Source organism: Onthophagus taurus, chromosome 7 (genome assembly GCF_036711975.1).
Source record: "Onthophagus taurus isolate NC chromosome 7, IU_Otau_3.0, whole genome shotgun sequence".
Lineage (NCBI taxonomy): Eukaryota > Metazoa > Arthropoda > Insecta > Coleoptera > Scarabaeidae > Onthophagus > Onthophagus taurus.
In genome coordinates, this window is record NC_091972.1 from 27,592,036 (window position 1) to 27,736,214 (window position 144,179).

Genomic DNA, 144,179 nt, shown 5'->3' on the forward strand with positions numbered 1-144,179 from the left:
ATGAGGAATAGTTTGGATCTGAGTTCTCCATGAAAGAATAGGAAATAGTCAGTATCTATGAAAACAATTAAAATTGATTTGTTAGTAAAAAAATAAAATTAAAATTACCGTTCCGTCTTAAGATTATCTCGGAACTACACAGGAAAAAATATAGAGTAAAAATCAACTCTAAAACATGGTTCAGATCGGTCCAATTTATTTAGAGTTATTTTTTTTGCACTATATAGTGTAGATGAATAGATTAAAAATTTACACTAAATAGTGAGAAGATGGTGTTTATTAAATAGTGTAAAATCGTTACTCTACAACAGTGTATGATATGTAATCTAATTAGATGTTGTCGTGACTCTAATTAGATACATTTCTAATCTAATCAGTGTAAAATTAGCACTGTAAATTATTAAAGATTCGTTCTAATTTTACTCTATTAAGTGACAAAATATCACTAAATAGTGTGTATCTTTCACTTATTAGTGTTAATTTTTAATAGGAAGTATAGAATATTTTTAGGAAGGTTTTAGGTTTGTAATAAAAATCAAAATTATAAAATATTTGTTTTTATTTTTACTTGTAATAACTTAAATTTTAAAAAATTAAATTCTGTTTATATACATATGTATATATTTTAAAGTTTCCACCGAGTCACCATCAAAACTGCATCTAATGAGTCTTCTATAAGTTTCCTATATGTATAGTTGCACCAAGTTGCACATACTTACCAATCTTCACAAGGAACTTGTATGTAAAATCTTCCGGAAGTTCCACTAATTTCACATCATGAATGTTTTATTTTGGCAAACATAATTAAAATAAAAATAATCGTTTTTTCTTTCTATATCGCGTAAATCAGGTCTCGAGACGCTATCGAGTTCCGACTCGTTTAGCAGATGACCGTTAAATTTTAGCTGTATCACACCACATGTTGATCACGTGGTACCGACGAGTAACCCCGAGCAAAATAGTGCGGTGCCTACGAAGTACCCGAAGGAAAAGCACACGTCTAGTGTAAAATTTAATGTTTTATATATTACATAACTTCACTAACATAAGTAAAAAAGAACTCTCCTTTAGAGAACTGTAAAAACTACTCTATTAAGTGAATAATATATGAACTCTATATTAATTTTAAATATAGTGTACATTAGAGTTATTTTTACCATGTGATATTACAATTTTTACTCTAATTCTTTTTACCAACTACTCTAAAATTTTTACACGACACGATTTTTTCCTGTGTATCAACTTCATTCAATGTATTTCGCTCATCTTTTAACATCTTTGTTAATGATAACGTTATTTTATCGGTCTAAAGAAAAAATGAACTAAACAATTAATGATGATTCGTAGAAGGAGAAAGTTGTGCTAAAGAAAGTTTATTAATCAAGAGATGCTTCACGCAGCCTTGTTTTTTAATTTAATATTTTTAATTAGGTACAACTTTTTGAGACGATCATGTTCTCCGAGGAAGTTACATATATACAGGCAGGGTGTTTCGGTGACTCGGGGAATAAATTTAGCCACATATACCAGAATGAAAATGATGACGATTCATGTAAAAAAAATTAGTAAAAGTCTTCAAATTTCAAAGCTACAGGCTATCAAAGTTAGGAAATTTTAACACATTATGACGCCAAATGCGTTAAAAGATTTTAAATCAAAACAAAAAAAAAAATAACGAAATTTTCAACAAGGACAAAACTAGTTTTATCACCCTGAGATGTACGCGAGTCCTCGACCGGCTCAGTGAAGAAGGGAGGGGTATTTATATGGCGCCACACAGTTAACCCCGCGTACAACACGAACTGTGACATGAGATGATGGAGTATGGTGATATAAACAACTAACACAACAAAACATAAACGCTCAACAAAATAGGTTTTGAGTTGCAGACAAAATTTATTAAAAAAAAAACTCCCGTAAATAACAGGTAAGTAAAAAAAATAAACTAATAACAAAACTATAAAACGGTAAACTTTTAGGTTCAAACAACAAAAAAAAACTATATTGATGTTTGCGAGCTTTAAAAAAAATGAAAGTCAAAACTAAAAGGAAATTTAAATCAAAATACCAAAAAAATGAAAAATTAACCCGCGTCTGACTCCGTATGGTTGAGCTCAACGTGAAATCAAAAATTATAAAAAAAAACATCAACGCTAAAAATAGAATTAAAAAAAAACTCGCCAAACAAGGATTTACAAAAAAAATTGAAATGATATTATAAAAAAAAAATTAAAAAGGTTTAATGTTCCAATGATTAATTAATTTAAAGATTTTCTTAAGGAAAATCAAATAAAAAAAATATATATAAGATACAAATTCTTCAATGACCAAAATAATAGTATGTTGTTCTATCTGACCTTTACTCCAAGTCTTGATCACCGGCCCGATTCGAAATAAATCCTCAGCAACAAATTCTGATGACTCAGGAAAGGTAAGGTAATATTCTTTGTTTTGTTCCAAAAAAATAATTAAAATCCTTAGGATGTAATGGAAATTATACCCTTGGACAATGGTTCCAAAATACCAACAAAAAAAGTTGTTCCAATAAGAGATGCCAAAAGTTGCTCCCCTCAATAAAAACCTGGATATAGAAATTTAAAAAAATGAAACGTGGAAATATTAGATTTAAGAATTTTTGTTTGTAGGATAGTTTTTCTTTTTAAGTAGTTAGTAATTTTTTTTTAAGTAGTTAGAAAATTTTTTTTTAAAGTAGTTAGATTTTTTTTTGAAAAATAGATTTAGTAGATTGTTAGTTTAAGAATCAAAAGAAAAATATAAAAGGGTGAACGAATATGCCAAAAACTAATTAATAAAGACCTTACAAAAATGCTTACCTCTGATGTTCGAGGTTTAACCAGAGGACAGAAGAAAATGCAATGAAATACGTTGCAATCCGGAATCTCCGTACAATTTGGTAAAAGAAAAACACTTTTCCAAAACTTTATTTCGAGTGATGAATCCCACAAATATGGATTAGAAACAAAATTTTACACCAAAACCAAAAATGGCGAACCAACCAAAATTTCTTTAACACTCGAAAGCACATATTGCTCTGGTAATATAGTAAGAAAGAGAGAGATCAAGAAGAAAGTTGAACGGTCTTTTATACCCAAAAATCGAAAATATCAAAAAAAAATTACGTCTGCGCAAGATAGAACATGAATTTACGACACCCTCTCAAAAGCAAAAAGGAGAATTTTAAAGTGATAGGAGTTAAAAAGAAAAAAAAAGGAATACTCAGAATATGTTGCTGAAAGAGAATATAATAAAATGTTATAAACAAACAAAATGTAAACAAAGTAAATAAAAATAATAAATATGTTTCCGAATGTATGCAACTCATAACCCATTACACATAAACAAGTCACCCACACATAACATAAAAATTTCGGAATGTAACAACATTTTTCCAAATATCTTAAACACTATTTACAGTAAAGCGCTGAAATTTGGTACAGTATAAATCAATGTCATGTAAAATTTGTGAAGCAATTTATGAGTTGGATCCGTCCACTGGAACAATGCTATACAGACTGTTCCTAAAGTTTGTTTGCCCAGAACTTTTTTATTCTGTCATAACCCTACATTTATTTTTGCAGTTTCTAATAGTAAATTTAGTTTAGAAACGTTTATTACTCTTAGATAATATTGATAAAAATCACCATTTCTGTGTTAAATGCAAAAGTGTTCTGTTCCGGTTTCAATAGTAGCACTAAAACAAAAGAAATCTAAGTTTTTGAACATTTCCTTTAGTATTTTTTATTACTTATCTTGTTATTTTATGTACTTTTTTTATTATTCTTGTTAGTGTTGTCGTTTTTTTGTTTATTTTTTGTTGATTTTTAATTTATTGTTTTTGGATTCTTTTATTAAACCAACTAAAAGAAATTAAAAATGTGATTTATCTAAATCTACACTTGGACATGTTGCATACATAATAGTTATGACAGCTGAGTTCGATTTTCACTTCTCATTGCCAATTCAGATTCAGATTTATTTATTTATTTTTTTTAGTGTTATTGAATTCGGAGCCTAACATTTTTGCATTTAATACGAAAACCGTGGTTTTTATCAATATTCTCTACGAGTGATAAAAGTTTCTAAACTAAATTTACTATTAGAAACTGCAAAAATAAATGTAGGGTTATGATAGAATAAAAAAGTTCTGAGCGAATAAACTTTAGGAACAGCTTGTATAGCATTGTTCCCGAGTACCGATCCAACTCACAAATTGCCTAATGATTTTCTGTGATATTAGTTGTTACACTGTACCAAATTTCAACGCTTTACCATAAATAATGTTTAAGATATTTAGAAAAACGTGTTAAAATTTCCTAACTTTGATAGTCTGTATCTTTGAGGACTTTTACTAATTCTTTTTTACATGAATTATCATCCTTTTCACTCTACTATATGTGGTTACATTTGTTCCCCCAGTCACCGAAACACCCCTGTATAATGTTACTGCTGTGCAATGGCCTGATAGTGAAAAACTTCTCCCAAAACAATTGTTATGTGCTGTGTGCTTAGCTTCAGTAGTAACAAATTGGAAAGGAAAAAAAGCCAGCAGATTAGAATTTTTATATAAACTTTATGCATTGCTTTTTTTTGTTTTTATTTAAGAATGTATTAGTTTTTAGTTACCAGATTTTGATTTTCATTTCTCTTTTGATTTAAATTATTGATTGATATAAAAAAATTACTTGTTTGAAAATTCTAGAGGCGAGAAAACATTATAGAAATTGCATACTGAAAATTAAAAATTTAAAAAAAAATTATATTTAATACATACCACTTGATAATAAACAAGACTGAATAAAAATCCTTTCTTCACTGCATTGGAGATGTCCAGAAATACATGTAGTACGGTTTCATCACTTGATCTACTAAAATAACAAAAACATTCATAAAATATATTTATAATTAAACGTGATGATAAAAACTTGGAATATTGCAATCTTACTCTCAAGTTGCGTTGGATGATCGCTTGAAAATATCCTTTTTACTTCCTTTTTGTTCGGATTTATGTAAAGGCTGAGGTCATCTTCTTTATCCAGGCATCCTTCTTAATCAATAAATAACCAGAATCCTTTTAAAAATAAATAATTAGATGGAGTTATAATTTAAAAGAAATAAATTATTACCTCAACATTTCTTTATCATACATTATATGTATGTACATCAGCAAAGAACTGTATCATTTCAGCAGTAGCTGCTTTCTCGTCCAATTCATATTCACTCGTCTCAATTATGGAAGTGGCCAATTCTTTTTAAATAAACGTAATAAAATCTAACGTAATTAATTACGCAGTAAGAAGCGTACTCACCTCAACACAATTTGGATCCATTATTACAATAACAATAATAAACGCGGTTTAAAGAAATTGAATTCCTCTCCGGTGTTTGGAGTTGTAAATACTCTTTGAGGTTCTAAATGAAGATTAAAAAAAATTGTTTGAAAAATTGAATTATGTAGAACAACCTGTACAAAGAAAACTGTCATCCATTTGCGACAACACAAATCAAAGCAATGATACCAACCGTAAATAAATAAAATTACCAACCTCAACAGAATTTATAAAAAGATTTAAACCCTTTTAAACGTTTTAACGCGTTTTAACTCACCATTTTTTCTTCAAATGGTGACCTTCTCATTTTCGTTTAAACTGAAAATACACGAAATCTCCGAAGGATTTCAAACTTGTCTGTTGTGTGAGTGTTTCGCCATCGGACATTATTTTACTTTATTTTTCTTTGTTATCGTCCTAGAACCTTGTATTCTATTATCTTCTTTTCTTAAAAGAAAAACACTTACTTTTTTACTTTACTTATTCAATATTATTATCATCATTAGTTTTGATTTTTTTGTAAGTACATCGGTTGCTCGACCACACCATTGCCACCAAATTCATTTCAATTTACATCCATTTATATTTTTTGTGCTCTACATCAACTATTATTATTAACTTTTGTTTTTCAAATGGCTGAGTATATTTTTCTTCACGTCATTGGATACAGATTGTTTTTCTGAATCCATTGATGTACAATACATCCATTTTGAATATAATTTTAACAGAGAACGTTAACCTGTATATACAGGTTGTCACACAAGAACGCCGCAAGCTTAACTCTGTCATTTACCTTCCGATTTTTATGAGCGAGTTATCAAATGAAATGGTTTGATGAATATTATGATTCATGCTACAAATAAACTTTTTCCAACGCCAGCTTCAATTTCAAGCGTTATCAAGTTTTGATTTTCAAATTGCTCGGTATGTTTTTCTTCACGTTATTGATAGAGATTTTTTTTCTGAACCCATTGCTGTACAATACATTAACATTAATTGTAATTTTAGCAGAGAAAAACAATTAAAACATTTTCCGAACATTATCTTAGTCACTTCTGCAATACTGTAGTGTGCCATAGAAAAAATAGTATTCATCACACCTTTTCATTTGATGCCACCCTCATGAAAATCGGAATGTAAATGACAAAGTTACAGCTTGCGGCATCCTTGTGTGACAACCTGCATATACAGGTGTCTTTTCTCTGTTAATATTACATTTAAAATGGATGTATTGTACATCAATGGATTCAGAAAAGCGAACTCTATCCAATGACGCGAAGAAAAATATACGCAGCCATTTGAAAAACAAAAGTTAATAATCGCTTGAAATTAAAGATGGCGTTGGAAAAAATTTATTTGTAGCATGCATCATAGTATTTCTCAAACCATTTCATTTGATACCTCGCTCATGAAAATCGGAATGTAAATGACACAGTTACAGCTTGGGGCGTTTTTTATCTGACACCTGTATATTATATACAGGTGTCCCGTTAAGCGTACGGAGCGGCTGTATCTCTAGAACGGTAAGGCCAAGAGGTTTGGGAAAAAAATCCTTATAAGCAAAGTGACCAAGAAAAATAGCTGGAAATTATTTTGAAGTTCGTAATTCGACAGCTAGGGGGCGTAACTGCCATTGAGAAACATAAAATTCCCGCTATCTCAGAAACTTAGACGATGAGCTATAACTTTGACAACATCATTTAATAGCTTGGATAATACCGCATCGCTTTTGTTTTGCGATATTTCTCATATCTGTCATAATAAGGGAGGGGGAGGCCAATGCGTTTTCATATGTTTACATTTTACTATCTCCTAGACCATTCAACCGATTTGAATGTTTTCGGTGTTGTTTGAAAGAGCATTTTATACTCTTTTTAAAGATATTTTCAGTAAGACCGTCTGCTTTAAAACAAATGAGCTAGAGGACGTTATCTGCAGCGATTACATATTTTTGTGATTTTTGAAGAAAAGTTAAATGGAACGATACTATTTACTTCACAGACCCTTAGTCACCTTCAAATTTGCAAAATTTTAGTGAAAACCGCATCTCGATATCGCCACCCGTTCTCGAGTTATAGAAGAAAATGTTAAAAACTCGAGTGCCATCAATCTGATCCAGTTACCTCATCGAGAAAAACAAATCACATTACCATGGTAACTGTAAACATGTCATTTACTAACGCCGAAGCGTATGATAGAGCGTATGATGATTTATTTTCAATGTTTCGGATACGATGCAACTGCATGGCAAAAATGTGCAATGCAATTACGACAAAGAAAGACATTTTTCTCTAGAAGTGTTTTTAAGATTGACTTAGCGATTACGGAAAACTGGCAAAGTGTAGCCCATTCAGACATCTCTATGAATTCGTAAATCATATTGGTGCGCAATGTGATCCCACATAATCTGGGAACTCCGTAAACAATTGTCCACAAGAGTTCTCAAGAGAATAATATCTCCACCACGTTGTTTTACATCAGGCCTTAACAGATACCGATTATGATAATAGACTGAACTATTACCATCGACTTTTAAATATGATTTGGGCAAATCCAAACCTTTTATCACAAATGCTATGGATGCATGAAGCATATGTCCACAAGCTGATGTAAACTTGCATAATATGCATTCTTGGTTCGAGCAAAACCCACATTGCTTTCACCCCTTTATCTATTGGGTAGACTAAACGACCTGACTTTTCAAGAAAAACCAATGACCAGGGAAAATATGACAAAACACTAAATACCAGTAAAAACGTGTCCAGGGAAAAGACTTAGCAGCGCTTTTTTTTCGTCGAAACTAGATTAAATAAATGCATCGAGGTTTATGTAAGACATTTCGAACATTAGTGAGTTATTTTTGCCAAAAATTTAAGTTGTTCTAAGTGTTTCGGTTTATTTTGTTTTATTATCATTGTTGATGTTTCATTGATCCGTTGGCTTTTCAACTCGCCTCAAAAATAGTTTTGAAGCAGTTCTAAGCTTGGATAAAGTATGAAGGAATTTTTAACATTTTCTTTTATAATTCGAGAATGGATGGAGATATCGAGATGCGGATTTCACTAATATTTAGCAAATTTTATGGTGATTAACGGTCTGTGAAGTAAATAGTACCGTTCCATTTAACTTTTTTTCAAAAATCACAAATATGTAACCGCTGCAGATAACGCCCTCTAGCTTATTTGTTTTAAACCAAGCGGTCTTACTGAAAATATCTTTTAAAAGAGCATGAAATGCTCTTTCAAACAAGACCAAAAATATTCAAATCGGTTGAATGGTCCAGGAGATATTAAAATGTAAACATTTGAAAACGCATTGGCCTCCCTCTCCCTTATTATGACAGATATGAAAAATATTGCAAAACAAAAGCGATGCGGTATTATCCAAGCTACTAAATGATGTTGTCAACGTTATAGCTCATCGTCTAAATTTCTGAGACAGCGGGAATTTTATGTTTCTCTATGGCAGTTACGCCCCCTAGCGGTCGAATTACGAACTTCAAAATAATTTCCAGCTATTTCTCTTGCCCACTTTGCTTATAAGGATTTTTTTCCCAAACCTCTAGGCCTTACCGTTATTGAGATACAGCCGCTCCGTACGCTTAACGGGACATCCTGTACAGTATGTCCCCGGATCGAGTTACAAAGAGGAAAAAAAATGTTATTACTGCTTTTTCAAACTTATCTCAGCATAAATAATGCGTCGGATATGTTCAAACCACTAAATCGCACGAAATTTATATTCTAACTATAGAAGTTAACTAATTATTCCCATTTTTATGTAAAAATTAGAATTTTCCTAAATTAAAAATTTTTTAAGTTCAATTTACGATATGTAACCATAGAAACCATAAAAGTTACAACTTATGTTATTGAAAAAACAGACAAATCAAATTAAAATATGGCTAATTTATATAATAACACACTATGTAAGTAATAAATATTATTTATTTGTAAGTGAACAAATCAACTATTCATTCAAACAAATCACCTCCTAATGCGGCACACATTTGAAGACGAGTGCTAAATTCTTTATAAGAATTGCGAATTTCCGCCAGTGGTAGAGATTCTATCGCATTAATTATTCTTAGCTTTAATAGTTCTGCATCGTCTTGTAATGGTTCACTGTAAACAAATTGTTTCAATCGTCCCCAAAAATAAAAATCCATAATTGTAAGATCAGGACTACGTGCTGGCCATCAAATAGGACCATTTCATCCGATCCATTTTTGACGAAATTGTAAATTTAACCATTTGGCACAATGTGTGAATGGTAAGCTGGGCACTGTCTTGCTGAAAGTACATTGACTGTATGAAATGTAAGGGTAATTTGATTTACATCACTCCAATAACGACAATGCTGGGAAGAAACAATGTCATTTATTGAAAAGGTGCTTTCACCCGAAAATATCATAAATTTATGAAAATTTCGGTTATTTAATATTTCATTACCAATCTCAAGACAGAAATCCAAACGTTTAGCATCATCGCCGGCATCGAAAGTCTGTCTAAATCGTAGTCTAAATGGTACAATTTTGTAAATTCTGGAGAGGTGCGATTTACTAATTTCAGTTTGTAACGCTCTTCTTCGGAGTGATAATTTTGGAGTTTCTTGAACGGAATTTAATGCTATTAGAGAAGCAGCGTCTTCCTCATTTAGTCCCTTTGTCTGCTTCTTTATGGATAATACAGAACCCGTTTCCAAAAATATTTTCATAAGTTTGCGAGCCCCAACATGAAATATTTTTGTGACCGGGTATTGATTCACTAGTACCATAGCACAGTACTAAATAAATTCTCTCTTTCATGGTTAGCATCGCATGAAAAGACTTAATCTCACTGACATAAGTTGTAACTTTTATGGCTTTTATGGTTACATATCATAAATTGAACTTGAAAATTTTTCAATTTAGAAAAAAGTCCAATTTTTACATAAAAGTGGGAATAATTAGTTAACTTCTATAGTGAGAGTATAAAATTCGTGCGATTTAGTAGTTTGAACATATCCGACGCATTATTTATGCTGAGATAAGTATGAAAAATCAGTAATAAAAATTTGTTTCCTCTTTGTAACTCGATCCGGGGACATACTGTATACATATTATGTATTTTTTTCTGTATTTACGCGTTTTTTTTTCGTCACACCAACTGCTGCAGTTGACAATATTATTATTGAATAAAATTATTCAAGCAAAATAAACCTTTTACACAAACTATTTACGCTATAAAAACATAAAATCATTTCCAACACACATTTCTCCATAACCCCATTCCTGTAAATTTTAACCTTCTATTTTAGGGTTTTATGACATAACAATTTTACATGTACAAAGAACTTTATACCTCAAATACCCTTTTTCAAATCCATTACATTTGTGTGTTAAATGGGATTCTTATTTTCGGTCAGAGGAAGTATTAAATAGAGAAGTTGTGAAAAATGACAACAGAGATTACAGAGATTAAGTCAGTCAAGTCGTAGAACCCTAAAACAGATGTAAAAAATTTACAGTTGAGATTTCCATACTAACAGAAATCTTTCCTGAACCGTTGAGAGGCTAAAGCACGCCAGCCAATTGATTAAATTTTAACCAGTGACGTATCCAAAGAACATGCAAGGTTCATTTCAAGCTTAAACGCAAATGCGCCCACCTCCACTTTAGTTTTAAATAATCGTATAAAGCTAATAATTTTAGTAATACTGCTTTCTCCAACTCTGAATTAAAGATCCTAAACATGAGTCATAAATTAGCATCACCAAACAAGGTAAAGTCCGTTGACTTTGCAATTCATATGGAAGCACAACTTTCCAAAAATCCCAATATTAAACATATCTTTGATTCTAACCACGAAGCCATTTTGAATCTAAATCTGACACAAACTATACCTGTATGTCCACAGATCACAAAAAACATAAAATCCATAAGAGAAAAGGTCAAAAACGATGACCTCATAATAACGTTTGGTGACAAAAATTCAGGTCTTGTTATCTTGGACAAGTCTACCTACGTGGACAAATCCACGTAGACGATATACTTATCGATTATGAGGGTAACGCTGCTAAACTTAGGGCATTGTACAACATCTTCAACAACATCAACAACTTAGAATTCACTATGGAAAAGGAACTAAATAAGAGCATTAACTTCCTCGACTTCAGTATCTCCAGAGATCATAACGACCATCTGTCTTTTAATATATATAGAAAACCTACAAACATCTACAGATTCGATAATTCCGAAGAATTCTTTGAATCCAACGTCACACAAAGAAGCTGTCTTCAGATTCTACTTTAATCGGTTTAACACCATACCACTCAATGATTCAAACTACATTTCAGAACTTAAAACAATTCTTAGTATCGGAACAAATAATGGTTATAGTTTCTGGGACATGCAAAACATATACAACAGAGTTCACTCATCGTTAATTAACAGAATGGTATATCCCCGACACAACAATAGAGACAAGATAATCTCCCTTCCATTTGCGCCCTCCATACAGCATAAAATCACTAAACACCTCAAAAAGTTTAACGTATCTACGGCGTTCTCTTCCAATAAGAAATTAGGTCATATGCTAACTAATAACAAACACCGTTTTAAGTCCGAGTTAAGTGGAGTATACAGGATCGAATGCGAACGGTGAACTTGACGGGCTTCTTGAGGTTCCTGGAAATCTTCCTTAACCCTCTTCATCGGATCTAAAACAGACGGAAAATATATTAGTTAATATTCGCTAAATTAGCGATATCGAATGCGAAGATTGTGATCGGTTTTATATAGGACAGACAAGCAGGAACATCCAAACCAGGTTTAAGGAACATCTTAAATGTAATAACTCGGCAATATACCAACACCCAAAAGAAAATAATCATAAAACCAGTCTCAATTGTACAAAAATACTAAAGAATATTAAAAAATCCAAACTTTTCGATTTATACAAGGAACTTCATATCTACACTGGTAATTTAGAAAACAAACTTATTAACAACATAACGGATATCAACAATTTTAGATTTTTTATAAAATACATTTAATTTCTTCGCGCGCAAGTCTATTATTCACAACGATAGGTTTTTTATTCTTTGTTAAACACCTGTATAGCACGCGTCCCATTCTTGTTTTTCCTTATTTTTAAGACCAGTCGTTCTTTAACTGTTGTACTTTCGCGTTTATACTTTTAGATCAACTGACATTCTTTGAACATTTTGTTAGTATTGTTTTTCGTCCTTTTCAAGTAAGTTACATAAACTCTGTTCATTAAGTTAAGTTTTAAGTTTTTCAAATTCACTTGTAGTGGTTCGACCCTTTTGTTTTTCTGAAGGATTTTAACATGTTCTGTGAGTGACCTTTTCTAATTTACTTCAATGAAATGATTTATATACAGGATGTCTCACGTAACTGGTCGTTAGAACTTTTTAAGGTTCCACCATTCGTAGTGGTTTGAAATTTTGGTAGCATGGGTTGTTCATTCTAAACTTTCGATCTAAAATATTTTCAAGATGGCCACCCCTTCTGGTCTACCGGAAGTAGACCACAACTTCGTTATTTTAAATGGAATGCTATAGTTTTTATTACACCTTTCAATTATACGTAAAAAAATATGTTGACTTTGATAAAAGTTGTTGGTACCTAGCGTTTTTTGTTTTCGAGTTATTTTGATTTTATGTTTTTTTTTGACAAATTTCACCATGGTCTTTAAAAGCCCATATCTCAGCTAACGATCATTCAAAAAAGCTCTGCATTGGCACGACTACTCTACAGATGCTGCCAAATAGATTGTCATTTGTTGTATCAGAGAATCTTATACAGGCTGGTCAAAAATTGAATTATTGTTTCTCAATATTCAATTGCGAGAAAGTCGAAAATTTTAAATGGAACACTCCATATTTCTTTACCCTATCAGGAAAGGGAATTTAATTCTCTACAAATTATCTATAAACATTCCTATACCTATTTATTGTAGTTTCTCTGATATTGGAAAATTAATCAAAATCAGACATAAAATCCCAAAGCCCGTTTGTGTTTTTTTTTAGCAGGCCAAGACATTTTGACAGTTCATCGTTTAATTTATTTAAATTATTATTGGTATTATTTCTACAATTAACTATGGTTGAATAACATTTAGCTTGCTCGCTTTTATTTACCAAAAGTAACCAACAGAAAAACGAATAAATGAAACAATGAAAAACAACAATTTAATAACAGAAATTAGAATGAATAACATATAAAAAAACAAAAACTTAAAATTATAAAAAAATTAAAACTGTTCGATATGCTGATCATTCACCATTAAACATTTTTCAACTCTTCTTTCGACTTCTACGGTTGTGGCCCGTAGAAGTTGGTCGCCATCAATAGTACGTAGTGCACGCATCACTATATCACGCAACTCTTGTCGTGTGTTGATCGCTGAATTGTACACTTGATTTTTTAAGTGACCCCACAAATAAAAATCCAATGGTGTTAAATCTGGAGATCGTGGAGGCCATTGCCATGAATATAAAACAAATTTAAAATATCGGCGTTGGAATAATTTGCCATGATATACAATGACTTTCACTCGTGATCAAAAGTAAGTAACAACAACAATAACACAAATATGGACCAAAAACTGTCAAAATTCCATTGCCTTCTAATAAAAAAATCAAACGTTTTCCCGCATTCCGTGCATGCTTTGATTAATGTCCCAATATCAGGGAAACTACAATAAATAGGTATAGGAATGTTTATAGATAATTTGTAGAGAATTAAATTCCCTTTCTGATAGGGTAAAAAAATACGGGGTATTTCATTTAAAATTTTCGACTTTCTAGCCATTGAATATGGCTAGATACTCTGATACAAGAAATGACAATCTATTTGGCAACATCTGAAGAGTAATCGTGCCAATTTAGAGGTTTTTTTTAATAAACGTTAACTGAGATATAGGCTTTTAAAGAGCATGGTGAAATTTGCCAAAAAAAGCTTAAAATCAAAATAACTTCAAAACAAAAAATGGTAGGTACCAACAACTTTTATCAAAGTCAACATATTTTTTTATGTATAATTGAAAGGTGTAATAAAAACTATAGCTATCCATTTAAAATAACGAAGTTGTGGTCTACTTCCGGTAGACCGGAAGTGGTGGCTATCTTGAAAATATTTTAGATTGAAAGTTTAGAATGAACAACCCATGCTAACGAACCAGTTACGTGAGACAGCCTGTATATATATACGATTTCCCGATTACTCATATGTGTACCACATTGACGGTAACTATTCCGTTTTTTATATCAATTTTTTTTACCAACTGTTTAATTTTAATTTCAGTTGTACCTGAAGAAGGCTACTTGTTAGCCGAAACATGTTGTACTGAATATTTATGGAAAAATCCCTGAAACGGGTCTAAAGATCTAAATTTTTTGCAATTTCTTCGTGTAGGATTTTTTCTGAATCTAGTGCAGTCAATTTTAATATTAAAAAAAATTTCAAAAACAGATAAAAACTTCTAAAAACATCTTTTGGGGAATATTGTAGCTTGGTACAGATATGTGGATGATATTTTTTGCATTTGGAGAGGCGATATCAACATTCTTAACAACTTTCATGATTATATTAACAATTTACATGCTAAACTGAATTTTACTCTAGAAATTGAAAAACATAAAATGATTAACTTTTTAGATTTAACTTTAACTAGAAATCCTGTTGGTCTAATCGAGTATAATATCTTAAGGAAACCCTCCACTATATCAACTACCATTCCTTACGATTCATTACATCCACATCAACACAAATTTGCTAATTTTCGTTTCTTAATTAACAGAGCTTTTGATTATCCTTTATCTGAACGTAATAAAATTAAAGAAATTAACTTCATTTACAAACTGGCTCGCGACAATGGCTTTCCTATACACAAAATTAATCAACTGTTTAATAAAATTCGTATTCAAAAGAATTTATATACATTTTTAGTGTTTCACAATTTTATAACATTCAACGTTTCGCACTTTTGTAACTTTAACTAAGATTTTAATTTCCATCGTTCAATTTAATTTAACTTAACTTTTATAACAACTTAAATTTTAATTTTGCGATTCGACTTTAAAAAATATTTTTCTTTAACAACAAATGTCATCATTAAATAAATCTCTTCTCGCCTATTAGTTTCTCTGACAGTAAGTTGTTGTTCTATTTTAATATTAGTTTTTGTTTTAATTATTTTTTTAATTCTTCTTAGCTTTCGGCTGATGATGGAACGTTGATTCCGAAACCGGTTCCGATTTATATATTACAATAAAGCAAGTTAGAAGTTTTTATCTGTTTTTGAAAATTTTTTTATATTTTTCACTTGCAACATGGATAATTGGTTAAATTTTAATATTGGTTACATAAGAAAATTTAAATCTTCTCCTTCGAAACGACTTTTAACAATGTTTATTAAAAATTGATTTATAGAATTATGAGGGTTTACTCTATCATAATAATTATTTAAAAAATGTTCACATAATTCGATAAACATTGGAAGTACTCCTTTCAATTTTGGAAATATATTTACTACGGTTTGAGTTATGGAGGCTCTTGTCCTTATACAAGAGCGAATTGATTTGAATTTTGAGTTGCCATCAATTTTATTGTCCTGGAAATGTGATCCATGGACTAGGAATTGGCTGGAAGTCGGCCAATACAGTCTCCAATCTTGTTACAGCTTCATTCCGAGTCTCACGGTTCTTCTACTAATCTTATCATATTAGTTTCTTAAATGCTATCGGGATGCAGCTGCATAATTCCCGTTTCAGGGATTTTTTCATAAACCGTTTATAATGATTTTATCCGCTACTTACGGACACACTGTATGTGATTTCATATGTAATTACTTTCATTTGATTTTCTTTCCTTAATCAGCTTATTATGATTTTAATGGATATCTGATTTTTATTAATACACTCGCGGGGTATCTTAATTTATTTTTGTTGTTGATTATTAAAGGTCATTGAGCGTTCGTTGGTGAATTTATCGATATTTTTAAGATCTATTAATGTTAGGGGTGGGGATGCGGATATCGGTCGCCCGTACCGCGTTTCCTCTTCCCACCACTTCTTCTTTTGCTATCGAGCCTTAGTGTAGTACGCTTGTTTAATTTTTGGTAAAGTTTGGTCCGGCTTTCCTGGTTCCGCTTTAATCAACATGTGCAGTCGAATTAAATGAAAAAAGAAGGAACAGGATATCCAGATAAGGTTTGAATATTTTTGTATAGAATCATAATTATTAATAGTTTATTTTCTTGTTTTCGACCTGTTCGCTCGAGTTTTTTTATTATTTTATTTTTTTGACACTAAAGGATTGTCTCTTACAATATTGACTCAGCCGACTCAATTTTCGTATTATTTTTTTTCTTTTGAGGTTATAATTTTGTTTAAATTCTTTTTTTGAGGAGAATCTTTTTGTAGATTTGTTATACTGTAATACCCCGTAGTTACGCGATAGGTGGGATTGACAGTAGCCGCGTAAATCGAAAATCGTGTAAGTCGAAATTCGATGAATACATATTATAAAATCAAGGATTAATAAACATTAATTTTGTTAAAAAAATGTATGTACGGGTGGTTCAAATTCGATGTCCGAATGGGCTATCTCGGAAACTGTAAGAGTTAGAAAAAAGCAGCTAACATGTCTAGATCTGACATATTATGAGGGTTAAATAAATTCCAATTTCGAAAACCTAAAAGCGCTACCGTTAAAAAAACCGCGTAAGACGGGGTCGCGTAAGTCGAGGTTTTACTGTACTAATTTTTTTTGTTTGTTACTATAGACAGTCATTAATTTAACCAGTATAAGACCTTCTGCACACGGAGCTGCTCGTCGTAGACGAGTATTAGACGCAATTGTAGGAAGACGTACGCTTCACTGCATCTCACGTGTTTTTAAATAAAAATCTGCATATGGCGACGCAGCGTCGCGACTTCGTCTAAACATGCGACTCGCAGTGTTGCCAACATGAGGGATATATCCCGATTCGGGAGATTTTCCAGTATTCCTAGAAACAAACGGATATTCGTCTATTTTGAGAGATTTTTAATTTCTCAAAATTATTATATTATAAAATTTAAATATGTTTTTGTAATTTAACATTTGCTTTGCACTATCTTCTAATTATAAGACGATCAATATTTAGTAATAGCGCCATCTATCAGAGATTTGCCGAACGTAATAAATTTGTCCGAAACAATTCGGGTATTTACCGCATCGAGGTTACTTCATGTTATGTCATATTCAATAATTGATTACGAGAGTAAACTGCGTAGAATCGTAGACTGTGTAGAGTACCGAGTCGGATTGTGTGTACTGTTTAGAGTGTATTGTTTAAAAAAATGGAAGATTCTTCATCAGATACGGAACATTTAGAACCTGCTCAAAAAAAGTTCCACCAAGAAAAAGGAATCAAAGTTTTCCAGGAATGTTGGTTGCAGGATCCCCATTTTAAAAACTAGTTAAAAGCGGATAAGAAAAATAGAAATAAATGCAGGTAGTCGCACTTCCTTTAATCAATAAAATTAAATTAATTATAAAATAATTTATATTTCTGTGTGAACATTATTAAATTTTAGATGTTCCGTTTGTAATGTAGAATTGACATGCGGCAAGAGTGAGTTATTAAGGCATTCTAATAGACAAAAACTTCTGAAAATATGTCAGCGGTTAAAACGACAAAACCATTGGCTAATTATTTTGTTAGTAATGATAAAGATATACATGTTGATAATATTAAAAGAGCTGAAATTAAACTTTCTGTATTTTTCGCGGAGAACAATGTTGCTACCCAAGTTGTGGATCATTTAGTAGCTCTGTTAAAATGTATCAGGAAGTGCGAAACGATGCGCTGTTTTAGCGGAGTTGCAAGATTACTTTAACCAGAGCAAACAAACATTTTTTTAATTAGCAATTACACGTTGGTTGAGTCGGCACGACTGTGTAGTAAATAATTGGAATGTGTTAGAACATTTCTTTTTGCTAGCAATAACTGAGGATAAATTAAAAAGTGCAGAAACTATCCATAATGACATGAAAAATATGTATTTAAAAGGGTATTTATATTTCATGAAGTATGCTCCAAGTTTTTTAAATTCCCTAAATTCATTATTTCAATCAAATAGTTAGCATATTAGTTCATAAATTACAAGGGCACTGTAATACTTTATTTATACAACTATGCACTAATTATTTAAAACCACATGTCAAACTGAACATTTGCCATTAGATAAGATTAAATTAGGTGGTGAATGTGAAAGCTTTATAAAATCTTTACCGCTGGACGGTCAACAGGAGATTCGAAAAAATGTTTATAAATTTTCAAATCGTGTCGAGCGGTTAAGGTTTTTAAAAAGAGTTTATTTTATTTAAATTCAAATTAAATCAAAACAACTTTTAAACTTGAAACTTATTTGTTTTATTTTATTGGAAAATTAACATATGACCCGACGCGCACGGTACAGCGATTAAAAGTAGACTTAATTAATTGTAGTGGTGCATCTAATTATATAGAAGCTACTTATCTCTAACTCCTCTTTCTTATTTTATTGCAACCCTACAGGATTGGCGAATGTAACTCCTCCTTGCCTAGATTGAGGATCCTCCTGGATTCTCTTAACTTTAAAATTTTTGCTTTTAAAGAACTTTTTCATGAAATACACAATTAGTACGAAAACAATTATAACAATAATTATATAGAGTATATAACTATGGGTTTTGCCAAAATTTTTAATAGAATTCAATTTTTCTAAATTATTACTGTTAACAAATGTAAGATTCTCCAATTTTAATTTATTTTCATCAAATGTTATATTTAATACATTTTTATTTATAATTGGTATTGATATTGATGGCGTATCCATACTAACAGTATAAAAATTACGAATCATAATATCAGCTATCTTAAAAATACATTGATTTTTTCGATTAATTAAATATGTGCATTTTAATTTATGAATTTTTATCATTTTATTACAAATTTCTGACATTTCTGTTTCTTTAATTAATACAATTACCGTACCAAATTCATATTCAATTATTTCAAAATCTACTATCATTAAATTTATTAATTTACAATTTTCATTTACAATATTTCTGACTACTAACTGATATTCGCAACTTTGCAAATTTTTACTTTCAATCTGTTGTTTACACAAATACTGTTCTTCAAATAATTTTTCACAAATAGTATTACCAGTAATGTATTTATTTTCGTTTGATGCTATAAACTTAAATTGATTTTCAATTTGAATTAAGGTATCATTGACAATAGTTGGCAATGGATGAATTTCGTAATACTGAAATATTTCATTACTTATCAAAGGTATCTGTAAAATGATCGTGTATTTATCGTTCAATATCGTTCAATTATATCAACTTGTTCTAGTAATAAATCGAAAGAAAATTTGTGGTTATCATCCAAGTGTATTAATTTAATTTCTTCTATCAATTTTGAAGGAGTTATTAAGAGAGGGTGTACAATTCTCCTTTTCGCATAATTTAATACGTCTAAGTTCGTTCAAATTTCTTGCTGTCATTTCGTAGCATTCAATAATTTCATTTACATTTTTATCGAGCCATAATAACCCTAATTTATCGTCTAATCTTTTGATTTTATTTATAATCAGATCGAAATTATTTTGAACTTGAATATTAGTTTTATTTACCAATTTTGCCAAATAATGTAAACTATGATCAAGTTTTTCTTGATTTTTATCTAATTTTGTTATCAAATTGTCATACCTTTCTGCATCTGAATCATCAAGATTGCCTGTAATGGCTTTTATTAATTTCCCTGCTATATTTATTAGTGCTCTTTTATTTCTTTCTTTTAAACTCAAAATTTCCAATTTATCGCGTATTTCATTATGTAATTTAAAAATTAATTCTGCACTTTGGTTGCTAAATCTTACGTCTGAATTAATGAAATTAAAATTAGTGTTTATAGTATTAATAACTTTTCTTAAATCTATTTCTAATACTAATTCCGCGTTTGAATGACTGTTATATGCGATTATTAACTGATGTATAATCGCTCCATTAGAATCTTTCAACCCCATCTGTTGAACAGGGGTTGAACCGGTCGGTTGAACAGGGCTGTTGAACAGGGGTTGAACCGGTCGACCGGTTGAACAGGGGTTGAACCGGTCGGTTGAACAGGGCTGTTGAACAGGGGTTGAACCGGTCGGTTGAACAGGGGTTGAACCGGTTGAACAGGGGTTGAACCGGTTGAACAGGGGTTGAACCGGTCGGTTGAACAGGGGTTGAACAGGGCTGTTGAACAGGGGTTAAACCGGTCGGTTGAACAGGGGTTGAACTCAATATCGTGAAATAATATTAATAATAATAATAATACTTACCTTAAAATAGGTTCTCTATTACTGATTGAGGGTAGGAGGAGGAGGAAGAGAAAATCACAAAAAATTAAAGTTAATACATATATTAAAAATTTAAATTAAACATACTCAAAAAATGATACTATTTTCTACTTAACCTACTTAAATATATTTAAACCATTACGTTTCCGCAATTTTCATCTTACCTAAAAGCGCTTTATTTTGCAAGGGGATGTCAAACCGATTATCGAGACTGTAGTTAGATGTATCAAATTTATCTAAATTTAATTTAATATCGTTATACACATCGTCAGACTTAATTAGTACGGTGAAACTGTCGGTATCCATGTAACACAACTGAACGTCCTCGCCGTATTTAGGTTTTAAAAAATCATAATAAAAATCATACATTAATAATTTTGACAGTTCTAAAACTGTAAAACCAACGTATAGAGGCTTATCGTAGGATACATGAAGACGCTCCATTTGAATTGCCGAAAACGTTTCTGTGAATACTTTAACATTTTTAAAATTTAATTTAGCGATTAAACTCCGAGCTCCAAGTCTAGGTCTACCTGCGGTTTTGCCAGACCTGATATCATCCCAACTGGTTACTAAGCGGATGTCAACTCGCTTATCAACATTTTCCATGGTTTTACCGAAAACTGCGTTGTTCATTAATTTAAAAAAATCCTTTTCAAAATCATTTTTACCCGATTGGCGTAACTCTGTATTTTTACCGATATATGACTTTTCCCCTTAATTTGGAAGGGGATTGTTTAAACGATAAAACTCTGTTAACGTTACTTATAATTAATCCGTGCGCAACGGCTTGTTTTAAATTTCTGTAATGAATTACATAATTTGTCTTATCAAATAAATTTGGAATTAATCGTTTATCGCTCTCGCATTTACAGTTAGGGGGGATTAAATTCTCGGCTAAGAAAGGTAGATCATTATGTAGGTTGTGCAAGTGTTCGGGATACGCAATATCCACGTCTAAAATATATCCGAAATCGGAATCATCGGGTATATTATTAAAATCTAAATTTTGAATTTCGTTTTCAGTCAACCATTTAAAGTCGGAAACGGGTAAATATTGAGACATTGCCCACCCATACAAATTGTTAGCGTCTCAATACATTAGAAATTTAGAGGGCGAATTAGCATCATAATTTTCCATGTATTTATTATTTGCTTTAGCATGACGTAGGGAGCATTGGGAAATGCCCCCACGGATACCTTTTTTAATGAAATGAACTTGATCAATATCCGTCAACAATTCCAATTTAATTTTAGTGAATTTCAACATGGCATCCCAAGATAGCCCCGGTGCCGTATAATAATGCGCAGGATCTAAACCGTACGTTTTAAAACAAACTTGCCTGAATTTTTCAAATACATCAGCTAATAAAAGAACATCAGTCTTTAAGTACAAGTCGGAATATTGTTTCAAATTTTGACAATTAAATTTTTCCCACACACATTGAGCGTGCAAATATTGGTCATCGCTTATATCTTCTAAATTTAATTTGTTGTAAAACATGCTCTTAGGTGGTAGTGATGTATCATTTAGTTTATCGAAAGAGGTTATATAATTATAGGGAAATATACCCTTTTTCGTTAACAATTTAAAATGTTCCGGGTGTGGAAAGAATTTACGTATATTGTTAAAGTCATATATTTCGAGGTTGCCGGCTAAAGAATCTAATGAAGATGCCATAAATCTAAATGAATCCACAAATCTTAATTTAAAAAAGATATTTTAAAGACTATCACGAAGCGATCACGTGATCCGATAGGCGCGGCTGACAATATCATGAGGTGATCACGGGATCAAATAGAAGCTGTTGTAGCGGAGTTTATAATTTCCAAGTATTCCATCACATAAAAATTAATTTCCGATAAATTATTTAAACAGAATTCATCATCATCATCATCTTCGTCGTCAACTAGCTGTAGGGATTTAATGTATTCCCAAAAATTTAATCCATCCAAAAGGTTCATTTTATAGGTAATTAGCTTCTCCATTGCCAAAATCTTATCGACATCCGTTGAATGAAGTAAAATCGGTATGAATACGCCACTTTCAGAATCCTCAATCACATACGTTAGATACAGGTAATCTTCATCGTCAAATTCAACCTTTAGATTACCCTCGGCCAATGGTAGTGTCTGTGAGGAAACCTTTACATTGAAACGTATCAGTTTAAGGGTAGAAATTAGGTGCTCCCAATCTTGACGTAAAAATGTAATTTGATGTGACTGAGATTCCAAACCTTTACATGTTCTTACTACGAACTTTACACAGGTTGTACCCTCTCTAGCGACGCTAATCCCAACTTTAATGTTGAAAGATTCGCTTGAAAATTGCGTTTCGCCGATAAATTTAGTCTCCTTTTTTATTAGTTTAAGATACCGTTTCCACTGCGTACCGACTGAATTCCAATAATCCAAGTCCGTCTCTTCGCAGACGTCGCTCACTCCTTCGATGTCCATTTCCAATGTAGAACTGAATTTAAATGTATGCAGCGAGTACGTATAATTAATTACCCCCTCCCCATCTCAATAATTTACGGGAATTGAGGGATTGGTCGAAATTATTGCGGAGAGGAGGGATTTCTACTGGCGTATATATACTAGCGTATATATTAAAATAACTCTCGCAAAGTACATGTTTGCGTGATGGAGGTTAGACAGTGAATGCGTGAAGGATGTATAAGGATTCAAAAATAAATACAATAAATAAAAGTTAATATATGTATTATAAAAATTTAACAAATTCTTATATAACACGTCTATGTAAATTACATAAAAAATTCTTTAAAATTATGGCGTTATTTTGCGAGCAAACTGCGGGAGCATCGTTGTGGAACCAGCATGGATTGGAAGTTGCCGTCAATTTAGTATCTTCTTCAACCTCCTTCTCGGAAAACTCCGAGGCAATATCCCTGACCGTTAAATTCCGATGACATCGGAACCGACAATAGGGTCTGCTTTCCAAAAACTCCCTCTTCTGGCTGCCCTTCACATACACCTCATCATAGAACGACAGTATATCATCCAGTAAATTTAACCTCATCGACAGATCCATCCATCCTCCAATGTACGATAGTTTATGGTGATTTCGCTCTAAATACCTGGCGGAACGTTGATCTTGAACCGATAAGCATCGAAAGGGTCTGTCGGCCTTGAAGTGGAGATGTACGGCGATGATCAGGTCCAGAAGCGTGAATTCTTTAACTATGAATTCAGAGTCAATATAAAACCCCTGAATATCAACTACCGCTCTACGTGACTCCATAACTCAGACTATGACGTGCGATCGAAATTGATTCAATTAATAACGATTGAGACCTCCCCACTCAACGGTTTATGGGTATACATAGATTCCTGTATTAGGATACAGTATGACTTCGTGACCGACGGTCGCGTACCTCGAAATCTTCAAACCGACCAGGGCAAAGAATTCTACAACAGCCACTTTAAGCGGTTAATGTCGGATTTTAAAATTAATCATTTTTCAACGTATAGCGTTATGAGAGCGTCGATGGCTGAACGTGTAATTCGAACCGTTAAACAGAGGATATACAAGTTCTTCAGTCTATATGGAAATCATAAATGGGTTGGGTTGGGTTGGGTTGGGTGCACCTATTAAAAGATATAACATCTCGATATAACAGTACGAAACATTCGACTACGAAAATGAAGCCATCGGAAATAAATTCGAAATCCGTAGAGAAAACACTTCTCGATACGGTGTACAATCATATTAAAATTGCTGGCAGAGGAAAGTTTAGAGTTGGAGATACCGTTCGTATCAGTAAATATAAACATGTGTTTGATAAAGGATATCTACCCAACTGGACCGCTGAATTGTTTAAAATCGTTAAAGTGAAAATAACAGATCCAATTTCATATTTATTGGAGGACGTGCGTGGCCAGCCGATTAAAGGTGCTTTTTACGAATTCGAACTTCAAAGGACCGCTCTACCCAACGTTTACCTCGTTGAAAAGGTGTTGAAAAGGAAGAAGGATAAGTTGTACGTAAAATGGTTGGGATTCGATTCATCGCATAATTCTTGGATATCAAATAAAGATATATCATAAAATTTCTCTATATCGTTGTGAATTATTTTTTAAATAAAATTTAATTTTTAAACATCTATTTTATGGAATTTTACTCGAGTTTCCTTTTCCTTAAGTAACCACATTTGATAAGGGTTTGCTGCATAAGAACGTTGCAGCCAAGTTCTTTCCTTAGGAAAACAAACACTTGATAAGGGTATACTGTAAAGGGTATAAAGCCCTATGCAATACCGTTTTACCGCATTTTCTCTTATACAATGTATAATAAAAGAGGTGAGCTCTAAATTGTTAAAGTTTAGTTTAAGTTTTGAGTTTAAAATTCATATTTTTTTTTTTTCAGTCAAAATAATAATAAAGGAGTTAGCGGGGAGGCTTCTACTTCCCCATTTAAAAGTAAGTCTCCCTTCGGGGTTTAATTTCATTGATTTAATTCATTTCTATCTTTAATTTTAGAAGGTGCCAAAAACGATTTTCGCGTCGAGGCTGCTACCTCGATACAAGTGTCCGAGGGGTTATACGTCCCTCGGACCAGGATTATTTTATAAAGATAGGGAGACGTATGTCTCCATATTATATAAATTAGAAAGTGTGTTTAATCTTTTTACATTGTTATTATATTTATATTAATTTTCATTTTTTAATTTATCTAGATTAAAATGCCCTGACCTGAATTTAATTTGTTTTATTTATCAAATTTCCATACCCTACATATAACATTATTTAAAAATAGTAGTTTCGGTTTACACTAAATCTACAAACATGTTCTTAATGATACTTTTGTATACTATTATAATATCCTTATTTGAAATGGTTTAATAACGAGCTACTTCTACTATTAAGAATTTGTAACCATGCATTTATCAGCTAAAAATCGATGAATCACTTCAGAACATTCTACTCTTAAATTTAATTTAAAATTTGGGCGCTTCAAGCAGAACTCGCACCACATTTCCTCGCTTTCCACTAACTCTATTAATTCATTCTTAAAGATACTTTTATGTTCCGTTCTAATGTTCCCTCGATTTTTTTGGTGATTGTATCGAAATCCGTCTTTAGTTTCTAAAACATCCATTTCTATTAGAAGCAAATGCGTTTCAATTTCTCTTTTATTAATATAGATGTTTAAAATTCTTTTGTTTTCTTTCACTTCTTCTTGTACTTCAGTTGGTTTCTCATGTAGATAGATAAAAAGTTGATTATTTTTATTGTCTATTGGTTCTTCAGTAATTGGAATTGTGTTAATTATTTCGGAATTTTGATTGCTATTTAAACTTTCATTATCATCATCTAAGTTTATTGATCCGTTGTTTGCCAAAATACTTTCATTATCAATGTGATTTATTTGGATTCTACTTAGTGCATCTGCATTAACGTTCATTTTACCTTTTTTTGTATACGACTTTGTAGTTAAATTCCTGGAGATAAATCTTCCAACGTTGTAACTTGAGGTTATTGTCTTTTAAATTATGTATCCACAATAGAGGTCGATGGTCGGTTACAAGAGTGAATTCTGTTCCATAGATATACGGACGGAACTGCTTACAAGCATAAACGACTGACAATAGTTCTTTCTCTTCAGTAGAATATTTTAATTCTGTTTTAGATAGGGTTCTACTTGCGTAAGCTATTGGTTTGTCTTTGCCAATTGTTCCTTGACTCAGCACGGCTCCAATTGCGACGTTGCTTGCATCTGTGGTGATTATGAATGGTCTTGTAAAATCAGGATATTGTAAAATGGGATCGTTGCACAATAAATTTTTACACATTTCGAAACAATTTTTATATTCGGATGTGAATTCAATTTCTTTATCCTTGGCCAAATATTGTGTTATTGGTTTTAATAATTTCGCATAGTTTTTAATGAATTTTCGATAATATCCCAATAACCCAGTGAATGATTTTATTTCACGTTTAGTTCTTGGTAAGGGAAATTTTTGTATTGCTTCGATTTTCGAAGGATCAGGTTTTATTCCTTTTTCGGTTATTAAGTGTCCCAAATACTTGATCTCCTTTTTTAAGAAATCACACTTGTCTAAAGATACCTTAACTCCATTCTGCTTTAGTCTTTCAAATACCTTTTGCAACCGTACTTTGTGTTCTTGCAATGAGGTACTGAATATAATAATATCGTCAAGATACACGTGACATATATCCTCGGTGAGTCCTCGTAACATACTGTTCATCGTCCTTTGGAAGGTTGAGGGTGCGTTACTTAACCCAAATGGCATTCTCTCGAGCTCGTATTGACCTTGATTTGTAATAAACGCAGTTTTATATTTATCTGATTCTTTTAGTTCAATTTGATGGTAGCCACTTGGTAAATCTAAACAGGAAAAATAGTTTGCTCTTCCCAATTTATCTAATATCTCGTTAATATTAGGCAAGGGATACCGATCTTTTATTGTTTTATCATTGAGACGTCGATAATCGATTACCATCCTCCATTTAGGAATTCCGGATGCGTCTAATTTCTTTGGTACCAACGCTATTGGACTTGCCCATGGGGAACAACTATCTCTGATGATCCCTTGTGATTTTAAATTTTCAATTTGCCTTTTTGTTTCTTTTTGTTGAACATATGGTTGTCGATATGGCTTCTGGTAAACAGGTACTTCATCTGATAAATTTATTTCGTGTTTTATTTCCGAATGAAATGTTAAAGGAATTCTTTCATCATGTATAATTTCTGGATATTGATGTAACAAGTTCTTTATCACCGATTTTTCTTCGTTGTTTAGATGATCTAAACGTAACTTTTTACTAATGTTTTCTCTTTGAATTTTAATTACTTGTTGTTTTGTAAGTGTTTTGTTTGTTTCATATTGTTTTACGTCAAGTTCTTCAAGTTCGACAGGATTACAATTTAGTTGTACAGGATATTCGTTAAAGTTTGTTATTTCTACTAAACATTCGTAGTTATTAACACTTACTAATGCATTAGGTATTTCTACGTTCTTTATTATTTCGCAATGATTTATTAAAAATTGTCCTTCCTCGTTAGTTGCAGGTATTTTAACAATTTGTCGTGTTCGTTGGGGTAGATTAATTACAGTTTTATTAAAATAAAATGGTATACTCGCATTTTTAGTTTGTAACGTTTTTGATTGATAATCTAATTTAGCTCTCATCATTTCTAAATTATCGCTACCTAGGATTCCATCGAATTTTTCAGAAAAATCTATTATATTGAAACAATAATTGTTTTCGTAATCATTAAAAGTTTTAAAGCTGGGTAAATTCAATTTATAATAGTGTTTTGTTAATTCATGCATAGTTTTTACTACATATGGTTCATAATAATGATACTCTTGAAAATAACTTTTTGCTAATTTTGAAGATATAGCCGAATGTGTTGCACCAGTATCGATTAAAATTTTGACATTATCTAACTCTGGTAACATGATATAAGGTAATTTTTGAAGAGTTTTGAAAATTTACTTCAACTACGGATTCTGATGTGGTGAGGCTGTTATAGGAAAATTTATAGGATCGAATGCGAAGATTGTGATCGGTTTTATATAGGACAGACAGGCAGGAACATCCAAACCAGGTTTAAGGAACATCTTAAATGTAATAACTCCGCAATATACCAACACCTAAAAGAAAATAATCATAAAACCAGTCTCAATTGTACAAAAATACTAAAGAATATTAAAAAATCCAAACTTTTAGATTTATACGAGGAACTTCTACACTGGTAATTTAAAAAACAAACTTATTAACAACATAACGGATATCAACAATTTTAGATTCTTTATAAAATACATTTAATTTCTTCGCGCGCAAGTCTATTATTCACAACGATAGGTTTTTTATTCTTTGTTAAAAACCTGTATAGCACGAATTATAAACAATAAGATTCGGATACCGTTTTTAAAAAGTTTTATTTCTTGTTGTTTTAACTACAATAGTTTCGTACAGACTAAATTAAAAAATGAATAAACGTAAATTGAAACAAATAAAGAAAAATTTAACTAAGCATATAAAAATAATAGTAATCTTAATTCTAGGAATCGTCGGGTGTCTGTCATTCCGGGAACAATATACCGATTGGTAACTTTAATTTTAGGAGATACACCCAACACGGACGTACGTATAAGTATACTTGAATCGCAAGAGTAGTGGATCGGAGAGCAGTCAGTCGTTTGACATCGTTCAATGATAAGAAATATTATAAAAATAATAACTAATATAATAAATGAAATTCAAATAAGACAAAGCAAATTCTTAATTCTAAAAATAAAAACAATTCGTAAGTAACTGAAATAAACTTTGTAAAACAACAAATAAAACAAAAAACTATAAAAATAAAATATTTTTTATATTAGGTGTTCAAATAAACCACCATTCTGTGCTAAACAATAGCCCAATCTATCGTAAAAACACTAAGCCAGCCCAAACATTTCATTTTTGGGGATATTGTGTACGAGCCGCATAAACTTTGTGTTCATTGTCACGACTCCAATATCGAGCAACGCTGGGATTATGCCGACCATGCAAAGGAAATGTAGATTCATCGGTAAATAAAATGTTTTTTATAAAATCAACATTTCCGTTGGCCATTTCCATCATAGTAAAGCAAAATTCCGCCCTTGTAATTCCTGACTTTTTTGTACCTTGTACGACCTGTACTCGTGTTTCTTTAATGTTTTTAGGACGGCAACATGGCTGATAGCAAACGTCTCCGCAACTTGTCTGCTTGACTGATTTTTATCGCGTTCAACATCAGCACATATCATCGTATCACGTAACTCATCTCTTTTACCCCTTCGTAATTTGTGTTTCTGTGGAGACACACATCCATGTCGCTCAAAGTTTTTAATAATATTTGAAATTGTTCCGCGACTAGGAATTGATCTGTTTTCATAGGCCACAGGAAACAAATTAATTATTTGGGCTACAGAATTGCCACCATAAAACCATTTTATAATCTGTACCTTTTCCGCTACAGTAAACATCTTAGTTTTACTTTGCTAGGGTTAACTGCAAAGCGATGCGACCAACTTCGCCTCTCAACAATCTATGAACGATTCAATTTGTGCATTACCCCTACGCTTGTTTATCCCCCACTTAACGACACCGAATATACACACACACGTATACTTATACGTACGTCCGTGTTGGGTGTATCTCCTAAAATTAAAGTTACCAATCGGTATAACTCACGCATCCCATTCTTGTTTTTTCTTATTTTTAAGACCAGTCGTTCTTTAACTGTTGTACTTTCGCGTTTATACTTTTAGATCAACTGACATTCTTTGAACATTTTGTTAGTATTGTTTTTCGTCCTTTTCAAGTAAGTTACATAAACTCTGTTCATTAAGTTATGTTTTATGTTTTTCAAATTCCCTTGTAGTGGTTCGACCCTTTTGTTTTTCTTAAGGATTTTTACATGTTCTTTGAGTGACCTTTTCTAATTTACTTCAATGAAATGATTTATATATATATGTATACGATTTCCCGATTACTCATATGTGTACCACGTTGACGGTAACTATTCCGTTCTTTGTATCAATTTTTTTTACCAACTATTTAATTTTAACTTTAGTTGTACCTGAAGAAGGCTACTTGTTAGCCGAAACATGTTGTACTGAAAAAGATAAATAAAGAAATCTTTTGGAAAATTACTAATCTATCTCTTGTTTTAATAGATAGAATTTTTGGCCAAGAACCTGGATCGTTTGCATCAAAACTTAAAGTAGACATTGATAGCATGGATACATTAGAACAGGAAGCTACATTTCTTTCATCTTCAACTGTGTTTGTTCCAGCTTCTGTTTCTTGCGTATCTACTTTTCCTATTTGTTCGGATTGCTCTGATGTTAGTGTAGCATCAGTTTGAGTTGAAACTTTTTGTTCTTTTTTTTTGTGAATGTGTTGATTCTGTAAAAAATTTATTTAACGAACCAGCCAACGCTTGATCAATTTCTAATTGTCTGGCTTTTCTTTTTTAGTACTGAGCCCCCGACAAAGTTGTTGGCTTGTTCTTTTCCGACATCTACAAAGCCGCAACATGTTATTTAATGGTCGTTAAAACTCGGAACAACTGCATTTACTTGATTCTATTTGACATTTCAAACACGGTTGGAGACAGAGTCGTAGTACAGTCACGACAAGGATTCGCGAATTTAATGATGCAAATTACTCGATATGATTTAAAAAAGAATAAGAAATAGGCAAATAGCTTACGTTCTATGCTTGATCATTAAACTTTTCATATACAAAAATGTTTCACAAAACTGTTTCTTTTATTTAGGTTTTATCTTGTTTACATACATGCATACAATGTGTCAATGTGTGATAAAATCATTTTAAATGGTTTATGGAAAAATCCCTGAAACGGGTCTAAAGATCTAAATTTTTTGCAATTTCTTCGTGTAGGAAGAATCCAAGTGCATTCTGAATCTAGTGCAGTCAATTTTAATATTGGTTGCATAAGAAAATTTAAATCTTCTCCTTCGAAACGACTTTTAATAATGTTTATTAAAAATTGATTTATAGAATTATGAGGGTTTACTCTATTATAATAATTATTTAAAAAATGTTTACATAATTCGATAAACATTGGAATCAATGAATTTGACGTCGACCTCAACACACCTCTCGGAAGTTCAAAAACATCGCACCACAAAAACACCACCACACGACGAACTACTAACAACAATCCAAAATCTGACGTTAACGTGTCAAGCACTAGTGACTACCATTACACAACAACAACAACAACAGGACAAAAAATTTGGAAAATCAAATAAATTCTTTGACTACCCAATTTCAAAACATACCAACAAATACGTCGAAGAATTGTAATTGTAATTGTTTTCACAATTCTCGAGATAGACATCGTTCTTCGTCACGTCACTCGCGGAATAGATCTAATTCTACGAGTTATTCGACTATTTGTTGGTATCACCGTAAATTTGGAGACAACGCGGTTAAATGTGGAGGAACATATTGCAAATTTTATAATTCCTTCACCGACAAAAACAAAAATTTTCCATCGACATCAAAAAACTAATAAAGGTTTCAAAAGAAAAACAAAATTTTTCCAAATTCAAAATTTTGACAAAAAGTCAACCTCAATTTACGGTAAATTCTGTCAGTTCGCGACTTTTCATTTTTGACAATCAAAATAACCTAAATTTTTTAATTGACACTGGAGCTGACATTTCGGTTCTACCTCACAAATTATATCCGAAACGTAACCAAGATACCAACTCACACCTTTCTGCCGCTAATGGTACTACAATTACTACATACGGTAAAAAAATGCTTACAATTTCATTAAATCTAAGAAGGAATTTCCCATTCGTATTTACTATAGCTAATGTTAGTAAACCAATCATTGGTGCGGATTTCCTTCATGCGTTTGGTATCTTGGTGGATATAAAAAAGAAGCGATTGGTAGATTCGAAAACCAATTTGTTTTCAATTGGTTCCATTGTCAAAAATACTATTCCAACTCCCAAAATTTTTTCTTTTGAAACCAAATATACAACACTCTTAAAAAAATTTCCAAAATTAACGTCTACACCGGACTTTACAAAACCAGTTGGACATAACACTCGACACAGAATTGTTACCAACTCACACTTACCGTTTTGTCGTCCCCGACGTTTAGACGTGCACAAACACAACATTGCAAAGAAAGAATTCGAACAAATGGTGGCATTAGGAATCTGCCGACCCTCTTCTTCTTCTACAGCGTCGCCTCTTCACATGGTTCCTAAGAAAGATTCCAACGATTGGAGACCATGTGGAGACTACCGACAACTCAACAACATCACAGTTCCAGATCGTTATCCTCTTCCGCACATTCAAGATTTTAACTTACATTTACACAATTGCAAATTTTTTTCAAAATTAGATCTGGTACGAGCTTATCACCAAATTCCTGTAGAAGAAGACGATATTCCTAAAACGGCTATCACTACACCGTTTGGTCTGTTCGAATTCACGAGAATGCCTTTCGGTTTACGTAATGCGGCACAAACCTTTCAAAGATTTATAAACGAAGTTCTATCTGGCTTAGATTTCCTATTCGTATATCTAGATGATATTCTAGTAGCCAGTCGCAATGAAGAAGAACATTATCTTCATTTACAACAATTGTTTGAGAGGTTAAGCTCTTGTAATATTAATATACAACCAACAAAATGTGTTTTTGGAGTTACAGATTTAAATTTCCTAAGTCATCAAATTTCTGCTGAAGGCGTTCGCCCTTCGCAATCTAAGGTTAATGCCATAACTGAATTTCCAAAACCAACCACACTAAAACAATTACAGCGATTCTTAGGAATGATAAATTTTTATCACAGATTTTTACCAAACATCTCAAACATTTTAGCTCCTTTACATCATTTATCAAAAACACTTTATTCACAAAAACTTAAATCAATCACTTCTTGGACACACCATCACGACATTTCTTTCACTACAGCCAAAGAACTTTTATCAAAATCCGTCACTCTTGCACACCCATCACCACAAGCAACTCTTTCACTGACGACTGACGCCTCAAGTAAAGGTATAGGAGCAGTTTTATCACAGACTATAGACAATAAAACACAACCTTTAGCGTTTTTTTCTCAAAAATTATCTTCAAGCCAAATAAATTATTCAACTTTTGATAGAGAATTGTTAGCAATTTACACTAGTATCAAATTCTTTAAACATTTTTTACATGGACATCAATTTGTAGTTTACACTGATCACAAACCTCTAATCAACACAATTTTTTCTAACACAGAAAGAACTCCACGTCAGACACGATATCTTACTTACATAACACAATTCACATCAGATATCAGGTACATTACAGGAGAATCAAACATTGTAGCGGACACGTTGTCCAGAACAAATATTGATTCTCTAAATTCACAGTACCCTGACACACAAACCTTAAAAAACGCGCAATTTAACGATACAGAATTAACACATTTACTAAACAAACAATACTCAAAGACACAAACTACTAAATATAACCTATCGCAACAAACAACATCACATTCAGATGTAAAGCTTTGGTGCGACATTTCAACAAACAATCCTCGAACATACATACCACAAAAATTTCGTAAAACAATTTTCAACAAATTTCACAACTTAACACATCCTGGTATTCGCGCTACTACACACATCATCAAAACACGATTCTTGTGGCCTCACATGACAAAACACATTCAGTTATGGACAAAAACCTGTTTGCGATGTCAACAAACAAAAGTTCAAAAGTACACAAAATCACCTATTAGTAAAATTCCGATACCAAAATTAAGATTCGATCATATCCACATTGATTTGGTCGGTCCTCTCACTCCGTCCCTTGGCTGCACATATGTGCTCACCGTAATAGATCGTTTCACGCGTTGGCCAGAAGCTTTTCCTCTCAAAGATATTGGTTCTTCTTCTATTGCGGATACTTTGTTTCGGCATTATTTCAGCCGATTTGGCATTCCTAGCACTATAACCCATGATCAGGGACGACAATTCGAATCAAAACTCTTTTCAAAATTTCACACCCTTCTAGGAACACGTCAAATTCATACATCCACCTTCCATCCCCAAAGCAACGGAATTTTAGAAAGGTTTCACCGTTCTTTAAAAACAGCCATAACTGCCAGAGGTAACACTACGAGGTGGAACAATGATCTTCCCTTGGTTCTCCTAGGCCTCAGATCATCTCTTAAGGAAGACCTAGGTTGTTCATCTGCTGAACTTGTATACGGTCAACCACTTAGGCTTCCAGGAGAATTTTTTGTTAATATTCAACACCCTTTGGAATCTGATCCATTGCTATCTAGTTTACGAGAAACATTCTCTTGTTTGAAACCAGTAAACACAGTTTTTCATTCCAACCAAAAACCATTTATTCATAAAGATTTATTCATTTCAAAATTTGTTTTTGTCAAAATTAATGGGATTCAAGCCTCTTTAACACCAAGATATGAAGGCCCATTTAAAGTGATAAAAACATTTCCGAAATATTTTGTAATTTTCAAAAATAACAAGGAAGTAGCTGTTAACATCAACAACCTTAAACCAGCATTTCTTTTAAAAGAAAATTCAACTTGTCACCACAGCGAGGCAATCAATTCTCATGATATAAAAATTCAAAAAAAAGTTACTTTCAATTTTTAAATATGATTTATTTTTTCTTTAACCACCATATTCCTCTTTTTATTAATCTTTTTATTATAGGAGGGGAAGTGGCTGTAGCATGCTGTGCACACGACATGTACAAAACAAAGGAGAACGTTACTATATAAAATTATTAATATTATTATCATTCAAAATAATCAATCGATTTTATCAGTCCTGTGAATGTAGTTCGTATTATTATTTATTAAAATATTAATTTATATTGTGGATACATACATACCGTATTTTCTCGAATCTTATCCGCACTCGAATCTAATCCGCACCTCGATTTTAAAAATGCAATGATGGTAAAAAAAGTTGGTTTTCCAATGTAATCCACATCCGATTGTAATCCGCATTTGATTTTAGAGCATACAAAATTTGTAAAAAGGGTGCGGATTAGATTCGAGAATATACGGTATATATCCACAGTACTCCTTTCAATTTTGGAATTATATTTACTACGGTTTGAGTTATGGAGGCTCTTGTCCTTATACAAGAGCGAATTGATTTGAATTTTGAGTTGCCATCAATTTTATTGTCCTGGAAATGTGATCCATGGACTCTTTGGAATTGGCTGGAAGTCGGCCAATACGGTCTCCAATCTTGTTACAGTTTCATTTCGAGTCTCACGGTTCTTCTACTAATCTTATCATATTAGTTTCTTAAATGCTATGGGATGCAGCTGCATAATTCCCGTTTCAGGGATTTTTTCATAAACCGTTTATAATGATTTTATCCGCTACTTACGGACACACTGTATGTGATTTCATATGTAATTACTTTCATTTGATTTTCTTTCCTTAATCAGTTTATTATGATTTTAATGGATATCTAATTTTTATTAATACACTCGCGGGGTATCTTAATTTATTTTTGTTGTTGATTATTAAAGGTCATTAGGTGTTCGTTGGTAAATTTATCGATATTCTTAAGATCCATTAATATTAGGGGTGGGGATGCGGATATCGGTCGTCCGTACCGCGTTTCCTCTTCCCACCACTTCTTCTTTTGCTATCGAGCCTTAGTGTAGTACGCTTGTTTAATTTTTGGTAAAGTTTGTTCCGGCTTTCCTGGTTCCGCTTTAATCAACACGTGCAGTCGCATTAAATGAAAAAAGAAGGAACAGGATTTCCAGATAAGGTTTGAATATTTTTGTATAGAATCTAAATTATTAATAGTTTATTTTCTTGTTTTCGACCTGTTCGCTCGAGTTTTTTTATTATTTTATTTTTTTTGACATTAAAGGAGTGTCTCTTACAATATTGACTCAGCCGACTCAATTTTCGTGTTATTGTTTTTTCTTTTCAGGTTATAATTTTGTTTAAATTCTTTTTTTGAGGAGAATTTTTTTGTAGATTTGTTATACTAATTTTTTTTTGTTTGTTATTATAGACAGTTATTAATTTAACCAGTATAAGACCTTCTGCACACAGAGCTGCTCGTCATAGACGAGTATTAGACGCAATTGTAGGAAGACGTACGCTTCAGTGCATCTCACGTGTTTTTAAATAAAAATCAGCATATGGCGACGCAGCGTCGCGACTTCGTCTAAACATGCGACTCGCAGTGTTGCCAACTTGAGAGATATATCCCGATTCGGGAGATTTTTCAGTATTCCTAGAAACAAAGGGATATTCGTCTATTTTGAGAGATTTTTAATTTCTCAAAATTATTATATTATAAAATTTAAATATGTTTTTGTAATTTGACATTTGCACTATCTTCTAATTATAAGACGATCAATATTTAGTAATAGCGCCATCTATCGTAAACCGTGTAGAGTACCGAGTCGGATTGTCTTTACTGTATAGAGTGTATTGTTTAAAAAAATGGAAGATTCTTCATCAGATACGGAACATTTAGAACCTCCTCAAAAAAAGTTCCACCAAGAAAAAGGAACGAAAGTTTTCCAGGAATGTTGGTTGCAGGATCCCCATTTTAAAAACTAGTTAACAGCGGATAAGAAAAATAAAAATAAATGCAGGTAGTCGCGCTTCCTTTAATCAATAAAATTAAATTAATTATAAAATAATTTATATTTCTGTGTGAACATTATTAAATTTTAGATGTTCCGTTTGTAATGTAGAATTGACATGCGGTAAGAGTGAGTTATTAAGGCATTCTAATAGACAAAAACTTCTGAAAATATGTCAGCGGTTAAAACGACAAAACCATTGGCTAATTATTTTGTTAGTAATGATAAAGATATACATGTTTATAATATTAAAAGAGCTGAAATTAAACTTTCTGTATTTTTCGCGGAGCACAATGTTGCTACCCAAGTTGTGGATCATTTAGTAGCTCTGTTAAAATGTATCAGGAAGTGCGAAACGATGCGCTGTTTTAGCGGAGTTGCAAGATTACTTTAACCAGAGCAAACAAAAAATTTTTAATTAGTAACTACACGTTGGTTGAGTCGGCACGACTGTGTAGTACGAATTTTAAATAATTGGAATGTGTTAGAACATTTCTTTTTACTAGCAATAACTGAGGATAAATTAAAAAGTGCAGAAACTATCCACAATGACATGAAAAATATGTATTTAAAAGGGTATTTATATTTCATGAAGTATGCTCCAAGTTTTTTAAATTCCCTTAATTCATTATTTCAATCAAATAGTCAGTTCATAAATTACATGGGCACTGTAATACTTTATTTATACGACTATGCACTAATTATTTAAAACCGGATGTCAAACTGAACATTTCTTGCCATTAGATAAGATTAAATTAGGTGATGAGTGTGAAAGCTTTATAAAATCTTTACCACTGGACGGTCAACAGGAGATTCGAAAAAATGTTTATCATTTTACGTAACCGCCACTACTGAAATTTTAAAACGATTTCCACTTAACACTTAATAATCACATTTTTAAAGCAATGGAATTTTTAAATCCCCAAGTGGCATTTTCAACTAAGAAGAATTCTGATATTGATATAGTTGGATTGGCTGTTGATTTTTTTAATTTCATTGCCACTGACATATCAAATGAGTGGCAGAAACTAGCTACTTCATTCGATGAAACTGAAATCGATGTGGCTTCAAATTGGATGAAAAAAAATTTTAATAACGACCACTTATTTACAAATTTAGGAAAACTTGCCAATATTATTTTAACATTGCCTCATACAAATGCTGAAGCAGAAAGAATTTTTTCCATGGTAACAGATATTAAAATGAAAAAAGGAAATAGAACGGGCGAGGAAACATTAAATGCAATGTGCGTTATTCGTAACGCTTTACAACAGAATAATTAAACATGCGTTGATTATCCCACCCCAAACGACTTATTACAAAAATATGTATATAAAGAATTTTATAGTTTTAAGGACTGATTAGTACTATCGGAAAACATATTTATATGATTTCTAACTTAATATGTTTGATTTTAAATATATTTTTTATTAAGTTTTATATTTTATAGGAGTATTAGTATTAGTAGTTAAAAACTACTTACTTTGAAATTTTATGTTAGTCTTTTCTATTTAAAAAGAAATTTTAAATTTATTTGTAGTTTTTTTTTTTGCTTAATAGATGGGATTTTTAAAGCACTGCGCATGGGACTTTTTGTTGCATTGTGTTGGTAACGCTGCATGCGAGCTGCATTTTGCCCGGCGCGGCGTACGCAGTATAAATAATAACAGTAAAGATGGATGATAAAAGTGGTCAAATGGTGAAATTTGTTCAATTAATTGAAAATTACCAATGGTTATACAATCATACTTTACTAGAATACTCTAGAAAGGATCGTACCGAAAAAGCTTAGTCTGCAATAGGCCCAAAATTGAAATAGACAGAAAATTTCAAAATTGTTTAATATATTACTTCAATTCGATAAAAATTCGGGCGATATTCTTCTAGAAAAAAGGCTTAGGTTATATTTTTGAACGCGCATTTTTTGAGATAAAATTGAAATGTACAGGTATCCCAAAATTGAGATACCATGCTTAAGTTGACATTTTTAAATAGGAACCCCATCATTTTTTTGTTGCATTTATGGATTCTACGTAAAATTCAGAGTATTTTTCATGTTACACGTAATTCAGCTGTCTTCGAAAAAAATGGCAATTAAAAAAGAACTGCTATTTTATTTCGGATAAATAAAATTTTTGGAAATTTTCAATTACTAAAAGTAAGTGGTAACTACTGCGAATGGAACTAAGATGCATACTGCCAGAGTACATACATTATGTATAGATTAAAATTATGTTAGAATTCTTTTTCGTTATACCATTATTGGCCCTGAGAAGGGCCTTTGTGTGGCGGCTTGTGAGAAAGCCCTTAATTGTAATAAATTGCAGAGCTCATTTTTTTTTTGGTAAACCTCTCTTTTTCGTGGACGACGATTTCAATTGTGCAGCACCACCAGCGACTTTCTTGGCGGTTTTGGGTTTCGGCGCTTTCGGCTTTTTCGTTGGTCCCTTGGTAACTTTTTTAGCTTTTGATGGTGCTTTTCTAACCGTGGTGGTTTTTTTGACTGCGGCAGTAGTAGAGCTGGTTACTTTCTTTTCTCCGACCGTTGGCGACTTTTTGGCTTTTACTGCAGCCTTCTTTTTGCTTTCAACAACAGGGGAACCGGACACCGGCGTTGTTTTTGCCTTCGCAGGTGAGGAGGATTTCTTCGTAGAGGCAGCTCGAGCTTTGGCCCTTTTAGATACGGCGGCGGCAGGTTTCTTTTTAAGGGAGGAAGTCGTTACTCTGCCTGACTTTTTTGCAGAGGCCGATGCCAGTTTAAACGATCCTGACGCACCTTTACCTTTAGTTTGGACAATACCGCCTGCAGCGATGGCGGTCTTCAGGAATTTCTTAATAAACGGAGCCATCTTCTCAGCGTCAACTTTGTAATTAGAAGTCATGTACTTTTTAATAGCTTGAAGCGACGAACCGTTGCGTTCCTTAAGGGTCTTAATCGCGTTATTCACCATTTCGGATGTGGGTGGATGGGTGGCTTTTGATCGTTGGCTTTTCTTTTTCTTCGTCGACGAATCGGAGGAGGAACCACCGCCGGCAGCTTTGTTTTTTACGGGTGAAGTGTTTTCCGTTTCGGAAGATACGGGGGTTTGCTGTTCCGTTTGTTGTACATCCGTCATTGTAGCGGCAGTTTGTAACAAAAATATTTTTTACAAAAACTCACGTGCACGAATGTCAACTTCGTACAAGTTATTCACAAACATTTTCCTCAGAAAATTGAACCCAACGTTGAATGTACATACCGAAGCCGAAAACCCGTCCAAAGTCGATTTTCCTCCGTTCGCACTGCTGGCATCACAACGGCGGTCTCGTGTTCGCAACTTTCTAGAAAAAGGAACCCGCTTGTGTTGGCGTCGCGACGTAAATATTCCCGTTAGGTATTTCAGTATAGTGGAAGAAGTTAACTCGTCGTCTACGTAAAAATTTTACTTGTGGGGGTACGATTTCGTTGTGTAGCGACGGTTGAAAGTATAAGATGTCATTGACGTGACCGTCGTCGTAAACTTTAGCGTCGTCGAATTTCGCGCGTATGTAAAAACGGACTGAATTTTCAATGAGAATAGCTTTCTTAAACGTTTTAAAACCACGAGGTGTGTAAATTTTATCAATATGTCTAAGCTTTTATCCTTAAAACGAGGACGATGCGATCGGCAATTCCACATTGGTCGCGAGTTTTCTCGTTGTTTCGAACATTATTGCCGACGTCGAGGACGCGAGAAAAGTGGTATATTGCGGCTCTAATTTAGGGATTACGTTTTCGTGTAAGCGTCGTATCATGCAAATACTTTCACGTGAGTGAAAAGTGAAATATTCGAGTGTTATATTCACACCGCCAATGTCGGTCGTTACGCATTTACTCAAGTCATTCATTCATTGCTATTAGTTTTTAGGTTCATATGGTCAATATGATACCAATTATGTATATCAAATCTAATTTCTATTATTCTATACTTAATAGTATAATATATGCATATATTTTTCCTTTCACACACTTTATCATATCTAAGTGTTGTGTAAACTTATTTAGACCTGGTTAATGTTGTTAAGTGTTGTGTTTTATATTGATTATGTTTTAGCTTATTGACGAAACTTGTTTTGACCGTTATTAAATAATATTATTTTAATTCAATGGATTATTTGGAGTTTCCCTTTAGAGAAGAATGTCACAAAACATGAAGCAGATACTGCGACATGAGATTTATCCCGCAAAAATGTTTTGAATACGTTTTAAAATCAACGTATTTAGGTTAATTAGGTAACAATAGCGATTAAACATGAAGGCAACTTATACTCAAATAATTGTTGTAAATGATGATAATGGTCTTCTTCATTGCGACTTGCTAGTCTTGCTACGAGAGTATCGTCTAGATATAAAAAAGGAAATTTAAGCCAGAAAGAACTTCGTTTATAAATCGTTGGAAGGTTTGTGCAGCGTTGCGTATTCTTAAGGTGGTAAATGAGAGTACTCTTCGGCTGGAGTCCGATCGAAAACTACGTAGAAAGGAACGACCGTTAGTACAGTCGTTACAATGTGGAAGCTTTCGGAAATAACTATATTCCTACTGCAGGGAAAACAATTTAAATGACAAGGTTAAGCCTGGCTGGTTGGTCTTCTGGCATTAACACAACAAACTAACAAAATCCATATTAAAGTTATTGAAATTGAATTAATGAACAGAAAGACCACGTTAAAAGTTAAAAACCTGAAGTAGGTCGATTTTCCCAAGAGTTTTCTACAGTTCCTACATTGTAACAACTCGACCCCCACGACGGTATCCCTTTCTACCCTCTTTCAAATGGGTTCAATTGTTAGAGACAAGGTTAACACCACGTTAGTCAAGCACACGTCAAGAATGGCATGAAAAGCGTTATTTCCTTGCCGCTTTAATTGATTATTTGAAGCAAATACTGCGACAGGAACAAAAACAAAAATGTTTTGAATACGGTTTGAAATCGACATAGGTCATTTAAGTAATAATATCGATTATACATAAAGGCAACTTGGTTTATACAAAGTTTTTGTAGTGAAATTTAAATGCGGTCAATAAAAACTCTGAAGAATTCTACTTAGAAAACCAAATCGGAGGATTACTTACCAATTATTATTTCTGTCTTGGAAATATATCAAACCCTCCTAAAACATGAGAGCAAATTTAAGTACAATGGAAATAATCAATTATAATTACTATCGCAATAGTTGTTTTTCAGAAAATAATCTCTTGGTTCTGCAAAGAACTGATCTTATTGAGGAGGAGGCCTTTCGGTATGCGGCTACTCCTCCACCCAACTACCGAATCCAACCCACCAAAAACTAGCACTACTCCCCTACATAATCGAACACAGCTCCTGCCGCTAACCAGTTCCAATCATTCATATGGATTTATGGCTGTCATCCATAATCCTATTCAATTCTCCTTTACCTTCTGTCTCTGTCTTCTCCTCCCTTTCGGACACTCCTGCAAGATATGCTGCAGGGTGTCCTCACTCACCTCACACAGACACATCCCGTTCATATCCCTCTCAAAGATACATTGAATGGACCATGCTCCGTCATCAGCGGAATGCCCTTACCGAACATGGCCACACTCTACACTTACTCCCTTGACTCTTACCGTCTTACCCGCTCTCCTCATCCCTACATCATCTCTAAACTCTCATCCCAATTCCACTATCTTACCCATTTTCTTCGCCCTCTTAAATACTTTCACAACATCATTCACCTCCACACTTCTTCTTTTACTCATTATCAACCACTCTACCGCTGTCATATTGTCGTTACACACCATTAAAGGCCAAAGCTACGGAGCTGTTAACGAAAAAGGCGAAGATTCAGAAGTCGAAACCACCGACATCAGAAATGGTTAACGGCGCTATTAAGAATCTAGGTGAGCGCGGCGGTTCTATCAAAAAGTACACCGTTTATTAAGAAAATTCTTCAACGCTGCCATTGTTTGGGGTGCTCTTATCCAAACCAAGAGCAAGGGAGCGTGGGCGACATTATGACCGGCGAAATCCTCCGCGAAAAGAGCACAACAGCCAAGGCGAAAATGACTCCGATTGACGAAAGAAACGAGACGAACCCCCCTGTTACGTCACCCAAAGCAACATCAAAAGCGCAAAAGACCACCAAAAGTCTTTCAATGTGTGCAAAGATAGTTTACCAGTGATGTGGCGCTGTAACGCTAAGGGATGGGTAACTCGCGATGTGTTGTCGTTCTCGATAACCCACCGGCACATTCACCAGATTTAGGAGCAGAAGTTGGATGGATTACGATGACATATCTGCCACCTAAGACCACCTCCCTTATACAACCAACGGATTAATTGGTGATAGCCAATTTCAAAAAATCTACTATAGTATTTATAATATATAGAAATATATTTATATACAGAGTGGCCCATTGAAAACGAGCTGAAGGCCTGAAACACGTCAAGTTTGTTTCTCAGGAGGGCCACTTCTGAAGCAAAATTATTCCCCAAACTTTACCCTCCGAAGCGGGGTGTCGGGGAACATTATAAAGCAACCAGAAGCGTACGATTTCTGCCGTGTCCTTGGGATTATTGTCTTGTTAAAAAGTAAATGATCTCGCTATCCAAAAATATCTAGCACTTTCTAATCAATTATTTTTTAAATATCAAGGTAATATCGTTTATCCATGATACCATTTATAAATGTCGTATTGCCTGCACGAGCAGCTGACATATATGTACACCCACAACATAGCACTACCACCTCTATATTTTACTGTTGGGCACAAATTTTCTCGTTTTGAATGCTTCGTTACGTTTTCGCCAAATTTTGGTGCGCGAATCACAATTAAATAAATCAATTTTTTCAAGTTTCATCACTAAAAATCACGTAACAACTTAAGGCATGGTGTGTGACACGGGCGACTGACACCGGCAGATTTTCACGTGCCCGTGTCTGATACGGGCGCTCTTGTTATATCTAAAAAAGTCGATGATTTAAATAAATAAGGCATGCCTTAAGTGGTTAATTTCCAAAATTCATCGTCTTTAGAAATGTGTAATGTACTGCACTGACGAACGAGCTTTTTTTACAATTTGGCTAATTTCACCTAGTGATATCCTATCTTTTCATAAACTAACAATCAAATCTCGAATCCTTTGTGAAATTTGGCGGTTTCTTATACTCATTTTTAATAAATATCCAAACATTGAATGGCACTAATACGAGATCAAACTACAGTAGTCTGTTTGCAAGAACATACGCGTCTAGGGAATTAAGACAGTTTAAGAATGGAATTAAGAATCTAAGGTAGTCGGTGTGTGTAAAATTTACGCCTTTTCTTGTATTTACTTTTTTTATAAATCCCAAAAACGTTCAATTTGGAAATAAATGTTACAGTTCGGATTCCTTATATTTCTTTATCAATCCCAACAAGTTTTTGATTACCTTAAAGAAGATACACCTTCATCTTCTTTAACTTTTATTGTACAAGTTTTAAAATTTAATTCGTACGGAAGCTTTCGTTGTAATCATCAATATTTGAATGCATATGGAAGCAAATTAAGTTTAAATTATTTAAACATCATAATCTTTTTTTTAATTACTAAAATCTTATATGAAATAATTGAATTTATTTTATATAAATTAAAAAAGAACTTAATTTTTTTTTGATTAAATCAAATCTTAAGTTCACATTGAAAATTTTACACGCTATTACGTTTAGAAATTAGAAAATGCACATTATCCGAAGTCCATACTGAAAGAGCATTTTTGCTTTCATAATAAACACCGATTGAAGGGAAGCAAAACGAAAATTCTTTTTCATAAAACAAGTGATTGGTTCTGAAAAGAACCGGTCTTGTTGGGAAGGTTTGGTTGATTGATGCAAATTAGGCTCTTTCGCCGCGAATGCGCCTAGCAAGCTGAATGTCTTTCGGCATGATGGTTACTCGTTTTGCATGAATTGCACACAAGTTCGTATCTTCGAAAAGTCCGACCAAGTAAGCTTCGCTCGCCTCTTGCAAAGCCATAACGGCGCTGCTTTGAAATCGCAAGTCGGTCTTGAAATCTTGGGCAATTTCTCTAACCAAACGTTGGAAGGGCAACTTTCTAATTAGAAGTTCGGTACTTTTCTGGTAACGACGAATTTCTCGAAGAGCTACGGTTCCAGGTCTGTAACGATGCGGTTTCTTGACACCACCGGTAGCGGGAGCGCTTTTCCTTGCCGCTTTAGTTGCGAGTTGTTTACGTGGCGCTTTACCTCCGGTAGATTTCCGAGCAGTTTGTTTCGTACGAGCCATTTTAGTTTATTATTAACGAGATACGTACCGTACGACAACAAAGATATAGTTAGTCAAAGTAAACTGAGAGATCGGGTGAACGGTGAACGGTGAACATGACGGGCCTCTTGAGGTACCTGGAATTTCTTCCCTAACCCTCTTCATCGGACCTAAAACAAACGGAAAATATATTACAAAATTTTCACCAATTAATAGTGACATCGGAAGTGGAATTGGGAAGGACAGTCGGACTCCTGGATCGTCAGACGAGAAACAGCCTTGGCCGTTTGTGGCGAAGGTGTTCAACGTCGTAATCCGTTAATCCCGCTAGGAGGGGATTGGGGTGGTTTTCGAGCCGCGTAAACTCGGTACTGGCCTTGTCACGAATGAACTCCTCGATGGTCAGCATCTGGGAATCATTGTGCAGTGTCGCATTACTGACAAACCAAGGTGCATCAAATGCCATCCTTAGGACCTTGTTCTGAACAACTTGGAGTTTTTGCACGTGCGAGTGCGCGGCGTAACCCCAGACGGAAGAGGCGTAAGTCATCGTAGGTCTGATAACCGCTTTGTAGAGTCGAATCTTCCGTAGAGGATCCAACTTACTTCGGCGATTTATCAGAGCGTACAGATTGACCAGAGCTGCCTTCGCCCGGTTCGCCATCGACTCGATGTGACTTTTCCAAGTTAGTTTAGAGTCCAGAATGACACCCAAATACTTGGCTTCAGAACGCCAGGGGAGCTCGTCCCCTTGCAGTACCATCGCATCGGGGGGTCTCTTTCTACGCCGAGTAAAAATTATTGCGGTACTTTTATCAGCGTTGATTTTGACCCGCCACTTTGCGAAGTAGGTAGTCTAGCAGTTCGTCCGATGCTGCCTGCAGTCTACGAGCGGCGACCTCGGGGGACCAAGATCTGCTGTAGATGCACACATCGTCGGCGTACATCGCTAACTGAGTGCCCTCAGAACGGGGTAGGTCGCTCACAAAGATACAAAAGAGTATCGGTGAAAGCAACGACCCCTGAGGGACGCCTGCAGTTAGGATTCGCTCTCTCGAACGCGTACCTTTCAATTTGATGCGCGCCTTTCTACCGTCAAGGTAGGACGCGATCAATTGAACTAACGCCAGGGGCACGCCCGCTTCTAGCATTTTGAACAAAAGTCCTTCATGCCATACTTTGTCGAACGCTTTGGCAACGTCGAAAAACACAGCACAAGTGCTTTGATTTCGATTGAAGCCATCGGTTATGTGTTCGACAAGTCGCAGTACCTGGTGTACGGTCGAATGTTTGGGTCGGAAACCAAACTGTTCGTCCTGAATGAGGTTAAGATCTTGAACGGATCTTTGTAGCCTCGTCTGGACAACCCTCTCACATACCTTGCCGAGACAAGAAAGCAAACTGATGGGCCTATAATTTTGCGGGAACGTTGGATTCGCACTGGGTTTCGGTAACACGACCACGTCCGCGCTTTTCCACTTGGTGGGAAAATGGCGCAGCCGGAGCGTCGCGTTGATGATCCCCGTTAGCGAAACGACCGCTTTTAAAGGTAGAGCCTTTAAAGCGGCGTTTCCTATTCCGTCCGGTCCCGATGCCTTGTTCGACTTACATCTCGCGATTGCCTCTTTCACTTCGGTTGGGGAAGCGTGCTCGATGTGCCGATCATCTTCTACAGCCAGACGCCTGCTCACCACGCGCTCGACTCGATCGATGAAATCTTCATCTTCGTCATCGTCGCATAGCGGGCTGCACTGGTTTTCGAAGTTATCGGCATGAGCCTCCGCTTTCTCTTCGAGAGTGAAAGCCATTCCGGTTTCACCGTGAATGGGCGGCATGCGTGACGTGTTCCCCTTCAGCACCTTGACCATCTTCCAACAGGAGTGATCGCCTTCGGTGTTCAGGGCGTCGAGTTTGGCGTCGAAAGACGCGTATCGGAACTCCGCGAGTTCCCTTCTCACTTCATCGCGCAGACGGTTATAGCGTCTTTTGAGATCGGGATCCCAATTTCGCTGATAAGTCCGTCTGACGCGATCACGCTCCCGCATAAGTTCCCTGATGCGCGCTGGTAGCGCCCATCGACGGTCCTTTACGGGAATCGTGTTGGTCGCGTATCGAAGAGAATCCTCGATAGCGACCGTGAGTCGTTCAACAGCCTCATCCAGTTCCTGAGCGTTGTGGATCGGTCGTATTTGTCCCATATTGTGGTGCATGTGGTCGGTAAAAGCCGGCCACGATACAGTGGAACGTTCAACCGGGACGCGAACGTCCGGGACGTCTCCTAGCTGCAACAGCACAGGGAGATGATCGGAACTAAGTTCGTTGAGCGTGGTAACTCTATGAACTAGTCTGACATCTTTCATTACAACCACGTCCAAAACGTCAGATCGTTGCCTTTCGTTCGACGGGTAATACGTGTGGTCGGCGGGGGCATCGGTGACAATGCCCGTCTCGTCGGTAAAACTCCGCAGTATTTTACCGTTCGCGTTTGCGATCCGACTGTTCCACGATGGGTGCTTGGCGTTTAGGTCGCCGGCGATAACCACGCCTTTGTCCGTATCCAAGACACCCGTTAGATCGTCTTCCAACAACCGCCGATTCGGCGGATTGTAGGCGGCGACCAAGCGGACGCACCCCGATAGTGTTCGTACCACAATCGTAGTAGCTTCGAGATGTTGAAGAGGGGGAGTCAGATCCTCGTAATGATCCAAACTGGTCCTTACGAAGATGGCTGTCCCGCCGCCTCTTGCTCCAACTCTATCGTTTCGATAGAAGCGATAATTGGGCAGCCGCGGCCTGTCGCCCGCTCGCAGATGAGTTTCGCAGATGAGTATCGCGTCAAGGTCGTACCTTTCGACGAACTCGCGAAGCTCATTCTGTTTACAGACAAGGCCGTTGGCATTCCAATAAGCCAACTCAAGCGAATGAGGTACTCTCGGTCTTCGATGAGTCATCATAAGAGTTTCATCATCTCGGACATGATTTGGAGGCACAACTTAACTCGTGCGTCCCTATCGGATTTGTCGATCCGAATGACCTCGCTCATCATCGCCAGTATGTTGACGAGGGGGTCGGTTGGGGGTTCAACCGCCGCCTGTTCCGCAACATTGACCGGTGATGGTGTTTCAGCCACCGCGATCGACCCGCTTTTACGAAGCCTCCTATTGCGACGCCTCCTCTGCGACCTCGACAGCTTCGGAGGGTCGTCGGTCGCCTTTTGCTTCGGCTCGTTGAGCTTAGCTTTGGGCGCCGCGACCTCTTTCCGAACTACCTTGGTAGCTGGAGCGTTCGCTTTGGGGGCGACGTTAGCGTTGCCTTTGGGCTTTTTCGTCTGACTACTAACCGCTTTCACGGGTTTCGCCGCGACTACTGGAGCCTTTTTATCCCCCCTTTGCGCCTGAGTAGGTGCTTTCGGGAGAACGGTCGCTTTGACCTTTGGGGCTGCCGCCGGCGCCCTCGTTTCCGCCGCCTTCGGGTGTTTTGGGCACCCTTTGTAGTTGGCGGTATGAGGGCCACCGCAAAGGACGCACTTGGCGGGCGCATCCTTTGCTTTGGAGCAGGAAGCCGTCGAGTGATCACCGGCGCACTTAACGCAACGAGGTGCACCATTGCACATTCGTTGGGAGTGGCCGTAACGCTGACAGCGATGACACTGACCAACTTCCGTCTTCTTTTTAGCGCTCTCGACGGTAATGGTTAATCCCTTTACCGTCTTGAGGTCGAAAATCCTCTTGGCGTCCGCGGTCTTTTTCAAGACGCATAGAACCAGGGGAATTGGCCTCCGTTCAGAGCCCTGGCGCAACCGCTTCACGGTTTCAGGCCAGAATCCCTGTTTTCTCAGGTCGGCAGCAATGCTGTCCTCCCCAATACTGGTAGGGACGCCTCTAAAGACAACCTTTAACGGCTTATCATCGGGGAGGGCAAATGTATGGTACTGGTGTTTACCAGCCATCAACATTTCCACCAGAGCGCGGTAGGCTTCCACGGTGGGGAGCTCTATCTTGATTCCTTGCGGAACCGCTCTGGCTTTCGAAAAGGCGATCCTAAGTCTCGCCATCTCCGCCGAAATCGAATCCCAGTTCTCCTTAGCGTGAAGGATTACCGGGGGGATCCGCTTGGAAACTGGTTCCATGCGGGGACGCACCGCCTCCGAAGATTCTTCCTCCAAGTCGCTGCTCGCCTTCCTTTTCCCTGCGGATTTGGATGGGTCGACTGCTACATCGACGTCCATTTCACCCGTTGGGACGGAAGTCAGCGCCTCAGCGAAGGACCTCGGTAGGGTGGTGGTCGCCGCCTCCACGAGGGAGGCGTTGCGGCCTGCCGCGCTGGTCGTCGCCTCCACGGGGGAGACCGTACGGCCTGACGATTTGGTTGCCGCCTTCAACGAGGAAGGCAGTCGGCCTGACGTAGTGGCTGTCGTCTCCATGGGGGAAGCGGAACTTACCGGGCGGGCTTTTTTTCACGTTCGGGAAGGCAGACGGCCTGACTTTTTGGCTGCCACCTCCGCTAGGGAGGCGGAACTAACCGAACGTGGCGTTTTGGTCGCCGCCTTCAACGAGGAAGGCAGACGGCCTGATTTTTTGGCTGCCGCCTCCGCGAGGGAGGCGGAACTGACCGGACGTGGCAGTTTTGTCGCCGCCTTCAACGTGGAAGGCGGGCGGCATGACGTTTTGGCTGCCGCCTCCGCGAGGGAGGCGGAACTGACCAAGCGTGAAGATTTGGTCGCCGCCTTCAACGGGGAAGGCGGACGACTTGACGATTCGGTTGCCACCTCCATGGGGGAGGCGGAACTTACCGAGCGTGAGGTTTCGTCGCCGCCTCCAGCGGGGAAGGCGGACGGCTGGAATGAACAGGAACCAACTTCCCGTTCTTGTCAACAATGTGTGTGTCGACCAAGCTTGCTAGCAAGCTAAAGTCTTCACACGAGACGGATGTGCCTTTTCCAAATTTAAAAGGCATTTCTGCCGATTAAAAATGAGGCAACAACTCACTTTCCCTTGCAGGAACAAACCCTAAAAAGGGCGCTCTTAGTTTCGAAAGAAACTTACCTACTCCGGATTACGCTTTGACGAGGTCACCCAAGTAGAATATGAACCTTCCTCCTTCCTTCGCTTTCGCAGCAGGTCGGACGAATTCTTCAACTTCTCTCCAGGCGATGTTGCACTCCTCAAGGCACTACACGGACTACTGACAGGAATTATTCCTGGAGTTATTGTTCTCAGAGCGAAATACAGGTTTTTCAAACACTTTATAAACGGTAAAGACAGGCCATTTTTATAACACTGTATACTTACTGCAGTGTACTACGCTGTGTACTGTCGAAAATCTTGTCACCGATAAGTTTTATTAACTAATCAACGAACAACAACAATGCCACCGAAAACTAGTGGGAAAGCAGCCAAAAAGGCGGGTAAAGCGCAGAAAAATATATCGAAAACCGATAAGAAGAAGAAACGCAAGAGGAAGGAAAGCTACGCTATTTATATTTACAAGGTATTGAAACAAGTTCATCCTGATACCGGTATTTCGAGCAAAGCTATGAGTATAATGAACAGTTTTGTGAACGATATCTTCGAGAGGATAGCCGCTGAAGCATCCCGTTTGGCTCATTACAACAAAAGATCAACGATCACCAGTCGAGAAATCCAGACTGCCGTCAGACTTCTGTTACCTGGAGAATTGGCGAAGCACGCTGTAAGCGAAGGCACCAAGGCTGTTACTAAGTACACAAGTTCCAAATAAATGGCGAAATAAACATCCCCCCTCCCTACCAAACAACGACCGGTTCTTTTCAGAACCAAAAATTAGTATCTGAATAAAGAATATTATCGCAATTTACAATATTTTTAAGTTAACCCGGCGACAGTGTGGTGGGTTTTTTGCATACAACCTTTGTGGTGGGGTATGACATACACTAAAATAAATTGACAGAATAAATAAAAATTCTGGTTTTTGTGTATATTTTAAGTAACTTTTATTCACTGTAGTATATCTTGATAAGGATATATATTTTCAGTTCATAGTGACTAGATGTCAAAAAATAACGCAGTAAATCATTGACTATTAATTTTTGTAACTAAAAGAAACTTATTGTTAGCTAAAGAAATATTGATAAGTAGTTAAAAAGAAAGATGAAATATTGGAAAATAGAAAGCAGAAACTGATTTCCTTTATTCATGCCCGAGCAGTCATACAGTCATCACACGATACCACAGAATGTTCTAAACAAACAGCTTTTTTACACTTTGCACATCTATAAAATGTTTTTCTGTCACTTTTCCTAGGATAAAATTCGCATCTTCTAGATAGTTTATGTCGTTTCCCCGGTGGTTCATAAACGTTCATTTCGTCTACTGGCCTGGGGAGTAGCAATTCACGTGGGAGCCTTTTATGCAGAGCTCTGATTGCTTTGTGCTCCGTCAACAGTTGTATGGCCAATGTTTTCCATCTTTTACTATTGCGAGGTACATCGTAGCTCGCCGACAGCTCATCAACGACATCTACGCCACCTTTTGTAGCATTATAAAACGAAACTACTTCCGGTTTTCTTTTATCCCCAGTAGTTTCATCAATATCTGGAGTATGGTGTAAAGTAGACATAAGAAGTACAACTTTACCTTTTTGGAAACTAAAGTGATACCTTTTTGAAAATCAAATTTGCTGGAATGGTCTGGTCTGTTTTTCACTACTTGAAAATGAAGCTCTCGGGTATTTGCCGTTTGTTCTTCCTAACCGTCCCGACGGGTGTAATTCTGTGTTGTCTCAGCAGTGTTAGCATCAGATCATAATTGCTGAAACAATTATCAAACGTTACATTTCGTTTTGTGCCGGAAATTGGAGCTATAAGTCTAAGAACCACATCGTTTGGCTTATTGCTCAACTTGAATGGACCATCAGGTTGCAGTCCCACGTACAATTCTAAGTTGGGAACAAAGTATGATTTTGCATCTACAAGTGTAAATATTTTCAAACCATAACGTGCTGGCTTTTTGGGCATGTATTGACGAAAAGCACAGCGACCCCTGAATGCTTCTAACTTTTCGTCAATGGTGAGATATTCGCTTGGAGTAAACGAATCCTGGCATTTCCCTACCAAGTGGAAATGCGCGGACGTCGTCGTGTTACCGAAACCCGGGGCGAACCTAACGTTCCCGCAAAGCTACAGGCCCATCAGTTTGCTTTCTTGTCTCGACAAGGTATGCGAGAGGATCGTCCAGACGAGGCTACAAAGATCAATTCAAGATCTTAAGCTCGTTCAGGACGAACAGTTTGGTTCCTGACCCAAACATTCCACCGTACACCAGGTATTGCGACTTGTCGAATACATAACCGAAGGCTTCAATCGAAAGCAAAGCACTTGTGCGGCGCTTTTCGATGTTGCCCAGGCGTTCGACAAAGTATGGCATGAAGGACTTTTGTTCAAAATGCTAGAAGCGGGCGTGCCCCTGGCGTTGGTTCAATTGATTGCGTCCTATCTTGGCGGTGGGAAGGCGCGCATCAAATTGAACGGTACGCGTTCGACAGAGCGAATCCTAACTGCTGGCGTCCCTCAGGGGTCGTTGCTTTCACCGATCCTTCTTAAGTAATCCTTCTTCTATTGACAGTTCTTCCCTCTTTTCGAAAAAAGAATGTAAATCAGTTGGAATCTCTTTCTTTTCTGGCCAATGTTGGTAAACAAATCTAGATATTTTCTCAAATGTAGCATCCTTACTAGTGTCATCTTTTAATTTCCGCTTTTTCACAGCAAGATGTCGTAGTCTTAATCGTAATAGACGACCTCGTTTTGGCCCACCTATATTTTCTATTTCAGAAGGTTCGTCATTATTAGTAGGTAGACGTGATAAAACATCTGTGGGTGCGTTGTCTTTTCCTTTCTGGTAAATGATTGAGTAATCGTAACTGTTCAAAATAATCGCCCATCGTAAAAGTCGGTTACTCGCTATTTTCGGTGTTTGACGATTTTCACCAAAAATCCTTTCAAGCGGTCTATGATCAGTGAATATTGAAAACTTACGACCATAGATATACTGGTGAAATGTTGTGACGGCGAAAATAATCGCCAATGCCTCTTTGTCTATCGTAGCATATCTTTTTTCAACATCTGTAAATTTTCTTAACGCATATGCAATTGGACGTAATTTTCTATCAGGGCAATTCATGAAAAAGAACCGCACCTGCTCCTCTGTCACTCGCATCGCTCGTGATTATTATTCGCCATTGAGGGTTATAATGAATAAGAGTATCGGATGAAGACAGAACTAATTTTAAATCTTCAAAAACTTTTTTGTTCTCTTTAGACCAAATCCAATGTTGTCCTTTTTTTAAAAGTTCAATTGGTGTTTAGCATTCTTGGTTGTACTTTTTATGCCTGGTAGGTGTGTGATTATATTCTCTGTACGCGTGCGAACATTCTTGGGAAAATCTTGTGAAGCCCATGTTGTACCATCCTTGCCTAAATATTTTCGACAGATTTTTGGTATTTCACTTTCAGTTACTTCTTCGCATCCTCCTCACCATCAGAGTTATGATTACTGTCACATACAAAATCAGATTCGTCTTCACTTTCGGAGCCAATGGGATTTTCGGCTTCTTCAACCTCTTCCCAGAGAGCTAATAATCGTGCCTATTCTTGTTCATAATGGCCTGCCATAAAACTGAAGGCGAAAACAAATTACTTGTGAAATGTTATATCGACATTTGTATTCAGAGTCTGTATAGATTTTAGCAGAAAAATGTTAACCGTGTCGAAGCTGCAGTCAGTCATTTTCCACTTCTGTTTATGCAAATTTGTCAAATACTGTAGTGTTTTGATTGATTACATATTATATATTGCGGTTTCTTTAGCTATGAGACTCTTGTTAAACTCAGGGTTTCGGGCAAGTTCAAGTTCAAAAAAAAAATAATAAGGTTCGACAAAAAATTCTTTTAATTAAACAAACAAAATTAACACGTTTTATGGATAAAGAAAATAAAATTGTTTTTCTAAATTTACTTTATCAACAATGCCTATTGACTAGAGGTAACTTTTAAATAAAATAGAAAACTGCGATAATCGACTGAAACATCGATCTGAGAGAGAACACGTTTATTCTTTCGAGAGAGAGAGAGAGAGAGCAGGATAAAAACTCGTTATATCCGTTCTTAGAAATAACAAATGGCTGACGCCTTAAATCGAAATCAAACTCGTTGGAAAAATAGTGTTAAATAAAAGAAAGTTATACAAGACAAACTGAAAAATCTTTACCCACAAGTAAATATTGATAAAATTATAAGGAAACTCTTGTGAGGTGTCTTTTGAGTTTGATTCGTTGATTTTCCTTTTGTAGGTTATGTTAAATAAGAAAAATAAATTATCATCCAACTCACTGCGAAAAAGAAAGGATTGGAATTCAATGTGGTATCAGGATAATGGATTGTTTCTTGGTTTCGGAGCACGAACTAGTTTTCTGGATTGGTTACAGGATTCCTCGTAGTTTCCGGTCTCTCTTACGGATTATACGGGATTGTCTACAGGATTCTTCTGATGGAAAATTGGACTGCTGTTCTTCGGATTTCGGATGATCTCGAAGACGTTTCAGGAGTTCTCGGAATAAGTTGTAGGTTGATTCTTTTTTTATATCGTTGGTTAAATTGGCTTTATAAAATTATTTTAATTTTAAAGGTTATCTCTCTCGGAGATTAAAAATTTTTTTTTTTCTGACGACGTGGATTCGACGCTGGTCAGACGACGACTCTCTCGCTGCCTGTTCGCGATTTCTTTATATACCCCGGCACTCCAACTGTTTCTTCCTCGTTTCTGATTGGTTCTTAGGTTCGCGCCTTTTTCAAAATTCAAAATTCTTGCATCGAAACTAGCGTCATCTCTCGTATTTTTTCGGAACTAACCTTCAAAATTAAATTTTTTTCCGTTGATTTCTCCCTTATTCCTTTATTAATCGTAATAAAACTTCATATTCAACGTTGTCTTTTCTTGTTTTCAGACATACATTGGAGTACACGCCAAATATCATCAATGAGCAAAGTTAGAAAAATTCAATTTTAAATCAAGGATTTCCTCCTCAAAAAAACGTTAAAACATCAAAGGATGGATGAAAAATGTGCTTTAGGAGCTGGACTATATTAATTGATACTTTTGGAAGCAAACTAAACGGTTTTAGATAAGATTTCCACCAACAAAAAATCTCTCTGTCAAAATTTCTAGGTTATGTTCTCTCGGTGAACTAAACGATGGTTAATTTTATCACAATACATAAGTAAAAGAAAATAAATAAACATCACAATATATATTGATAAACACTTACCTGTGCGGTGGGGTATCGAGTAAGATATTGCCTACTACAGATGCTTTAAGCTATTAAAGGAAGGTATTGAGTTCCCTGGTGGAACATTTACACATCGAATTGAATGGCGCGCATTTTAAGACGTCTGGGGTATATGATAGCCCAACACACTGTCGCCGGGTTAATAGTAGGTAATATAAGTGCGATCCATGTAAGTTGTCAAGATCCTTCCTACGATGACTCTTCCGTCTGGGGTTACGCCGCGCACTCGCACGTGCAAAAACTCCAACTTGTTTAGAACAAGGTCCTAAGGGTGGCATTTGATGCACCTTGGTTTGTCAGTAATGTGACACTGCACAATGATTCCCAGATGGCGACCATCGAGGAATTCATTCGTGACAAGGCCAGTACCGAGTTTACGCGGCTCGAAAACCACCCCAATCCCCTCCTAGCGGGATTAACGGATTACAACGTTGAACACCTTCGCCCTAAACGGCCAAGGCTGCTTCTCGTCTGACGATCCAGGAATCCGACTGTCCTTCCCAATTCCACTTTCGATATCACTAAATTAGTGAATACAAAGTAACATATGTATGTATTTTCCGTTAGTTTTAGGTCCGATGAAAAGGGCCACGTTCACCGTTCAAGATCTTTGATTTGTTTGTTAATATCCTCCCAATAAAGGTTGATAATATAAGTACGAAGGCTTTCACGGCTGGTGTTAATTAAACTAAAACTAGAACTAACACTAGACCTACTAGTCTTTTGAAAAAATGCTTGACGAAATGCCATGTAGCAACCTTCTTCAGAAACAAGTTCGAAGCGAAACACTTCGAACTTGTTCTGAAGTGTTTTTCTTAAATTTAAGTTAAGAAAACAAAATTTTCAGTGGATGATCACTCTACTACGTACATAGATATGCTAAAATAGCCCACCCAAAAATTCCAAAATGTCGAACTAATAACTTAGCAAAAATTCACCCATGCTTCTTCTCTTTACGAAGTCTGGTGATAAAGAGGAAGACCTCCCGCTAAAATTTTTCCCAAACCGGAATTAAAAAAAAGTTCATGAATGACATAATATAATAATATTCCCTAAATTATTTCCTAATAAATTTACTTTACAAAACTAAAGATTGAAGAAGAAAAAAATAACAATTAAACTTTAAAATTTGAATCAACACGAAAAATTAAACTAATTAATAAAAATAAGTAAATGTGGTAACGACGGTAATGTACAGATGGGGATTGTTTCAGATTCCGTTGCTGTAACAAAAAAATAAATAGAAAATTACCCTAAATAAAAAAAAATAAACCAACAAGATTAGTCGCTTGCAGAACGGAATAATTGTTTAAAATTTCTGCCAATTTTTCCAGAAATCTTCAACCATTCTTCTTAAAAGGTACAATTAGAAAATGACCTGGAGTTAAAACATCGTAATAGTAGACCCTACTAATCGGAAACGGCACACATTAAGAACCGCATAAAAGAAAGAGAATAAATTAAGAATAAAAATTAACCTAACATTAAACTAAAATTAGAACTAACACTAGAAACTTTCGGGTTTCGCCGTGCGTCTTTTAATAAAAGGTTTGACGTTTCGGATGCCATGTTGCAACCTTCTTCAGAAACTGGTTCGAAGTGACTTCACTTAGTTAGTTCTAGTTTTAGTTCTAATTTTAGTTTAATTCACACCGGCCGTGAAAGCCTTCGTACTTATATTAACCTAACATTTATTCTAAAAGATACGTTTTGGTACAAAACAACATTAAAGAAACATTTCATTTCAAAAACCTTCACTCTGATATTGCCTTGTTTTAAAATAAATAAAATATTGTTTTTAAACATATTTTGTAACATTGAACGGAAACGAAAATCTAATATCTACTATAAACTACATAAATTAAAAACAAAACAACATTCTATTACGTTTCTCTTAATCACCTTAGTTTCTATTAAATAATTTTAATTAAAATTTAATTATTTATTTATGTTATATATTTATTCTCTTATTGTTTTGTATGTTTCTAGCAACGGAATTCGAGATTCCTACTCCTTTCACTTTCCCTATTCGTTACGAGAGGTCGCGGATGATCGGCTAAAGTTTAGATTCCTTCTTGATATATTTCACTCACATCGTTTTGGTCAATTTTACGACAATTTGGGGGTTTTTAAAATTTTTGGGTCGGTTGTTGAACGCGATGTTCTTTGACTTATTGAATAAGAACCATATTCATTTTGTTATCTCTATCCATTTTATCCAACCCCAAAAACTCAAACGTCCATAAGTCCCTACAGATTGGGTACGTTCCTAAACACTCCCCCGCAATTTTGGTATTAAAGTTAAACTACAATTATTTTAAACGTATTCCCGTCTTAAAGTATTCTAATCTGTCTTAACCTTTAGTCACAACCTTTGTTAGTACATCTGGAAAATTTTCATTTGTAGTATATTCCAACTTTGATTGTCTGTTAACAATACACTTCATTTAACTTTTGTAAGATTCCCTTCAAATACACTATCGCTCGTGCTGCTCTTGCTGCAGCTATACAGTATGTCCCCGGATCGAGTTACAAAGAGGAAAAAAAAATATATTACTGCTTTTTCAAACTTATCGCAGCATAAATAATGCGTCGGATATGCTCAAACCACTAAATCGCACGAACTTTATATTCTAACTATAGAAGTTTTTTATTCCCATTTTTGTGTAAAAAATTATACTTTTCCTAAATTAAAAATTTTTCAAGTTCAATTTACAATATGTAACCATAGAAACCAATAAAATAAAATAAAAGTTACAACTTATGTTAGTGAAAAATATACGGACAAATCAAATTAAAATATGGTCAATTGCATAATAGTATATTAAAAAACAAGTTTCGTAAGACACGTTTGAAGTGCACGAATTCAAATTGAAAAACGAGTGGCGAAGCCACGAGTTTTTTAATGAATGAGTGCTTTAAGTCTTATGAAACGTGTTTTTTATGCTATTTTTTGTAATTCTCGTTTCTATCCTTTTTTTTTCTCAAAAATAAAATAAATTTTGACAAAGTAGGAAAATAGGTATGTAGCAGTTGGTAACACCGTAACACTTGAAAATAGAAATTTGAATTGACAATTAGAAACTGTCAAAACACAAAATGTATTCACCTGACAAACATGTTTCATGTACACCTCCCAAAATAAGAGAAATTGCTCAGAGTTCAATGTCCTCATCATTGTGGACCTTCTATTCGATGCTAAGAACGTATTTAAACATCCATGGACAAACATTGTCACATTGACAACTAGAAAAATTAATGACCCAATGTCACCAACATGAACTGGTTCCATAAAATGTTACTAAAATCTCATTACAGCATCGGATGCTGTAAGGAGTCTCATTACAGCACCCGTTTGAGTACTGTTATAGCTTTCATTACCGTCGCGAATTACAAAAAATATTTTACATGTAAATTTATGAGAATTTATGAAAATCACACTATGTTATTCCTCCCAATTCGGCACACATTTGAAGACGACTTCTAAATTCTTTATAAGAAGTACGAATTTCCGCCAGTGGTAGAGATTCTATCGCTTTAATTATTCTTAGTTTTAATAGTTCTGCATCATCTTGTTATGGTTCACTGTAAACAAATTGTTTCAATCGTCCCTAAAAATAAAAATCCATAATTGTAAGATCAGGACTACGTGCTGGCCATCAAATAGGACCATTTAAAAAAATTTAACCATTTGGCACAATGTGTGAATGGTAAGCTGGGCAACTGTCTTGCTGAAAGTACATTGACCGTATAAAATTTAAAGGTAATTGGATTTACATCGCTCCTATAACGACAATGCTGGGAAGAAACAATGTCATTTGTTGAAAAGCTATCTGAAAAGCAGCGTCTTCCTCATTTAGTCTCTTTGTCTGTCTCTTTATGGATAAAACAGAACCCGTTTCCAAATTTTTTTTCATCAGTTTGCGAACCCCACATGAGATATTCTTGTGTCCGGATATTTTTGCTGGAATTTTTGTATAACTACACGAAAACATGATTCACTAGTACCATAGCACAGTACTAAATAAATTCTCTCTTTCACGGTTAGCATCGCATAAAAAGACTTAATCTCACCAACATAAGTTGTAACTTTTGTAACTTTGACATTTTGTACCGCTTCATCTTTACTTTTCAATAAGAATATAATTCCAAAATGAGAATAATCATCTAAAATTATTTGAAAATATTGATACCCTTCTTTAGTAATTGGGTTTATTGATTCAGTTTTTAATCGAGAAACTTTACTGGGATGTAGTACTTGCCAAAATAACACAAGTTTTTAGCTATGAGCGATCAAAAAAAAATTTACATTTCATTTTTTATTTCGGCTAAAAGTAAACCGTAGAATTTGAAATTTTGTATGTATTTACTACTGGTTAAGACCTTATTTTCAAGCATACCTTGAGCTTCGCTAGCGCCCTCTAAGGGGATGAAATTCACTACCTCTTTGATTCTTTTATAACAACTTTTTAACGCCATTGAATGTTAACATAAAAAAATATGGGTTGAAAAGTTCATTCTTTAGTGGTTCTTTTTCGTCTCTTTAGTTTTTTCCTTAAAGATGTTTTTCCCTATGATAATTCCTATAAAAAATAATGTATTAAATAATTTAGTTATCTTGACAAAGGCCTGACTTGGAAATCACACATTAGTTGCAACAATTGTAGTCATCCAGTGTCGGAAGACAATTCAATGTGGGATCTACACGTCTGTACTAAGATGGTAGCTCACGGAGCCATAGTTTGGTGCTCAGCAACGAGTGGCCTGCTTGTTAATCACGGGTGTCATGAGATCGACATCCACCATCGCGCTGGAGACTATGCTGAACGTGCTGCCCCTAGATATTTTTATCAAGGAGGTGGCCGCGGTGGCGGATAATAAGCAGGTTGTAAAAATGGGAAAAGTCTGGAGCGAACTCTGGAGTGAGGCTGTTTGTAAACAACCCTTCCTTGAAGCTCGCGCAGACTACATCACACCTACTTTCTTAAACAGACCACACTTTGGCATTGAAACGATACCCCGGAGTAACTTAAGCACGGGCAAATCGCTGACCATCTACACTGATGGATCAAAGAAGGCTGGAGACTCCGGCGCCGGAATTTTCTCGCACGATCTCCAGCTACACCTATCCACTTCGCAAGGGTCCTACTGCACGACTGCTCAGACCGAAATAACTGCTATAAATATAGCAACCAATGTGATTATCGACACCAAAACAGTTGGCAGAAACGTTGTAATCTGCACAGATAGCAAACAGGCTATGCTGGAGGTTGGTAGGCATCGAACTACATCATCGTTTGCGAAGTCCTGTCGGCAATCACTTGAAGAGGCTAACGTTTATAACAATGTTACGATAAAGTGGCGGAAAGGATATACCGGAAATAAGGGACACGATCATGCGGACAGGTTGGCGAAACGGGCGGCTAAGAAGTCACCGGTCTCCCCTGAACCGTTTGTACCTCTGACTTTCAATACAGCATCAAATATGGGATGAGACTGCAGTAGATGTTTTTGCAAAGAAAACTCTGCTCTACCCTGACCGGAAGAGATCTACTCAGTTCCTGAGAAAATCAAAAAGTGACTTGAGGCTCCTCACCCACTTCCTGTCCGGACACTGCAGCGAGGGGTAAACCGCTAGTTCAAATTTTGTACACCTACTTCCCCTTTGACAAATAATTCCTTATACTTCCTACTTATATTCCTAGTATTTTCCTGTACTTCCGTGTATTTCCTCACAATTCCTTATACTTCCCCGTACTTCCGTGTACTTCCCCGTAATTCCTTTTACATACTCGTACCTCATCTCCCTTCGGACGGCATATCCACGTGTGTATTTAAGTAAAACACCCAAATAAAAGTCAATAAAAAGTAACATATATTCTTTGGCAAATAAAAACATTGAGTTTTTCTATATAAAAACAGAAAATAATAATACTGACAAAACAGTATTAAAGTTTTTTATAATTTTGTTTGAAAGCTTTGTATAATTTCTTTATTTCTACATCATCATGTCTGCTAATTTGAAATATGCCGTTACCAAGTAAAGTTTGTTTAGTACAGAAAAAAAGTCTGTTATAAACAGTTGATTATTGTCAATATTGTCTCTTTTGCGTTTAGATCTTTCACTTCTTCCGTACTTTTCTAATTTCCATTTTGAAGAGCTAGTCTGGGGAGAATTATTACGAGTAACAATTTTTCGTGTAGGAACTCGTGTAAGGGTGTCAGTCGAGATTTCGGTCTTTGTTGGAGTTACACACTCGGTTACGCCGACTGATACTTCTGAGGAAACATTTTCTTTATCGGTTTCCGAGGCGGTTTCATTAAAGTAAATATTTTCAATACTCTTCAGACATTCATGATGAGATGTGTCAATACGGTCAACAGGTGTTACGGAAATATTTTCTAGTATAATAATCTTTTGTGAATTATTTTCAACTGAAGAACTTGCACGTGAAGAACACGGATTTGGGTTCAACGTAAAATAATCAGTAATTGATGTTTCCCTGCGTTTACTTTCAACAATAGTTGCCGGCGCATTAATTTGATCGTTCGTATGCGCAGTAATATGTTTACTTAAAAAATGTTTATGAATATTAGCATATATCCATCTTGGTTGACAAGTGTCTTTTTTGGACACCTTTTGGATTTTGCAACTTTGACCACAAAAGCAAGTCACAGTGCAAGAAAAATGTTTATCTAATCCTTTTTGAATTTTTAGGCTTATACCATTACATTTTGATTCAAATATTAACCATTGTTCCTGACTAACTTTTGTTTTAAGCCAGCACTTTAGAGCTTTTAATATAACGCACTTTTCTGTTTCCTGATCTGTAGCTGCAGTCTCACTTAATGGTTGTGCTGAGGGGGGTGGTAATGTCTGCTCAGAAATGTTTTCAGTTATGTCGGTTTGCGTAGACTGAGTCGATATTTTTCTCTCGTATTTGGATTTATAAAATTTGGAAATTAAAACTATTTGTTTTTTCGTGCCAGATAGCAATTTAAATTGCTGCGGATTATTTTTAAAAATCCCGTAAAACAAATTTTTTTCTTCCAAAGTTAGTAATTTATGGTAGTCATTTCTAATAAATGCTTCTATTTTTTCTAGATCATTTTCGTCAATCGTACCATGCAGCACCTCATTATCAAATCCGCTAATAGTAAGAATTTCCTTAACATTTTCATTTAATTGAAATTGTAGAAAATTTTCGGCCTCTTGAAAACAGCGATAGCGATTTGCCGTCATCCTGGCGCCTAATACAAAACAATTTACGAGCGAATTTAGTACCATTGACTCTTCACGATATGTTAATATAAATTTAAATTTTAATATGATACTCATTCAATCTTACCTTTGAATGAAAACGATGCTTTTACCAGTAACAATTCACACACCCTTTATGAAACAGAAACTGCGCACCTAATACTAGATCTAGCTTGTTTATGGAACATCGTAACTTCGATCGTTAGATATCGTGTTTAATCGTGTTCGATCGTGTTCAATATATCCCCAAATTTCCCTAAATAATTTCCCGTACTTCCCCAAACTTCCTCGATAATTCCCCGTAATTCCTTGTACTTCCCCGTAATTACTCGCATCTCCCCATAATTCCCCAGACTTCCCCATAATTCCTCCGCATTTCCCCTATTTTGTACACCTACTTCCCCAGCGGTTTACCCCTCGCACTGCCGGTTACGCAAGCACGTCAAGTTTACCGTTCTATTAACGTTCATTAAAAACTTGGGCTGGTTTGGACTAGGTGGGATAGAGCCATTGGAGATGAAAAATGGCAAGAGTATATAAGATAGCATTAAAGCCTTTCCAGTACTACTTATGCTTTTTCCCGTATCTTCTTAAGATGTACACAAAAATTAAAACCCAACACTTAAATTAACAATAGTATATTATTATATGTGAGTAGAAATTTTGACCACGACTATTGAAATTAATTCCATAAATTTATTTGTCCACGACTACCTTATAATATATACCTTATGAATGAGTTTTCTAAAACAAAATGGTAGTCATTTTTCACGGAGTGAATAATAGCGGTGAATAATAATCATTATTCACGGGTAGCCATCTTGACCAGACTAATAATAATTATTTAAAACGTTAAAAGTTCAAAAAACGTCAATTTAATTCAATTTTTTAGGAGTTCCTAAATGTTTGACATTAAAAAAACCTAAACAAATTCCTTTTTTTGTATGATTTAAGCATAAATGAATTAATTTTCGTAAAGAAAACGACGTTTTATAAAACTGACACTTAATTTTGACAAATTGTTGTGAAGTTGGTTACAGTTAGTAACATTGAATTTGTGTCACATTGACGTTTAACCTTTATTCAAAAATTTATTTAAAAAATAAATTTATGGAATCAATTTCAATAGTCGTGGACAAAGAATAGTATTCTACTCGCATATAATGAGCTATTATTCACGCAGGTTAATTACGCCACTCGCTACGCTCGTGACATAAACTTAACCTTCGTGAATAATAGCCCTCATTATATGCTCATATAATAATATACTAACATACTAAAATAACATAATAACATACTAAATGAAATATCAATTTTATAAAACGTTTTTTTACGAAAATTAATTAATTTATGCTTAAATCATACGAAAAAAAGAATTTGTTTAGGTTCTTTTAATGTCAAACCTTTAGAAACTCCTAAAAAATTGAATTAAATTGACGTTTTTTTGAAATTTTAATATATGATAATGATTGAATAATGATTATTCACCGCTATTATTCACTCTGTGAAAAATGACTACCATTTTGTTTTAGAAAACTCAGTTATAAGATATATATACAATGTGTCCCCGGATTGTGTACCCGTAACCCGAAAGGTATAATTGACAATAAATTTTTGAATTCAAATTCCATCTTTTGCAATTAAAGTCTGGATGTCATAAAACGAAATATAACCAAGTTTTACGTCAAATTTCCTCAAAGTACCACAGATAACGCAAGAAGTTTGTTAACCGTTGCAGGTAAAGTGGTCTTTCTGAGCAATGTACAACAAAAGTTGATTAAGATAAAATGTTTGTTATGTTAAATTATAGCGATATGCAGAATTTTATTAATTTAGCATATAAAAGAAAAATGAGTTTTTTCTTGAAAATTTTTTTCTAATATTCCGTTTTATAATAAATACAAATGACCTAAGTGAACTAACAATTATCATTTGATAGCTTAGCTTTAGCCTATTGTCAAATATTAATTGGCCATGTTTACATTACAACATAAAATATTTATAGTGCAGTGCTATGGATTGGCCTCGTATTCCAACTCGTTAACAACCACTTCTTCCTTATACTCTTTCAACTGTCTTAATGGCGTAAAAATTTCATTTTCCGTGGGAGGATGGAATTTTGTTAAAGCCGCTAATTTCGCTCCTTTCGGTAATTGGGCGTTATCGTTCCATGGACCATTTAAATCGGACTCATTTAAACTCGGTTATGCATTGAACTGTAGCTGAATTTTATCATTCGTGTTTTCAAATAATTTTTGATAAAGTTTAATCATTTGGTACAATTTATCGTGTAAGCTTGCGTTAAGCTTACGCCGCGCGCCGTTATAAGAAGGCAGTATTTCATCAAGGATTTCAACGACCGATACCGGGTTATAAGTGATTTCTTTGGAATCAACTCTTGGTTTTAATGATGTTCCAGTCATTTTAATGATAACCGCATGGGCAAAACAATATTTTAAATAATCTTGAATTAATTAATTTCAAGTAAAACACTTAGTTAATGGAAAATAAATGCGATAATTTATCATATCAATTAATATTCCTTCAACATGAACGTTGATTTTTCTCCGGGAAAGCATAAAACACCATTCTTGTTATACATTATGAGGAATAGTTTGGATCTGAGTTCTCCATGAAAGAATAGGAAATAGTCAGTATCTATGAAAACAATTAAAATTGATTTGTTAGTAAAAAAATAAAATTAAAATTACCGTTCCGTCTTAAGATTATCTCGGAACTACACAGGAAAAAATATAGAGTAAAAATCAACTCTAAAACATGGTTCAGATCGGTCCAATTTATTTAGAGTTATTTTTTTTGCACTATATAGTGTAGATGAATAGATTAAAAATTTACACTAAATAGTGAGAAGATGGTGTTTATTAAATAGTGTAAAATCGTTACTCTACAACAGTGTATGATATGTAATCTAATTAGATGTTGTCGTGACTCTAATTAGATACATTTCTAATCTAATCAGTGTAAAATTAGCACTGTAAATTATTAAAGATTCGTTCTAATTTTACTCTATTAAGTGACAAAATATCACTAAATAGTGTGTATCTTTCACTTATTAGTGTTAATTTTTAATAGGAAGTATAGAATATTTTTAGGAAGGTTTTAGGTTTGTAATAAAAATCAAAATTATAAAATATTTGTTTTTATTTTTACTTGTAATAACTTAAATTTTAAAAAATTAAATTCTGTTTATATACATATGTATATATTTTAAAGTTTCCACCGAGTCACCATCAAAACTGCATCTAATGAGTCTTCTATAAGTTTCCTATATGTATAGTTGCACCAAGTTGCACATACTTACCAATCTTCACAAGGAACTTGTATGTAAAATCTTCCGGAAGTTCCACTAATTTCACATCATGAATGTTTTATTTTGGCAAACATAATTAAAATAAAAATAATCGTTCTTTCTTTCTATATCGCGTAAATCAGGTCTCGACACGGTATCGAGTTCCGACTCGTTTAGTAGATGACCGTTAAATTTTAGCTTGTATCACACCACATGTTGATCACGTGGTACCGACGAGTAATCCCGAGCAAAATAGTGCGGTGCCTACGAAGTACCCGAAGGAAAAGCACACGTCTAGTGTAAAATTTAATGTTTTATATATTACATAACTTCACTAACATAAGTAAAAAAGAACTCTCCTTTAGAGAACTGTAAAAACTACTCTATTAAGTGAATAATATATGAACTCTATATTAATTTTAAATATAGTGTACATTAGAGTTATTTTTACCATGTGATATTACAATTTTTACTCTAATTCTTTTTACCAACTACTCTAAAATTTTTACACGACACGATTTTTTCCTGTGTATCAACTTCATTCAATGTATTTCGCTCATCTTTTAACATCTTTGTTAATGATAACGTTATTTTATCGGTCTAAAGAAAAAATGAACTAAACAATTAATGATGATTCGTAGAAGGAGAAAGTTGTGCTAAAGAAAGTTTATTAATCAAGAGATGCTTCACGCAGCCTTGTTTTTTAATTTAATATTTTTAATTAGGTACAACTTTTTGAGACGATCATGTTCTCCGAGGAAGTTACATATATACAGGCAGGGTGTTTCGGTGACTCGGGGAATAAATTTAGCCACATATACCAGAATGAAAATGATGACGATTCATGTAAAAAAAATTAGTAAAAGTCTTCAAATTTCAAAGCTACAGGCTATCAAAGTTAGGAAATTTTAACACATTATGACGCCAAATGCGTTAAAAGATTTTAAATCAAAACAAAAAAAAAAATAACGAAATTTTCAACAAGGACAAAACTAGTTTTATCACCCTGAGATGTACGCGAGTCCTCGACCGGCTCAGTGAAGAAGGGAGGGGTATTTATATGGCGCCACACAGTTAACCCCGCGTACAACACGAACTGTGACGTGAGATGATGGAGTATGGTGATATAAACAACTAACACAACAAAACATAAACGCTCAACAAAATAGGTTTTGAGTTGCAGACAAAATTTATTAAAAAAAAAACTCCCGTAAATAACAGGTAAGTAAAAAAAATAAACTAATAACAAAACTATAAAACGGTAAACTTTTAGGTTCAAACAACAAAAAAAAACTATATTGATGTTTGCGAGCTTTAAAAAAAATGAAAGTCAAAACTAAAAGGAAATTTAAATCAAAATACCAAAAAAATGAAAATGAAAAATTAACCCGCGTCTGACTCCGTATGGTTGAGCTCAACGTGAAATCAAAAATTATAAAAAAAACATCAACGCTAAAAATAGAATTAAAAAAAAACTCGCCAAACAAGGATTTACAAAAAAAATTGAAATGATATTATAAAAAAAAAATTAAAAAGGTTTAATGTTCCAATGATTAATTAATTTAAAGATTTTCTTAAGGAAAATCACATAAAAAAAATATATATAAGATACAAATTCTTCAATGACCAAAATAATAGTATGTTGTTCTATCTGACCTTTACTCCAAGTCTTGATCACCGGCCCGATTCGAAATAAATCCTCAGCAACAAATTCTGATGACTCAGGAAAGGTAAGGTAATATTCTTTGTTTTGTTCCAAAAAAATAATTAAAATCCTTAGGATGTAATGGAAATTATACCCTTGGACAATGGTTCCAAAATACCAACAAAAAAAGTTGTTCCAATAAGAGATGCCAAAAGTTGCTCCCCTCAATAAAAACCTGGATATAGAATATAAAAAAAATGAAACGTGGAAATATTAGATTTAAGAATTTTTGTTTGTAGGATAGTTTTTCTTTTTAAGTAGTTAGTAATTTTTTTTAAGTAGTTAGAAAATTTTTTTTTAAAGTAGTTAGATTTTTTTTTGAAAAATAGATTTAGTAGATTGTTAGTTTAAGAATCAAAAGAAAAATATAAAAGGGTGAACGAATATGCCAAAAACTAATTAATAAAGACCTTACAAAAATGCTTACCTCTGATGTTCGAGGTTTAACCAGAGGACAGAAGAAAATGCAATGAAATACGTTGCAATCCGGAATCTCCGTACAATTTGGTAAAAGAAAAACACTTTTCCAAAACTTTATTTCGAGTGATGAATCCCACAAATATGGATTAGAAACAAAATTTTACACCAAAACCAAAAATGGCGAACCAACCAAAATTTCTTTAACACTCGAAAGCACATATTGCTCTGGTAATATAGTAAGAAAGAGAGAGATCAAGAAGAAAGTTGAACGGTCTTTTATACCCAAAAATCGAAAATATCAAAAAAAAATTACGTCTGCGCAAGATAGAACATGAATTTACGACACCCTCTCAAAAGCAAAAAGGAGAATTTTAAAGTGATAGGAGTTAAAAAGAAAAAAAAAGGAATACTCAGAATATGTTGCTGAAAGAGAATATAATAAAATGTTATAAACAAACAAAATGTAAACAAAGTAAATAAAAATAATAAATATGTTTCCGAATGTATGCAACTCATAACCCATTACACATAAACAAGTCACCCACACATAACATAAAAATTTCGGAATGTAACAACATTTTTCCAAATATCTTAAACACTATTTACAGTAAAGCGCTGAAATTTGGTACAGTATAAATCAATGTCATGTAAAATTTGTGAAGCAATTTATGAGTTGGATCCGTCCACTGGAACAATGCTATACAGACTGTTCCTAAAGTTTGTTTGCCCAGAACTTTTTTATTCTGTCATAACCCTACATTTATTTTTGCAGTTTCTAATAGTAAATTTAGTTTAGAAACGTTTATTACTCTTAGATAATATTGATAAAAATCACCATTTCTGTGTTAAATGCAAAAATGTTCTGTTCCGGTTTCAATAGTAGCACTAAAACAAAAGAAATCTAAGTTTTTGAACATTTCCTTTAGTATTTTTTATTACTTATCTTGTTATTTTATGTACTTTTTTTATTATTCTTGTTAGTGTTGTCGTTTTTTTGTTTATTTTTTGTTGATTTTTAATTTATTGTTTTTGGATTCTTTTATTAAACCAACTAAAAGAAATTAAAAATGTGATTTATCTAAATCTACACTTGGACATGTTGCATACATAATAGTTATGACAGCTGAGTTCGATTTTCACTTCTCATTGCCAATTCAGATTCAGATTTATTTATTTATTTTTTTTAGTGTTATTGAATTCGGAGCCTAACATTTTTGCATTTAATACGAAAACCGTGGTTTTTATCAATATTCTCTACGAGTGATAAAAGTTTCTAAACTAAATTTACTATTAGAAACTGCAAAAATAAATGTAGGGTTATGATAGAATAAAAAAGTTCTGAGCGAATAAACTTTAGGAACAGCTTGTATAGCATTGTTCCCGAGTACCGATCCAACTCACAAATTGCCTAATGATTTTCTGTGATATTAGTTTACACTGTACCAAATTTCAACGCTTTACCATAAATAATGTTTAAGATATTTAGAAAAACGTGTTAAAATTTCCTAACTTTGATAGTCTGTATCTTTGAGGACTTTTACTAATTCTTTTTTACATGAATTATCATCCTTTTCACTCTAGTATATGTGGTTACATTTGTTCCCCCAGTCACCGAAACACCCCTGTATAATGTTACTGCTGTGCAATGGCCTGATAGTGAAAAACTTCTCCCAAAACAATTGTTATGTGCTGTGTGCTTAGCTTCAGTAGTAACAAATTGGAAAGGAAAAAAAGCCAGCAGATTAGAATTTTTATATAAACTTTATGCATTGCTTTTTTTTGTTTTTATTTAAGAATGTATTAGTTTTTAGTTACCAGATTTTGATTTTCATTTCTCTTTTGATTTAAATTATTGATTGATATAAAAAAATTACTTGTTTGAAAATTCTAGAGGCGAGAAAACATTATAGAAATTGCATACTGAAAATTAAAAATTTAAAAAAAAATTATATTTAATACATACCACTTGATAATAAACAAGACTGAATAAAAATCCTTTCTTCACTGCATTGGAGATGTCCAGAAATACATGTAGTACGGTTTCATCACTTGATCTACTAAAATAACAAAAACATTCATAAAATATATTTATAATTAAACGTGATGATAAAAACTTGGAATATTGCAATCTTACTCTCAAGTTGCGTTGGATGATCGCTTGAAAATATCCTTTTTACTTCCTTTTTGTTCGGATTTATGTAAAGGCTGAGGTCATCTTCTTTATCCAGGCATCCTTCTTAATCAATAAATAACCAGAATCCTTTTAAAAATAAATAATTAGATGGAGTTATAATTTAAAAGAAATAAATTATTACCTCAACATTTCTTTATCATACATTATATGTATGTACATCAGCAAAGAACTGTATCATTTCAGCAGTAGCTGCTTTCTCGTCCAATTCATATTCACTCGTCTCAATTATGGAAGTGGCCAATTCTTTTTAAATAAACGTAATAAAATCTAACGTAATTAATTACGCAGTAAGAAGCGTACTCACCTCAACACAATTTGGATCCATTATTACAATAACAATAATAAACGCGGTTTAAAGAAATTGAATTCCTCTCCGGTGTTTGGAGTTGTAAATACTCTTTGAGGTTCTAAATGAAGATTAAAAAAAATTGTTTGAAAAATTGAATTATGTAGAACAACCTGTACAAAGAAAACTGTCATCCATTTGCGACAACACAAATCAAAGCAATGATACCAACCGTAAATAAATAAAATTACCAACCTCAACAGAATTTATAAAAAGATTTAAACCCTTTTAAACGTTTTAACGCGTTTTAACTCACCATTTTTTCTTCAAATGGTGACCTTCTCATTTTCGTTTAAACTGAAAATACACGAAATCTCCGAAGGATTTCAAACTTGTCTGTTGTGTGAGTGTTTCGCCATCGGACATTATTTTACTTTATTTTTCTTTGTTATCGTCCTAGAACCTTGTATTCTATTATCTTCTTTTCTTAAAAGAAAAACACTTACTTTTTTACTTTACTTATTCAATATTATTATCATCATTAGTTTTGATTTTTTTGTAAGTACATCGGTTGCTCGACCACACCATTGCCACCAAATTCATTTCAATTTACATCCATTTATATTTTTTGTGCTCTACATCAACTATTATTATTAACTTTTGTTTTTCAAATGGCTGAGTATATTTTTCTTCACGTCATTGGATACAGATTGTTTTTCTGAATCCATTGATGTACAATACATCCATTTTGAATATAATTTTAACAGAGAACGTTAACCTGTATACAGTGCTAGCGTAAAGTAACCCCCCCCCCTGTTTAACTTCCGAACAAATTGAGATATCACTATGAACAAAAAAACGTCAGTTTCTATATTTTATCAGCACAAATATTTTCTTATGGAAAATTTTGCCATCACTTTTAGTTTTTCCGGAAAATAGATCAACTTTGTTTTTTTAAATGGAACACCCAGTATATTATGGTATCTTCCGAAAGATGAAAACAATACGAATCCAACGGTACCTCACAATCAAATATCGGTTTATTAGTTTTTCGCATAAAAATTAAACAAAATGCGGAATTTTGCCGGAAAAACCAACGTATCTTCGTCGACTACCTGTCGAAATGCAATCGGCCAGGTAAATGGTGGACGGTAGGTTAACGGTCGGTATACGCTCGAGCTAAGACGGATTTAAAATTGCAAGTACAATTACTTATTTTTTTTAGAAATGAAAGAAAAGTTGTTTGGAAGTATATTAAATTTATGAATTAATCATATTTTATCAAAAAATATTTATAAAGAAAAAAAGTCAATATAAGAAATGAAATTTTCTTATTAAAGATTTTGCTAGTATAGGTAACGGTTGAAAAATTTGCTTAGTGTTGTTATTGAATAATAAATGAATTTTTTATTTATTAAGAATCAAATATTAAGTAAATTGTTCGATATGATTACCTTGACCTTCTAGGCAGTGGTACCATCTTTGTAGTGTTTCCTCTCTCACACGGCTTAACATGTGATCAATATTTTGGCAGACGTCAATAATTTTTTGTTTTAAATCCTCAATACTACCCAACGGAATTTCATATACCTTGGATTTTAAATAACCCCATAAAAAGAAATCTAAAGGTGTCAGATCTGGTGATCTTGTTGTCCATTAAAATTTTTATCAAGATAATTTCGTACCATTGGCGCATAATGTGGAGGTGCTCCGTCTTGATGAAACACTAGTTCCATTTCAAAATCGTCAGAATTCTGTTGTACAATTTGCAAAAGTCTTGAAAAAAAAACATTTACTTTCTAATGAAATTGAGTGATAACGTCACGATATTCATGTGGATTAACATCACGCCGATGCAATTTTCCACCCAAAAATAAAGTACATTCATCACTGAAACAAATATGTTTCAAGTATAATCGATTTCGTTCAACCATATTTGTCATTAGCTCACAAAATTCTGTTCTTCTATATCAGGGTCATCTTCTGTTAATTCATGAAACATTTTTATTTAAAATGGATGATATTTATTCTTCTTTAAGTATTTCCACGTCTTCAAACAACGACGCGGAAATATTTAACACATCACACGTTGATGCGATAGCAGCAGACGACATCATGGGCACATTAAATACTTCTGTTAATATCTGACGACCAGTTCTTTTGCGGTCTTCGACGCTTCCAGTTTCCAAAAACTTATTCACAAGCTCTCTTAAATATTTTCGACTAATTGGATGTTCGGGAAATCGTTCCTTAAATTGTCGCCCTGTTTCATGTAGATTTCTGTCAGCACGAGCGAATATTAAAATTGCTTCGATATTGTGCTCTAAACTCCTTCTAGCCATTTTGATCTCGCCTTTCTTTGGTTATACTTGGTCGGGTAGAATTCAAAGATAGAAATGAAGGAAAATATTTGCATGCTGCCTTAAATACAAAATTTCAAAGTACCTACAAACTTTAAAATTGTTGTTATGACAATTTTTTCTTAGAAGTTTTAAAAAGAACTTTCTTTTTATCCTTTTCTTGTATTGATTGTTTCATAAAAACATTCTAAAAGAATTGCTGATTTTAACCCTGCTTAATCCGAGCGTAGACCGACCTTTAACTGACCGTCCACCATTTATCTGGCCCATTGTATCTCGACAGGTAGTCAACGAAGATACGTTGGTTTTTCCGGCGAAATTCCGCATTTTGTTTAATTTTTATGTAAAAAACTAATAAACCGATATTTGATTGTGAGGTATCGTTGAATTCGTATTGTTTTATTCTTTCGAAAGATACCATAATATACTGGGTGTTCCATTTAAAAAAACAAAGCTGTTCCATTTTCCGGAAAAACTAAAAGTGATATCAAAATTTTCCATAAGAAAATATTTGTGCTGATAAAATATAGAAACTGACGTTTTTTTGTTCATATTGATATCTCAATCTGTTCAGAAGTTAAACAGGGGGGGGGTTACTTTACGCTAGCACTGTATACAGGTTGTCACACAAGAACGCCGCAAGCTTAACTCTGTCATTTACCTTCCGATTTTTATGAGCGAGTTATCAAATGAAATGGTTTGATGAATATTATGATTCATGCTACAAATAAACTTTTTCCAACGCCAGCTTCAATTTCAAGCGTTATCAAGTTTTGATTTTCAAATTGCTCGGTATGTTTTTCTTCACGTTATTGATAGAGATTTTTTTTCTGAACCCATTGCTGTACAATACATTAACATTAATTGTAATTTTAGCAGAGAAAAACAATTAAAACATTTTCCGAACATTATCTTAGTCACTTCTGCAATACTGTAGTGTGCCATAGAAAAAATAGTATTCATCACACCTTTTCATTTGATGCCACCCTCATGAAAATCGGAATGTAAATGACAAAGTTACAGCTGGCGGCATCCTTGTGTGACAACCTGCATATACAGGTGTCTTTTCTCTGTTAATATTACATTTAAAATGGATGTATTGTACATCAATGGATTCAGAAAAGCGAACTCTATCCAATGACGCGAAGAAAAATATACGCAGCCATTTGAAAAACAAAAGTTAATAATCGCTTGAAATTAAAGATGGCGTTGGAAAAAATTTATTTGTAGCATGCATCATAGTATTTCTCAAACCATTTCATTTGATACCTCGCTCATGAAAATCGGAATGTAAATGACACAGTTACAGCTTGGGGCGTTTTTTATCTGACACCTGTATATTATATACAGGTGTCCCGTTAAGCGTACGGAGCGGCTGTATCTCTAGAACGGTAAGGCCAAGAGGTTTGGGAAAAAAATCCTTATAAGCAAAGTGACCAAGAGAAATAGCTGGAAATTATTTTGAAGTTCGTAATTCGACCGCTAGGGGGCGTAACTGCCATTGAGAAACATAAAATTCCCGCTATCTCAGAAACTTAGACGATGAGCTATAACTTTGACAACATCATTTAATAGCTTGGATAATACCGCATCGCTTTTGTTTTGCGATATTTCTCATATCTGTCATAATAAGGGAGGGGGAGGCCAATGCGTTTTCATATGTTTACATTTTAATATCTCCTAGACCATTCAACCGATTTGAATGTTTTCGGTGTTGTTTGAAAGAGCATTTTATACTCTTTTTAAAGATATTTTCAGTAAGACCGTCTGCTTTAAAACAAATGAGCTAGAGGACGTTATCTGCAGCGATTACATATTTTTGTGATTTTTGAAGAAAAGTTAAATGGAACGATACTATTTACTTCACAGACCCTTAGTCACCTTCAAATTTGCTAAATTTTAGTGAAAACCGCATCTCGATATCGCCACCCGTTCTCGAGTTATAGAAGAAAATGTTAAAAACTCGAGTGCCATCAATCTGATCCAGTTACCTCATCGAGAAAAACAAATCACATTACCATGGTAACTGTAAACATGTCATTTACTAACGCCGAAGCGTATGATAGAGCGTATGATGATTTATTTTCAATGTTTCGGATACGATGCAACTGCATGGCAAAAATGTGCAATGCAATTACGACAAAGAAAGACATTTTTCTCTAGAAGTGTTTTTAAGATTGACTTAGCGATTACGGAAAACTGGCAAAGTGTAGCCCATTCAGACATCTCTATGAATTCGTAAATCATATTGGTGCGCAATGTGATCCCACATAATCTGGGAACTCCGTAAACAATTGTCCACAAGAGTTCTCAAGAGAATAATATCTCCACCACGTTGTTTTACATCAGGCCTTAACAGATACCGATTATGATAATAGACTGAACTATTACCATCGACTTTTAAATATGATTTGGGCAAATCCTAACCTTTTATCACAAATGCTATGGATGCATGAAGCATATGTCCACAAGCTGATGTAAACTTGCATAATATGCATTCTTGGTTCGAGCAAAACCCACATTGCTTTCACCCCTTTATCTATTGGGTAGACTAAACGACCTGACTTTTCAAGAAAAACCAATGACCAGGGAAAATATGACAAAACACTAAATACCAGTAAAAACGTGTCCAGGGAAAAGACTTAGCAGCGCTTTTTTTTCGTCGAAACTAGATTAAATAAATGCATCGAGGTTTATGTAAGACATTTCGAACATTAGTGAGTTATTTTTGCCAAAAATTTAAGTTGTTCTAAGTGTTTCGGTTTATTTTGTTTTATTATCATTGTTGATGTTTCATTGATCCGTTGGCTTTTCAACTCGCCTCAAAAATAGTTTTGAAGCAGTTCTAAGCTTGGATAAAGTATGAAGGAAGGTTCTAGATAATAAAATTTTTGTTATCTCTTATTTGTTTCCTAAGGTAACTTGATCCGATTAAGATATACGAATTTTTAACATTTTCTTTTATAATTCGAGAATGGATGGAGATATCGAGATGCGGATTTCACTAATATTTAGCAAATTTTATGGTGATTAACGGTCTGTGAAGTAAATAGTACCGTTCCATTTAACTTTTTTTCAAAAATCACAAATATGTAACCGCTGCAGATAACGCCCTCTAGCTTATTTGTTTTAAACCAAGCGGTCTTACTGAAAATATCTTTTAAAAGAGCATGAAATGCTCTTTCAAACAAGACCAAAAATATTCAAATCGGTTGAATGGTCCAGGAGATATTAAAATGTAAACATTTGAAAACGCATTGGCCTCCCTCTCCCTTATTATGACAGATATGAAAAATATTGCAAAACAAAAGCGATGCGGTATTATCCAAGCTACTAAATGATGTTGTCAACGTTATAGCTCATCGTCTAAATTTCTGAGACAGCGGGAATTTTATGTTTCTCTATGGCAGTTACGCCCCCTAGCGGTCGAATTACGAACTTCAAAATAATTTCCAGCTATTTCTCTTGCCCACTTTGCTTATAAGGATTTTTTTCCCAAACCTCTAGGCCTTACCGTTATTGAGATACAGCCGCTCCGTACGCTTAACGGGACATCCTGTACAGTATGTCCCCGGATCGAGTTACAAAGAGGAAAAAAAATGTTATTACTGCTTTTTCAAACTTATCTCAGCATAAATAATGCGTCGGATATGTTCAAACCACTAAATCGCACGAAATTTATATTCTAACTATAGAAGTTAACTAATTATTCCCATTTTTATGTAAAAATTAGAATTTTCCTAAATTAAAAATTTTTTAAGTTCAATTTACGATATGTAACCATAGAAACCATAAAAGTTACAACTTATGTTATTGAAAAAACAGACAAATCAAATTAAAATATGGCTAATTTATATAATAACACACTATGTAAGTAATAAATATTATTTATTTGTAAGTGAACAAATCAACTATTCATTCAAACAAATCACCTCCTAATGCGGCACACATTTGAAGACGAGTGCTAAATTCTTTATAAGAATTGCGAATTTCCGCCAGTGGTAGAGATTCTATCGCATTAATTATTCTTAGCTTTAATAGTTCTGCATCGTCTTGTAATGGTTCACTGTAAACAAATTGTTTCAATCGTCCCCAAAAATAAAAATCCATAATTGTAAGATCAGGACTACGTGCTGGCCATCAAATAGGACCATTTCATCCGATCCATTTTTGACGAAATTGTAAATTTAACCATTTGGCACAATGTGTGAATGGTAAGCTGGGCACTGTCTTGCTGAAAGTACATTGACTGTATGAAATGTAAGGGTAATTTGATTTACATCACTCCAATAACGACAATGCTGGGAAGAAACAATGTCATTTATTGAAAAGGTGCTTTCACCCGAAAATATCATAAATTTATGAAAATTTCGGTTATTTAATATTTCATTACCAATCTCAAGACAGAAATCCAAACGTTTGGCATCATCGCCGGCATCGAAAGTCTGTCTAAATCGTGGTCTAAATGGTACAATTTTGTAAATTCTGGAGAGGTGCGATTTACTAATTTCAGTTTGTAACGCTCTTCTTCGGAGTGATAATTTTGGAGTTTCTTGAACGGAATTTAATGCTATTAGAGAAGCAGCGTCTTCCTCATTTAGTCCCTTTGTCTGCTTCTTTATGGATAATACAGAACCCGTTTCCAAAAATATTTTCATAAGTTTGCGAGCCCCAACATGAAATATTTTTGTGACCGGGTATTGATTCACTAGTACCATAGCACAGTACTAAATAAATTCTCTCTTTCATGGTTAGCATCGCATGAAAAGACTTAATCTCACTGACATAAGTTGTAACTTTTATGGCTTTTATGGTTACATATCATAAATTGAACTTGAAAATTTTTCAATTTAGAAAAAAGTCCAATTTTTACATAAAAGTGGGAATAATTAGTTAACTTCTATAGTGAGAGTATAAAATTCGTGCGATTTAGTAGTTTGAACATATCCGACGCATTATTTATGCTGAGATAAGTATGAAAAATCAGTAATAAAAATTTGTTTCCTCTTTGTAACTCGATCCGGGGACATACTGTATACATATTATGTATTTTTTTCTGTATTTACGCGTTTTTTTTTCGTCACACCAACTGCTGCAGTTGACAATATTATTATTGAATAAAATTATTCAAGCAAAATAAACCTTTTACACAAACTATTTACGCTATAAAAACATAAAATCATTTCCAACACACATTTCTCCATAACCCCATTCCTGTAAATTTTAACCTTCTATTTTAGGGTTTTATGACATAACAATGATATTTTACATGTACAAAGAACTTTATACCTCAAATACCCTTTTTCAAATCCATTACATTTGTGTGTTAAATGGGATTCTTATTTTCGGTCAGAGGAAGTATTAAATAGAGAAGTTGTGAAAAATGACAACAGAGATTACAGAGATTAAGTCAGTCAAGTCGTAGAACCCTAAAACAGATGTAAAAAATTTACAGTTGAGATTTCCATACTAACAGAAATCTTTCCTGGACCGTTGAGAGGCTAAAGCACGCCAGCCAATTGATTAAATTTTAACCAGTGACGTATCCAAAGAACATGCAAGGTTCATTTCAAGCTTAAACGCAAATGCGCCCACCTCCACTTTAGTTTTAAATAATCGTATAAAGCTAATAATTTTAGTAATACTGCTTTCTCCATCTCTGAATTAAAGATCCTAAACATGAGTCATAAATTAGCATCACCAAACAAGGTAAAGTCCGTTGACTTTGCAATTCATATGGAAGCACAACTTTCCAAAAATCCCAATATTAAACATATCTTTGATTCTAACCACGAAGCCATTTTGAATCTAAATCTGACACAAACTATACCTGTATGTCCACAGATCACAAAAAACATAAAATCCATAAGAGAAAAGGTCAAAAACGATGACCTCATAATAACGTTTGGTGACAAAAATTCAGGTCTTGTTATCTTGGACAAGTCTACCTACGTGGACAAATCCACGTAGACGATATACTTATCGATTATGAGGGTAACGCTGCTAAACTTAGGGCATTGTACAACATCTTCAACAACATCAACAACTTAGAATTCACTATGGAAAAGGAACTAAATAAGAGCATTAACTTCCTCGACTTCAGTATCTCCAGAGATCATAACGACCATCTGTCTTTTAATATATATAGAAAACCTACAAACATCTACAGATTCGATAATTCCGAAGAATTCTTTGAATCCAACGTCACACAAAGAAGCTGTCTTCAGATTCTACTTTAATCGGTTTAACACCATACCACTCAATGATTCAAACTACATTTCAGAACTTAAAACAATTCTTAGTATCGGAACAAATAATGGTTATAGTTTCTGGGACATGCAAAACATATACAACAGAGTTCACTCATCGTTAATTAACAGAATGGTATATCCCCGACACAACAATAGAGACAAGATAATCTCCCTTCCATTTGCGCCCTCCATACAGCATAAAATCACTAAACACCTCAAAAAGTTTAACATATCTACGGCGTTTTCTTCCAATAAGAAATTAGGTCATATGCTAACTAATAAGAAACACCGTTTTAAGTCCGAGTTAAGTGGAGTATACAGGATCGAATGCGAACGGTGAACGGTGAACTTGACGGGCTTCTTGAGGTTCCTGGAAATCTTCCTTAACCCTCTTCATAGGATCTAAAACAGACGGAAAATATATTAGTTAATATTCGGTAAATTAGTGATATCGAATGCGAAGATTGTGATCGGTTTTATATAGGACAGACAAGCAGGAACATCCAAACCAGGTTTAAGGAACATCTTAAATGTAATAACTCCGCAATATACCAACACCTAAAAGAAAATAATCATAAAACCAGTCTCAATTGTACAAAAATACTAAAGAATATTAAAAAATCCAAACTTTTAGATTTATACTTCTACACTGGTAATTTAAAAAACAAAGTTATTAACAACATAACGGATATCAACAATTTTAGATTCTTTATAAAATACATTTAATTTCTTCGCGCGCAAGTCTATTATTCACAACGATATTTTTTTTATTCTTTGTTAAAAACCTGTATAGCACGCGTCCCATTCTTGTTTTTCCTTATTTTTAAGACCAGTCGTTCTTTAACTGTTGTACTTTCGCGTTTATACTTTTAGATCAACTGACATTCTTTGAACATTTTGTTAGTATTGTTTTTCGTCCTTTTCAAGTAAGTTACATAAACTCTGTTCATTGAGTTAAGTTTTAAGTTTTTCAAATTCACTTGTAGTGGTTCGACTCTTTTGTTTTTCTGAAGGGTTTTAACATGTTCTTTGAGTGACCTTTTCTAATTTACTTCAATGAAATGATTTATATACAGGTGTCTCACGTAACTGGTTCGTTAGAACTTTTTAAGGTTCCACCATTCGTAGTGGTTTGAAATTTTGGTAGCATGGGTTGTTCATTCTAAACTTTCGATCTAAAATATTTTCAAGATGGCCACCCCTTCTGGTCTACCGGAAGTAGACCACAACTTCGTTATTTTAAATGGAATGCTATAGTTTTTATTACACCTTTCAATTATACGTAAAAAAATATGTTGACTTTGATAAAAGTTGTTGGTACCTAGCGTTTTTTGTTTTCGAGTTATTTTGATTTTAAGTGTTTTTTGACAAATTTCACCATGGTCTTTAAAAGCCCATATCTCAGCTAACGATCATTCAAAAAAGCTCTGCGTTGGCACGACTACTGTACAGATGCTGCCAAATAGATTGTCATTTGTTGTATCAGAGAATCTTATACAGGCTGGTCAAAAATTGAATTATTGTTTCTCAATATTCAATTGCGAGAAAGTCGAAAATTTTAAATGGAACACCCCATATTTCTTTACCCTATCAGGAAAGGGAATTTAATTCTCTACAAATTATCTATAAACATTCCTATCCCTATTTATTGTAGTTTCCCCGATATTGGAAAATTAATCAAAATCAGACATAAAATCCCAAAGCCCGTTTGTGTTTTTGTTAGCAGGCCAAGACATTTTGACAGTTCATCGTTTAATTTATTTAAATTATTATTGGTATTATTTCTACAATTAACTATGGTTGAATAACCTTTAGCTTGCTCGCTTTTATTTACCAAAAGTAACCAACAGAAAAACGAATAAATGAAACAATGAAAAACAACAATTTAATAACAGAAATTAGAATGAATAACATATAAAAAAACAAAAACTTAAAATTATAAAAAAATTAAAACTGTTCGATATGCTGATCATTCACCATTAAACATTTTTCAACTCTTCTTTCGACTTCTACGGTTGTGGCCCGTAGAAGTTGGTCGCCATCAATAGTACGTAGTGCACGCATCACTATATCACGCAACTCTTGTCGTGTGTTGATCGGTGAATTGTACACTTGATTTTTTAAGTGACCCCACAAATAAAAATCCAATGGTGTTAAATCTGGAGATCGTGGAGGCCATTGCCATGAATATAAAACAAATTTAAAATATCGGCGTTGGAATAATTTGCCATGATATACAATGACTTTCACTCGTGATCAAAAGTAAGTAACAACAACAATAACACAAATATGGACCAAAAACTGTCAAAATTCCATTGCCTTCTAATAAAAAAATCAAACGTTTTCCCGCATTCCGTGCATGCTTTGATTAATGTCCCAATATCAGGGAAACTACAATAAATAGGTATAGGAATGTTTATAGATAATTTGTAGAGAATTAAATTCCCTTTCTGATAGGGTAAAAAAATACGGGGTATTTCATTTAAAATTTTCGACTTTCTAGCCATTGAATATGGCTAGATACTCTGATACAAGAAATGACAATCTATTTGGCAACATCTGAAGAGTAATCGTGCCAATTTAGAGGTTTTTTTTAATAAACGTTAACTGAGATATAGGCTTTTAAAGAGCATGGTGAAATTTGCCAAAAAAAGCTTAAAATCAAAATAACTTCAAAACAAAAAATGGTAGGTACCAACAACTTTTATCAAAGTCAACATATTTTTTTATGTATAATTGAAAGGTGTAATAAAAACTATAGCTATCCATTTAAAATAACGAAGTTGTGGTCTACTTCCGGTAGACCGGAAGTGGTGGCCATCTTGAAAATATTTTAGATTGAAAGTTTAGAATGAACAACCCATGCTAACGAACCAGTTACGTGAGACAGCCTGTATATATATACGATTTCCCGATTACTCATATGTGTACCACATTGACGGTAACTATTCCGTTTTTTATATCAATTTTTTTTACCAACTGTTTAATTTTAATTTCAGTTGTACCTGAAGAAGGCTACTTGTTAGCCGAAACATGTTGTACTGAATATTTATGGAAAAATCCCTGAAACGGGTCTAAAGATCTAAATTTTTTGCAATTTCTTCGTGTAGGATTTTTTCTGAATCTAGTGCAGTCAATTTTAATATTAAAAAAAATTTCAAAAACAGATAAAAACTTCTAAAAACATCTTTTGGGGAATATTGTAGCTTGGTACAGATATGTGGATGATATTTTTTGCATTTGGAGAGGCGATATCAACATTCTTAACAACTTTCATGATTATATTAACAATTTACATGCTAAACTGAATTTTACTCTAGAAATTGAAAAACATAAAATGATTAACTTTTTAGATTTAACTTTAACTAGAAATCCTGTTGGTCTAATCGAGTATAATATCTTAAGGAAACCCTCCACTATATCAACTACCATTCCTTACGATTCATTACATCCACATCAACACAAATTTGCTAATTTTCGTTTCTTAATTAACAGAGTTTTTGATTATCCTTTATCTGAACGTAATAAAATTAAAGAAATTAACTTCATTTACAAACTGGCTCGCGACAATGGCTTTCCTATACACAAAATTAATCAACTGTTTAATAAAATTCGTATTCAAAAGAATTTATATACATTTTTAGTGTTTCACAATTTTATAACATTCAACGTTTCGCACTTTTGTAACTTTAACTAAGATTTTAATTTCCATCGTTCAATTTAATTTAACTTAACTTTTATAACAACTTAAATTTTAATTTTGCGATTCGACTTTAAAAAATATTTTTCTTTAACAACAAATGTCATCATTAAATAAATCTCTTCTCGCCTATTAGTTTCTCTGACAGTAAGTTGTTGTTCTATTTTAATATTAGTTTTTGTTTTAATTATTTTTTTAATTCTTCTTAGCTTTCGGCTGATGATGGAACGTTGATTCCGAAACCGGTTCCGATTTATATATTACAATAAAGCAAGTTAGAAGTTTTTATCTGTTTTTGAAAATTTTTTTATATTTTTCACTTGCAACATGGATAATTGGTTAAATTTTAATATTGGTTACATAAGAAAATTTAAATCTTCTCCTTCGAAACGACTTTTAACAATGTTTATTAAAAATTGATTTATAGAATTATGAGGGTTTACTCTATCATAATAATTATTTAAAAAATGTTCACATAATTCGATAAACATTGGAAGTACTCCTTTCAATTTTGGAAATATATTTACTACGGTTTGAGTTATGGAGGCTCTTGTCCTTATACAAGAGCGAATTGATTTGAATTTTGAGTTGCCATCAATTTTATTGTCCTGGAAATGTGATCCATGGACTAGGAATTGGCTGGAAGTCGGCCAATACAGTCTCCAATCTTGTTACAGCTTCATTCCGAGTCTCACGGTTCTTCTACTAATCTTATCATATTAGTTTCTTAAATGCTATCGGGATGCAGCTGCATAATTCCCGTTTCAGGGATTTTTCCATAAACCGTTTATAATGATTTTATCCGCTACTTACGGACACACTGTATGTGATTTCATATGTAATTACTTTCATTTGATTTTCTTTCCTTAATCAGCTTATTATGATTTTAATGGATATCTGATTTTTATTAATACACTCGCGGGGTATCTTAATTTATTTTTGTTGTTGATTATTAAAGGTCATTGAGAGTTCGTTGGTGAATTTATCGATATTTTTAAGATCTATTAATGTTAGGGGTGGGGATGCGGATATCGGTCGCCCGTACCGCGTTTCCTCTTCCCACCACTTCTTCTTTTGCTATCGAGCCTTAGTGTAGTACGCTTGTTTAATTTTTGGTAAAGTTTGGTCCGGCTTTCCTGGTTCCGCTTTAATCAACATGTGCAGTCGAATTAAATGAAAAAAGAAGGAACAGGATATCCAGATAAGGTTTGAATATTTTTGTATAGAATCATAATTATTAATAGTTTATTTTCTTGTTTTCGACCTGTTCGCTCGAGTTTTTTTATTATTTTATTTTTTTGACACTAAAGGAGTGTCTCTTACAATATTGACTCAGCCGACTCAATTTTCGTATTATTTTTTTTCTTTTGAGGTTATAATTTTGTTTAAATTCTTTTTTTGAGGAGAATCTTTTTGTAGATTTGTTATACTGTAATACCCCGTAGTTACGCGATAGGTGGGACTGACAGTAGCCGCGTAAATCGAAAATCGTGTAAGTCGAAATTCGATGAATACATATTATAAAATCAAGGATTAATAAATATTAATTTTGTTAAAAAAATGTATGTACAGGGTGGTTCAAATTCGATGTCCAATAAGTGTAACCATTTATGATTTCCGTAAAGACTAAACATTTTATACAACTTTTGTTTTATGGTTCTAATTACGCGTTCAGCTATTGCAGCCTTCATTACGCTATACGTTGAATAATGATTAATTTTAAATTCCATCATCAACTTTTTGAAGTGTGTATTGTAAAATTCCTTTCCCTGATCAGTTTGTAGATTTTTAGGTACACGACCTTCAGAGAGAATTGAACGTAACGCGTGTATTACATCTGTTGAGGATTTATTTTTTAACGGCCGCATCCAGAGATACTTTGAAAAACAATCGATAACCACTAAGATGTATTTATGTCCAACATTGATTTTACCAAATTCAATCATTTCAATAAGATCAGCTTGCCATAAATCATCGATCCCCTTCAATATAGTTCTGCGTCTAGGAAATAAACGTCTAGCGGGACGATGAAGTTCTACAACTATAGTTTGTTTCGCTTTCGATACCTGCATTCTTACGCTCATGGATTAGGTCCAACTTTTTTTTCTCCAATATATCTAGTCGTGAATTTATAGTGCTTTCCATATCAAGTAGACGATCTGCAACACCCTGTATCCCATTTCGTAGATTTGTTGTGAGTATATCAAATGCATTTAAATTAGTGTTGAATGATTTTGTTAGAGTTGTAATTTGCTGACCATTTAATAGGATTTCCGCGTTAATTTTTTTAATGTCGCGTAAGAGTGTAGAGTTTTTAATATCAATTTTTGTTGACACCTGATGTATACGTTTACTATGATCTCCAATAATTCTTTGAACGTCCGCTATTATGACCTTAATTTCGTTTAAGATTGTAGCTTTCAATGTTTCACATATTTCGTCTACATAAATTTTTATCGCACAATCATTTTCATACGTCGGTTGTTGAACGTTAGATAGTTTACGCCCCTGGATATCATAATCTCCATCTACGGTTAAAGGGAATCCAATATGGCGTTGAGATGTAGTTAAATTCTCATCATTCAATACTTTATTCCGCGCAGAACGTAATGTACGACCAAACTTATCAATGCTCACACCACTCACGCTTGATCCACCGTTCATTGGTACGCATAAATTATTATTATTATTATTATTATTATATAACGCCGCTCTCCTTCAGTTCTTCTATAATGGATGTGATTTCATTAATATGGGAATTGTTTCCTGCCGCATGTGAAGCGTACAACAATTTCAATCGATCTACCAATTCGTTAACATCATCCCAATATTTATACTCAACGATTTTCGAGTTCACTTCAAGATGTCGTCCGGGTATTAATCCATCCCCCGACTTATTAAATGTAAATAAAGGTTTAATAATTTTAGTATACTTGTACGATTTATTTCCAACTATAGGACCCGTAAAATTTCGCTTATGCGCACCCGTATACGCTAGAACAGATTTGTAACGTTGTAGATCCTCTTCGGTATAGTTCGTAGGTCGTTTTAACTGTATAAGTTCATATAACCCCGTAGAGGCTTGTATGCGTTTTTCGCCTCCGAGAACAATATGAGAAGGTTTAAACTGGACAGTCTTCGATCCAATCATCCAATCGTTTTCATCAGGATCATAACGTATACCCATTCTCTCATCAATTTCTCCTCTTTTACCAAACGTATAATATAAATCCCGAATTTGATTCGGTAGATTTTCTATAGGTAAATCCTCCGCCTTCAATTTTTGTTTTGCATCCGGCGGCGTTTTAAATTCATCATCACTTTCAGGAAAAGTTAATTTTTTCCTAAATGCCGGAGTTTTAAAATCGGTTTCATCAAATTTCGTTTTAACGTCAACACCGACATCATCAGTAGGTTGATAGTGGTGATGGTAATGTACAGAAGAAGAAGGTTTCACTTCACTTAATTTATTAGTCATATCTTTTAATGAATCGCTTAAAGGCTGATGTAGTTTAGCGATAAGACGGTCATCGTTTTCTCGACCGAGTTTAAGCGCTAAATATTTTTTCTTAATAGTATTTGTTATGTTAATTATAGCTTTGTCCCTCTCACGTATGGAACGCTTAGTCATTTCATCGTTATGTGACATGCTTACTCTCACAAATACCAGATAACAATGCAATAATTTAGTCCGGGTAAATAAATTTATCCATTCCTATACGATACCTTCCATCCTTTACTTCAAAATCTTTCATAATAATCATAGGGTTATATTTATCATCATTCCAACACCGTTTATAAGCGTCCTTGAAAACATCAAACTTCATGTCGGTGTTAACGTGTTCATCATACACATGTTTTAAATTAACCTCATCTTGTTTGAATAGAATTAAGACGTTTGCATTGTCTCGTATTAGGTGTTTAGGTATCCGCGTATAGGTTTGCGTAAGGTAGAACGAATCAATATTATTATGTCGTCCCATACAGAAAAATGATCGAATCTTATCCTGTTTATCGCATGCTACATCGTCAAATATGAAAATTGAGTTTTGTTTAGCTTCAGACGGATCTATAACGGCATCATTATCGATGAATCTATAAAGTCCTATTTCGGGTAACTGTTTCATAATCATTTCTAAAAATTCATATTTCGGTTGATGTAAGGATTTTGAGTATATATAAATATTTTCAAAATTTAAACCATTTTTATCGAAAATGAGATTTAACATCAAGTTGGTTTTCCCACATCCGCTCGGACCGCATACTATTGCTCGTATACTGTTCGGTATGAGATCGCCATGCCTACGACTGGTTATCGGTTTCATCATCGTTAACCGATCGAGATCGGTTAATGACATTGTGAGAGATGGGTGTTGCACTACACGCATTATAAAACTAAAATGAGTTTTAATCTTCATGTGCGGGTATATAAGGGATGTGAAAGCGTAAACCGCATCAGTTGAGTATGCTGTTTACTCGAGATAGTACATCTGCGACGGCGGGGGGAAGCGGAATACTTAATACACTTATCAATAAACTACCCGTTGAGTTACACGTTCCAGGCTATCAATTTTGTGGACCAGGAACAAAATTGAAGAAACGTTTGGCTAGAGGCGATAAAGGAATAAATCCATTAGATCGGGCTTGTAGAGAACACGATATAGCGTATTCGGACAATAATTCTTTAGAACAACGTCGCATGGCCGATAGACGTTTGGAGGAAAACGCTTGGGAGAGAGTGAAAGCGAAAGATTCGACATTGGGGGAAAAAGCATCAGCTTGGTTAGTTACAAACGCTATGAAAGTGAAACGAAAATTGGGAATGGGTCATAAGGGACAAAAAATAATTAAAAGATTAAAAGATAAAAAAAATAAACCGATAGCATTTAAAAGCGTGTTGGTAAAGCAAATCGCTAAAGATTTACCCAAAACAACAGATAATTTACGGGAAGCGGCTAGATTAGCTTTGAAAAGTGCTCGTATAGCTGTTAAATCCGCGGGTGGAAAGAAAAAAGTTAAAATTCCGCGTACAATCCCGTTACCTATTACAAGTGGTGGTATACTACCGATATTACCAGCCATATTTGCCGGACTATCAGCTCTCGGAGCGTTATCAGGCAGCGCGGCTGGTGTGTATCGCGCGGTGAAGAGTGGTCAAGAGGCTAAAGAGAAGTTGAAAGAAGCTGAACGACACAATAAGGCGATGGAAGCTATCGCGATTGGCGAAACCGGAAGTGGACTTTATATTAAAAAATATAAAAAAGGATTGGGTTTATATTTAAGTAAAAAGCAACAAAAAAACTTGTAACTAGGCTACCTAATAGACCTCTAACAAATCTCGATATAATAAAATACGCTAAAACAATTAAAATTCCAAATTTTCGCGGAGTGTATATGCGAAATGGATTGCCTAAAGAAGGTCCTAAATATTATGAGTCAGCTGTTGTAAATTTAGATGATCACCGAGGTAGCGGAACCCATTGGGTAGCCTATAAAAAAATTGGCAATAGGGTGTTATATTTCGACAGTTATGGAGATCTAAAACCACCTAAAGAACTTTTAAAATACTTTAAAAAATGTCAAATTGTGTATAACCACGATAATTTTCAAAAGGATAACCCGTATAACTGCGGTCAATTATGTATAAATTTCCTACTTAACATAAGAAATAACTCATTTGAGTGAAAATGTCACAGACGTTCACACTGGTCAGTACAAAAAGCGAAATCTCCGAAGACTATTATCCGCCTATAGAATTAGACCCTAACTCGAGTTACTCGCTTGGTCTTATTGGATTCTATACACAGGAAAAAATCGTGTCGTGTAAAAATTTTAGAGTAGTTGGTAAAAAGAATTAGAGTAAAAATTGTAATATCACATGGTAAAAATAACTCTAATGTACACTATATTTAATATTAATATAGAGTTCATATATTATTCACTTAATAGAGTAGTTTTTACAGTTCTCTAAAGGAGAGTTCTTTTTTACTTATGTTAGTGAAGTTATGTAATATATAAAACATTAAATTTTACACTAGACGTGTACTTTTCCTTCGGGTACTTCGTAGGCACAGCACTATTTTGCTCGGGATTACTCGTCGGTACCACGTGATCAACATGTGGTGTGATACAGCTAAAATTTAACGGTCATCTACTAAACGAGTCGGAACTCGATAGCGTCTCGAGACCTGATTTACGCGATATAAAAAGAAACACGATTATTTTTATTTTAATTATGTTTGCCAAAATAAAACATTCATGATGTGAAATTAGTGGAACTTCCGGAAGATTTTACATACAAGTTCCTTGTGAAGATTGGTAAAAATGTGCAACTTGGTGCAACTATACAAATAGGAAACTTATAGAAGACTCATTAGATGCAGTTTTAATGGTGACTCGGTGGAAACTTTAAAATGAATTAAGTATTATATATGTTATATGTATATAAATAGAATTTAATTTTTTTAAATTTAAGTTATAACAATATATTACAAGTAAAAATAAAAACAAATATTTTATAATTTTGATTTTTATTACAAACGTAAAACTTCCCTAAAAATACTCCACTTCCTATTAAAAATTAACACTAATAAGTGTAAGATACACACTATTTAGTGATATTTTGTCAATTAATAGAGTAAAATTAGAGCGAATTTTTAATAATTTACACTGATTAGATTAGAAATGTATCTAATTAGAGTCACGACAACATCTAGTTAGATTACATATAATACACTGCTATAGAGTAACGATTTTACACTATTTAATAAACACCATCTTCTCACTATTTAGTGTAAATTTTTAATCTATTCACCTACACTATATAGTGCAAAAAAATAACTCTAAATAAATTGGACCGATCTGAACCATGTTTTAGAGTTGATTTTTACTCTATATTTTTTCCTGTGTACGTATAACAGTATACCAAACATTGAACAAGGAGTAAACGATAAATTTTACTTTACCGAAAAATTGCCCATTAATAAAAGCCGACAATCAACTATAGACGAGGGGGCATTACCACAGGAAATCAAAATTCCTACTGGTGCATATGAAATAACGGACATTGAGAAATTTTTACAAAAAGAGATTTTACGTCGTATCGGATTGAATACGGTTGATGATCCTGAAAAATTTTTTTCACTCAAGGCTAACAATAACACCTTGCAGTGTGAAATAAAAAGCGATTATTTTGAGATAGATTTCTCTCAACCAAATACGATAGCTTCTATATTGGGGTTTTCCAATCGTAAACTAGATGTATCGATAAAGCATAAATCAGATCTTCCGGTAAATATAATACGTGTGACATCCGTTCGAGTGGAATGTAATATAATTTCCGGCTCGTATTACAATAACAAATTATCTCACACGCTATATGAATTCGCTCCAACTGTGGATCCTGGTTTCAGTATAAATATAGAGCCAAGGAACCCCATTTATTTGCCAGTGGACACCGATCGTCCGATATCGAACATTACACTAAGATTACTTGATCAGCGTGGTAAATTGGTAAACTTTCGTGGAGAAGAAATTGTTATTAGATTAGAATTAAAACGAACTTCATAATGGGGCTGTTGTTCCAATTAAAAGCCACCGATCCTCAACAGCGTTCATCTATCAAAAGAAAACATTATAACTCAGGTGGAAAGAGAACATCTAGATCAGTTAAAAGAAAGACTTCATTGCGAGCGGACAACAGACGTTTTCTCGAGCAGTTGGGTTATCATGTCTACACAAAAGTTAAATATATACCGCGAACCCATCGTGGATAATTCGATCGCTAGAGAAGAAGTGCATAGTTACCATCCTTCCACAAATTCTTTTCAAAATAACGATATATTCACCATTGAACTAAACCAAGAAGATGTTTTATTTTCGTTCTTCGAAAGTTATATACGTATTGAGGGAGATTACAAAGAAAAATTAAACGATCCAACTGATACTATCCAGCTAACGCACAACTTACCAACATATCTATTTGAGTATATCGCATTTGAGCATAACGGTACTGAAATCGAACGGGTACGTGAACCCGGTTTAACATCATTGATTCGAACCCTACTTCAACAAAACGAAGTGGAATGCAAATCTTTAGAAATAGCTGGTTTAAAATGGCCACCCGAAGGAAATTTGCCTACAGTTAGTGCGAACAAGGATTTCACGTTTCAAATCCCATTAAGTCATATTTTCGGATTATTTAGGGACTATAATCACGTTATGAGAGGTCGCTTCAAATTTAGATTTGTTAGAAGTCGTACTGACTCCAATTGTTATAAATCTACATCAAAAGCCGATTCTAGCACCGCAGAGTTTACTGTAAAAACGGTTACATTGTTGGCGAAACATGTGTACCCAAGCCCATCTATAAAGATGAAGCTGTTAGATGGTTTAAATAAAAACGCAAACATTCCCGTACCGTTTCGGAAGTGGTCTTTTTATGAGCTACCTTCAATGAGAAAGGGAAATAAAGAGATTTGGTCGGTCACGTCAACAACTAACAGAGGTAGACCTCAATACGTTATAGTTGCATTCCAAACCAATCGAAAGGATCAGCCGAATTCAGATTGTACACTTTTCGATCACTTGAACATTATAGATCTTAAAGTCTATCTAAACTCATACTGCTATCCATTCGAGTCGATGAATTTGGAGTTTGCGAAAGAAAATTATGTTGAACTCTATAAAATGTATACCGAATTTCAACCATATATTTGGGAAACATCTCGAAAACAACCGATTATGGATTTCGCAAGCTTTAAAAAAAGACCTTTATTCGTGGTGGATACCACTAAGAATAACGATGAAGAAGCCGCCCCATCCGCATCATGTGAGGTGCGTATCGAAATTCAAAGCGGTAAAGATTTTCCGCCTGATACAAAAGCATACTGTATACTACTCCAAGAATCCATGTATACATACAAACCTTTGAGTGGGGAGGTATCTGTAATTATAAATTAAATTACACATGAGGTCATATGTTAGTTTACAATATGAAGTTCAAAATCGCGGTTGTAGACGTTCAGGGGTTTTACGTCAATTCTAAATTCGAAGTTAAAGAATTTACTCTTGTGGATATCACCACCGACTACATAATACATTTACACTTAAAAGCTAGTATACCATTCCAACAGTTAAACGTTCGAGATCGAAGATCAGTGAGATATTTGGAACGCAACCATCACAGGTTGCTATATAGCGATGGGTGGATAAATCAATCAGAAGGTCTAAATGTAATTGATACCTTAATTTCCTCCTACGATCAAATATTTGTTAAGGGAAATCAAAAGAAGCAGTTTTTAAAAACACGTAAAAGCAATTCAATACTAACGGATATTGCGTTAGAATTTGCGGAAGAGGATGAGACTAAATTAAATTCATCCAACAATCAATGTTGGTTCCACACCGGCTCTCCAGCAGTATGTTCACAAAACAATGTATTAATTTTACAAAAATTTTTATATAATCACAATAATGTTACTTGTATTTAAGTTGTAAATATAATAATTTTTAAATAAAAAATTGATTGTAGTTTTATTATTATAATAGTTGTAAAATTTATTGGGAGAGGGTGGGGGTGTGAGATATATTATATAATTAAAAAATTAATGTATTCAGTTTACAACTAAATTTGATGAAATATGGATGTTAACACTGGGTGTGAAATTTCTGAAAGCCCTTACTGGGTATCAATTAATAAACAATGGAAGAAGTTTCGTGATGATATAGAGAAAGAAAATAAATTTATTGGTGAAACCTTATATTCGATCGATAGATTTAACATAAAAGTTGGTATTAGTGTGGCGAGAGGTTTTATAACATGTGTGAAATTGATTTTTAAATCTTGGAATGATGTAGAATCGAAATCACATATACTCTCTTTTCTACGTGAAGATTGGGAACAATTGATTAATGTATTTAAAATCATTCGTTTTAAAATGAACTTTTCTGACCAAATTATACCGTTAGCGGATGGAATTCTTAGAGTTACTGCAGACGTTGAGAATTGTGTGTGCATCACATATGAAGATATGGACCCTGAAAATAATTTTTTTATTCCGATTATATTAACCTTGATGGAAGTTCAAGACATTTTATCTAAGGAATTTTTAATTTCATACAAATTAAAAGTATTAGACAATTTGCATTTTAATGATTACATTGATTTTATTATGAACACTCAATTTTCGAAGGATAAGTTAAAATTAATTCGAGAATTTTGTTTGCAAAATTTATCTGAAATAAATTATTACTTAATGGAATATATTGATATGATTTCATGAGTTTAAACTTACTACTATTAAGAATGTTGACGAATACTTGCGTTAAAAAATTATATTTATTTTAATTTAAACAAGTTTAAACATGTTGAAACAAGTGTTGGTGAGGTTCAATGAACTTTACATAACTTTGGTGATTTAATAATAAAAACTGCTTAATTTGCATTTTAGATAACAATAACACCTGCGTGCGAATTGCATCATCCTTCTAGAAACTTCTATTACACAAAAACTGCTTAATTTGCATTTTAGATAACAATAACACCTGCGTGCGAATTGCATCATCCTTCTAGAAACTTCTATTACACAAAAACTGCTTGATTTGCATTTTAGATAACAATAACACCTGACGTGCGAATTGCATCATCCTTCTAGAAACTTCTATTACACATTTCCCCACCCCCATTATTTTCATACATATAATTACATGTTCTAAATAATTTATTTAGTATGACAGCTATTTCCAAGCTAACTGGTTACGTTTTATTATTATTAATCTACGAAACAAATCATGTCTCGTCTAAGTCAATTGGGTCAGTGCAATTTCCCACCGAAAAAATCAATTTCTGCGCTTCAAACAGACACTCCATACCCGATTAAGTGTGCGAAACGGCTTAAAAAGTGTTCTTGGCCGTCCGTGGTACTTGAACTGGAGGCTGGATTCGTAATTTATTTACCAAGACGCATCGCAGAAGATATTACCGACGAAGAAATTATGGAACTTAGCAAAATGTGAGTTTAAACCAAAGAAAAAATTTATTCGAAGTTGAGTTGGATTTACCCCTTTTACCATATTTATTGTTAATGGAAAACGTCTTACGAGCTGCGTATGGTCGTCACCTTCCGTTGTGGTGGAGTTAGAAGCGGGCTTGCTTCTCAACGTTTCTTTTTTACCTACCGATCAAGAAATTTTTTGGAGTTACAAGATCAATGTATCGTGTATAATAATAAAGGATGGTGGTAAACCGAAGCCCGCTCATATAATTGAATTTGTAAAAAAAGTACCATAACATTAAGGTTTTTATTATTTTTTTGTAACTATTTATTATGTAATGTTTATTATTATAAAAATGTTTATTAATACTTTTATTGGGTTGATTGGGGGGGGGAATTAAATTGTGTTAAATTGTGTTATTATTATTTTCCGGAATATTCCCAAGTTCCTGTGCACGCGCATTCAAGAGTTGTAAGGCGCGCCTTTATGCGTTCAACGCGCCATCTTTCAGAAACGCCGATTCTAGACAGGAAGTTGTTGCTCCTCCGTGACGTCATCCGCCCGATGTAAAAGGATAGGGAGGGGTGCCAACCAAACGCTTGAGGGAAAAAATAGGTTGGTAACAAGATCTGGTGACTTTTTAAAAAAGTAGCAGTCTACCTGGTTGGTAGTGGTTTAGTTCCACTACCAGCCACTAGGTGGCGCGTTACTTTTTTTAAAAGTCACCAGATCTAGTTACTTTTCCAATACCAACCTATTTTTGTTTTCTCCACAGCCATAGGTTGGTACCCTTCCCTATCCTTTTACATTGGGTTGATGACGTCATGTGGAGCGGATGTGGAGCTGTGGAGCAACTTCCTATCTAGAATCGGCGTTTCTATACTACTTTTCGAAAAGGCAACTTTGTTACATATTTTAAGTTACAAATCCATCGAATCCACCTGACGTCATGCGAAGAGTAGTATGTCAACATCTGGCCGTACTAAAAGTCATCTCCCAGGGAATCTTGCCAGATATATTTTCCACAAATCGTGCACAGCGAAGAAGCTTGATAAGGCGGCGGAATTTTATCGAATAGCTGCGATTATGTAAGTACGACCCTATGAAGCCAGCTGAGCAACGGGACCTGGAGGAAATCGCAAATGAGTATCCATCCGATAACGAACCGTCTATATATATTCGTCTACTCGGATACACTTGCGTAGCGTCTGGGAGCTCACATTGTTATAGGTATTTTTTATGTTATACGTGAATTAACAATGTAAGGCCAATGTTTACACAAATATTTGCCTGCTTGCGTACTTGCCAATTACACCAGTCGTGTGGGACTGGTGTAATTGTTCGTGTGGGTATAAATAGTTATTTTTATTTTTATAGCTGGTGTTTATATTTGACCCACACCCTTCTCCATATCTAATCCGACATTTGGGAAATTTTCGCTAGTTTAAACGTAAATTAACCTAACTCAAAATCTAATTTCTACACAAAATTCTTATTTGAGCGATATTACATCGATAAAAGCAAGATTGACGATTTTTAAGCAACATAATTTATATTGTGTTCAGTCTTTATGTGGTGCTTAGAAATAATGGAATTTTCTTTAGTTTTATTCTTTCTCTATCTAAAACCGGTCTTTGTCTGTCGATAAGTTAATACTAAGATCAATCTGTACTTAGACTACAAAGCGGTGGCTCTGTACTTAGATTAAATAGCTTAAAATTACCAAACTTCAAGCCTTTGAGCACTCTTTAAATTATCTTAACCCGGGTTTTCGTTGAAATGTCTATCGGCGTCATGCTTAAATCGCCCTTAATATACATCCCTACACGCAAAAACGCTTAATTACTATTCCTTTAAACAAATTTCTTATTTGATAGGGGGAAAACTATAGAAGTATATATCTATCTTATCTACAATTTTCTGGTCTTTCTAATGGTGTATAACACGCGGCTATCGCTGCTTGGTTATAGAGTTTTTTCCTGGTGATATAAGAAAGTTATTGATCCCAACAATGTTTAAAAGTAGCTAAAACGTGTGAATTTGGTAATTTTTTGACCAAAAACGTCCTTGTGTAAGTCTATAACTTCATGATATACTTCTATAGTTTTCCTCATATCAAATAAGAAAGTTGTTTAGAGGTAGAGCAATTAAACGTTTCTGTATATAGAGATGTATATTAAAGGTGATTTAACCATGATGCTAATAGATATTGACCGACAAAAACCTGGATTAAGATATTTGAAGGAGCGTTCTTTCTGATTGTGAACACAGTTTTTTAAAATTCGGTTTGATAACAATTGCACAAGGGCTTGAAGTTTGGTAATATTAAGCTATTTTACGTACAGAGCGGTGTTCTTCATCTTTTATTGATTTTAATATTAACATATAAGGCAAACGAAGGATTAAGCTTTCGAATGAGACATTGTTTATCAAAATCGGTTCACTGGTTCTCATGTTATAATTAAAATACTATACATGTAAAATTCTGTTTAATTGGGGGCTGACTTCACATAGGTGTCATTATGAATAATTATGTTGTAATCTCAACAAGTTTAGTGAAAATAACTTTTTATTTTGTGCGTGGGTATAAATTAAACAATTTCAGGTTAGGATTTAATACGAGAAAATACATGGTTAACATTGCTTGTGTTGTCAGTTGTAATGGTTGTAATTGTCATTTGGTTCAATACACAGTTTGTTGCTATCGTCACACGGATAATTTATTTATTTTTATTTTGTAAGCATGTCTTTTTTAATAACTATTTTAATTTAACTAAACTACTATTAAATAAGCTACTATACTTATTTATCATTTATATTTATAACATAAAGATATTTCAGCTTTCAGTCATTTGACAGATCAATTGATACGCAATCTATTAACACAAACTACTAATACACATTTGGTAGAAACAATTCTATTTAACGACATTTAATTGTCGTTCTGCATCGATAGCCTATGAAACCAGGTTTTCATCCGAAAATATGTTGTAATCTAAACAAGTTTAGTGAAAATAACTTTTTATTTTGTGCGTGGGTATAAATTAAACAATTTCAGGTTAGGATTTAATACGAAAATGCAATTTTAACATTGCTTTGAACTTCCAAAAAGAAACGTCAAATCGCAACTTTAAAGTTATTTTTCGGTAAGTACTACACTTTTCCGCACTTCTTTTTATCATTAACGCCTCTTTTGACTCATTTCCTATCGATTACAAAAAATCATCGATTTTTAAGAGAGACTCCTAATCTTGAATTATTCCCAAACTAAATGGTTTTAGATAAGATTTTCACCAACAAAAAATCTCTCTGTCAAAATTTCAAGGTGTTCTCTCGGTGAACTAAACGATGGTTAATTTTATCACAATACATAAGTAAAAGAAAATAAATAAACATCACAATATATATTGATAAACACTTACCTGTGCGGTGGGGTATCGAGTAAGATATTGACTACTACAGATGCTTTAAGCTATTAAAGGAAGGTATTGAGTTCCCTGGTGGAACATTTACATATCGAATTGAATGGCGCGCATTTTAAGACGTCTGGGGTATATGATACCCCAACACACTGTCGCCGGGTTAATAGTAGGTAATATAAGTGCGATCCATGTAAGTTGTATATAAGTTGTCAAGATCCTTCCTACGATGACTCTTCCGTCTGGGGTTACGCCGCGCAATCGCACGTGCAAAAAGTCCAACTTGTTTAGAACGAGGTCCTAAGGATGGCATTTGATGCACCTTGGTTTGTCAGTAACGCGACACTGCACAATGATTCCCAGATGGCGACCATCGAGGAATTCATTCGGGACAAGGCCAGTACCGAGTTTACGCGGCTCGAAAACCACCCCAATCCCCTCCTAGCGGGATTAACGGATTACAACGTTGAACACCTTCACCCTAAACGGCCAAGGCTGCTTCTCGTCTGACGATCCAGGAATCCGACTGTCCTTCCCAATTCCACTTTCGATATCACTAAATTAGTGAATACAAAGTAACATATGTATGTATTTTCCGTTAGTTTTAGGTCCGATGAAAAGGGCCACGTTCACCGTTCAAGATCTTTGATTTCTTTGTTAATATCCTCCCAATAAAGGTTGATAATATAAGTACGAAGGCTTTCACGGCCGGTGTTAATTAAACTAAAACTAGAACTAACACTAGACCTACTAGTCTTTTGAAAAAATGCTTGACGAAATGCCATGTTGCAACCTTCTTCAGAAACAAGTTCGAAGCGAAACACTTCGAACTTGTTCTGAAGTGTTTTTCTTAAATTTAAGTTAAGAAAACAAAATTTTCAGTGGATGATCACTCTACTACGTACATAGATATGCTAAAATAGCCCACCCAAAAATTCCAAAATGTCGAACTAATAACTTAGCAAAAATTCACCCATGCTTCTTCTCTTTACGAAGTCTGGTGATAAAGAGGAAGACCTCCCGCTAAAATTTTTCCAAAACCGGAATTAAAAAAAAGTTCATGAATGACATAATATAATAATATTCCCTAAATTATTTCCTAATAAATTTACTTTACAAAACTAAAGATTGAAGAAGAAAAAAATAACAATTAAACTTTAAAATTTGAATCAACACGAAAAATTAAACTAATTAATAAAAATAAGTAAATGTGGTAACGACGGTAATGTACAGATGGGGATTGTTTCAGATTCCGTTGCTGTAACAAAAAAATAAATAGAAAATTACCCTAAATAAAAAAAAATAAACCAACAAGATTAGTCGCTTGCAGAACGGAATAATTGTTTAAAATTTCTGCCAATTTTTCCAGAAATCTTCAACCATTCTTCTTAAAAGGTACAATTAGAAAATGACCTGGAGTTAAAACATCGTAATAGTAGACCCTACTAATCGGAAACGGCACACATTAAGAACAGCATAAAAGAAAGAGAATAAATTAAGAATAAAAATTAACCTAACATTAAACTAAAATTAGAACTAACACTAGAAACTTTCGGGTTTTGCCGTGCGTCTTTTAATAAAAGGTTTGACGTTTCGGATGCCATGTTGCAACCTTCTTCAGAAACTGGTTCGAAGTGACTTCACTTAGTTAGTTCTAGTTTTAGTTCTAATTTTAGTTTAATTCACACCGGCCGTGAAAGCCTTCGTACTTATATTAACCTAACATTTATTCTAAAAGATACGTTTTGGTACAAAACAACATTAAAGAAACATTTCATTTCAAAAACCTTCACTCTGATATTGCGTTCTTTTAAAATAAATAAAATATTGTTTTTAAACATATTTTGTAACATTGAACGGAAACGAAAATCTAATATCTACTATAAACTACATAAATTAAAAACAAAACAACATTCTATTACGTTTCTCTTAATCACCTTAGTTTCTATTAAATAATTTTAATTAAAATTTAATTATTTATTTATGTTATATATTTATTCTCTTATTGTTTTGTATGTTTCTAGCAACGGAATTCGAGATTCCTACTCCTTTCACTTTCCCTATTCGTTACGAGAGGTCGCGGATGATCGGCTAAAGTTTAGATTCCTTCTTGATATATTTCACTCACATCGTTTTGGTCAATTTTACGACAATTTGGGGGTTTTTAAAATTTTTGGGTCGGTTGTTGAACGCGATGTTCTTTGACTTATTGAATAAGAACCATATTCATTTTGTTATCTCTATCCATTTTATCCAACCCCAAAAACTCAAACGTCCATAAGTCCCTACAGATTGGGTACGTTCCTAAACACTCCCCCGCAATTTTGGTATTAAAGTTAAACTACAATTATTTTAAACGTATTCCCGTCTTAAAGTATTCTAATCTGTCTTAACCTTTAGTCACAACCTTTGTTAGTACATCTGGAAAATTTTCATTTGTAGTATATTCCAACTTTGATTGTCTGTTAACAATACACTTCATTTAACTTTTGTAAGATTCCCTTCAAATACACTATCGCTCGTGCTGCTCTTGCTGCAGCTATACAGTATGTCCCCGGATCGAGTTACAAAGAGGAAAAAAAAATATATTACTGCTTTTTCAAACTTATCGCAGCATAAATAATGCGTCGGATATGCTCAAACCACTAAATCGCACGAACTTTATATTCTAACTATAGAAGTTTTTTATTCCCATTTTTGTGTAAAAAATTATACTTTTCCTAAATTAAAAATTTTTCAAGTTCAATTTACAATATGTAACCATAGAAACCAATAAAATAAAATAAAAGTTACAACTTATGTTAGTGAAAAATATACGGACAAATCAAATTAAAATATGGTCAATTGCATAATAGTATATTAAAAAACAAGTTTCGTAAGACACGTTTGAAGTGCACGAATTCAAATTGAAAAACGAGTGGCGAAGCCACGAGTTTTTTAATGAATGAGTGCTTTAAGTCTTATGAAACGTGTTTTTTATGCTATTTTTTGTAATTCTCGTTTCTATCCTTTTTTTTTCTCAAAAATAAAATAAATTTTGACAAAGTAGGAAAATAGGTATGTAGCAGTTGGTAACACCGTAACACTTGAAAATAGAAATTTGAATTGACAATTAGAAACTGTCAAAACACAAAATGTATTCACCTGACAAACATGTTTCATGTACACCTCCCAAAATAAGAGAAATTGCTCAGAGTTCAATGTCCTCATCATTGTGGACCTTCTATTCGATGCTAAGAACGTATTTAAACATCCATGGACAAACATTGTCACATTGACAACTAGAAAAATTAATGACCCAATGTCACCAACATGAACTGGTTCCATAAAATGTTACTAAAATCTCATTACAGCATCGGATGCTGTAAGGAGTCTCATTACAGCACCCGTTTGAGTACTGTTATAGCTTTCATTACCGTCGCGAATTACAAAAAATATTTTACATGTAAATTTATGAGAATTTATGAAAATCACACTATGTTATTCCTCCCAATTCGGCACACATTTGAAGACGACTTCTAAATTCTTTATAAGAAGTACGAATTTCCGCCAGTGGTAGAGATTCTATCGCTTTAATTATTCTTAGTTTTAATAGTTCTGCATCATCTTGTTATGGTTCACTGTAAACAAATTGTTTCAATCGTCCCTAAAAATAAAAATCCATAATTGTAAGATCAGGACTACGTGCTGGCCATCAAATAGGACCATTTAAAAAAATTTAACCATTTGGCACAATGTGTGAATGGTAAGCTGGGCAACTGTCTTGCTGAAAGTACATTGACCGTATAAAATTTAAAGGTAATTGGATTTACATCGCTCCTATAACGACAATGCTGGGAAGAAACAATGTCATTTGTTGAAAAGCTATCTGAAAAGCAGCGTCTTCCTCATTTAGTCTCTTTGTCTGTCTCTTTATGGATAAAACAGAACCCGTTTCCAAATTTTTTTTCATCAGTTTGCGAACCCCACATGAGATATTCTTGTGTCCGGATATTTTTGCTGGAATTTTTGTATAACTACACGAAAACATGATTCACTAGTACCATAGCACAGTACTAAATAAATTCTCTCTTTCACGGTTAGCATCGCATAAAAAGACTTAATCTCACCAACATAAGTTGTAACTTTTGTAACTTTGACATTTTGTACCGCTTCATCTTTACTTTTCAATAAGAATATAATTCCAAAATGAGAATAATCATCTAAAATTATTTGAAAATATTGATACCCTTCTTTAGTAATTGGGTTTATTGATTCAGTTTTTAATCGAGAAACTTTACTGGGATGTAGTACTTGCCAAAATAACACAAGTTTTTAGCTATGAGCGATCAAAAAAAAATTTACATTTCATTTTTTATTTCGGCTAAAAGTAAACCGTAGAATTTGAAATTTTGTATGTATTTACTACTGGTTAAGACCTTATTTTCAAGCATACCTTGAGCTTCGCTAGCGCCCTCTAAGGGGATGAAATTCACTACCTCTTTGATTCTTTTATAACAACTTTTTAACGCCATTGAATGTTAACATAAAAAAATATGGGTTGAAAAGTTCATTCTTTAGTGGTTCTTTTTCGTCTCTTTAGTTTTTTCCTTAAAGATGTTTTTCCCTATGATAATTCCTATAAAAAATAATGTATTAAATAATTTAGTTATCTTGACAAAGGCCTGACTTGGAAATCACACATTAGTTGCAACAATTGTACTCATCCAGTGTCGGAAGACAATTCAATGTGGGATCTACACGTCTGTACTAAGATGGTAGCTCACGGAGCCATAGTTTGGTGCTCAGCAACGAGTGGCCTGCTTGTTAATCACGGGTGTCATGAGATCGACATCCACCATCGCGCTGGAGACTATGCTGAACGTGCTGCCCCTAGATATTTTTATCAAGGAGGTGGCCGCGGTGGCGGATAATAAGCAGGTTGTAAAAATGGGAAAAGTCTGGAGCGAACTCTGGAGTGAGGCTGTTTGTAAACAACCCTTCCTTGAAGCTCGCGCAGACTACATCACACCTACTTTCTTAAACAGACCACACTTTGGCATTGAAACGATACCCCGGAGTAACTTAAGCACGGGCAAATCGCTGACCATCTACACTGATGGATCAAAGAAGGCTGGAGACTCCGGCGCCGGAATTTTCTCGCACGATCTCCAGCTACACCTATCCACTTCGCAAGGGTCCTACTGCACGACTGCTCAGACCGAAATAACTGCTATAAATATAGCAACCAATGTGATTATCGACACCAAAACAGTTGGCAGAAACGTTGTAATCTGCACAGATAGCAAACAGGCTATGCTGGAGGTTGGTAGGCATCGAACTACATCATCGTTTGCGAAGTCCTGTCGGCAATCACTTGAAGAGGCTAACGTTTATAACAATGTAACGATAAAGTGGCGGAAAGGATATACCGGAAATAAGGGACACGATCATGCGGACAGGTTGGCGAAACGGGCGGCTAAGAAGTCACCGGTCTCCCCTGAACCGTTTGTACCTCTGACTTTCAATACAGCATCAAATATGGGATGAGACTGCAGTAGATGTTTTTGCAAAGAAAACTCTGCTCTACCCTGACCGGAAGAGATCTACTCAGTTCCTGAGAAAATCAAAAAGTGACTTGAGGCTCCTCACCCACTTCCTGTCCGGACACTGCAGCGAGGGGTAAACCGCTAGTTCAAATTTTGTACACCTACTTCCCCTTTGACAAATAATTCCTTATACTTCCTACTTATATTCCTAGTATTTTCCTGTACTTCCGTGTATTTCCTCACAATTCCTTATACTTCCCCGTACTTCCGTGTACTTCCCCGTAATTCCTTTTACATACTCGTACCTCATCTCCCTTCGGACGGCATATCCACGTGTGTATTTAAGTAAAACACCCAAATAAAAGTCAATAAAAAGTAACATATATTCTTTGGCAAATAAAAACATTGAGTTTTTCTATATAAAAACAGAAAATAATAATACTGACAAAACAGTATTAAAGTTTTTTATAATTTTGTTTGAAAGCTTTGTATAATTTCTTTATTTCTACATCATCATGTCTGCTAATTTGAAATATGCCGTTACCAAGTAAAGTTTGTTTAGTACAGAAAAAAAGTCTGTTATAAACAGTTGATTATTGTCAATATTGTCTCTTTTGCGTTTAGATCTTTCACTTCTTCCGTACTTTTCTAATTTCCATTTTGAAGAGCTAGTCTGGGGAGAATTATTACGAGTAACAATTTTTCGTGTAGGAACTCGTGTAAGGGTGTCAGTCGAGATTTCGGTCTTTGTTGGAGTTACACACTCGGTTACGCCGACTGATACTTCTGAGGAAACATTTTCTTTATCGGTTTCCGAGGCGGTTTCATTAAAGTAAATATTTTCAATACTCTTCAGACATTCATGATGAGATGTGTCAATACGGTCAACAGGTGTTACGGAAATATTTTCTAGTATAATAATCTTTTGTGAATTATTTTCAACTGAAGAACTTGCACGTGAAGAACACGGATTTGGGTTCAACGTAAAATAATCAGTAATTGATGTTTCCCTGCGTTTACTTTCAACAATAGTTGCCGGCGCATTAATTTGATCGTTCGTATGCGCAGTAATATGTTTACTTAAAAAATGTTTATGAATATTAGCATATATCCATCTTGGTTGACAAGTGTCTTTTTTGGACACCTTTTGGATTTTGCAACTTTGACCACAAAAGCAAGTCACAGTGCAAGAAAAATGTTTATCTAATCCTTTTTGAATTTTTAGGCTTATACCATTACATTTTGATTCAAATATTAACCATTGTTCCTGACTAACTTTTGTTTTAAGCCAGCACTTTAGAGCTTTTAATATAACGCACTTTTCTGTTTCCTGATCTGTAGCTGCAGTCTCACTTAATGGTTGTGCTGAGGGGGGTGGTAATGTCTGCTCAGAAATGTTTTCAGTTATGTCGGTTTGCGTAGACTGAGTCGATATTTTTCTCTCGTATTTGGATTTATAAAATTTGGAAATTAAAACTATTTGTTTTTTCGTGCCAGATAGCAATTTAAATTGCTGCGGATTATTTTTAAAAATCCCGTAAAACAAATTTTTTTCTTCCAAAGTTAGTAATTTATGGTAGTCATTTCTAATAAATGCTTCTATTTTTTCTAGATCATTTTCGTCAATCGTACCATGCAGCACCTCATTATCAAATCCGCTAATAGTAAGAATTTCCTTAACATTTTCATTTAATTGAAATTGTAGAAAATTTTCGGCCTCTTGAAAACAGCGATAGCGATTTGCCGTCATCCTGGCGCCTAATACAAAACAATTTACGAGCGAATTTAGTACCATTGACTCTTCACGATATGTTAATATAAATTTAAATTTTAATATGATACTCATTCAATCTTACCTTTGAATGAAAACGATGCTTTTACCAGTAACAATTCACACACCCTTTATGAAACAGAAACTGCGCACCTAATACTAGATCTAGCTTGTTTATGGAACATCGTAACTTCGATCGTTAGATATCGTGTTTAATCGTGTTCGATCGTGTTCAATATATCCCCAAATTTCCCTAAATAATTTCCCGTACTTCCCCAAACTTCCTCGATAATTCCCCGTAATTCCTTGTACTTCCCCGTAATTACTCGCATCTCCCCATAATTCCCCAGACTTCCCCATAATTCCTCCGCATTTCCCCTATTTTGTACACCTACTTCCCCAGCGGTTTACCCCTCGCACTGCCGGTTACGCAAGCACGTCAAGTTTACCGTTCTATTAACGTTCATTAAAAACTTGGGCTGGTTTGGACTAGGTGGGATAGAGCCATTGGAGATGAAAAATGGCAAGAGTATATAAGATAGCATTAAAGCCTTTCCAGTACTACTTATGCTTTTTCCCGTATCTTCTTAAGATGTACACAAAAATTAAAACCCAACACTTAAATTAACAATAGTATATTATTATATGTGAGTAGAAATTTTGACCACGACTATTGAAATTAATTCCATAAATTTATTTGTCCACGACTACCTTATAATATATACCTTATGAATGAGTTTTCTAAAACAAAATGGTAGTCATTTTTCACGGAGTGAATAATAGCGGTGAATAATAATCATTATTCACGGGTAGCCATCTTGACCAGACTAATAATAATTATTTAAAACGTTAAAAGTTCAAAAAACGTCAATTTAATTCAATTTTTTAGGAGTTCCTAAATGTTTGACATTAAAAAAACCTAAACAAATTCCTTTTTTTGTATGATTTAAGCATAAATGAATTAATTTTCGTAAAGAAAACGACGTTTTATAAAACTGACACTTAATTTTGACAAATTGTTGTGAAGTTGGTTACAGTTAGTAACATTGAATTTGTGTCACATTGACGTTTAACCTTTATTCAAAAATTTATTTAAAAAATAAATTTATGGAATCAATTTCAATAGTCGTGGACAAAGAATAGTATTCTACTCGCATATAATGAGCTATTATTCACGCAGGTTAATTACGCCACTCGCTACGCTCGTGACATAAACTTAACCTTCGTGAATAATAGCCCTCATTATATGCTCATATAATAATATACTAACATACTAAAATAACATAATAACATACTAAATGAAATATCAATTTTATAAAACGTTTTTTTACGAAAATTAATTAATTTATGCTTAAATCATACGAAAAAAAGAATTTGTTTAGGTTCTTTTAATGTCAAACCTTTAGAAACTCCTAAAAAATTGAATTAAATTGACGTTTTTTTGAAATTTTAATATATGATAATGATTGAATAATGATTATTCACCGCTATTATTCACTCTGTGAAAAATGACTACCATTTTGTTTTAGAAAACTCAGTTATAAGATATATATACAATGTGTCCCCGGATTGTGTACCCGTAACCCGAAAGGTATAATTGACAATAAATTTTTGAATTCAAATTCCATCTTTTGCAATTAAAGTCTGGATGTCATAAAACGAAATATAACCAAGTTTTACGTCAAATTTCCTCAAAGTACCACAGATAACGCAAGAAGTTTGTTAACCGTTGCAGGTAAAGTGGTCTTTCTGAGCAATGTACAACAAAAGTTGATTAAGATAAAATGTTTGTTATGTTAAATTATAGCGATATGCAGAATTTTATTAATTTAGCATATAAAAGAAAAATGAGTTTTTTCTTGAAAATTTTTTTCTAATATTCCGTTTTATAATAAATACAAATGACCTAAGTGAACTAACAATTATCATTTGATAGCTTAGCTTTAGCCTATTGTCAAATATTAATTGGCCATGTTTACATTACAACATAAAATATTTATAGTGCAGTGCTATGGATTGGCCTCGTATTCCAACTCGTTAACAACCACTTCTTCCTTATACTCTTTCAACTGTCTTAATGGCGTAAAAATTTCATTTTCCGTGGGAGGATGGAATTTTGTTAAAGCCGCTAATTTCGCTCCTTTCGGTAATTGGGCGTTATCGTTCCATGGACCATTTAAATCGGACTCATTTAAACTCGGTTATGCATTGAACTGTAGCTGAATTTTATCATTCGTGTTTTCAAATAATTTTTGATAAAGTTTAATCATTTGGTACAATTTATCGTGTAAGCTTGCGTTAAGCTTACGCCGCGCGCCGTTATAAGAAGGCAGTATTTCATCAAGGATTTCAACGACCGATACCGGGTTATAAGTGATTTCTTTGGAATCAACTCTTGGTTTTAATGATGTTCCAGTCATTTTAATGATAACCGCATGGGCAAAACAATATTTTAAATAATCTTGAATTAATTAATTTCAAGTAAAACACTTAGTTAATGGAAAATAAATGCGATAATTTATCATATCAATTAATATTCCTTCAACATGAACGTTGATTTTTCTCCGGGAAAGCATAAAACACCATTCTTGTTATACATTATGAGGAATAGTTTGGATCTGAGTTCTCCATGAAAGAATAGGAAATAGTCAGTATCTATGAAAACAATTAAAATTGATTTGTTAGTAAAAAAATAAAATTAAAATTACCGTTCCGTCTTAAGATTATCTCGGAACTACACAGGAAAAAATATAGAGTAAAAATCAACTCTAAAACATGGTTCAGATCGGTCCAATTTATTTAGAGTTATTTTTTTTGCACTATATAGTGTAGATGAATAGATTAAAAATTTACACTAAATAGTGAGAAGATGGTGTTTATTAAATAGTGTAAAATCGTTACTCTATAACAGTGTATTATATGTAATCTAACTAGATGTTGTCGTGACTCTAATTAGATACATTTCTAATCTAATCAGTGTAAATTATTAAAAATTCGCTCTAATTTTACTCTATTAATTGACAAAATATCACTAAATAGTGTGTATCTTCTACTTATTAGTGTTAATTTTTAATAGGAAGTGGAGTATTTTTAGGGAAGTTTTACGTTTGTAATAAAAATCAAAATTATAAAATATTTGTTTTTATTTTTACTTGTAATAACTTAAATTTAAAAAAATTAAATTCTGTTTATATACATATGTATATATTTTAAAGTTTCCACCGAGTCACCATCAAAACTGCATCTAATGAGTCTTCTATAAGTTTCCTATATGTATAGTTGCACCAAGTTGCACATACTTACCAATCTTCACAAGGAACTTGTATGTAAAATCTTCCGGAAGTTCCACTAATTTCACATCATGAATGTTTTATTTTGGCAAACATAATTAAAATAAAAATAATCGTTCTTTCTTTCTATATCGCGTAAATCAGGTCTCGACACGGTATCGAGTTCCGACTCGTTTAGTAGATGACCGTTAAATTTTAGCTTGTATCACACCACATGTTGATCACGTGGTACCGACGAGTAATCCCGAGCAAAATAGTGCGGTGCCTACGAAGTACCCGAAGGAAAAGCACACGTCTAGTGTAAAATTTAATGTTTTATATATTACATAACTTCACTAACATAAGTAAAAAAGAACTCTCCTTTAGAGAACTGTAAAAACTACTCTATTAAGTGAATAATATATGAACTCTATATTAATTTTAAATATAGTGTACATTAGAGTTATTTTTACCATGTGATATTACAATTTTTACTCTAATTCTTTTTACCAACTACTCTAAAATTTTTACACGACACGATTTTTTCCTGTGTATCAACTTCATTCAATGTATTTCGCTCATCTTTTAACATCTTTGTTAATGATAACGTTATTTTATCGGTCTAAAGAAAAAATGAACTAAACAATTAATGATGATTCGTAGAAGGAGAAAGTTGTGCTAAAGAAAGTTTATTAATCAAGAGATGCTTCACGCAGCCTTGTTTTTTAATTTAATATTTTTAATTAGGTACAACTTTTTGAGACGATCATGTTCTCCGAGGAAGTTACATATATACAGGCAGGGTGTTTCGGTGACTCGGGGAATAAATTTAGCCACATATACCAGAATGAAAATGATGACGATTCATGTAAAAAAAATTAGTAAAAGTCTTCAAATTTCAAAGCTACAGGCTATCAAAGTTAGGAAATTTTAACACATTATGACGCCAAATGCGTTAAAAGATTTTAAATCAAAACAAAAAAAAAATAACGAAATTTTCAACAAGGACAAAACTAGTTTTATCACCCTGAGATGTACGCGAGTCCTCGACCGGCTCAGTGAAGAAGGGAGGGGTATTTATATGGCGCCACACAGTTAACCCCGCGTACAACACGAACTGTGACGTGAGATGATGGAGTATGGTGATATAAACAACTAACACAACAAAACATAAACGCTCAACAAAATAGGTTTTGAGTTGCAGACAAAATTTATTAAAAAAAAAACTCCCGTAAATAACAGGTAAGTAAAAAAAATAAACTAATAACAAAACTATAAAACGGTAAACTTTTAGGTTCAAACAACAAAAAAAAACTATATTGATGTTTGCGAGCTTTAAAAAAAAATGAAAGTCAAAACTAAAAGGAAATTTAAATCAAAATACCAAAAAAATGAAAATGAAAAATTAACCCGCGTCTGACTCCGTATGGTTGAGCTCAACGTGAAATCAAAAATTATAAAAAAAAACATCAACGCTAAAAATAGAATTAAAAAAAAACTCGCCAAACAAGGATTTACAAAAAAAATTGAAATGATATTATAAAAAAAAAATTAAAAAGGTTTAATGTTCCAATGATTCCAATTAATTTAAAGATTTTCTTAAGGAAAATCACATAAAAAAAATATATATAAGATACAAATTCTTCAATGACCAAAATAATAGTATGTTGTTCTATCTGACCTTTACTCCAAGTCTTGATCACCGGCCCGATTCGAAATAAATCCTCAGCAACAAATTCTGATGACTCAGGAAAGGTAAGGTAATATTCTTTGTTTTGTTCCAAAAAAATAATTAAAATCCTTAGGATGTAATGGAAATTATACCCTTGGACAATGGTTCCAAAATACCAACAAAAAAAGTTGTTCCAATAAGAGATGCCAAAAGTTGCTCCCCTCAATAAAAACCTGGATATAGAATATAAAAAAAATGAAACGTGGAAATATTAGATTTAAGAATTTTTGTTTGTAGGATAGTTTTTCTTTTTAAGTAGTTAGTAATTTTTTTTTAAGTAGTTAGAAAATTTTTTTTTAAAGTAGTTAGATTTTTTTTTGAAAAATAGATTTAGTAGATTGTTAGTTTAAGAATCAAAAGAAAAATATAAAAGGGTGAACGAATATGCCAAAAACTAATTAATAAAGACCTTACAAAAATGCTTACCTCTGATGTTCGAGGTTTAACCAGAGGACAGAAGAAAATGCAATGAAATACGTTGCAATCCGGAATCTCCGTACAATTTGGTAAAAGAAAAACACTTTTCCAAAACTTTATTTCGAGTGATGAATCCCACAAATATGGATTAGAAACAAAATTTTACACCAAAACCAAAAATGGCGAACCAACCAAAATTTCTTTAACACTCGAAAGCACATATTGCTCTGGTAATATAGTAAGAAAGAGAGAGATCAAGAAGAAAGTTGAACGGTCTTTTATACCCAAAAATCGAAAATATCAAAAAAAAATTACGTCTGCGCAAGATAGAACATGAATTTACGACACCCTCTCAAAAGCAAAAAGGAGAATTTTAAAGTGATAGGAGTTAAAAAGAAAAAAAAAGGAATACTCAGAATATGTTGCTGAAAGAGAATATAATAAAATGTTATAAACAAACAAAATGTAAACAAAGTAAATAAAAATAATAAATATGTTTCCGAATGTATGCAACTCATAACCCATTACACATAAACAAGTCACCCACACATAACATAAAAATTTCGGAATGTAACAACATTTTTCCAAATATCTTAAACACTATTTACAGTAAAGCGCTGAAATTTGGTACAGTATAAATCAATGTCATGTAAAATTTGTGAAGCAATTTATGAGTTGGATCCGTCCACTGGAACAATGCTATACAGACTGTTCCTAAAGTTTGTTTGCCCAGAACTTTTTTATTCTGTCATAACCCTACATTTATTTTTGCAGTTTCTAATAGTAAATTTAGTTTAGAAACGTTTATTACTCTTAGATAATATTGATAAAAATCACCATTTCTGTGTTAAATGCAAAAATGTTCTGTTCCGGTTTCAATAGTAGCACTAAAACAAAAGAAATCTAAGTTTTTGAACATTTCCTTTAGTATTTTTTATTACTTATCTTGTTATTTTATGTACTTTTTTTATTATTCCTGTTAGTGTTGTCGTTTTTTTGTTTATTTTTTGTTGATTTTTAATTTATTGTTTTTGGATTCTTTTATTAAACCAACTAAAAGAAATTAAAAATGTGATTTATCTAAATCTACACTTGGACATGTTGCATACATACATAATAGTTATGACAGCTGAGTTCGATTTTCACTTCTCATTGCCAATTCAGATTCAGATTTATTTATTTATTTTTTTTAGTGTTATTGAATTCGGAGCCTAACATTTTTGCATTTAATACGAAAACCGTGGTTTTTATCAATATTCTCTACGAGTGATAAAAGTTTCTAAACTAAATTTACTATTAGAAACTGCAAAAATAAATGTAGGGTTATGATAGAATAAAAAAGTTCTGAGCGAATAAACTTTAGGAACAGCTTGTATAGCATTGTTCCCGAGTACCGATCCAACTCACAAATTGCCTAATGATTTTCTGTGATATTAGTTTACACTGTACCAAATTTCAACGCTTTACCATAAATAATGTTTAAGATATTTAGAAAAACGTGTTAAAATTTCCTAACTTTGATGGTCTGTATCTTTGAGGACTTTTACTAATTCTTTTTTACATGAATTATCATCCTTTTCACTCTAGTATATGTGGTTACATTTGTTCCCCCAGTCACCGAAACACCCCTGTATAATGTTACTGCTGTGCAATGGCCTGATAGTGAAAAACTTCTCCCAAAACAATTGTTATGTGCTGTGTGCTTAGCTTCAGTAGTAACAAATTGGAAAGGAAAAAAAGCCAGCAGATTAGAATTTTTATATAAACTTTATGCATTGCTTTTTTTTGTTTTTATTTAAGAATGTATTAGTTTTTAGTTACCAGATTTTGATTTTCATTTCTCTTTTGATTTAAATTATTGATTGATATAAAAAAATTACTTGTTTGAAAATTCTAGAGGCGAGAAAACATTATAGAAATTGCATACTGAAAATTAAAAATTTAAAAAAAAATTATATTTAATACATACCACTTGATAATAAACAAGACTGAATAAAAATCCTTTCTTCACTGCATTGGAGATGTCCAGAAATACATGTAGTACGGTTTCATCACTTGATCTACTAAAATAACAAAAACATTCATAAAATATATTTATAATTAAACGTGATGATAAAAACTTGGAATATTGCAATCTTACTCTCAAGTTGCGTTGGATGATCGCTTGAAAATATCCATTTTACTTCCTTTTTGTTTGGATTTATGTAAAGGCTGAGGTCATCTTCTTTATCCAGGCATCCTTCTTAATCAATAAATAACCAGAATCCTTTTAAAAATAAATAATTAGATGGAGTTATAATTTAAAAGAAACAAATTATTACCTCAACATTTCTTTATCATACATTATATGTATGTACATCAGCAAAGAACTGTATCATTTCAGCAGTAGCTGCTTTCTCGTCCAATTCATATTCACTCGTCTCAATTATGGAAGTGGCCAATTCTTTTTAAATAAACGTAATAAAATCTAACGTAATTAATTACGCAGTAAGAAGCGTACTCACCTCAACACAATTTGGATCCATTATTACAATAACAATAATAAACGAGGTTTAAATAAATTTAATTCCTCTCCGGTGTTTGTACTCTCAAATACTCTTTGAGGTTCTAAATGAAGATTAAAAAAAAATTGTTTGAAAAATTGAATTATGTAGAACAGCCTGTACAAAGAAAACTGTCATCCATTTGCGACAACACAAATCAAAGCAATGATACCAACCGTAAATAAATAAAATTACCAACCTCAACAGAATTTATAAAAAGATTTAAACCCTTTTAAACGTTTTAACGCGTTTTAACTCACCATTTTTTCTTCAAATGGTGACCTTCTCATTTTCGTTTAAACTGAAAATACACGAAATCTCCGAAGGATTTCAAACTTGTCTGTTGTGTGAGTCACTGGTGTGTTTCGCCATCGGACATTATTTTACTTTATTTTTCTTTGTTATCGTCCTAGAACCTTGTATTCTATTATCTTCTTTTCTTAAAAGAAAAACACTTACTTTTTTACTTTACTTATTCAATATTATTATCATCATTAGTTTTGATTTTTTTGTAAGTACATCGGTTGCTCGACCACACCATTGCCACCAAATTCATTTCAATTTACATCCATTTATATTTTTTGTGCTCTACATCAACTATTATTATTAACTTTTGTTTTTCAAATGGCTGAGTATATTTTTCTTCACGTCATTGGATACAGATTGTTTTTCTGAATCCATTGATGTACAATACATCCATTTTGAATATAATTTTAACAGAGAACGTTAACCTGTATATACAGGTTGTCACACAAGAACGCCGCAAGCTTAACTCTGTCATTTACCTTCCGATTTTTATGAGCGAGTTATCAAATGAAATGGTTTGATGAATATTATGATTCATGCTACAAATAAACTTTTTCCAACGCCAGCTTCAATTTCAAGCGTTATCAAGTTTTGATTTTCAAATTGCTCGGTATGTTTTTCTTCACGTTATTGATAGAGATTTTTTTTCTGAACCCATTGCTGTACAATACATTAACATTAATTGTAATTTTAGCAGAGAAAAACAATTAAAACATTTTCCGAACATTATCTTAGTCACTTCTGCAATACTGTAGTGTGCCATAGAAAAAATAGTATTCATCACACCTTTTCATTTGATGCCACCCTCATGAAAATCGGAATGTAAATGACAAAGTTACAGCTTGCGGCATCCTTGTGTGACAACCTGCATATACAGGTGTCTTTTCTCTGTTAATATTACATTTAAAATGGATGTATTGTACATCAATGGATTCAGAAAAGCGAAGTCTATCCAATGACGCGAAGAAAAATATACGCAGCCATTTGAAAAACAAAAGTTAATAATCGCTTGAAATTAAAGATGGCGTTGGAAAAAATTTATTTGTAGCATGCATCATAGTATTTCTCAAACCATTTCATTTGATACCTCGCTCATGAAAATCGGAATGTAAATGACACAGTTACAGCTTGGGGCGTTTTTTATCTGACACCTGTATATTATATACAGGTGTCCCGTTAAGCGTACGGAGCGGCTGTATCTCTAGAACGGTAAGGCCAAGAGGTTTGGGAAAAAAATCCTTATAAGCAAAGTGACCAAGAGAAATAGCTGGAAATTATTTTGAAGTTCGTAATTCGACCGCTAGGGGGCGTAACTGCCATTGAGAAACATAAAATTCCCGCTATCTCAGAAACTTAGACGATGAGCTATAACTTTGACAACATCATTTAATAGCTTGGATAATACCGCATCGCTTTTGTTTTGCGATATTTCTCATATCTGTCATAATAAGGGAGGGGGAGGCCAATGCGTTTTCATATGTTTACATTTTAATATCTCCTAGACCATTCAACCGATTTGAATGTTTTCGGTGTTGTTTGAAAGAGCATTTTATACTCTTTTTAAAGATATTTTCAGTAAGACCGTCTGCTTTAAAACAAATGAGCTAGAGGACGTTATCTGCAGCGATTACATATTTTTGTGATTTTTGAAGAAAAGTTAAATGGAACGATACTATTTACTTCACAGACCCTTAGTCACCTTCAAATTTGCTAAATTTTAGTGAAAACCGCATCTCGATATCGCCACCCGTTCTCGAGTTATAGAAGAAAATGTTAAAAACTCGAGTGCCATCAATCTGATCCAGTTACCTCATCGAGAAAAACAAATCACATTACCATGGTAACTGTAAACATGTCATTTACTAACGCCGAAGCGTATGATAGAGCGTATGATGATTTATTTTTAATGTTTCGGATACGATGCAACTGCATGGCAAAAATGTGCAATGCAATTACGACAAAGAAAGACATTTTTCTCTAGAAGTGTTTTTAAGATTGACTTAGCGATTACGGAAAACTGGCAAAGTGTAGCCCATTCAGACATCTCTATGAATTCGTAAATCATATTGGTGCGCAATGTGATCCCACATAATCTGGGAACTCCGTAAACAATTGTCCACAAGAGTTCTCAAGAGAATAATATCTCCACCACGTTGTTTTACATCAGGCCTTAACAGATACCGATTATGATAATAGACTGAACTATTACCATCGACTTTTAAATATGATTTGGGCAAATCCAAACCTTTTATCACAAATGCTATGGATGCATGAAGCATATGTCCACAAGCTGATGTAAACTTGCATAATATGCATTCTTGGTTCGAGCAAAACCCACATTGCTTTCACCCCTTTATCTATTGGGTAGACTAAACGACCTGACTTTTCAAGAAAAACCAATGACCAGGGAAAATATGACAAAACACTAAATACCAGTAAAAACGTGTCCAGGGAAAAGACTTAGCAGCGCTTTTTTTTCGTCGAAACTAGATTAAATAAATGCATCGAGGTTTATGTAAGACATTTCGAACATTAGTGAGTTATTTTTGCCAAAAATTTAAGTTGTTCTAAGTGTTTCGGTTTATTTTGTTTTATTATCATTGTTGATGTTTCATTGATCCGTTGGCTTTTCAACTCGCCTCAAAAATAGTTTTGAAGCAGTTCTAAGCTTGGATAAAGTATGAAGGAAGGTTCTAGATAATAAAATTTTTGTTATCTCTTATTTGTTTCCTAAGGTAACTTGATCCGATTAAGATATACGAATTTTTAACATTTTCTTTTATAATTCGAGAATGGATGGAGGTATCGAGATGCGGATTTCACTAATATTTAGCAAATTTTATGGTGATTAACGGTCTGTGAAGTAAATAGTACCGTTCCATTTAACTTTTTTTCAAAAATCACAAATATGTAACCGCTGCAGATAACGCCCTCTAGCTTATTTGTTTTAAACCAAGCGGTCTTACTGAAAATATCTTTTAAAAGAGCATGAAATGCTCTTTCAAACAAGACCAAAAATATTCAAATCGGTTGAATGGTCCAGGAGATATTAAAATGTAAACATTTGAAAACGCATTGGCCTCCCTCTCCCTTATTATGACAGATATGAAAAATATTGCAAAACAAAAGCGATGCGGTATTATCCAAGCTACTAAATGATGTTGTCAACGTTATAGCTCATCGTCTAAATTTCTGAGACAGCGGGAATTTTATGTTTCTCTATGGCAGTTACGCCCCCTAGCGGTCGAATTACGAACTTCAAAATAATTTCCAGCTATTTCTCTTGCCCACTTTGCTTATAAGGATTTTTTTCCCAAACCTCTAGGCCTTACCGTTATTGAGATACAGCCGCTCCGTACGCTTAACGGGACATCCTGTACAGTATGTCCCCGGATCGAGTTACAAAGAAGAAAAAAAATGTTATTACTGCTTTTTCAAACTTATCTCAGCATAAATAATGCGTCGGATATGTTCAAACCACTAAATCGCACGAAATTTATATTCTAACTATAGAAGTTAACTAATTATTCCCATTTTTATGTAAAAATTAGAATTTTCCTAAATTAAAAATTTTTTAAGTTCAATTTACGATATGTAACCATAGAAACCATAAAAGTTACAACTTATGTTATTGAAAAAACAGACAAATCAAATTAAAATATGGCTAATTTATATAATAACACACTATGTAAGTAATAAATATTATTTATTTGTAAGTGAACAAATCAACTATTCATTCAAACAAATCACCTCCTAATGCGGCACACATTTGAAGACGAGTGCTAAATTCTTTATAAGAATTGCGAATTTCCGCCAGTGGTAGAGATTCTATCGCATTAATTATTCTTAGCTTTAATAGTTCTGCATCGTCTTGTAATGGTTCACTGTAAACAAATTGTTTCAATCGTCCCCAAAAATAAAAATCCATAATTGTAAGATCAGGACTACGTGCTGGCCATCAAATAGGACCATTTCATCCGATCCATTTTTGACGAAATTGTAAATTTAACCATTTGGCACAATGTGTGAATGGTAAGCTGGGCACTGTCTTGCTGAAAGTACATTGACTGTATGAAATGTAAGGGTAATTTGATTTACATCACTCCAATAACGACAATGCTGGGAAGAAACAATGTCATTTATTGAAAAGGTGCTTTCACCCGAAAATATCATAAATTTATGAAAATTTCGGTTATTTAATATTTCATTACCAATCTCAAGACAGAAATCCAAACGTTTGGCATCATCGCCGGCATCGAAAGTCTGTCTAAATCGTGGTCTAAATGGTACAATTTTGTAAATTCTGGAGAGGTGCGATTTACTAATTTCAGTTTGTAACGCTCTTCTTCGGAGTGATAATTTTGGAGTTTCTTGAACGGAATTTAATGCTATTAGAGAAGCAGCGTCTTCCTCATTTAGTCCCTTTGTCTGCTTCTTTATGGATAATACAGAACCCGTTTCCAAAAATATTTTCATAAGTTTGCGAGCCCCAACATGAAATATTTTTGTGACCGGGTATTGATTCACTAGTACCATAGCACAGTACTAAATAAATTCTCTCTTTCATGGTTAGCATCGCATGAAAAGACTTAATCTCACTGACATAAGTTGTAACTTTTATGGCTTTTATGGTTACATATCATAAATTGAACTTGAAAATTTTTCAATTTAGAAAAAAGTCCAATTTTTACATAAAAGTGGGAATAATTAGTTAACTTCTATAGTGAGAGTATAAAATTCGTGCGATTTAGTAGTTTGAACATATCCGACGCATTATTTATGCTGAGATAAGTATGAAAAATCAGTAATAAAAATTTGTTTCCTCTTTGTAACTCGATCCGGGGACATACTGTATACATATTATGTATTTTTTTCTGTATTTACGCGTTTTTTTTTCGTCACACCAACTGCTGCAGTTGACAATATTATTATTGAATAAAATTATTCAAGCAAAATAAACCTTTTACACAAACTATTTACGCTATAAAAACATAAAATCATTTCCAACACACATTTCTCCATAACCCCATTCCTGTAAATTTTAACCTTCTATTTTAGGGTTTTATGACATAACAATGATATTTTACATGTACAAAGAACTTTATACCTCAAATACCCTTTTTCAAATCCATTACATTTGTGTGTTAAATGGGATTCTTATTTTCGGTCAGAGGAAGTATTAAATAGAGAAGTTGTGAAAAATGACAACAGAGATTACAGAGATTAAGTCAGTCAAGTCGTAGAACCCTAAAACAGATGTAAAAAATTTACAGTTGAGATTTCCATACTAACAGAAATCTTTCCTGGACCGTTGAGAGGCTAAAGCACGCCAGCCAATTGATTAAATTTTAACCAGTGACGTATCCAAAGAACATGCAAGGTTCATTTCAAGCTTAAACGCAAATGCGCCCACCTCCACTTTAGTTTTAAATAATCGTATAAAGCTAATAATTTTAGTAATACTGCTTTCTCCAACTCTGAATTAAAGATCCTAAACATGAGTCATAAATTAGCATCACCAAACAAGGTAAAGTCCGTTGACTTTGCAATTCATATGGAAGCACAACTTTCCAAAAATCCCAATATTAAACATATCTTTGATTCTAACCACGAAGCCATTTTGAATCTAAATCTGACACAAACTATACCTGTATGTCCACAGATCACAAAAAACATAAAATCCATAAGAGAAAAGGTCAAAAACGATGACCTCATAATAACGTTTGGTGACAAAAATTCAGGTCTTGTTATCTTGGACAAGTCTACCTACGTGGACAAATCCACGTAGACGATATACTTATCGATTATGAGGGTAACGCTGCTAAACTTAGGGCATTGTACAACATCTTCAACAACATCAACAACTTAGAATTCACTATGGAAAAGGAACTAAATAAGAGCATTAACTTCCTCGACTTCAGTATCTCCAGAGATCATAACGACCATCTGTCTTTTAATATATATAGAAAACCTACAAACATCTACAGATTCGATAATTCCGAAGAATTCTTTGAATCCAACGTCACACAAAGAAGCTGTCTTCAGATTCTACTTTAATCGGTTTAACACCATACCACTCAATGATTCAAACTACATTTCAGAACTTAAAACAATTCTTAGTATCGGAACAAATAATGGTTATAGTTTCTGGGACATGCAAAACATATACAACAGAGTTCACTCATCGTTAATTAACAGAATGGTATATCCCCGACACAACAATAGAGACAAGATAATCTCCCTTCCATTTGCGCCCTCCATACAGCATAAAATCACTAAACACCTCAAAAAGTTTAACGTATCTACGGCGTTCTCTTCCAATAAGAAATTAGGTCATATGCTAACTAATAACAAACACCGTTTTAAGTCCGAGTTAAGTGGAGTATACAGGATCGAATGCGAACGGTGAACTTGACGGGCTTCTTGAGGTTCCTGGAAATCTTCCTTAACCCTCTTCATCGGATCTAAAACAGACGGAAAATATATTAGTTAATATTCGCTAAATTAGCGATATCGAATGCGAAGATTGTGATCGGTTTTATACAGGACAGACAAGCAGGAACATCCAAACCAGGTTTAAGGAACATCTTAAATGTAATAACTCGGCAATATACCAACACCCAAAAGAAAATAATCATAAAACCAGTCTCAATTGTACAAAAATACTAAAGAATATTAAAAAATCCAAACTTTTCGATTTATACGAGGAACTTCATATCTACACTGGTAATTTAGAAAACAAACTTATTAACAACATAACGGATATCAACAATTTTAGATTTTTTATAAAATACATTTAATTTCTTCGCGCGCAAGTCTATTATTCACAACGATAGGTTTTTTATTCTTTGTTAAACACCTGTATAGCACGCGTCCCATTCTTGTTTTTCCTTATTTTTAAGACCAGTCGTTCTTTAACTGTTGTACTTTCGCGTTTATACTTTTAGATCAACTGACATTCTTTGAACATTTTGTTAGTATTGTTTTTCGTCCTTTTCAAGTAAGTTACATAAACTCTGTTCATTAAGTTAAGTTTTAAGTTTTTCAAATTCACTTGTAGTGGTTCGACCCTTTTGTTTTTCTGAAGGATTTTAACATGTTCTGTGAGTGACCTTTTCTAATTTACTTCAATGAAATGATTTATATACAGGATGTCTCACGTAACTGGTCGTTAGAACTTTTTAAGGTTCCACCATTCGTAGTGGTTTGAAATTTTGGTAGCATGGGTTGTTCATTCTAAACTTTCGATCTAAAATATTTTCAAGATGGCCACCCCTTCTGGTCTACCGGAAGTAGACCACAACTTCGTTATTTTAAATGGAATGCTATAGTTTTTATTACACCTTTCAATTATACGTAAAAAAATATGTTGACTTTGATAAAAGTTGTTGGTACCTAGCGTTTTTTGTTTTCGAGTTATTTTGATTTTATGTTTTTTTTTGACAAATTTCACCATGGTCTTTAAAAGCCCATATCTCAGCTAACGATCATTCAAAAAAGCTCTGCATTGGCACGACTACTCTACAGATGCTGCCAAATAGATTGTCATTTGTTGTATCAGAGAATCTTATACAGGCTGGTCAAAAATTGAATTATTGTTTCTCAATATTCAATTGCGAGAAAGTCGAAAATTTTAAATGGAACACCCCATATTTCTTTACCCTATCAGGAAAGGGAATTTAATTCTCTACAAATTATCTATAAACATTCCTATCCCTATTTATTGTAGTTTCCCCGATATTGGAAAATTAATCAAAATCAGACATAAAATCCCAAAGCCCGTTTGTGTTTTTGTTAGCAGGCCAAGACATTTTGACAGTTCATCGTTTAATTTATTTAAATTATTATTGGTATTATTTCTACAATTAACTATGGTTGAATAACCTTTAGCTTGCTCGCTTTTATTTACCAAAAGTAACCAACAGAAAAACGAATAAATGAAACAATGAAAAACAACAATTTAATAACAGAAATTAGAATGAATAACATATAAAAAAACAAAAACTTAAAATTATAAAAAAATTAAAACTGTTCGATATGCTGATCATTCACCATTAAACATTTTTCAACTCTTCTTTCGACTTCTACGGTTGTGGCCCGTAGAAGTTGGTCGCCATCAATAGTACGTAGTGCACGCATCACTATATCACGCAACTCTTGTCGTGTGTTGATCGGTGAATTGTACACTTGATTTTTTAAGTGACCCCACAAATAAAAATCCAATGGTGTTAAATCTGGAGATCGTGGAGGCCATTGCCATGAATATAAAACAAATTTAAAATATCGGCGTTGGAATAATTTGCCATGATATACAATGACTTTCACTCGTGATCAAAAGTAAGTAACAACAACAATAACACAAATATGGACCAAAAACTGTCAAAATTCCATTGCCTTCTAATAAAAAAATCAAACGTTTTCCCGCATTCCGTGCATGCTTTGATTAATGTCCCAATATCAGGGAAACTACAATAAATAGGTATAGGAATGTTTATAGATAATTTGTAGAGAATTAAATTCCCTTTCTGATAGGGTAAAAAAATACGGGGTATTTCATTTAAAATTTTCGACTTTCTAGCCATTGAATATGGAGAAACGGTAATTCAATTTTTGACCAGCCTGTATAAGATACTCTGATACAAGAAATGACAATCTATTTGGCAACATCTGAAGAGTAATCGTGCCAATTCAGAGGTTTTTTTTAATAAACGTTAACTGAGATATAGGCTTTTAAAGAGCATGGTGAAATTTGCCAAAAAAAGCTTAAAATCAAAATAACTTCAAAACAAAAAATGGTAGGTACCAACAACTTTTATCAAAGTCAACATATTTTTTTATGTATAATTGAAAGGTGTAATAAAAACTATAGCTATCCATTTAAAATAACGAAGTTGTGGTCTACTTCCGGTAGACCGGAAGTGGTGGCCATCTTGAAAATATTTTAGATTGAAAGTTTAGAATGAACAACCCATGCTAACGAACCAGTTACGTGAGACAGCCTGTATATATATACGATTTCCCGATTACTCATATGTGTACCACATTGACGGTAACTATTCCGTTTTTTATATCAATTTTTTTTACCAACTGTTTAATTTTAATTTCAGTTGTACCTGAAGAAGGCTACTTGTTAGCCGAAACATGTTGTACTGAATATTTATGGAAAAATCCCTGAAACGGGTCTAAAGATCTAAATTTTTTGCAATTTCTTCGTGTAGGATTTTTTCTGAATCTAGTGCAGTCAATTTTAATATTAAAAAAAATTTCAAAAACAGATAAAAACTTCTAAAAACATCTTTTGGGGAATATTGTAGCTTGGTACAGATATGTGGATGATATTTTTTGCATTTGGAGAGGCGATATCAACATTCTTAACAACTTTCATGATTATATTAACAATTTACATGCTAAACTGAATTTTACTCTAGAAATTGAAAAACATAATGATTAACTTTTTAGATTTAACTTTAACTAGAAATCCTGTTGGTCTAATCGAGTATAATATCTTAAGGAAACCCTCCACTATATCAACTACCATTCCTTACGATTCATTACATCCACATCAACACAAATTTGCTAATTTTCGTTTCTTAATTAACAGAGTTTTTGATTATCCTTTATCTGAACGTAATAAAATTAAAGAAATTAACTTCATTTACAAACTGGCTCGCGACAATGGCTGCCCTATACACAAAATTAATCAACTGTTTAATAAAATTCGTATTCAAAAGAATTTATATATATTTTTAGTGTTTCACAATTTTATAACATTCAACGTTTCGCACTTTTGTAACTTTAACTAAGATTTTAATTTCCATCGTTCAATTTAATTTAACTTAACTTTTATAACAACTTAAATTTTAATTTTGCTATTCGACTTTAAAAAATATTTTTCTTTAACAACAAATGTCATCATTAAATAAATCTCTTCTCGCCTATTAGTTTCTCTGACAGTAAGTTGTTGTTCTATTTTAATATTAGTTTTTGTTTTAATTATTTTTTTAATTCTTATTAGCTTTCGGCTGATGATGGAACGTTGATTCCGAAACCGGTTCCGATTTATATATTACAATAAAGCAAGTTAGAAGTTTTTATCTGTTTTTGAAAATTTTTTTATATTTTTCACTTGCAACATGGATAATTGGTTAAATTTTAATATTGGTTACATAAGAAAATTTAAATCTTCTCCTTCGAAACGACTTTTAATGTTTATTAAAAATTGATTTATAGAATTATGAGGGTTTACTCTATCATAATAATTATTTAAAAAATGTTCACATAATTCGATAAACATTGGAAGTACTCCTTTCAATTTTGGAAATATATTTACTACGGTTTGAGTTATGGAGGCTCTTGTCCTTATACAAGAGCGAATTGATTTGAATTTTGAGTTGCCATCAATTTTATTGTCCTGGAAATGTGATCCATGGGCTAGGAATTGGCTGGAAGTCGGCCAATACAGTCTCCAATCTTGTTACAGCTTCATTCCGAGTCTCACGGTTCTTCTACTAATCTTATCATATTAGTTTCTTAAATGCTATCGGGATGCAGCTGCATAATTCCCGTTTCAGGGATTTTTCCATAAACCGTTTATAATGATTTTATCCGCTACTTACGGACACACTGTATGTGATTTCATATGTAATTACTTTCATTTGATTTTCTTTCCTTAATCAGATTATTATGATTTTAATGGATATCTAATTTTTATCAATACCCTCACGGGGTATCTTAATTTATTTTTGTTGTTGATTATTAAAGGTCATTGAGCGTTCGTTGGTGAATTTATCGATATTTTTAAGATCTATTAATGTTAGGGGTGGGGATGCGGATATCGGTCGTCCGTACCGCGTTTCCTCTTCCCACCACTTCTTCTTTTGCTATCGAGCCTTAGTGTAGTACGCTTGTTTAATTTTTGGTAAAGTTTGGTCCGGCTTTCCTGGTTCCGCTTTAATCAACATGTGCAGTCGAATTAAATGAAAAAAGAAGGAACAGGATTTCCAGATAAGGTTTGAATATTTTTGTATAGAATCATAATTATTAATAGTTTATTTTCTTGTTTTCGACCTGTTCGCTCGAGTTTTTTTATTATTTTATTTTTTTGACACTAAAGGAGTGTCTCTTACAATATTGACTCAGTCGACTCAATTTTCGTATTATTTTTTTTCTTTTGAGGTTATAATTTTGTTTAAATTCTTTTTTTGAGGAGAATCTTTTTGTAGATATGTTATACTGTAATACCCCGTAGTTACGCGATAGGTGGGACTGATAGTAGCCGCGTAAATCGAAAATCGTGTAAGTCGAAATTCGATGAATACATATTATAAAATCAAGGATTAATAAACATTAATTTTGTTAAAAAAATGTATGTACAGGGTGGTTCAAATTCGATGTCCGAATGGGCTATCTCGGAAACTGTAAGAGTTAGAAAAAAGCAGCTAACATGTCTAGATCTGACATATTATGAGGGTTAAATAAATTCCAATTTCGAAAACCTAAAAGCGCTACCGTTAAAAAACCGCGTAAGACGGGATCGCGTAAGTCGAGGTTTTACTGTACTAATTTTTTTTGTTTGTTACTATAGACAGTCATTAATTTAACCAGTATAAGACCTTCTGCACACGGAGCTGCTCGTCGTAGACGAGTATTAGACGCAATTGTAGGAAGACGTACGCTTCAGTGCATCTCACGTGTTTTTAAATAAAAATCTGCATATGGCGACGCAGCGTCGCGACTTCGTCTAAACATGCGACTCGCAGTGTTGCCAACATGAGGGATATATCCCGATTCGGGAGATTTTTCAGTATTCCTAGAAACAAAGGGATATTCGTCTATTTTGAGAGATTTTTAATTTCTCAAAATTATTATATTATAAAATTTAAATATGTTTTTGTAATTTAACATTTGCACTATCTTCTAATTATAAGACGATCAATATTTAGTAATAGCGCCATCTATCAGAGATTTGCCGAACGTAATAAATTTGTCCGAAACAATTCGGGTATTTACCGCATCGAGGTTACTTCATGTTATGTCATATTCAATAATTAATTACGAGAGTAAACAGCTTAGAATCGTAGACCGTGCAGAGTACCGAGTCGGATTGTGTGTGCTGTTTAGAGTGTATTGTTTAAAAAAATGGAAGATTCTTCATCAGATACGGAACATTTAGAACCTCCTCAAAAAAAGTTCCACCAAGAAAAAGGAATCAAAGTTTTCCAGGAATGTTGGTTGCAGGATCCTCATTTAAAAAACTAGTTAAGCGAATAAGAAAAATAGAAATAAATGCAGGTAGTCGCGCTTCCTTTAATCAATAAAATTAAATTAATTATAAAATAATTTATATTTTTGTGTGAACGTTATTAAATTTTAGATGTTCCGTTTGTAATGTAGAATTGACATGCGGCAAGAGTGAGTTATTAAGGCATTCTAATAGACAAAAACATCTGAAAAATATGTTAGCGGTTGAAACGACAAAACCGTTGGCTAATTATTTTGTTAGTAATGATAAAGATATACATGTTGATAATATTAAAAGAGCTGAAATGAAACTTTCTGTATTTTTCGCGAAGCACAATGTTGCTACCCAAGTTGTGGATCATTTAGTAGCTCTGTTAAAATGTATCAGGAAGTGCGAAACGATGCGCTGTTTTAGCGGAGTTGCAAGATTACTTTAACCAGAACAAACAAAAAAATGTTTAATAAGCAACTACACGTTGGTTGAGTCGGCACGACTGTGTAGTACGAATTTTAAATAATTGGAATGTGTTAGAACATTTCTTTTTGTTAGCAATAACTGAGGATAAATTAAAAAGTGCAGAAACTATCCATAATGACATGAAAAATATGTATTTAAAAGGGTATTTATATTTCATGAAGTATGCTCCAAGTTTCTTAAATTCCCTAAATTCATTATTTCAATCAAATAGTTAGCATATTAGTTCATAAATTACAAGGGCACTGTAATACTTTATTTATACAACTATGCACTAATTATTTAAAACCACATGTCAAACTGAACATTTCTTGCCATTAGATAAGATTAAATTAGGTGGTGAATGTGAAAGCTTTATAAAATCTTTCCCGCTGGACGGTCAACAGGAGATTCGAAAAAATGTTTATCAAGTTTCAAATCGTGTCGAGCGGTTAAGGTTTTTAAAAAGAGTTTATTTTATTTAAATTCAAATTAAATCAAAACAACTTTTAAACTTGAAACTTATTTGTTTTATTTTATTGGAAAATTAACATATGACCCGACGCGCACGGTACAGCGATTAAAAGTAGACTTAATTAATTGTAGTGGTGCATCTAATTATACAGCGTGTCCCGTATCTTCCGCATCAGAGCATTATACGGTTGTAGAATACATTATTCTGAAGCGATCTTTCTAATAAAATTTTTTCGAAATGTTTATAATAACCGCACGGGAACTGTTTAACGACGACCAATAACGGACGACTTTGATTCACCGAAAAAGTTTATTTCTCTTCCCGTGACGAATCTATTGGTGAGTACGCGTGGGAAACAAGTTATCATCGGCGTAGCGGACCGGCCGAGGGTGGCACCGATTACCTGAGTCTGATTTGCGATCTGCTGATTGGACGAAAAACAGTTCCTTTAAACAGTTCCCGTGCGGTTATTATAAACATTTCGAAAAAATTTTATTAGAAAGATCGCTTCAGAATAATGTATTCTACAACCGTATAATGCTCTGATGCGGAAGATACGGGATACGCTGTATAGAAGCTACTTATCTCTAACTCCTACTTCTTATTTTATTGCAACCCTACAGGATTGGCGAATGTAACTCCTCCTTGCCTAAATTGAGGATCCTCCTGGATTCTCTTAACTTTAAAATTTTTGCTTTTAAAGAACTTTTTCATGAAATACACAATTAGTACGAAAACAATTATAACAATAATTATATAGAGTATATAACTATGGGTTTTGCCAAAATTTTTAATAGAATTCAATTTTTCTAAATTATTACTGTTAACAAATGTAAGATTCTCCAATTTTAATTTATTTTCATCAAATGTTATATTTAATACATTTTTATTTATAATTGGTATTGATATTGATGGCGTATCCATACTAACAGTATAAAAATTACGATTCATAATATCAGCTATCTTAAAAATACATTGATTTTTTCGATTAATTAAATATGTGCCTTTTAATTTATGAATTTTTATCATTTTATTACAAATTTCTGACATTTCTGTTTCTTTAATTAATACAATTACCGTACCAAATTCATATTCAATTATTTCAAAATCTACTATCATTAAATTTATTAATTTACAATTTTCATTTAAAATATTTCTGACTACTAACTGATATTCGCAACTTTGCAAATTTTTACTTTCAATCTGTTGTTTACACAAATACTGTTCTTCAAATAATTTTTCACAAATAGTATTACCAGTAATGTATTTATTTTCGTTTGATGCTATAAACTTAAATTGATTTTCAATTTGAATTAAGGTATCATTGACAATAGTTGGCAATGGATGAATTTCGTAATACTGAAATATTTCATTACTTATCAAACATATCTGTAAAATGATCGTGTATTTATCGTTCAATATCGTTCAATTATATCAACTTGTTCTAGTAATAAATCGAAAGGAAATTTATGGTTATCATCCAAGTGTATTAATTTAATTTCTTCTATCAATTTTGAAGAAGTTATTAATAGAGGGTGTACAATTCTCCTTTTCGCATAATTTAATACGTCTAAGTTCGTTCAAATTTCTTGCTGTCATTTCGTAGCATTCAATAATTTCATTTACATTTTTATCGAGCCATAATAACCCTAATTTATCGTCTAATCTTTTGATTTTATTTATAATCAGATCGAAATTATTTTGAACTTGAATATTAGTTTTATTTACCAATTTTGCCAAATAATGTAAACTATGATCAAGTTTTTCTTGATTTTTATCTAATTTTGTTATCAAATTGTCATACCTTTCTGCATCTGAATCATCAAGGTTGCCTGTAATGGCTTTTATTAATTTCCCTGCTATATTTATTAGTGCTCTTTTATTTCTTTCTTTTAAACTCAAAATTTCCAACTTATCGCGTATTTCATTATGTAATTTAAAAATTAATTCTGCACTTTGGTTGCTAAATCTTACGTCTGAATTAATGAAATTAAAATTAGTGTTTATAGTATTAATAACTTTTCTTAAATCTATTTCTAATACTAATTCCGCGTTTGAATGACTGTTATATGCGATTATTAATTGATGTATAATCGCTCCATTAGAATCTTTCAACCCCATCTGTTGAACAGGGGTTGAACAGGGCTGTTGAACAGGGGTTGAACCGGTCGGTTGAACAGGGGTTGAACCGGTTGAACAGGGGTTGAACCGGTTGAACAGGGGTTGAACCGGTTGAACAGGGGTTGAACCGGTCGGTTGAACAGGGGTTGAACTCAATATCCGCCAACAATTCCAATTTAATTTTAGTGACTTTTAGCATCCCAAGATAATCTTAGTGGCCTATTGACTCCCTTCAACCCCATCTTAGCGCCCTATTCAACCCCATCTTAGTGCCCTTATTGACCCCCTTCAACCCCATCTTAGTGTCCTATTGACCCCCTTCAACCCCATCTTAGTGCCCTATTGACCCCCTTCAACCCAACCCAACCCCATCTTAGTGCCCTATTGACCCCGTCGACGCCGTATGCTTATCAGCGGAAGTTGCTCCCCCGTGAAATAATATTAATAATAATAATAATACTTACCTTAAAATAGGTTCTCTATTACTGATTGAGGGTAGGAGGAGGAGGAAGAGAAAATCACAAAAAATTAAAGTTAATATATATATTAAAAATTTAAATTAAACATACTCAAAAAATGATACTATTTTCTACTTAACCTACTTAAATATATTTAAACCATTTTCATTCAGCAATTTTCATCTTACCTAAAACCGCTTTATTTTGCAAGGGGATGTCAAACCGATTATCGAGACTGTAGTTAGATGTATCAAATTTATCTAAATTTAATTTAATATCGTTATACACATCGTCAGACTTAATTAGTACGGTGAAACTGTCGGTATCCATGTAACACAACTGAACGTCCTCGCCGTATTTAGGTTTTAAAAAATCATAATAAAAATCATACATTAATAATTTTGACAGTTCTAAAACTGTAAAACCAACGTATAGAGGCTTATCGTAGGATACATGAAGACGCTCCATTTGAATTGCCGAAAACGTTTCTGTGAATACTTTAACATTTTTAAAATTTAATTTAGCGATTAAACTCCGAGCTCCAAGTCTAGGTCTACCTGCGGTTTTGCCAGACCTGATATCATCCCAACTGGTTACTAAGCGGATGTCAACTCGCTTATCAACATTTTCCATGGTTTTACCGAAAACTGCGTTGTTCATTAATTTAAAAAAATCCTTTTCAAAATCATTTTTAGCCGATTGGCGTAACTCTGTATTTTTATCGATATATGACTTTAACCAAGGGGATTGTTTAAACGATAAAACTCTATTAACTTTACTTATAATTAATCCGTGCGCAACGGCTTGTTTTAAATTTCTGTAATGAATTACATAATTTGTCTTACCAAATAAATTTGGAATTAATCGTTTATCGCTCTCGCATTTACAGTTAGGGGGGATTAAATTCTCGGCTAAGAAAGGTAGATCATTATGTAGGTTGTGCAAGTGTTCGGGATACGCAATATCCACGTCTAAAATATATCCGAAATCGGAATCATCGGGTATATTATTAAAATCTAAATTTTGAAGTTTTCAGTCAACCATTTAAAGTCGGAAACGGGTAAATATTGAGACATTGCCCACCCATACAAATTGTTAGCGTCCCAATACATTAGAAATTTAGAGGGCGAATTAGCATCATAATTTTCCATATTGGGAAATGAGCATTGGGAAATGCCCCCACGGATACCTTTTTTAATGAAATGAACTTGATCAATATCCGTCAACAATTCCAATTTAATTTTAGTGAATTTCAACATGGCATCCCATGATGGCCCCGGTGCCGTATAATAATGCGCAGGATCTAAACCGTACGTTTTAAAACAAACTTGCCTGAATTTTTCAAATACATCAGCTAATAAAAGAACATCAGTCTTTAAGTACAAGTCGAAATATTGTTTCAAATTTTGACAATTAAATTTTTCCCACACACATTGAGCGTGCAAATATTGCTCATCGCTTATATCTTCTAAATTTAATTTGTTGTAAAACATGCTCTTAGGTGGTAGTGATGTATCATTTAGTTTATTGAAAGAGGTTATATAATTATAGGGAAATATACCCTTTTTCGTTAACAATTTAAAATGTTCCGGGTGTGGAAAGAATTTACGTATATTGCTAAAGTCATATATTTCGAGGTTGCCGGCTAAAGAATCTAATGAAGATGCCATAAATCTAAATGAATCCACAAATCTTAATTTAAAAAAGATATTTTCAACGGATTTATCTTTATTGATTACTTTATCGACCAACACTCTTTTACTGAAACTGATATATTTTTCTTTATTGTTCGGCAATACATCAAGTCCATCGTCATCCGCATCAGCCATTTCTTTAATAAATAAATGACAATCGTAACCGCTAAAATTATGAAAGAATAATGGAATAAAATTTTGAAGTTTGAAATTTAGATTACAATTTGTATGCGCGGGTCCTCGGTATTTACCGCTAATATGACAATGATCGTGCCCCTTAATCTGGTCAGATGTGAAAGGATTTTGAGAAATAAAACAATTTTCAGCCGAATCGAAATTACGTTGCTCATCGGTTGTTAAAAGTATCATTGGTTTTACGGTTTTCAAGTATTTATTATAAATAAATTTAACATCACCGATTAATTTTGTGATAAAAACTTGAGATGCATCAAGTCCCGTATACGTTTCAAATTTATTAAAACTGCTATCAATCATGGAAACGATATAATAAGCGAAACTGTAGGGTTGATGCATCTCAACTTTTTCAGAAAAAGATTTGGGTGAATTGGGCTCACAAAAGTCGATGGGGTGTAAAATCGATTCGAAGTCAGCATATATAACGAACGGGGTCATCTCTGCGAATTTATAATTATTAAATTCTAAAATATTTTCGGGGGTATATAGGCCGAAACAATTAGGTTTTGATTTTAAATTTTTAGTAGGGATAATTGGTCTGATGTGATTACAATCTTTACTGTGATGTGCGATTAAATTTTCAGCGGATGAAAACCGCGTTAAACACCCATCGCAAAGATGTATAGAGCCGTTACGATTCGTACATTGACTTGAAATTAATCTAGAAAGATGTTTAATTAAAACAAAATGCCCTTTCCCGTTTTCATATAAATAAAGCAAATTTATATGAATATCACGTCTTTGTTTGGTAAAATAAATTGGTCCTTCCACCGTGTATTTACCACTACTACTACTACTACTTATCAATTCGTAAACATTAATACTTAAATTATTTAATTTTTCTACATTAACGATATCTTTTAAAGTTATTGGAAATGTAATCCCGCGCAAATTAAGTACTTGACTATAATGAGGGTAGCTTGTAGTACGATCTTGATGGAGGTTGGTAGGATGAAGAGCCGCCGTCAAACACCACGCTAAACAAGCATCGTCCTCATAGTTTTTAATATTTACGCACGCATGTTTTTCAGCAATTACCTGAGGTAAACGTATATACGATGACTCGGGTATAGGTTCAAATTTATTAATATTAAGCAGGAGGTGAGATACGGAGAAGAAGGCCCACCCAGAGTCGCGTTCTTGAAATTCTTCGCTTTGAGATAAAATTTCCGTACACATCCCAACATACACCTCATGCAAATCCGTACCCACCGAAACAACTTGAAATTTACAATTAAAATTTTTCTCGGACATTAATACGTCTTCATCCCCATTCTCATCATACGCGGCTTTAACATAATTCGCAAAAAACTCAATCTGAACCTTTATAGAGGGACCACATCGATCTAAACTAACCTCAATCATCCGTTTAACAGCTCCTTCTGATCTCGTTAGGAACGATGGTATATCATCATCGGGTAACACGCTTGCGACTCTATAGGTACAAACTCTACCTTTAAAACAGGATTCCAATCTATCGATGTTATCTTCATCTTCCACCGGGGTTGCATGTTCGAATCTTAGATGAGTCCGAAGGTGAATGGTAGATATAAAGTCAACACCGCAAATTGGACATAAATTGGAGGGTTGCTGTTTAGGCGGAGGACGCGATGATGTTGATGGCGATGACACATGTTGAACAGTGTCCCCTGATATACTTTTTAAAGGCTTGGAGGGCCGCTGTTTAGGTGGTGGTGGTGGGTGTGATGATGACGCAAGTTGAACCGGACCGGCTGATGTGCTTTGTAAAGGTGGTGGTGGCGCAACACAACGTTGAACATTTAATCCATCGACGCTTCTTAGATGATGTTTTAATTTATCAGATCTTGAAAAACCTTTTTCACAGATATGGCATTTAAAGTTTAATTCCCGCACATCGCCGTGTTTTACGCGTATATGACGGGTAAGATTGCGCTTTAAGGTAAACGCACCGTTACACACTTCGCAAAGAAACATCTTATCGCAAAATTGAATTCCGGTGTAAATGTGCGCGCGACAACCGCTAACGTTCAGCTGATAAGCAGCTAGACGTGTGATTAGAGTTATGGTGGTAGGTGAACACTATCACGAGGGGATCACGTGATACGATAGGCGCGGCTGACAATATCACGAGGTGATCACGTGATCAAATAGAAGCTGTTGTAGCGGAGTTTATAATTTCCAAGTATTCCATCACATAAAAATTAATTTCCGATAAATTATTTAAACAGAATTCTTCAATGGACGTCGTGTTATGGATATCATCATCATCATCATCTTCGTCGTCAACTAGCTGTAGGGATTTAATGTATTCCCAAAAATTTAATCCATCCAAAAGGTTCATTTTATAGGTAATTAGCTTCTCCATTGCCAAAATCTTATCGACATCCGTTGAATGAAGTAAAATCGGTATGAATACGCCACTTTCAGAATCCTCAATCACATACGTTAGATACAGGTAATCTTCATCGTCAAATTCAACCTTTAGATTACTCTCGGCCAATGGTAGTGTCTGTGAGGAAACCTCTACATTGAAACGTATCAGTTTAAGGGTAGAAATTAGGTGCTCCCAATCTTGACGTAAAAATGTAATTTGATGTGACTGAGATTCCAAACCTTTACATGTTCTAACTACGAACTTTACACAGGTTGTACCCCCTCTAGCGACGCTAACCCCAACTTTAATGTTGAAAGATTCGCGTGAAAATTGCGTTTCCCCGATAAATTTAGTCTCCTTTTTTATTAGTTTAAGATACCGTTTCCACTGCGTACCGACTGAATTCCAATAATCCAAGTCCGTCTCTTCGCAGACGTCGCTCACTCCCTCGATGTCCATTTCCAATGTAGAACTGAATTTAAATGTATGCAGCGAGTACGTATATTAATTAATTAATAATTAATTATCCCCTCCCCATCTCAATAATTTACGGGAATTGAGGGATTGGTCGAAATTATTGCGGAGAGGAGGGATTTCTACTGGCAGTTGAAAATATCCCTGCAATTTACGTAACCTTTCCGTCATTGTTGTTGTTGTATATCCCATTTGATGACGATGATGAAAACCGCTCACATTACCATTTAAATATCCAAATGCTTTGAGATATTTATAGATTTCCATACCCCTATCGTACACCAAATCTTGCATTAAAATTAGGGTTGGAAGCATCCAGAGCGTATATATTAAAATAACTCTCGCAATGTACATGTTTGCGTGATGGAGGTTAGACAGTGAATGCGTGAAGGATGTATAAGGATTCAAAAATAAATACAATAAATAAAAGTTAATATATGTATTATAAAAATTTAACAAATTCTTATATAACACGTCTATGTAAATTACATAAAAAATTCTTTAAAATTATGGCGTTATTTTGCGAGCAAACTGCGGGAGCATCGTTGTGGAACCAGCATGGATTGGAAGTTGCCGTCAATTTAGTATCTTCTTCAACCTCCTTCTCGGAAAACTCCGAGGCAATATCCCTGACCGTTAAATTCCGATGACATCGGAACCGACAATAGGGTCTGCTTTCCAAAAACTCCCTCTTCTGGCTGCCCTTCACATACACCTCATCATAGAACGACAGTATATCATCCAGTAAATTTAACCCCATCGACAGATCCATCCATCCTCCAATGTACGATAGTTTATGGTGATTTCGCTCTAAATACCTGGCGGAACGTTGATCTTGAACCGATAAGCATCGAAAGGGTCTGTCGGCCTTGAAGTGGAGATGTACGGCATAGTCGGTGATCAGGTCCAGAAGCGTGAATTCTTTAACTATGAATTCAGAGTCAATATAAAACCCCTGAATATCAACTACCGCTCTACGTGACTCCATAACTCAGACTATGACGTGCGATCGAAATTGATTCAATTAATAACGATTGAGACCTCCCCACTCAACGGTTTATGGGTATACATAGATTCCTGTATTAGGATACAGTATGCCTTCGTGACCGACGGTCGCGTACCTCGAAATCTTCAAACCGACCAGGGCAAAGAATTCTACAACAGCCACTTTAAGCTGTTAATGTCGGATTTTAAAATTAATCATTTTTCAACGTATAGCGTTATGAGAGCGTCGATGGCTGAACGTGTAATTCGAACCGTTAACAGAGGATATACAAGTTCTTCAGTCTATATGGAAATCATAAATGGGTTGGGTTGGGTTGGGTTGGGTGCACCTATTAAAAGATATAACATCTCGATATAACAGTTCGAAACATTCGACTACGAAAATGAAGCCATCGGAAATAAATTCGAAATCCGTAGAGAAAACACTTCTCGATACGGTGTACAATCATATTAAAATTGCTGGCAGAGGAAAGTTTAGAGTTGGAGATACCGTTCGTATCAGTAAATATAAACATGTGTTTGATAAAGGATATCTACCCAACTGGACCGCTGAATTGTTTAAAATCGTTAAAGTGAAAATAACAGATCCAATTTCATATTTATTGGAGGACGTGCGTGGCCAGCCGATTAAAGGCGCTTTTTACGAATTCGAACTTCAAAGAACCGCTCAACCCAACGTTTACCTCGTTGAAAAGGTGGTGAAAAGGAAGAAGGATAAGTTGTACGTAAAATGGTTGGGATTCGATTCATCCCATAATTGTTGGATATCAAATAAAGAAATATCAAAAAATTTCTCTATATCGTTGTGAATTATTTTTTAAATAAAATTTAATTTTTAAACATCTATTTTATGGAATTTTACTCGAGTTTCTTTTTCCTTAAGTAACCACATTTGATAAGGGTTTGCTGCATAAGAACGTTGCAGCCAAGTTCTTTCCTTAGGAAAACAAACACTTGATAAGGGTATACTGTAAAGGGTATAAAGCCTTATGCAATACCGTTTTACCGCATTTTCTCTTATACAATGTATAATAAAAGAGGTGGGCTCTAAATTGTTAAAGTTTAGTTTAAGTTTTGAGTTTAAAATTCATATTTTTTTTTTTTTCAGTCAAAATAATAATAAAGGAGTTAGCGGGGAGGCTTCTACTTCCCCATTTAAAAGTAAGTCTCCCTTCGGGGTTTAATTTCATTGATTTAATTCATTTCTATCTTTAATTTTAGAAGGTGCCAAAAACGATTTTCGCGTCGAGGCTGCTACCTCGATACAAGTGTCCGAGGGGTTATACGTCCCTCGGACCAGGATTATTTTATAAAGATATGGAGACGTATGTCTCCATATTATATAAATTAGAAAGTGTGTTTAATCTTTTTACATTGTTATTATATTTATATTAATTTTCATTTTTTAATTTATTTAGATTAAAATGCCCTGACCTGAATTGAATTTGTTTTATTTATCAAATTTCCATACCCTACATATAACATTATTTAAAAATAGTAGTTTCGGTTTACACTAAATCTACAAACATGTTCTTAATGATACTTTTGTATACTATTATAATATCCTTATTTGAAATGGTTTAATAACGAGCTACTTCTACCATTAAGAATTTGTAACCATGCATTTATCAGCTAAAAATCGATGAATCACTTCAGAACATTCTACTCTTAAATTTAATTTAAAATTTGGGCGCTTCAAGCAGAACGCGCACCACATTTCCTCGCTTTCCACTAACTCTATTAATTCATTCTTAAAGATACTTTTATGTTCCGTTCTAATGTTCCCTCGATTTTTTTGGTGATTGTATCGAAATCCGTCTTTAGTTTCTAAAACATCCATTTCTATTAGAAGCAAATGTGTTTCAATTTCTCTTTTATTAATATAGATGTTTAAAATTCTTTTGTTTTCTTTCACTTGTACTTCAGTTGGTTTCTCATGTAGATAGATAAAAAGTTGATTATTTTTATTGTCTATTGGTTCTTCAGTAATTGGAATTGTGTTAATTATTTCGGAGTTTTGATTGCTATTTAAACTTTCATTATCATCATCTAAGTTTATTGATCCGTTGTTTGCCAAAATACTTTCATTATCAATGTGATTTATTTGGATTCTACTTAGTGCATCTGCATTAACGTTCATTTTACCTTTTTTTGTATACGACTTTGTAGTTAAATTCCTGGAGATAAATCTTCCAACGTTGTAACTTGAGGTTATTGTCTTTTAAATTATGTATCCACAATAGAGGTCGATGGTCGGTTACAAGAGTGAATTCTGTTCCATAGATATACGGACGGAACTGCTTACAAGCATAAACGACTGACAATAGTTCTTTCTCTACTGTAGAATATTTTAATTCTGTTTTAGATAGGGTTCTACTTGCGTAAGCTATTGGTTTGTCTTTGCCAATTGTTCCTGGACTCAGCACGGCTCCAATTGCGACGTTGCTTGCATCTGTGGTGATTATGAATGGTCTTGTAAAATCAGGATATTGTAAAATGGGATCGTTGCACAATAAATTTTTACACATTTCGAAACAATTTTTATATTCGGATGTGAATTCAATTTCTTTATGCTTGGTCAAATATTGTGTTATTGGTTTTAATAATTTCGCATAGTTTTTAATGAATTTTCGATAATATCCCAATAACCCAGTGAATGATTTTATTTCACGTTTAGTGGAAAAATTTAAGAATAGACATCAGGCTTAAAAAGCGTCGATTTTTTTTTTAACCGACGTAAAAATGCCTAAAAAACACGTTAAAAATAAAAAGAAAGTGCGGAAAAGTGAAAAAATGACCGAAAAATGAGTTTGAAATTTCGACGTGACGTCACAAAATGTGACGTCACGAAGCTTACTTACGACGTATTTAACACAATTGTATGGATAACCCAGGTCCGAGAAAATTATTTTTCCAGATCCACGCACACAACACGAATAAAGAAGTAAAAATTAAAACATTTTCTCAAATTTAATGAAAGAATTAACAACTTTTAGTATTATAACGCATATTTTGGGGTGATATACCCATGTTATTTTGGTTCTTGACCCATAATGACTAAACGTCTTTATTTACCATCTACCTGCTCGTGTAGATCTGTGTTTTTACCCCTGCTTCGAACCCGACCCGACATTTCGGGATTACGCACTAGTTTAAATGTTAATTAACCTAACTCAAAATCTAATTTCTACACAAAATTCGCAAAATAATCAGTATATTAGGTGGATCCAAATGTAACGTTTTTTTTCAACAAGACCATACCAAGGAAGATACCAGGAAGTATTATGGCAAAAACTCTTAAAGACAAAGAATCATACGATATTTACAATAAGTATAAGACGAAGTTAAAAAGACAATTTGAACACGAGAAACAAATGTATAATGTATCTGTGATTCTGAATGCAGATGATAAACAAAAAGCAACATGGGAAATAATAAATTCAGAGACAAGGGGCATTAAGAAGAAAAAACAAGACTTAATAATTACACCGGATCAATTTGCTTCCTATTTGGCTTCTGTAGAATGTGAACGAGTAAATGTTATTAATGAAGGAAATGTTCTGTATAACACACATAGCAGTTCGTGCTTTTTTAGACCTACTGACAAAGACGAGGTTATTACAGTAACAATGAAACTAAAATCTAAGAAAACAGAAGACATACATGGAATCTCGACAGTTTTTCTAAAAAAAGTTATACCTGCGATTGCAGAACACATAGCATATTTAATAAATGCATGTTTAAAACATGGTGTGTTCCCTGACGAATTAAAAGTTGCTAAAATATGCCCCATCTACAAAAAGGGACATCTGGAAAATCCAGCAAGTTATAGACCAATATCGATTCTCCCTACAATTTCCAAAATCTTCGAGTACGTTTTGGCCGACAGACTGACAAATTTTTTTAAGAAGACTGAGCTCTTCAATGATCACCAACACGGTTATATAAAAGGACGATCTATTACTAGTGGAGTTAATGAAATAATACAATCCATTATCAAGGCAATCGATCAGAGGAAATATGTTGAATTGATTAGTATCGATTTAAGTAAGGCATTTGATAGCGTTAGCCACTCGTATCTGCTATACAAATTGGATTGCTATGGTGTAAGAGGCACAGCCCTTAGCATGTTTACTTCATATTTGTGCAATAGAAAGCAAACGGTGATAATAGATGGAGCTTTGTCTAAAACGTATGATATCAACGTTGGTGTACCACAAGGTTCTATCCTGGGCCCTCTCTTGTTTGTAATTTATGTAAATGACATGCCTTACTCTGTACCTAATGACAATGTGTGCTTGTACGCGGATGACACCACCTTTATATCCACTGCGAACAATATGGATGATCTGCAAACTAAAACTCAGCTAACATTAGTAGCAGCAAAAAAATGGTTTGGTAACAATGGTTTAAAATTAAATGAAGAGAAGACTCAATACCTGCATTTCCAAAACAATGTTGGGGCAGAGAATAACAGTCTAAAATTTTTGGGAATTTATTTGGATAACAAACTTAACTGGCAAGTACATGTAGAGAACATTTCTAAAAAATTGAACACTGCAATTTATACCGTAAGGAGAATACGAAATGTAGCCACCATCTTTGCAGCGCGACTTGCCTATTATGCCAACTTCCACAGCATTGCTACTTTCGGTATATTATTCTGGGGAGCATCGTCTGCAGCAGAAAGAGTCTTTCTTCTCCAAAAAAAGGCATTGAGGGCGCTATGCAATCTTAAATCAACTCAAAGTTGCAAACAATATTTTAAAGAGCAGCGTATACTTACCATATATTCAGTATATGTACTAAATTGTATTACAGATATGCGACAAAATATTGATAAACATATTGCCAATAATGAGAAGCACGAATACAACACTAGACAAAAAGAAGAACTTGCAATACCGATGCATCGGTTAAAAAAGACGCAAGACAACAGTATTTTCTGGGGTATTAAACTGTTTAATCACCTTCCCCAGCGCATACGGATGCTACCACAACAACGGCTCCAGTGTGTAATAAAAGAAGTACTAATGGAAGCACCATTATATTCCATTGAAGATTTTTTTGAAATAATTTTGTAAATAGAAGTATTTTTGAATTGAAATATTATGTTGTTACATTTGACTTTGTAATATGTTATTACGGTAATAAAGATTATTATTAGATTATTATTATTACCAATATTTGACCCACCCGCTGCTAAAAAATCAAATCTATCATAAAATTAATACTGATATAAATTAGTAAATTATGTGGATCCGAATGTAACGTTTATTTTCAACAAGACCATACCAATATTTGACCCACCCTCTGCTAAAAAACCAAATTTATCAATAAAATTAATACTGATATAAATTAGTAAATTATGTGGATCCGAATGTAACGTTTTTTTTCAACAAGACCATACCAATATTTGACCCACCCTCTGCTAAAAAACCAAATTTATCAATAAAATTAATACTGATATAAATTAGTAAATTATGTGGATCCGAATGTAACGTTTTTTTTCAACAAGACCATACCAATATTTGACCCACCCTCTGCTAAAAAATCAAATTTATCAATAAAATTAATACTGATATAAATTAGTAAATTATGTGGATCCGAATGTAACGTTTTTTTTTCAACAAGACCATACCAATATTTGACCCACCCTCTGCTAAAAAATCAAATTTATCAATAAAATTAATACTGATATAAAGTAGTAAATTATGTGGATCCGAATGTGACGTAAAAAGGGGATTGGAGAACGGGGTTTCAGGTAGAACGTAAGAAAAGACATTTCAATCGTTGTGTCGTATACCTAAGATACAAGATTATTTAACTCGAAATGCGTTTTAAGAAACTGTTAATTCTTTATTTTTTGTTTAAATTATTAAATTTCCAATTTTATGGAATAAATGTAATGTGATTGGTTGTGAAAAACAAAGAAACGATCGGAATTAGCAGTGGTGCTGCGTAAATATACGAGTAGAGCATGGTTGATGACGTCAGAAAACGTGACGTCACATCGAAATTTCAAACTCATTTTTCGGTCCGTTTTTCAATTTTCCGCACTTTTTTTTTATTTCTAACGGCTTATTTGAGCGATTTCACACGGGTAAAAAAAAATTGGCTATTTTTAAGCTTGATGTCTATTCTTAAATTATACCAAATAGTTTGCTCTTCCCAATTTATCTAATATCTCGTTAATATTAGGCAAGGGATACCGATCTTTTATTGTTTTATCATTGAGACGTCGATAATCGATTACCATCCTCCATTTAGGAATTCCGGATGCGTCTAAATTCTTTGGTACCAACGCTATTGGACTTGCCCATGGGGAACAACTATCCCTGATGATCCCTTGTGATTTTAAATTTTTAATTTGCCTTTTTGTTTCTTTTTGTTGAACATATGGTTGTCGATATGGCTTCTGGTAAACAGGTACTTCATCTGATAAATTTATTTCGTGTTTTATTTCCGAATGAAATGTTAAAGGAATTCTTTCATCATGTATAATTTCTGGATATTGATGTAACAAGTTCTTTATCACCGATTTTTCTTCGTTGTTTAGATGATCTAAACGTAACTTTTTACTAATGTTTTCTCTTTGAATTTTAATTACTTGTTGTTTTGTAAGTGTTTTGTTTGTTTCATATTGTTTTACGTCAAGTTCTTCAAGTTCGACAGGATTACAATTTAGTTGTACAGGATATTCGTTAAAGTTTGTTATTTCTACTAAACATTCGTAGTTATTAACACTTACTAATGCATTAGGTATTTCTACGTTCTTTATTATTTCGCAACGATGTATTAAAAATTGTCCTTCCTTGTTAGTTGCAGGTATTTTAACAATTTGTCGTGTTCGTTGGGGTAGATAAATTACAGTTTTATTAAAATAAAATGGTATACTCGCATTTTTAGTTTGTAACGTTTTTGATTGATAATCTAATTTAGCTCCCATCATTTCTAAATTATCGCTACCTAGGATTCCATCGAATTTTTCAGAAAAATCTATTATATTGAAACAATAATTGTTTTCGTAATCATTAAAAGTTTTAAAGCTGGGTAAATTCAATTTATAATAGTGTTTTGTTAATTCATGCATAGTTTTTACTACATATGGTTCATAATAATGATACTCTTGAAAATAACTTTTTGCTAATTTTGAAGATATAGCCGAATGTGTTGCACCAGCATCGATTAAAATTTTGACATTATCTAACTCTGGTAACATGATATAAGGTAATTTTTGAAGAGTTTTGAAAATTTACTTCAACTACGGATTCTGATGTGGTGAGGCTGTTATAGGAAAATTTATAGGATCGAATGCGAAGATTGTGATCGGTTTTATATAGGACAGACAGGCAGGAACATCCAAACCAGGTTTAAGGAACATCTTAAATGTAATAACTCCGCAATATACCAACACCTAAAAGAAAATAATCATAAAACCAGTCTCAATTGTACAAAAATACTAAAGAATATTAAAAAATCCAAACTTTTAGATTTATACGAGGAACTTCATATCTACACTGGTAATTTAAAAAACAAACTTATTAACAACATAACGGATATCAACAATTTTAGATTCTTTATAAAATACATTTAATTTCTTCGCGCGCAAGTCTATTATTCACAACGATAGGTTTTTTATTCTTTGTTAAAAACCTGTATAGCACGAATTATAAACAATAAGATACGGATACCGTTTTTAAAAAGTTTTATTTCTTGTTGTTTTAACTACAATAGTTTCGTAAACACTAAATTAAAAAATGAATAAACGTAAATTGAAACAAACAAAGAAAAATCTAACTAAGCATATAAAAATAATAGTAATCTTAATTCTAGGAATCGTCGGGTGTCTGTCATTCCGGGAACAATATACCGATTGGCAACTTTAATTTTAGGAGATACACCCAATACGGACGTACGTATAAGTATACTTGAATCGCAAGAGTAGTGGATCGGAGAGCAGTCAGTCGTTTGACATCGTTCAATGATAAGAAATATTATAAAAATAATAACTAATATAATAAATGAAATTCAAATAAGACAAAGCAAATTCTTAATTCTAAAAATAAAAACAATTCGTAAGTAACTGAAATAAACTTTGTAAAACAACAAATAAAACAAAAAACTATAAAAATAAAATATTTTTTATATTAGGTGTTCAAATAAACCACCATTCTGTGCTAAACAATAGCCCAATCTATCGTAAAAACACTAAGCCAGCCCAAACATTTCATTTTTGGGGATATTGTGTACGAGCCGCATAAACTTTGTGTTCATTGTCACGACTCCAATATCGAGCAACGCTGGGATTATGCCGACCATGCAAAGGAAATGTAGATTCATCGGTAAATAAAATGTTTTTTATAAAATCAACATTTCCGTTGGCCATTTCCATCATAGTAAAGCAAAATTCCGCCCTTGTAATTCCTGACTTTTTTGTACCTTGTACGACCTGTACTCGTGTTTCTTTAATGTTTTTAGGACGGCAACATGGCTGATAGCAAACGTCTCCGCAACTTGTCTGCTTGACTGATTTTTATTGCGTTCAACATCAGCACATATCATCGTATCACGTAACTCATCTCTTTTACCCCTTCGTAATTTGTGTTTCTGTGGAGACACACATCCATGTCGCTCAAAGTTTTTAATAATATTTGAAATTGTTCCGCGACTAGGAATTGATCTGTTTTCATAGGCCACAGGAAACAAATTAATTATTTGGGCTACAGAATTGCCACCATAAAACCATTTTATAATCTGTACCTTTTCCGCTACAGTAAACAACATCTTAGTTTTTTTTTGCTAGGGTTAACTGCAAAGCGATGCGACCAACTTCGCCTCTCAACAATCTATGAACGATTCAATTTGTGCATTACCCCTACGCTTGTTTATCCCCCACTTAACGACACCGAATATACACACACACGTATACTTATACGTACGTCCGTGTTGGGTGTATCTCCAAAAATTAAAGTTACCAATCGGTATAACTCACGCATCCCATTCTTGTTTTTTCTTATTTTTAAGACCAGTCGTTCTTTAACTGTTGTACTTTCGCGTTTATACTTTTAGATCAACTGACATTCTTTGAACATTTTGTTAGTATTGTTTTTCGTCCTTTTCAAGTAAGTTACATAAACTCTGTTCATTAAGTTATGTTTTATGTTTTTCAAATTCCCTTGTAGTGGTTCGACCCTTTTGTTTTTCTGAAGGATTTTTACATGTTCTTTGAGTGACCTTTTCTAATTTACTTCAATGAAATGATTTATATATATATGTATACGATTTCCCGATTACTCATATGTGTACCACATTGACGGTAACTATTCCGTTCTTTGTATCAATTTTTTTTACCAACTATTTAATTTTAACTTTAGTTGTACCTGAAGAAGGCTACTTGTTAGCCGAAACATGTTGTACTGAAAAAGATAAATAAAGAAATCGCATCGTTTAGTTTAGAAACATTTTCTTACTCTTTCATTTAGAATTGTTTGATATTGAGTACAGCAAATAATTTCTGTTAACTTTTTCTCCATTTACGATCCAAAGCATCTTTTGGAAAATTACATTTAACTATTTGACAAGGAGAATTTTCGAGAACCTGGATCGTTTGCATCAAAACTTAAAGTAGACATTGATAGCATGGATACATTAGAACAGGAAGCTACATTTCTTTCATCTTCAACTGTGTTTGTTCCAACTTCTGTTTCTTGCGTATCTACTTTTCCTATTTGTTCGGATTGCTCTGATGTTAGTGTAGCATCAGTTTGAGTT

The 144,179-nt window shown here is 33.7% G+C and overlaps 5 protein-coding genes and 7 long non-coding RNA genes across 13 annotated transcripts; 6 read left to right on the forward strand and 6 right to left on the reverse strand.

Moving 5' to 3' along the window:
• Positions 1 to 1,922: 1,922 nt before the first annotated feature.
• On the reverse strand, positions 1,923 to 5,645 carry LOC139430648 (uncharacterized). The gene is made up of 5 exons (XR_011641038.1): positions 5,328 to 5,645; positions 5,145 to 5,266; positions 4,964 to 5,089; positions 4,793 to 4,886; positions 1,923 to 2,581 (listed from the first exon to the last, which is right to left on the reverse strand). It is a non-coding gene; the product is annotated as an uncharacterized lncRNA (long non-coding RNA).
• Positions 5,646 to 16,404: 10,759 nt separating this feature from the next.
• Positions 16,405 to 25,453, forward strand: LOC139430585 (uncharacterized). 2 transcript variants are annotated; one of them, XR_011640985.1, is made up of 3 exons: positions 16,423 to 16,565; positions 25,123 to 25,175; positions 25,236 to 25,453. It is a non-coding gene; the product is annotated as an uncharacterized lncRNA (long non-coding RNA). The 2 variants fall into 2 exon arrangements; XR_011640984.1 differs by having other exon boundaries at positions 16,405 to 16,565; positions 25,123 to 25,453.
• A 13,706-nt stretch (positions 25,454 to 39,159) lies between these two features.
• On the reverse strand, positions 39,160 to 40,099 carry LOC139430809 (histone H1-like). Its single transcript, XM_071198133.1, has one exon. It carries the CDS (start codon positions 40,014 to 40,016, stop codon positions 39,231 to 39,233), a length of 786 nt encoding a protein of 261 aa, XP_071054234.1. The 5' UTR covers positions 40,017 to 40,099; the 3' UTR covers positions 39,160 to 39,230.
• A 4,457-nt stretch (positions 40,100 to 44,556) lies between these two features.
• On the reverse strand, positions 44,557 to 45,207 carry LOC139430572 (histone H3). The gene has a single exon (XM_071197736.1). It carries the CDS (start codon positions 45,166 to 45,168, stop codon positions 44,758 to 44,760), a length of 411 nt encoding a protein of 136 aa, XP_071053837.1. The 5' UTR covers positions 45,169 to 45,207; the 3' UTR covers positions 44,557 to 44,757.
• A 5,231-nt stretch (positions 45,208 to 50,438) lies between these two features.
• On the forward strand, positions 50,439 to 50,972 carry LOC139430561 (histone H2B). The gene has a single exon (XM_071197711.1). The coding sequence runs from the start codon at positions 50,515 to 50,517 to the stop codon at positions 50,884 to 50,886; it is 372 nt and encodes a 123-aa protein (XP_071053812.1). The 5' UTR covers positions 50,439 to 50,514; the 3' UTR covers positions 50,887 to 50,972.
• A 1,737-nt stretch (positions 50,973 to 52,709) lies between these two features.
• LOC139430463 (uncharacterized) lies at positions 52,710 to 53,339 on the reverse strand. The gene has a single exon (XM_071197512.1). It carries the CDS (start codon positions 53,337 to 53,339, stop codon positions 52,710 to 52,712), a length of 630 nt encoding a protein of 209 aa, XP_071053613.1.
• An 811-nt stretch (positions 53,340 to 54,150) lies between these two features.
• LOC139430742 (uncharacterized) lies at positions 54,151 to 56,124 on the forward strand. Its single transcript, XR_011641125.1, has 3 exons — positions 54,151 to 54,394; positions 54,471 to 54,740; positions 55,125 to 56,124. It is a non-coding gene; the product is annotated as an uncharacterized lncRNA (long non-coding RNA).
• Positions 56,125 to 66,935: 10,811 nt separating this feature from the next.
• On the forward strand, positions 66,936 to 67,894 carry LOC139430650 (uncharacterized). The gene is made up of 3 exons (XR_011641040.1): positions 66,936 to 67,258; positions 67,311 to 67,767; positions 67,818 to 67,894. It is a non-coding gene; the product is annotated as an uncharacterized lncRNA (long non-coding RNA).
• Positions 67,843 to 70,978, reverse strand: LOC139430649 (uncharacterized). Its single transcript, XR_011641039.1, has 5 exons — positions 70,661 to 70,978; positions 70,478 to 70,599; positions 70,297 to 70,422; positions 70,126 to 70,219; positions 67,843 to 67,917 (listed from the first exon to the last, which is right to left on the reverse strand). It is a non-coding gene; the product is annotated as an uncharacterized lncRNA (long non-coding RNA).
• Positions 70,979 to 90,681: 19,703 nt separating this feature from the next.
• LOC139430464 (uncharacterized) lies at positions 90,682 to 91,914 on the forward strand. Its single transcript, XM_071197514.1, has one exon. It carries the CDS (start codon positions 90,682 to 90,684, stop codon positions 91,912 to 91,914), a length of 1,233 nt encoding a protein of 410 aa, XP_071053615.1.
• Positions 91,915 to 109,765: 17,851 nt separating this feature from the next.
• On the reverse strand, positions 109,766 to 113,018 carry LOC139430667 (uncharacterized). Its single transcript, XR_011641055.1, has 5 exons — positions 112,589 to 113,018; positions 112,406 to 112,527; positions 112,225 to 112,350; positions 112,054 to 112,147; positions 109,766 to 109,840 (listed from the first exon to the last, which is right to left on the reverse strand). It is a non-coding gene; the product is annotated as an uncharacterized lncRNA (long non-coding RNA).
• A 10,777-nt stretch (positions 113,019 to 123,795) lies between these two features.
• Positions 123,796 to 135,844, forward strand: LOC139430549 (uncharacterized). The gene is made up of 3 exons (XR_011640955.1): positions 123,796 to 123,942; positions 135,514 to 135,566; positions 135,627 to 135,844. It is a non-coding gene; the product is annotated as an uncharacterized lncRNA (long non-coding RNA).
• Positions 135,845 to 144,179: the final 8,335 nt, after the last annotated feature.

Excerpts from the sequence above, each read along its gene's own strand:
- LOC139430809 (XM_071198133.1), bottom strand. The coding sequence starts at position 40,016 with ATGACGGATGTACAACAAACGGAACAGCAAACCCCCGTATCTTCCGAA.
- LOC139430572 (XM_071197736.1), bottom strand. The coding sequence starts at position 45,168 with ATGGCTCGTACGAAACAAACTGCTCGGAAATCTACCGGAGGTAAAGCG.
- LOC139430561 (XM_071197711.1), top strand. The coding sequence starts at position 50,515 with ATGCCACCGAAAACTAGTGGGAAAGCAGCCAAAAAGGCGGGTAAAGCG.
- LOC139430463 (XM_071197512.1), bottom strand. The coding sequence starts at position 53,339 with ATGCGAGTGACAGAGGAGCAGGTGCGGTTCTTTTTCATGAATTGCCCT.
- LOC139430464 (XM_071197514.1), top strand. The coding sequence starts at position 90,682 with ATGTCTACACAAAAGTTAAATATATACCGCGAACCCATCGTGGATAAT.